The following is a 144,179-nucleotide window of genomic DNA, read 5'->3' as shown; positions in this document are numbered from 1 at the left end:
TCTGTGTTGCCATCATAACCCCCATGAATTTCAGTTCAGTTCAGCCATAAGAGGCTACTGTCTGTGAACATCTTTGCCTTATGGTCTAGAAGCATGCTTCTAATGAGTAACAAGTTAAAGGCCCAAAACTTACTTGCCTTCTATCCCCTCATTACTGGTCTCTATACTGGAGGAGGGCTAAGTTTGACAGGAATTTTCAGTAGAGGAAAGGAAAAGCAGGAAGGTCAAATAAAATTGCATGAATTACCCTCCCAGAATGCTTCCCTCCCTATCCATATCACAAATGACCAACTTGTTGAAATTTACCAACCCAACAAGGAAGAACTGGCATTTCATTATACTATTCTTTCTTTTTTCCCTTTACAAGTCAAGCCATTTGAATCTCTTTTCTATTAACTGGCTGTTCCTGGTCTTTTCCTACTTATTTTTTCTATGCCTGTACTGGGGCTTGAACTCAGGGCCTGGGCACTGTCCCTTAATTCTTTCACTCAAAGTTGGCACTCTATTACTTGAGCACAGCTCCACTTCCAACTTTCTTAGACTTTTCTGCCTGGGCTGGTTTCAAACCATAAGCCTAAAAGCTCTACCTCCTGAATAGCTAGCTAGGATTGCAGGCATGAGCCACTTGTGTCTAGCTTCTTTACCCATTTTCTTTTTTCCTTCTTCTTTTTATTTATTTATTTTTTGATAGGTCATGGAGCTTGAACTCTGGGCCTGGAGCTGTCCCTGAGCTCTTCAGCTCAAGGCTAGCATTCTACCACTTGAGCCACAGCACCATTTCTGGTTTTATGGTGGTTAATTGTACATAAGAATCTCACAGACTTTCCTGCTCGGGCTGGCTTTGAACCAAGATCCTTAGATCTCAGCCTCCTAAGTAGCTAGAATTATAGGAGTGAGCTACCGGTACCTGGCTCTTTGTCCATTTTCTACTGGGTGATTAACACAAGCTTTTATCAGCCTAGTCCTCCACTAGGACCTTTTACAAAGTGATATTTCCCTGTGTGTCTCCCAGTTCTTTAATAATATCTTAAATCAGATCCAGTTGGACCTATTTTTTCCCTAAGGAGTGAAGTAGGAGTTATTGGTACTTCTGGATTCTCAAAGAAGAGAGAGATAGAGAGAGAGAGAGAGAGAGAGAGAGAGAGAGAGAGAGAGGAAGAAGGACGAGGAGGAGAGGAGAGGAGAGGAGAGGAGAGGAGATCTATCCCCCAAGCTCCTACCCAGGACAAGGTAGCAAGGTGAGGTAGGCCTGGGAAGGGGCACATAAGGGAGTTTTCATGAGTCTGACTTCCCTGAGTAGGAAGGAGCCATCTCAAAATTCCAGAAAGGAGTATACTCTCCACACTATCAAAGTATATCTCCCATTGCTGTTTAGACAAAGTAACATGGACACTATGAGTTTGCAAAGTCTTCCAGGGGCCACCACCTGTGTCCATGCGAGGAGCCCCACATTCCACGTGTGTGCCTCGATTGGTGCTGAGGTAGCTTCTGTCCAGCTAGGAGCTCCACATTCCATGTGTGTGCCTTGTTCAGTGCTGAGGGAGCCTCTGTCCAGCTAGGAGCCCTACATTCCATGTATGTGCCTCGATTGGTGCTGAGGGAGCCTCTGTCTAGCACCACCTCTTGCAGATGTCTGCCATCCACAGTGCTGTAGCCATGGTCTCCTGATGCAGAGCACACCCACAGCCAGGACACCTGGAATGGGGTGCTAAGTATGAAGGAGAGAGCTAGGGCAAGAAGGCCTTCCCATCACTGACTCCTTGGACAATGAAAGAAAGTAGAGAACATCAAATGTAGTCAGACCTATTGAAAGTTGCTTCATCTTACTATACCTAGTTTTTTCTTTCAATCTGCGAGGGGTTTAAGCATTAATTGGAAACATTTCTCCCCATTTTGAGTGTTTACTGGGTTTTTTTGTAGTCCCAGGGTTTGAACTTGCAAGGCAAGTACTCTGCCACTAGCCTCAATGCCATCCCTTTTTGTTCTGGTTATTTTTCAGGTAGGATCTTGCTTTTGCCCAGGCCAGCTTGAACTACAATCCCATTTTCACTTCCTCCATAGATGAGATGGCAAGTGTGTATCACCATGCTCAGTTTTTTTCTGTTGGCATGTTGTCTCATGACTACAGGTTTGCCTAGACTGGCCTAGAACTTGAGTCTTCTTGATCTCAGTCTCCTGCATAGCTGGATGACAGACATATATCACCATGCCTAGCTATTGTGATAGAGATAGACTCTTACAAAGTTCTTTGTTCTGACTGACCTTAACCAAGATTTCCCCAATCTCTGTCTCGCTGTTAGCTAGGATTGCAGGTGCTTGTCTGTGCTTGGCTGTTACTCATTCTTTGATTTCTAAAGAAAAATGTCAAACAGACTTGATATAGAAGGGAAAGGGCTCTTTCCACAGTTCTGCAGTCCAGTCCATGAAGGATCGCTACTAGAAGGTGACAGACATGTCACAGTTCTCCAACATTACCTGAAGCTGGGAGGAGAGTTTGTACTGGGATTGGGTATGCAATCTAGGAGGCCAACAAGTCCCAGAAGCTAGAAGCCCTGGGATGCTGGTGATGTGGCTGAGTCTACTCTGCACCTGGAAAGATGATGATCTAACTCCCAATTGCAACCAAAGGCCTGAGAAAGGAGCTAAGGAGGTCTGGAATAAGTCCAAAAGTTCAAAAGCAAGAGACCACATCAAGGGGATTCCTCCTCCTGTACTCCCTTCAGGCTCACATTCTGGTCTCCTCTAGAAAAATCCACATAGGCATACTCAAAGTAATACTTTACCATGTATTGGTTTTCTAGATGCTCCTTAGTCCAACCAAGTTAACAGCTAAAATTGATCATCACAATATATTAGTGGATATTACCTTCCTTTAGGATTCTCACACAGCTGTGTCATAGAGAGGAGTGACAATGTAGAGTAATATCTACTGTATCACTTCATAGCTTTCATGTTTGCCTAATAATGCAGCAGGAACATACTTCCATCAATTCCAATATGTGGTAGTTGTGTAATATTTCATAATATGGCTCTTTTTTCATTTCTTGATGAACACAGAAGTAATTTCTCATTTGAAGCCATTATACAGAAAGTTGCAACACTGTCCTTGAGCACCTGTTTTCAGGTTTCAGTGCTTTTATTTCCATAGGATATTAAGACATTGCAGAATCAAATGCTATGTGTATTTTTAGTAGATTTCAGATTATTTTCTTAAGTGATAATGGCAGTTAACCCTGAAAAGCAGGATATGAATATCCATTTTCTGATACCTTTTCAATTCTAGTTGCCTATTGTCCTTTTAAATTTTGATTATCTGAAATACACAGAGAATTTAATTTAGAAATCAAAAGATATTAGATGGTAAGTAACTGTCAGAGTCAAATTTAAAATGTAGTTAAAAAGATCATGCATTGTTTGAATAATCAAGGCTGCTAAGTAGTAGTAACATGTCCCCATGTGTAAACCTACAGTATCCACCCCCCCCACACACACACACACGGATGCAGAGAAACATTATTGGAGGCTGGGGTGGGGGGAGTCAGACAAGACCCAGGACAAACTGCACGGCTTTAAAAAAAAATAAAGCAGTAAAAACTGTTGAGTATGAAACACCTAGCAATAGGCCAGCTTGAAGCTGTGTTAAGTAAATGTCAGCTCTTGTGTCTCTTTTGTTTATGTGTGCTTGTTTGCTTTTCCCATGCTAAGAATAGAACTCAGAGCCTTGAGCGTGCTAGGCAAGTGCTTTACCATGGAGCCACATCCCCAGGCACCCTGTTCCTCTCCTTTCAAATCTTACTAGAGGAGACAGAGGCCTGATAAGCTTGCACAAGACACCAAAGACAAAATGGCAGGCGCATGGGAGAAGGATGGTGACCCTGAGAAGATGGTGTCTTGGGCAGAGCCCCAGGCTGCAGTGGAGGGGAGGCTCCACGTGGAAATGTCACTGCTCCCTTTTGTGGGTGCCCTGGGAATCAAGCTGCAGCTGTGGGATCAGTGGGTATTTTTCCCTGTGTGAGGGCTGTAAGGTAATACAATTTTTTGTTTGTTTGTTTCCTCGTGATAGCACTGGGGCTTGAATTGAAAGCCTAGGCACTGTTACTTAGCTTTTGCCACTCAAAGCTGATGCTTGACCATTTGAACCACAGCTCTACTTCTGGCTTTTTGGTTGTTAATTGGATACCAAAGTCTCACAGACTTTTCTTCCCAAGCTAGCTTCGAACCTTGATTCTCAAATCTCAGCCTTATTTGTAGCTAGGATTACAAGGTGTGAGCCACTGGCATCTGGCAGAAACACAGTTCTTTGATTCCAATATCTCAAAACAGACATTCTTGATATCTTTTCAGATTTCTTCTACCACTGTTTCTATAAGCAAGTTTTATATACATGTTTTATAACATGGCTGTGATTGTGCCATCTATAAAAGCACAATGATTTTACATTCTGCAGTTCATTTTCATACCAAAACACACATTGCATAAGGGTAGATACGTTGTTGTAAACAAATAGAGTTACTTCCATCTGGGTTGGTAAATACCCCCATTAGCTACCCACTTCCTGCTCTGAGCTCCCTTCCTTCTTTCTAACCCTATTAGGCTTAATGTTATGACACTAATTTGCTTTTCATTATAATTATAGCTTCCAGTTTTGTGCCCCAAACAGTGTAGGGTTATTTGAACTTTATAGAAATAAGTCCTTATTCCTTTAAATCTTCTTCATTCTATGTGCTCCTATGTGCCTTCTCTTAACTCTAGCTACAATTCGTCCTGCATAGACAGGTCTTTCATTTTCATTGATATAAAAAAAAAATGACCCAGCAAAACATAGCACTCAATTTCTATCACTTATTGACTTGGGGTGGGGGGGGTGGCTGAGCCCAGGCCATTTGACCATGCTCTGCCCTGAGGTGGTGCGGCTACTTGCTCACATGCCAATGTACCTGTGAATGGAATTGCTGATCTCTGAGGATGCATACCTTCCACATTCTACATGAGTCAATTTTGTTTTGCAAAGTGATAATAACAGTTTGCTCATTCATCAAGCATTTCCTTTGCTCCATAATTCTTCCTGACATTGTGTGGGTATTGTCTTCAGTTTCATGCTGCCAGGGGAGTATAAGTATCTCTTCGTGATCTTCTTTTTTATTTTTCTGTTACTGGGGCTTGAATTCAAAGCCTCAGATATACTAGGCAGGTGCTGTACCACAGAACCACACCACCAGCCTCTTTGCACTGGCTATTTTGAGATAGCTTCTTGATTTTCACCTAGACAAACACCTAGGACCACAATCCAGTTTCACAGCTTCCAGCTGTAGCTGAGTTGACAAATGCAGGCCACCATGCCCAGCTTCTTCTGTTGAGATAGAAGCTTGAGAGCATTTTTGCCTGGGCTGGCCTAAAACTGTAACCCTCCATATCTCAGCCCCACCTTTAATAGTCTTTGGGATCTTAATTTGTATTTCCCTGATATCAAAAGGATCAAGACTTCTCTTTACCTGATCACTGGCACTTTATTTTCAGTACTAGAGATTGGGTCTTATACGCAGTAGTCAAGCCCTCTACCATGAGCTGTACTCGAGTGGCTACTTATTGGCAGTATGGACAGGACACCTCTTCCCTAGTTGCTTGCCTTCTTGTCTATGGTCACTTTTTCATACTGATTGCACATATTCTGGATGTCATCCCACAGATGTCGTTTCCCGCTCTGCACACCCTGTCTCTTTCTTCTTCTTTAACCATAACTTTGCATGAACAGAACATTTAAAAAAAATTTATTTTATTATTTTTAAAGTAGGGCTCCTTACTTCTTAAGTTTAATTTTGTCAAATGTTCCCACTTCTTACCATCTACAAGGTCATAAAAGAATATCCTGAATTACCTGTTCAAAGCTTTCAAGATCTTGCTTTTTAAGGCTTGGTCCCCAAACTTCCTGAAACTGGTTTTTGAGTTCCCAAGTTCTGCATCCATGCTTTGCCTCTTCATTGTTGTGGCTATCCAGTAAGTTGGCAACATTCTGTCACCTCCAAGACCTTAGTATATTGGTTTGTGTTTGTATGACCAGCCCCAAGGCAGCCCTAGGATGTGAAAGCTACTGTTGGCAGATATTTTTCCTCTCCAATTCTAGTCTCAGTGGTAGAAGGCCTTTGATTACTGGGAAGTTGGGGCACATGCTTGGGTTTGTGCCTCTTCTTGTCTTAGGAAGGAGATTGAAATAAAAAGGGATCAGGATGTAAGTCCCTGTAGCTGAGTGAGAAGAATAAAAGGAAACTAGATATGGTGAACTGCTATAAATGCTTCAATTCCTCCCTCTCTTACCTTCTGACCCTAAACTTTGGAATGAGACCACAAAGACTTTGTGTCCTGGTCTGTGAAAGGTTGGGTTCTGTGATCTCTCAGATCTCTGTTTGGTTTAGCATCAACTTTAAGAATGAATGTGGGGGCACAGTGGTGCTCGCCTCTCACCCAATGACATCAGAAAGCACAAATATAAGAATCACAGTCTAGGTCAACCACAACATAAATGGAGATCCTACCTCAAAAATAACCAATACAGGAAGGGTTAACAGTAGCTCAGGTAGTAAAGAGCCTGCCTAGAAAATTCAAAGCCCTGAGTTCAAACTCTAATAATACTATTAACACACACACACACACACACACACACACACACACACACACACACACCCCTAGCTTTTCCCTTTTCCACTTTGGCTCTCTCAGACATCCACAACAACTTCCCAGGGTCCTGCCTCTACCTAGAGATTCCAGTGGCAGAAAATAGAGATTGGAAAAAGAATATATCATGAATATTGTTTAGCCTTTACAAATCTCTTTGTATTTTACAAGCACAGGCTCTGGAATCATTAGACCAATTTTGAAGACAAACTAAAGTGGAGATACTCCTACCCTATAAGAATTGGGGCTAGCCCTGTAGATCCAAGAATTAATACAGGGAAATTGGGGAGGAATAGACACATATAAAAGAGGAAGGATGGCTAACACCCACTGATTCCCCACCCCAAATAGACCCACATAAATGTACTCAACTAGTTCTTGAGGGGATTTTTTTGGTGCCAGTCCTGGGCCTTGATATCTGTCACTAAGCTTGTGTGCTCAAGGCTAGTGCTCTACCACTTTGAGCCACAGCACCATTATCAACCTTTTGGTAGTTAATTGGACATAAGAGTCTTGTAGACTTTCCTGGTCAGGCTGGCTTTGAACTTTGATCCCCAGATCTCAGCTTTCTGAGTAGCTAGGATTACAGACATTGGCCAATGATGCCCAGCTTCCCTACTAGTGTTTCAGTGATAGTCTCTTTAACATAAAGTGCCAAAGTATTTGGACCCCTATTAATAGCAACAAAAAACCATTTGCCCTCATTCAAAAATTAACTCACAATGAATTACTATATTTTTGCCTTGAGAAGACAATAGAAGAGAAACATCTGGTATCTCCAGAGTGGTAAAACTTCTGAGACAGGATATCAAAAGCACAGCCATAGGTGGATTATGGATAAAGGAAACTTCAACGTTAAAAAAAAAATGGAGTCTTCCTTGTTTGGGTGGGCTCTCTCCAGTCTCTGGTTTCCTTGCAATGGTCTACAGTCTATTTTTCTGCTGCTTGGCTGGTTTGATTTGCTTTCAGTTTACAGGGGTTGGATCTGCTCTGACCCTCCTCCCCGGTTAGTTAAATCCTGGGTCTCTATGGTTCGCACAGCTTCCAGGTAGGAATTGGGTGTCCTCTGTAGATGGGGGATGCTGAACAGTCTCGGGAACTGTGGCTCCTCCCATCTGCTGTGGGGCTGCTGCCTTTCAAGCCTGGCTTTGAATAGCTGTGGACTCAGCAGGGCGGGTACCTCCGGACTGGTTTACTTGGACAGTCGCTTGTCCTGGGGGAGGTTCCTCCCTCCTGAGCAGGGCAACCTTCTCCTGGGCGGAGCTGGCTATGGAACTCATGTCCATTTGCAGGTGGGAATTGGGCTACCTCTTTAATGGAGCTGTTTCTCTTTCTGGGAACTGTTTACTCTCCTGTCTAATTGTTCCCTGCCGCCAGCAGCAGCTGGCTGCTTTCAGTTTGATTTTAGAAATTCCAGCTGCTGGAGAGTTGGCAGCCAAAGCTTCGGTGGGGCAGGGCAGGGCACCTCTGGCTGAGTTTACCTGATTCTGTGAGCCTTGGGGGGGTGGGGTGGGTGGGTGGGAATGATCCTCTCACCTGGGCGGAGCTGGCTCTCACAGTTCAGTCCCTCTTGCCCTTTTCAAAGATGGCCCCTTCGACCTCTCTTTCCCCTTGCCCGCTTTAGTTCCAGTCTGGTCTGACTGGTTCTATGCCAATATCAAAGATGGCACTTTGCTCTGGCAGTGGGGGAAGGGTTAGCTTCCAGAAGCTGCTCTGTGGGTGTGAGTGAGAATGTCTTTCCAGTGATACTCACACTTTCTCTGCGATTTTGGCCCATCCGTGCTCAGCCTGCGATCCATGTCTTTTGCGACTGTCCAGAGGATTTCTTCCTGGTCGCTGCTGTGTACTTTAGGTGTGCAGAGTGCTAGGTGCTGTGCTGGTGCCGGCGCCAGTGTGGTAGTGGGACACCGCCCGGAGCTCAGATCTGTGGTTTCAGGACAGCAAAGTCGATTTTTCCTTCCTGGCCAGAATCCCTATACTGTTATAACTTACTTGGGCTGTCTTTCTGGGAGTAAAAGTTTCTTTGGAGTGGTAAAACTGGGATGTCAGAGGGAGCTTAGCTAGGGCTCTGCTGCTCCTCTGTCGTCTTCCTGGAAGTCCTTCTTCAAACTTTTATTTCATAAAAAAAGCAAACTCTGGTACTAACACACACACACACACACACACACACACACACACACACACACCTCATAGACATTTCTACCCAAGCTGGTTTCAAACCTTGATTCTCAGATCTCAGCCTCCTGAGTAGCTAGGATTATAGGCATGACCTGTGGCCACCTAGCTATTGATATTTTAAACTATTATCTATTAGCTTTACCATTGTGGTAGTTGAAGAGCTGACATCTTTCACCCACCCCAGCATGCCCTGTCTCCTCATCCTTGTCCTATCAGTTTTCCCAGTATACAATGTACAGATAATTATATCTGTGTGTAATATGTATCAATTTTTTTACCTCTAGAAGCATTTGTTTCTTGATTTTTTTTTCCAGATTCTTACTATTATTCTGTGTGTGTATGCCAGTCCTGGGGCTTGAACTCAGGGCCTGGGAGCTGTCCTTGAGCTTTTATGCTCAAGGCTAGCACACTACAACTTGAGCCGCAGCTCCATGTCCAGCTTTTTTGATGCTTAATTGAAGGTAAGACTCTCAAGAGCTTTTCTATCCCAGCTGGCTTCAAACTGTGATCTTCAGATCTCAGTGTCCCGAGTAGCTGGGATTACAGAAAGCCACTTGCACCCTGTGGGTTTATTATCAGTTATATAAGATTCTAAGCATTCCTAGTGCCCCTGCAATCTGGAGACACCCAACCTTCAACACCCAGGAAAGGGTGTCTTATGGGTTTGCTCATTTCCTTTCTTTGCACTGGGACTCCTGCAAGTAGTTTATGCTTGCTGGACAGGTGCTCTAATATTCTTATCTTTTCAGTATTCCTGTACTTTATCTTTCTTTTTTCTTTTTCTGCAAATTCTGGGGCTTGAAGTCAGCTTGGATGTTGTTCCTGAGCTTTTTACTCATCTAGTGCTCTACCGCCTGAGCCACAGCTCTGCTTTCAGCTTTGTGGTGCTAATTCGGAAGTAAGAATCTTACGGACTTTGAACCTCCATCTTCAGACCTCAAGCCTCCTGGTGCTCAGGCTCTTCATCATTTTGTTTGAGCTTTTGAAGAGAAAACATTAATTTTATTTTAAATTTTTTATTGATTTTTGTTGGTGTTCACTTTTCTATAATTTTTTTCTATAATTTTTCTAAAATTTCTATAATTTTTTACTATGACTAAAATAGATTTTTCCAATTATGTGGATAATGCATGCTCATTATAAGGAATTCTACATTCATACAAATATGGACAATTTAAACTTTTTCTGGGAATTCTAACATTTTCTGGTAACCAGCTTAGCACTCTGGTATCCATCATTTTATAAAAGTGCTCTTTTAGACATACATGCTCACACAAGACCTCACATAAAGTTTGATGTTAAACAGGTCACTCTTATATTGTGCTTGTCATAAATACTGTCCTAGTAACCAGTACCTACAACTAGTGAATGGCTCTGTACTTTTTTCATAGTCTAATAATCACAGGCAGTTGCACCTATTTTCATACATGTATTCACACACTCTCTTCCCTGTGTGCATTGTTAGCACTTAGTGATTATGAAATATCTATTAAGCACTTGTACTTTTATGTGATGGCTACCTAGTAGCCTCTAGTGTGAATGTACCATAGTTAGTTCCTTTTCTCACATGTAGTCCTGGCACCTACACACATAGAAAGTATTGATTTAGTGAAAATCATTTTGTATATAGCCCTATTGATTGACACTTCCTAATGGATGATATCTTGTCTGAAATTGCTGGTCAAAGATTAAAACTTTTTTGGAATATTAGTAAATTCCAGAATGCCTCCCCCAAACTATATTTTATATTGTTAGTAGCACTTATGTTTCTCCTCATCTTCATCAGTAACTGTTATAATTTACTAATTTTGAGATTTTGTTTTTATTTTAAATTTTTTCTGTTTTGTAATTTTTGTTAGGATATGTTTGCTCAAGTCAATTTAAACAGATTGCTTAAATTAAATTTGTTAAAAATTATTGATAGGTGTATAGGAAATTGTGAAAATAATACACACATTCAATTAACCCTTCCTCCAGTTTCCCCCAAAGGAGCCATCTTTCTTTTTAATAGATTTTTTTTTCCAGAGCAGAGGACCGAACTTGAGACCTTGCACTCACCAGGCTGATGCTCTTCCACTGAGCTAAATCCCCAGTCCGCCATCTTCCTTAATAATAGAGCAGTCACAAAGCCAGTGTGTTGACAGCAGTAGAATGCATGCATGTATTTTTCACCTGAAATGCTGGCATAGGGTGGACCATGTGTAGATGCATAATATAATGAGACTGCTTGGTGGTGAGCTCCACATCTAACTGCAACATTCATGCAGATTATGTATGCCTTTAAAGAGCCTGAGGTTGTTTTACACAGTATTTTTAGGGCACCTGCCTTTTGACTGTGACCCATCTCATGAGCTCAGTTTTCCACTATGGCATCATGTCAGCACCCAGTAATTTTCAGATTTTGGAACTTTGTGGAAATATAAAGGGTATTAGCCTGTATCTACACTACTGACATTTTTACCTCTTGTACAAATTCATGTAACAATGAGCCTCAGAGCAAGACATAGTTGCCTTGCCCTTGTACCAACAGCCCTCAGTGTGACACCCTGCACCCTTACCTACCCATTCTCATGTACTTCCCTATGGTTCTGGTAGTCCAAAATGAAGAAACTGCATTATTAAATATTTAGAGGCCAGAAGGGTGTGGAATGATATTTTTGAGTGGCATTTTTTTTAAAGAAAGGATTGTTAATTCTAAGTCATCCCTCTAGTGGAAACATTCTTCAAGAATAAAGGGAATGTAAGACATTTCCAGAGGCAGGAAAATGAGAGGATTTGTTACTAGCTATAAATGAGAGGAGTTGTTGGTTACCACAAGAACAACTAGAGGAGCTTTTGCAATGAAAGAAATGAGAATAGAAAGAATCCTGCAGTCAGAAAAGAACAGAGACCAATGAAAAGAGTGAAATATGGGCACACATAAGAGACACTCCTACTCTTAATATTCTTATATCATGTTTGTTGAAGCAAAAATTATTGTGTTGTCTGATGCATTTATCAAGTCATACCAAGGAATAATTGAAGACATTACATTATAAACAGGAAAAAAGGAAGTGATTTAAGTGGAGGTAAAGATTCTGAGCTTCATTTAACTTAAGAAAATGTCTATTCTAGTAATCTACATTAAGTTGTGCATATATAATTTAATGCTTGAAACAGCCACTTAAGACATATAAAAGATGTACATTCAAATACACTGTAGCACACTAAAATGGAATTCTGAAAATGACAGGTCTTCAGAAAAAAAAAACAAAGCATAATGATAAACAGAAAAAATACATATATAAACCCTAATGCATGAAAAAATTTTGTAACTATCGAAGATAAGTATAGCAATTAAAAATAGAGATGGGAAGGATGTCGTTAAAAACTTACCCAACTATATGTTGCCGATAAGAAAATCTTTTCAAATATGCACAAACTGTTTGAAAGTAACAGGATAGAAAAGAGATGTCATGCAAACATGACAGAAGATAAATAAAACTGACAAACCTCAAGCTAGGAAGAGAAAAAGTAACATGAAACAATTTACTAATATGTGGAATGAAACAGAGATAGTGCTACACAAACTGAAAGGACAAAAAATGTTATACACAATACTAGCTATTAGAATTCAACAAAATATTGAAACTATATACCAGAGCCAAATGGAATGTATTCAACATTCAAAATCAGGCCCAATGTCTAAGAACCATATATTAATAAGCCAAAGAAAACTCTCATGATCATGCAATTGACACAGGTAAAGTATTTTATAAACATAAAAATACTCATGATGAAGGGTTGTCTCTTCTCATTTTGAAAACATTTTCTAGGTCTTTTGATTTTAGAAGTTAGATTGTGATACTTCTCCATGTACATTTCTTTGGGTTTATTCTATTTGGGGTTTGTTCAGCTTCTTAAATCTGTGGGTTTATGTCTTAACATCAAATTTGGGAATTTTAAGCCTTATTTTTTTTTTGAAATGTCACCCCTTCCTTTGCTTCTCCCCCATGTCCCCTCCCATCCCTGTCCACAAGTTAAATAGATCATTTTCCACATATTGTATGCTGAATAGCATAATTGTATTTGTTCACCCTTCCTCCCTTCCTTTCTGTGCTCCATTTTATCCTCCCAGAAGAAAAAAAAAACAAAACAAACACCACCACTACCACCACCACCACCAGTAACAACAACAACAAAATAATGTTTCTATTTCCTGGAGTTTTGTTTCACTAAATACTATTTTAAATATTCAGAGAGGTTACACTTTTGTGTTTCTCCCCTAAAGGTGACTTCCTTTAATCTGGCTTTGTATGTGAATGCCAATAGTCCTGTATAGGTTATCATGTTTAGATCTAGCATCCATATATGAGAGAAAACATATGTGATTTTTCTCTCTGAGCTTGGCTTACTTCACTTATGATTTGTTCTAGGTCCATTCATTTTCCTGAAAATGATTTAATCTTATTCTTTCTAGTGGATGAGTAAAACTCCATTGTGTACATGTACCACATTTTCTTGACCCACTTTTCTATTGGAGGATATCTGGGCTGTGTCTATAACTTGGCTACTATGAATAGTGCAGCAATGAACATGGATGTGTGAGTGTATTTACGTGTCCTGATTTGTAAATAATCTTGGTAGATGCCAGAAGTAGTATGCCTGGGTGACAGGGAAGTTTCATGTTTAGTTCTGTTAGGAACCTCCAAAACTCCTTCCAGATTGTACTACATTCACAGCAACAGGGAAATATGGTTCTTTTTCCCCATATCCCTACCAGCATTGGTTGTTGTATGAATTCTTGATGGTGGCCAATCTAACTGAGGTAAGATGGAATTTGAGCCTTAAATTTTAAAACATGTGTTTTAAAACCTCAATTCATTTTTGACACTCTCTTATCCCAATTACTCTAGTGTTTGATTTTTCTTTGTCATGTCACAGGCTTCTGATATCTCAAATTGTATAATTCTATTTTTCTTGTCTTCAAGTTCACATCTTCTGTGAGCTATGTATTGAACTTTAATCTCAGTTATTATATTGTCCATTTCTATAATCTCCATTTAGTTATTATTTATATGTTCTATTTCTTTATTAAGGTTTTCTGAGACTTTTTCATTTACCTCAAGCTGATTTGTGTTGTTTTTGAAGCATTTTTATGATGGACACTTTAAAGTATTTGTCACATGTATATCTGCCTTAATGTTAACTTCTATTGACTGTATTTGTAATTTCAGTTAGGGCTTTCCAGTTTTTGGTATGAGTGTGTTTCTATATTATTAAAGTTGTTTGGGAGTAGTGTAATAGGAGTTTGTGTCTTATTTAAACCACCAAACCTGACTCCAGTGGGGAAAAAAAATCACATGTTTACTGGCTTCTATTGGCTCCCAATGTGGGGATGGTGTCTTTCACTGATAGGCACAAATGGGAGCTAAGACTCTCCCATTGATACTACCCTGATGTGGAAGGACTTTTTTTTTAGTAACAGATACCAACCCTCAAAATTACTAAACTACAATTATCATTACTGATGGAGAGGTGAAGAAATGTAAATGCTACTAGCAATATGAAACATTACAGCCCTTTGCAAAGCAATCTTGAGTCTATTAAAACTTGATACCATGAGATCAGGAGATCTCTTCTTCCTTCTGCTTTCTACTGTGTGTGTGTGTGTGTGTGTGTGTGTGTGTGTGTGTTTGTGTGTATGTGTGTGTATACAGACTTTTAAATAGTTAAAAGAAATTTCTTTCAGTTTCCACCAGAAAATGTGCATTTATAGCTGATATTGCCAGAAAGGAAATCCTTCTAGGGTGAACTGGGGTGTAGATAGACTTAAAGGACACCTGGGAAGAAAAGGGATTTTTTTTTTCCCCTGTGACTATCAGTAGATTCCAGAGAACAGAGACTCTGGAGATATGGGCATAGAACCTTGCTATTCTGCTAGGGTGGGCAGGTTTTGTTTTGAAATGCTTAGGCGGCCATGTGCTAACTATGAGCTGGGGTAGTACTGGCATTTCAGGGACATACTTTGTCAAACAAGACATACTCTGTCAAACAAGACTAAGTACTCAGTGCCCAGAGTGTGTTCCTGCTTTAACTCTCTTCTCATGGGCCATTGGGTAAGCAAGATGATAATTACTGACCTTTCCAAAATATTTTTTAAGGAAGCCAGGTACTGACTCATGCCTGTAATCCTAACTACTAAGGAGGATAAAATTGGCGGATGACATTTTGGACCCAGCTTGAGCAGAAAAATGCAATGAGACTCCATCTCCAATAGAAGCGGCCAAAAGCCAGGCCAGGCGCATGGTTCATGGAGAGCCAATTTAGCAAGCCTGAGGACCTGCCTCTAAACTTCAGTACCACCAATACATGCATTGCTAAGGAGCAGGCCAAGTTCAAACATTACTTTTTTCAATATTAAGTCTTTGATCAAAGTAGAAGAGTGAATTTTTCAGTCTTAGAAGTAGATCTTTAAAGAGAAACAAGATTTTTGTCTCTTATCATCTATTTGCACTTTTCAAAATTACTGTTGAACTAAGTACTTCATTTGTACTTAAATAATTACACAAAATAATAGTGTCTTCTCCAAAAGAAGCTGTGTAGAAGAGGAATTGCAACCTAAGTTTGTACACCCTCACTCTGATCTCTTGGGCCTTCCCTCTGCTTTTCAGAGACACATACCCTGGGAAGGATTGCCAGGCCACAGATCAGGATGCCTCCATGGCCAGAAGGCTTGTCACAGGGAGCCAGCTCACAGGCTCTTCACTACCACTGGGGCAGAGCATGTCCCCCGGGGTGCCACTTCACATCCCAGGTGGTTTCCTCAGCACTCACAGGCCAGTGTGGATGACCTGTGGCTGGAGAAGATGCAGAAAAGGAAGATGGAGAAGCAGGCACAGGTTGGAGGCAAGACACACATCGAGATGGCACACATGGATCCAATGCAGGTGAGCTGCTTATGGGCCAGCCGCTTTCCAACTTGACCCGTCGTCCTCTTGCCTTCTGCAGATGGCTGTCCAGTGCTGACACTTGTCATATGTGTGCTCAGGATTGCAGCATACTTGTGGGGCCCCACCTAGTGGGAGCCTGCATGTGTTGGTCAGTTTTCCATTATGGTAACAAATACTTAGGATAAATCAATTTATGAAGAAGAAAGGACCATGCCTACAGTCCTAGCCTGTCTCCACTGGTTTGGACCTGTGATGACATAGTAAGTCTTGTAGCAGTGCATGCAGAGAAGCCTGCTCATCATGGTTGGCAGGAGAGAAGCCCACTGGCCCCTCGTGGGACACATTCCACTATGCCCTCTCTTCATGGCTCCAAAAGCACCAGGTCAATGACCAAGTCCTTAACACATGCACTGACTTTTAACCTTGATTCTCCAGGTCTCAGGTGAGAGAAATTGACACCTGCCAATTTCTGCCACCTTATAATCTTGCTGCTGGCAAGATTTGTTGATTGTCTTTTCCCTTGTAAATTATGGAGAGTCTCACAAGTCATCTTTGGTTCTATCTTAGCATTTTGAGTACTATGTTAGGAAATTCGTTAGGCCTTGTTCAGTTCCTGCAGAGAATAAAATGAGTGGGATTTTAGGTAACTGGCTCCGTGATGATCAAGCCACAGGTCTTGCTGAACATGGTGCTGCTCTTGTCAGCTTGGGTTTCCAGAACCATTTAGACAATGTGGCACAGTCAGTGTCCAGTCTCAGACCCACAAAATGTCCTGCCCCACAGTTCAGTTCTCAGGGACTTTAATTGGCTTCCATGCTCAGGTCCACTAGGCACAGTTAGGGGACAGAATCTTCGAGTTCATGCATGATATTATGGGATCACTTTCTTGGTTCCTTTTTTCTTTTATGTAGTACTAAGGATTAAACCTCAGGATTTGCACCTGTAGGCATCTACTTGCACTATGTACTCAGCCCTTTTGCTTTTATTTTCTTTTTCAGATAGAGTGTTTCACTAACTTTGCTCAAAGTGCCCTGAACTTGAGCTCTTCTGCCTCCACCTCCCAAGTTCTTGAGATCCTAAGTGTGTACCACAATACCTCATTAATACATTTTCATTTCTTTTTTCCTTGCTCCCATTACTGGGAACTGAATCCAAGGCCTTATGCTTGCCAGGAAAGCACTCTATCAGAGAACTGTACCCTAGCACTAGGGTCACATCTTTAGTGCTCACCAAGACACTTCCTGTTTTTCAGGAGCCCTCATCTTCCTGATCTTTGCACTTGTTAGCTGGGTCTTTCATTTCTGTCTCTGTCACTTCCTGTAATTGTATCTGCTCCTGGGTATCAGGAGGATGAAGAAAAACAAAAACAGAGGCAATCCCCTGAAACCATTCTACTCCATGTCTCCAGTCAGAGAGGAATCCTCTCCCTTAGAGTTTTGAGTGACCAGTTGGCCACCACTCTTCTTACTGCAGTGGATTGCCTGTCCCACTGGGGTTGGGAAAAAAAAGACCAAAACCCACAGGATCTCCCCATCCTCTCACACTCTCAGGGAGCCTTTTCCCTACTCCAAACAGGGCTTCTTTGGTAGTTGTTTTGTCCCTATCCAGCGCTAAGCTTCTAGTTTGTTGAGATGTGCCATACCTCTGAAACAACAAAACAAAACTCACCACAGGATTAAGGTAACCTTCAAATCCTGTATACTTAGCAGGGTGCAGATGGCACAAACCTTCAATTCTAGTAGGATCCTAAATAAGTATGCTGAGATCAGAGAACCAGAGCTCAAAACCAGCCAGGTAGGAAATTCCTTGAGACTCTTATTCTCCAATGAACCACCAAAAAGTCAGAAGTGGAGCTGTGGCTTGAGTGGTAGTGTTAGCCTTGAACAAAAAGTTCAGGGATAGTGCCCAGGCCCTGAGTTCAAGTCCTAGTAAAAAAAAAAAATCTAGTGTGCTTCCAGCACACACCCATTCCTCAGGATGGGCTGGGACTTGCTTGAATCTACTGGCAATAATATTCTTTTTTTTTTTTTTTTTTTTTTTTTTTTTTTTTTTTTTTTTTGGAGCTCAGGGCTTTTGTAGAGCTGAGAAGAAGACAGATTGAAATGTTCTTAAACAGGCAAATTCTCTTCATTTCACCTTAGTCGGTACACTTCCTAAACTGTCTGGGTCACTATCTGATGCCTTACACAAGAGGGCAAGGTGTTTGGAATTTCTCCACAAGAAACACAGGACTAAAGTGAGTTCCCACAGGGAGGGATGAACTGATGACAAACCTGGCTCTACAGAATTGAGAATGGGGCTGACAACCAAGTGCCAACCTCCTGCTCCTGACCTCTGCTGCTGCTTCCCCAGCTCCAGTGGGCAACACTCCCTCTAACAGACACTGAGCTCCATCTTATATTCACATTTAGTCTTCAGAATCCTTCTTTTCAAAAAAGCATTCATACTTGAGGATACAATGTCCTTCCAAACACAACTTCAGTTGCACGACAGTTTTAATATGTGCTATTTTTATAATCTTGTTGATTCTTATTTCTTCCTAATTTTCATAGTAATTTCCTTTTTGGGCCATTTGTTTCTGATTTCTACTAAATTACACCATGAAAGTGTGGTGTATGTCTTTCCTTAGTCAACCTACTACAGTCTACTTTCTAGCATTATAATAGCTGGTCTAGGTATCTACCCAAGGTTTTCAGATACAGATTTCAGACAGGATAGAGTAGCTACTCCATGTTAGCCCAAGGTTTTCAGACACAGATTTCAGACAGGATAGAATAGCTACTCCACTGTAATCCTTGTTTCCATATTTGCATTTCAAGCAATAATGAAAAAATACTCTTTAAGCATGATTTGTTTAATGGTATAAGGAACAGCAAAGCACAACAGAAAGGCACCATATTTATCTGAATACTTACAACATTTTTTAGTTAATTAGAACCTTACCAGGTAGACAGAAATAAGAAGGTCCAGGTTTAACACTGGACAGTGATAGAAAAAATGTTCCCCTTCCTTTCCAAGACCCACACAGCATCGGTCCCTACTATTTGGAGATCAGTGTTGGTCTCATAATTATTTGGCTTTTGTGCATTACATTTTCATTAAATTCTTCCCTACATAATATCTCCTGTATAATATTCCTTAGCTAAACCTAAGTTTTGCTTTGGGGAAAATTGGCTGTCTGGCCAACCATCTTCAGAGTTCTTCTTCTCCACAGTTCTCTTTTCACATTGTTGAATGGCAGCCTGTAGTGTGCACATCTAACCATGCATTGTGCATGCGGCAGATCAGGAGTGGTTCCCCTGTGGGGTTTTGTGTAGGGTTTGTGTGCACATTGTGTGCACATTGGCTGTGCATTGTGCTTACCGAAAGGGTCCTAGGCAACACGAGACATTAGGAAGTGGCCATGACAGCCTGTGATTTCTCTGTTTCATCTCCACTCTGCCTTTCTCCTCCTCCCCCAGCACCGGAGGAAGACAAGCATTGCCTCAGAATCTCCACGTCTCCCTCGAAAAAGCCACCTGCTTTCCCAGAGTGCCCCAACTGGACTGAACCACACGGGCTGGTCAGAATACATACCCAACAACGGTGAGCCATGTGCCTGCCTTGTTTTGTATCCAAGTGTCCTGACAAGAAGGAAAAAAGGGAGTGCTTGGGGCAGGGGGGGAGGGGGGCTGTGCCCACTTGTCTGAGAAAAGAAACTTAAAGGTAGGGAGACTGAATCATATCCCTTTAGTTAGGAAGGAATGCCTGGTATCTAGACAAAGGAGACCATCAGTTGGGGTGGATTCCATGATGATTTCCAAGACTGGTTCCACTAATTACATTGAGCAGAGCAACTGACTCAACTTGGACTTGTGATAGGATATAGGATATAACTCACAGAAGAAAAATAATCACCAGAACAGACTCTAGTGACAGAACTTAAGAGCTTTCTCTCCTTCCTGGGGTTTATGGCAGCCTCTGAGTTTCCATCCCAGCCCTATAGCAAATAGTGTTGCATCACCTATTTGCTTGCATAAGGTCTAACTTTGTGCCTGAAGAAAATGGGTCCCATATGATACCAGGCTGGACCTCTTAGTGCATGTGTGCCATCTTCCTTACTCTACCTGGCAGGGCTAGATGCCCAGGGAGATGCCATTCATGCACTCCTAGCAGAAAGACAGGTGTTGAGTCTCTGATTCTGAGCAGGTTCACAATCAACTCATTCATCTGGCCAGAGGAAGGAGCCAAATCTGATTAACACTGATTAAGTGCAAAGTTCTAAACAATGCTGAAATAAACAAGTCAGCACTTTGCCAGGCTATCAAGTAAGGGGTAATTGGCTGACCTTCACAGTTGTCTGTGCCTGGTGTCAGAGTGAAATAGTCTCATCAGCCAGTGAGGTTTAGGCAGATGATGTGAGCAAGAGGTGGTCCACCTGAGCATTGGTGCTTGTCCATGGCGGGATGAGGAGGCATCTCTGAGGTCTTAAACTGTTGGGTGCTGGTGCGTGGTGGGGTTGGGAGTTTAGGTTAGACAGTGGATTTGTTTCCTGTCAGCAAATGTTCATGCTGGGGTTGCATGGTGCAGTGGACTATATGCTTTCCTATGTAAAGTAGAATCTTAAACTGAACAGTAAGCAAAGTCACGAAAAAGTGTCTGACAATTGCTGAAAGGATCATTTCTGGGGAAAAGATATTTTTCTCACAAGAGCCCCTTATTAAGTCTTAGAATTACTTATAGAGAATTGTGGAAGAGACATACATGGTGGAGAATAGTATTTTTCTGGAGATAACCATCCCAAGACTAGTTGTGACACATAAAGTGAGCACTTTCTTGAAGTTGGAATTTGAGGCAAAAGTCTCTTTCTGGGAAACCTGATCAGATGAGGCTTGGTTATATGCTCCTACACATTAATTAAATGAGATGAGTGTTGCTGAACAGAGAACGAAGGTTTAATCAAACATGGTTATGTTGGGGGAAAATGGGCTGGGTAACCAAAAATTGTGTTCTGGGCATTAGAAAAAATATTAAGTTTTAGTAGGAGAAGAGTTGAAGGTAGGAGATGAGAAGGTATACAATAGCTAAAACAGTTTTGCTTTATCATTATCTCCATCCTTATCTCTGGAGGAATTCTGGGGTTTACACTTTACCACTGAAACAGAACAGGAACATGGCAATCATGGGCTGTTTGCTTTAAAATGGTAAGAGGAAGAAAGAAGGCACTTTCTTCTTGAGGGGCAGTTTGCCTTCTACACAAGATACTTATCAATGAGTCTTCTCTGTTTTGGAGCCTAAAATGATTGTGAATGACAGCTACAGAGAATAGCTTAGATCAAAGGACACAGACACCAAGTTGGATGCTTTTTGTGAACTCACAGGGCCCAGCGAAAGTGGGGCTTCTTGCATTTTCACACATTCAAAGCATCATGGTCAGATACTCCATTGCTTCAGAGCATCACTTAGTGGCCAGATGAAATGGTTGCAGAATAAGAAGTGTTAAGGCCCCCAGAGACATATGTCCTCCGCATATGTTCACACAAAGGCCAGACCTCCCGAGGTAGCCACACTTACGTGTTGGGTAAAAGGTTGGGCCCATCCCTCCATTTCTCTGTGTCATAGATCACTTTCATCACAGCAGTAACACACATCCTGTCTCCTTATAAGGCAGGTGAGAGACCAGGGTGTGTTTCTGTGGGTAGCTCTGGTAAGTTTTCTTTTTTTTTTCCTTAGTTATTACTTTGACACTCTACTTGCTATGTTCCAGACTTGTGAGGCTTCTATTTTATACACAGGTTTCTACTTTCTATCCACAAAGTTTTTGGTATTTTATCCTCCTTTTTTTTAATCTGGGAGAATTTCTCAGTTCTACCTTCTGCTGTGTTTTTCTGGTCTTATCCCTTCCATGGTCACTTGGGATTCCCTGGGTACAATTTTAGTCTCTGTATAGTCTTCCCAAGGTCCTTTGGAGTGTAAAGACAGAAAATCAGGAAATCTGCAAGGTTTTTCTTAGTTATAAATAAAAAGTAAGAAAGGGTTCCATCCCTTACCAAGAGTACCACCAGTAGGACACTAAACCTTCACTGTACTGCTTTGTGAGAACACTCAAGATTCAAATTGTAACTGAGCCTTATAGTACTTGACTTCTCTTCTATTGCTGCTTCAATTGCCTTACCTTTTATTTCTAGCACTTTTATTATGATGTGCCTACTTGTGGATCTCTGTGTTCATCTTGTGACTTTTCTAGTTTCCTAGATGTGCAAATGCAGGTTATTGTTGTTTTTCAGCAAATATTGCTCCTCAATTATAGGTTTTCCTTTTTAGTTAATTATGTCCCATGTTTCTCCAAGGTTCATTTCATTGTTTATGATGTTTTTCTGGATTTTAAAATTTTTACATCATCTCTATCAATATATAAGCTTACTGACACCCTCTTCTGACAGTTCAAACCTACTTACCAAGTCTTTTAGATTCATTTCAGTTATCATGCTTTCCAACTCCACAATTTCCATTTAGTTCTTAATAAATTCTACATTTTATTATCTTTTCGTCTGTATGTGTGCCAGTCCTAGGGCTTGAATTCAGGGCCAAGGTGTTGTCCCTGAGCTCTCTTGCTCAAAGCTTGTGCTACCACTTCAGCCACAGCTCCATTTCTGGGTTTTGGTGGTTAATTGTGTTAGCATTTCCCTAGCCTCAGGTCCTCAACTCTTCCCACTAGCCCCCAGATCTACCCATACCTAATGAGCCACTCCTACTCACTACCTACCTACTTCCCCTTTACCACCAGAGAGAGAAGCTGCCACCTGGATAAGGTGAAGATGCCATGTAGCCCCCTCTCCTATGGGAGCTATGGCCCCACTAATAAACCTCCTTATGAACCTTTTCCCTTCTGTGATTATCTCCGCATGGTCCCCTGGGATGGCAGGGACATATCCTTTCAAATTGGAGATAAGCATCTCAGAGGTTTTCCTGCCCAGACTAGCTTCAACCCATAATTCTCAGTCTCCTGAGTAGCTAAGATTACCGGTGTGAGCCATTGGTGCCCAGTAGTTATTCTCTTTTTGAGATTATATTGTCTCCTATTAATCATGATTTCCTTCAGTTCTGGAGGCATGCTTGAATTCTTTTTCTGACAAATGTGAAATCTCATCACTTTCAACATCAGACTTCATTTTCTAATCATGGGTCATACTTTCCCAAACTATGCCTTTTTGGTTGGAAACTGGACATTTTAGAGAGCATGTTATAGCTGCTCTGAACACCACTGTCTTGTAAGTCTTGCTATTGTTACTTGGTGCTTAGTAACTGGGTGAATTATTTTAGTGGCATTTCCCTTCTCACAGTGTGAACCTCTGATATTCAGCTCTAGTGTCCCCACAGTCACCAGTGATGACAGTAGCTGTGCTTGGGCTCTTCTCCTTTCCTGACTAAACCCAATTATTAAACTTTACTAGTCAGCATTTGATTGCTCTATTTTCAATATTGTTTGCTTACATTGCTCTACAAACTGAGCCAACCAAATTCTGTTTCATTTCAAAAAATAAATTTCTGTCTGTTTGTTTTTATAGTACAAAGGTTTAGGATCTTGTGTTTCCTAGGCAGGGGCTTGAACACTTGAGCCAGAAGCCAGTGTTTATAGTTTGTCTGACCCCAATAGGGCTCATCTCTCTCATATAAATTACTGAGTTTACTCTAGGCTGGTTCTTCATTAGATCCAAGGGGATCTCCTTCCAGTTCCCTGTTCCAGCTTCCCAGTTCTTGAAAGCACCCTTAGGGTTAAACCTCTCCATCAGTTGTAACAAATAAAGTCAGTTCCTTTCAAGAATAAATTAAGTGCTATGTGTTTTACAGACTTCTTCTCTCAAACAGAATCTTAGAACTCTGGATCTAGGGGTGAGAACACTGAGGGATTCTCAGTAGAGCTTTGGGGAGAAGAGCAGTAGCTGACGTGCCCTGGGCTTGATTCACTTGACCAGGAACCACTCCCAGCCATGATATTTTCAGTGGCCCAAGGGAAGCCCCAGTCTCACAGGACCTAGCTGAAGCAACAGGTAGCTAGGGGTAGGCTGGGAAATGCCAGATCTGCCCCTCCAGGGATCAGAAGCCACTGGCTATGCTGTTCTGGGCTGCAGCATTTCTGAATGGAGTCAGCAGTGGTCCTCATAGGCTGTGAGCAGGGATGAAAGAAGCCATCTTGATTTAATTATCACAGATGCTCACTCTTACTGAACTGTTAGCACCTTATTTGCTGATCACTCTTAGGACCATTCTAAAGGTTTTTAATAGTTGTGTTTTTATTAGTTTTACTGGGGAAATGGGTCACTAGGGTTCCTCTGATTGTCCTGCCCAGAGTTGTCTTCATCTTCCCTATTTTTAAAACATTTTACTCATTTTAGTGAGACTCTGTGAAGAGATAAATCACATGACTATGAATTTGTTATATCTTAATCTAAATCCATTCCTAAATTTCCTCACTGAATCCCCAGCAGCTAGTGTTGTGCATGCACAGTTGGCAAAGATTCTAATAACTGTCCATCGTGAAGTCTCTGGGAGCCCTCAGAATGGGGAGGAAGAGAAGTAATAGTGGTGGTTCAGAACCAGGGTGGCAAGCACTGGAACCAATTCCACACATACTGAGTATGTGCCCTGGCTACTTCAGAGCCCCAATTAGATGTAACTAATGAATAAAAGTCATCATGGTACCTATCAGATGAAGTTGTGGAGACTAAAGTATTTAGTACATAGGAATGCTTCATAAATACCAGCCAATATTTCAGATATTTCCAGGCACTATTACTAATCTATATTGTTTCATTTGGTCCCTACCCCCTACCGCAATCATACAGAAGTAGTTGTCAATATTCCTATTTGATGGTTGCTCCTATTTGACAAAAGATGCATGAAGGTAATATACCGTGCAGGACTGAAACTCAGCTCTCTGATTTTGAGCACTTTCTGTCTTGCACGGTTACCGAAACTGAAGCACGGGATTAGTTAGGAGAGAAACAGAACAGAAGTGCATCTCTAGGCTTAGACAAAGTCCCATTCTGTTATCAGTTTCCATATGTACCTGTTGAATCTCATTTCCTCCTTTTATAGATCACCAAGCCTCAAGAAACACTTATCTTTTTGCATGGAAGTTTCTCATTCATTTTGTCATTGTTATTATACACACTCACATATATACACATACAGCACCTAAATAATTACAGACCCAGCCTGTGTTGCTAAGGTAATCTACCACTACTCTTAACAGTGTCAATGGTGGAGTCTCTAAGCTTTATGAGTATATCAGATACTTTGTGTCACTGTGACCAAATACCTAAGACAAACAACTTATGGAGGAAAGGGTTTCTTTTAGCTCACAGCTTCAGTCCTGGGGTCTATTGATTCTGGGCCTGTGATGGGCAGAACTTTACAAGGGATGAGAGCTCATGGAGAGAGGCTGGTTTCCTTGTGTAGACAGGAAGTGACTAGGGACCAAATATAACCTTATAACCTTCAGAGGCACATCTTGCGACCTCCTTCCTTCAACTACTCTCCCACTAAAGTTTCCAGAACTCTATCTACAAACAATGCCACCATTTGGGGACCAAGTAAGGACCCGTGAACCCGTAGGGGATACTTCATATTCCAAATCCAAGGTTACAGAATCTTCCACAATGGGACAGTAGCTCTTGCTGTACCCCTGTACCTTCTCCCCCATGACCCCTTTTGTTTTGCAACTGGAAGCATTGATTTCACTCTCCATCTTCACTTTAGTCATAGGAAAGATACACAACAAAGATCTTCTTTCTTGATGAAGAAAAATGGGTAATCTCCCCTCCTCAGCAGCTACAGCTAGAACAAAAGACCCAATGTAAATTTACCCAAGTCTTAGGAAGGTCTGAAAGGCAAGTGTACTCAGGAATTACACAGGCTAACCCCATGCACAATACAGTGAACTGGATACATCACCCTTACACCCTCCACTCATTCACAAGGACAGCCCATTCTGTTCAAAGTCCTGACTCCAGAGAACAGGATCTTTCCTCAGCCACCTAGCTAGCCTCCTGTCCAAGCCACACTTACTCCTCCACAGCTGCCTGTGCCAGGTCCTCTGCACATTATGGGGACACTGCAGTGGGTGAGATGTTACTGCCTTCACTGAAGGTGGATAGACATGCGACAGATGAAAAATAAATGATTTCAATAAATGTCCTCTGGCAGCTGTGTAGCAAATTGAAGTTGCCATCCCGGTTTGGCGTGGTGGTGGCAGTGGCAGCTACAACCCTAATATTTATTTTCAGAGGTAAAGTCCAGTGGCCTTGTGGATGGATAGGGAGAGTGGCTCATGCCAACAGGGACCATCTGTTCTGATGCATGTCTTCAAAGGCAGCTGAAAGCACACAGGGGGACCTTCCTGCATTCAAGAAGCAGGAGAGGAAAGAAGAGAGATAGCTGCGGGAAGAGTCCATGCTGAGTCCTGAGAACCCAAAAAGGCACAGAGACCCAGACAAGTAAATTGAGTTGGGGACCTGACCAAGCCTCCCCACACTATCCCCAGTGCCCATCAATAGTACAACACTGCATGCTGTCATGCCCAGCTTGAGTTGCCAGGATAGAAGGAGCAGTATCTGTGAAGCTATGGGATTCCTTATGATGCAATCCTTGGCATGGGGATGGAAACCAGCTACAGGAAATGAACTGGAATGAAGAGATGGAAGGAAAGTGTGCCTTGCCAGCACCACCCTAACCTTAGCTGGGGTGTTGGGCCTCAGCCTGCTCTATGTCATCCTGGTCATCTTTTCCTCACACATCTGCTACTTCACACCAGAAAACAGCTCTATAAGGGCTCACAGGGAAGGTTGGAGGTGTGGCTTAAGAACTCCGAGCAAAAGAAGTGAGACCTTGAGGCCCTGAGTTCAAGCCCCAGTAACGCTCCACGCTCCCCACACACAAACACACAAGAGTGATGGAGACTGGGACAGGGAAAAGAAATGGAGGAGTGAGGTTGGGGAAGCCCAGCAGACCTCTCTTCTCACCAGTCTCAGGCTCCCAGTGAGAAGTGTCCTCCCATTGCTTCCCTCCAGGCTTGTCTTTCAACTCAGTGGGGCAATCTCACCCTCCAGACATTCCCCAAGAACCCGGGAGGGCTCAGGAATGTCGGGGGAAGGGCACCAGGAATGCCCACCCCGCTCCATCTCCAAAAGGAAAGAACCCGTGTGTGACCTCGGACTCCATTTGGAGGTCACGCCCCTCCCGCCGCCCCCCGGTTTTCGCTCTTTCTGGCCACTAACTGGACTTTTCCACCCGCTATAAGACTGCTTAGCTTGGCCCGCGACACTCCGTTCTGCCCACCAGCAGGCCCTTGGCAGAGAGGTTGGGTTAGGGCGCGGTGGTCCCCAGTCACCAAGCGCATGCGGAGAGAGAATGGCAGGCGGGGCTGGGCCCGTGTCCCGGCCTCCCTGCGTGACTACCGGCCTAGGTCGTCCCGGGGGATGAGCGCGCCAGCCCGCGTCCCTGACCAAGCGGCCCGCAACACGCCTGCGGCGGTCTAGTCTGTGAATCCTGACCAAGGAAGCCGCCACTCCATCCGCCACCGCGGCGTCGCCAGCAGTCCTGAGAATGCGTGCGGGCGCGGCCAGACGGGGACCGAAGGCAGCCGGGGCCCCCGCGCGCCGCGCCGCGCCCGCCGCCAGCGCCCCGGGTCTGCGTGCGCGCGTGCGTGAGCGCGAGCCGCCCGGGCCTGCGACCCGCACCGGGGTCGCGGCGGCGGCTCAGCACACCGGGCACCGGCCGGGAGGGAGCGACTGGCGAACGGATGCGCCGCTCCCCGCCGGGTGGGCGCCGACCACTCCCCGAGCCGCGAGCGCCCGGTGGCCGCAGAGGGTGCCCGGCGCCGCGGCCACAGAGCCAGAGCGGGCGGCGACCAGCCGGGAGCCTCTTTGCGGAGCCCCATGATGTCAGCCGGCCCGGACCAGCGACCCAGCGGCGGCAGGGATGGGGTTGAAGACACCGCGGGATCACCCGCCGACGGCGGCGACCACCCCTGCCCCGGCTCCCGCGCCCCTTCTCCCGGCAGCCCGGCCGCGGCGCCTCCGCCCCTGACCCAGCCTTCCACAAGCCTGTGGCTGGAGCTCGGGCCCGCCTGCACTCGGGCTCAGCAGTGCCCCAGCGAGTCGAGTGGGCAGACGAGCTGCGACCTGGGCACTAGCAGCAGCAGCAACAGCACAGAGCTGTCGCCGAGCTCGGACTCCGACAGCAGCGGCGTGGTGTGCGGCGGCCGCTGCGGCGGCGGGGGCATGCGCGGCGCGCTGTCCCGCTCCTGGAGCCTGGAGAGCCTGCGCTCGGCCTCCGCTGGTAAGGGCGCGCCCTCCGCGCCCTCCACGCCCCCCCGCGCCCCCCCCCCGCACCCCTCGCGCCCCAGGTGCCCGTTGTCCCGCGCACCCGCCCGTGACCGACTCTCTTGTCATGTCTTCTCTTCCTCCACATTTGCGGTGTCTCTTGTCCGTCCTGACCTCCTGATTCCTTTTCTTTTCGGGATTGCTTTCTGATTCCTTCCACCGGTCCCTTCAATTCGCTTCTAGCACTGGGCCACCTGTTATGGCCAGGACTGTCAACTAGGAAATTGAGCGCTTGAGGTGAGACTAGCTATGGTCTCTGGGTGTGTTTTTGGGCCCTCTCGGAGCTCTTCCGCCAGGAATGCTTCCGCTGTCTTAACCGTGGCTCCTTGACCTCTCTGATGGGGAAGAGGAGAAACGGTGGGCAGGTGCCCGTGGGCAGGGCTTTGGAACGTGGCTTGGAGGGCGCCTATGCCTGGGCATGGCCTCAGGATGAAGAAGTCCAGGCAGAAGGGGGCCTCAGTCCAGAGGTTCTAGAACAAGAGTAGGGTTTTCCCCAAGGTGAGATTGCTCTGTTGTCTCCTGGTATGCCCCAATGCTACATGGTGGGTATCTCCGGGAAGGAAGCCTTGGTTCTAGGATGAGAAGAAGCTCAGTGGGCTTTTGTGAATCCTTGTTTTGTGCCTTACTGGTTTGTTTTTATTCTGATTTTTGCGAACATTTCCCGGGCATTTTGAGCCCCTCCAGTGGGTACTGTAAAGGAAGACCGATGCTCCCCAGAAATCAGACAGGTCTTAAGGGCATCACTGCCAGAGCAGGCAGTGGAGCCTCTTCCCTTCCCTCCCCTCCCCCCCCCCCAGCCCCAGGGTGGAGCACAGACCACACGGGGAGGAGTAAAAGCAAAATTGCTATTGTAAAGTATTGTGAACCGGTTGAGAGGCAGATCCTGAGTTTGGGCTTCACTTTGTAGTCAGTGGGTATGGAAGAGGGAGGCAAAGGTCATGTGGACCAATGTGCCCCGGGCTCCATGACTCCTGTATGCACTGTCCAGTCAGACACATGGAATTCATAAACTTGAGCAGTCAAACTCAACATGGGTGTCTTCTCCCATGAAAAAGTGTGTTATCGTTCTGCAGCTGTGATCTCCTCTCATCCCTTGGGAACTTCCTTAAAAACCCATCCCTCCTATTGGGTGTTTCACTTGAACTCATTTTGAAAAAGCCAAGCTAGACAATAAATACCCAAGTGTGGTTTTAAATGAACTTGTCTTTGTCCTTCCTTACTTCAGGAGTTGGAAGGTGTGCTTGCTCTCCCACCTCTAGAACTATGAACCTCACCCAGATTATCTCAATGAAGTGACTTCTAGTCCTCCGTGACTCTCTTCTCTTTCAATTTCTGTCTTAGGACATTGACATGAGTGAGAAGGAGATGAAATACACTTGCGTTTATTAGGCAGCCCTGAGACTCAGGGACTCCTCAGGCAATACTAGGGTGCTGAGGCAGCCTAGACTAGCTTAAAAGATAACAGACCTCTGCATGAAGGTTTAGGGAAGAGAAAAGTAAAAAGATGATATCCTGTGACTATATCAAGAGACTCAAATCTGCCCCTAGTGAGATAGGGTGTAAAGCTCCTTGATTTTGTGACATTGATTTGAAAGCAGAAACAAATACCACTCCCCTCACAGGACACAGGGCTACTCAAGATGTTTTCAGGTATATATTTAAGACATTTAAGTATTTTGAATGGGTTTTAGGTATTTGGGTATTCTAGGTAGGAGTGTTGGGCAGATTCCAGCCACCGAGTCTTAGGGGGCATTTCAAGGTACCTCTTCATTCTTTTTACCCACACCCTTCCCTGTACCCCTACTTCTGGTAGTCTGGTTGGTAGGACCCATATAAGCAGTGATCAGTACTCAGTGTGTGAAGAGATAACCTCCATAGACTCCATAGTGCTGTGAGAATCTTTGAAGCCACCCATCTTCCTCCACTGGATTCTGTGCAGACTTGACCCTGTCCCAGAAGACAGCCATAAAACACACTGAGCGAACTCTTGTTCTTTTTGTGATACTACTGGCTATTTGCTTTCCTCAGTGGGAAACAGAAAATATTCAGTACAATCATTTTCTTTGGATTTGTGGTTTAGAAGAGGAGGTCTAGTTGGAAAAGGATGCTACAAAGGAGACCTTGATTTCAAGAGGAATGGGGAAAATACAGTATTTAAGCAATTTCTATGTTTTCTGGCACAGACTTCCTGGAATTCTAAATTAAAAACAGAGTCAGAGGGAGGTAATGACCTCCCAAGGCCTAAATGAGGTGACTTGATGGGGTGTGTCTGTCTAGTGAGGCGAGGCCACATGCTGGTCCAGGTGACACATGGTAATGGGGTTCTGCTATTCATGTACTCACCATTGCTCATGCCCAGATTGGAGTTTGCTAGGTCCCCACTGGCAAAACAAGGAAATTAAAATCATGAACTCTAAAACCGGTGATTCTGGTCACAAGTATTGATTTGGGCTGGGCAGTCCCCAGTGAGCTACCATTTGTTGTTTTGTTTTGCTGTTTGGTCTTGGACTCATTGACAAGGTATGTGTGTTTGATTGGGCTGTGTTTATCTCTTAAGACTAAGAATTACCAGGAAGGGATCCTTAGCAAAAGTTAGTTACTATTTTGTTATTTTTGTGGTGGAGCCTGTTACTAAACATTTTTTAAGAATTCCCAGCAAGGTTCTTTCAAGAGGCCTGTAGGCAGGACTGTAACTACTCACAGAGCCCAGCACTCACAGGGAAGCCAGGTAGAACCTAGGTGTAGCTGTTTCCCAAAGGCTTGAAATGTCCAGTGCTGGCAATTTCCACTGAGGTGTCACTCCACTGTGGAAATTTTCCTGAGAAGCAGACTCCAAAAAGATAATAGAGTTGACAGAGTGGGAATTCCATGCGACATCCCCTCACCCCGGCTTTTTCTTTGACTGTTCTCTCCTGTTGGCCCCATAGCCTCCCTCGGCTGTCAGTCAGCTGAGGCCATTTGACTGGTCGGGATGTGTCATCTGATGAGCTTAGTTCTCTATCAGGCTTATTGGGCTGGTGGTTTTCATGCCTGTGGCTTTGCATGGCCAGTGTTGTATGATTTCTTCTCTAGAGAAAACCATGCTGCCCTAACCTCCCTCTGTACACCTCAGCACCATGTGTTTGCTCAGCAGGGTACCAGGACTACAAGAAGCCTGTCTCTTACACTCAGACACTTACTTAATACTTGCTCCAGGCCCAGTATCTAGGCTCTAGAGATGATTCAAATAATGTTTACATCTTTAAATAAATCCTAGCACTCCAGAGATAGAGTAAGAGAATTAAAAATTCAGGGCCAGTGTAGGATACATAATGAGAACCTGTCTCTAACAAACAAAGCAAAAACCCAAAGAAATCCCAGCACAGAGAAAGATAGGCCACCAAGATCCCATACCACAGAGTAATGGCCCACATCTGTACTCTTAGCTACTTAGGAAATGGACATGGGGAAGATCACAGTTTGAGGCCAGACTAAGCCAAAAAGTTTACAAGTCTCCATCTTAACCAATAGGAGGATGTGGTAGTACGTACCTGGCATTCTAGTTTCAAGGATAGTTTCATATGTAAATAGATGGATAGTGCCTTCCAAGCAAGGACTCATCATAGCTGGAGACTTGTCTCAGTGGTAGAGCACCTGCCTAGCAAGTGGAAGGCTCTGAGTAAAGTCCTAGCACCACTTAACAAATGGTGTGGTGGAGTGCTCAAGCTACACTCATTGATAATTTCCACGTAAGACTCATAGGTCTCAACAGTGCTGGGACACCTGTAGTTCCCTGATACTACAGAGAAAGGATGTAGCTTGAAATCAGCAGAGAGAAAATGCACCCAGGGGAGGGTCCATGAGAGACCAAACCTAAACTTCCAGGCATCCCTTCCCTGGGAATCACATTGACATACTTCATTTGTGAGCAATGTCTGGGACATTGCAGCCTAGAGAAATACCCTAGCTTGTATGGGCAGGGGTTTTAGGTATCTGCTCTGCTGGCATGTAGCACCCTCATCTCCAGCCCTCCTCAGCTCAGACTGATACAGAGCTGCTCAAAACTTACTCCACAAACCATATTGTTAGTATAGGCTGTGTGGCCTGACCTACAAGCCCAAGCCTAAGCCTACAAAACACTGTTATCAGGCAGGATTGTTTAAGGGCTCCAAAGCTTTCTCCCAGGAGTTGACCAAGGGCCAGGTCTTTGTTTGGAATGTATAGGGTTTGAAAATCACCTAGACTTGGCTGTTGTTGTGGGAGGTCCTAGTGGGGGGGGGGGGAGTTGGTAGTCCAGTTCACCCTTTGGCCAAACGAGGCATTGCCCAAAGCTTAGTGGTGGTGAGGAGTAGAAAATGCTTCCAGGCTGGGTATCTGTGGCTTACTCTTAGAATCACAGCTAGCCAGGAAGCTGAGATCTGAGGGTATCAGTTCAAAGCCATCATGGGCAAACAATCTGAGAGACTCCTATCTCCCATTAACTAGCAAAATGATGGAGGCAAAGGTGTGGCTCAAGTGGTAGAGAGCCAGCCTGGAGTGAAAAAGCTCAAAAAATATAAGCACAACAGTGCTTCCAGAAGAGAGGAGCAACACACACATGCAGAAGAATGTGTGAAGGAGGGCTGGGAATATGGCCTAGTGGTAAAAGTGCTCGCCTCATATACATGAAGTCTTAGGTTCGATTCCTCAGCATCACATATATAGAAAAAGCCGGAAGTGGCACTGTGGCTCAAGTGGTAGAGTGCTAGCCTTGAGCAGAAAGAAGCCAGGGACAGTGCTCAGGCCCTGAGTCCAAGACTGGCAAAAAAAAAAAAAAAAAAAAAAAGAATGTGTGAAGGAAGGGATCTGGGCGCTGGTGTGCCTATGCTGGGTACCTACAAGGCCTTCAGTGTGCACCCATTGTCATGAAGAAATGGTGATACTGCAAACAGGAAACCCCATGCTTAGAAATGGGGCTAACCTGTGGCAAGGCACAGAAGTTAATGTAAACACATGACTTGCTCGCTCACTCTCCTTTCTTTATATCCATTTATTTGTGGAGCTATATACAACGAAAGTCACTTTTTGTATGTGTATGTACCAGTACTGGGTCTTGAACTCAGAGCCTCTCACTTGCTTTTTCATTTCAAGGCTGTTTTTCTCACGTGTCTCAAGGCTGGTGTTCTATCACTTGAGCCACAGCTTCACTTCTGGGTTTTTGGTGTTTAATTGGAGATAAGAGTCTCATAGGCTTTTCTGCCTGGGTTGGCTTTGAACTGTAATATTAGGATCTCAGCGAAGTAGTGAAGATTACAGGTATGAGCTATCAGTGTCCAGCAACAGGCACTTTTTCACAGTACTGGTCTAAAAGTTTTGACAAACAGATGCAGTTTGGTAAACACTACCATCATCAAATGACCAAAAGTATTTCTCATTTCTGAAGCTGAGTGCTACACTTGTGTGTAAACACATCCCCACCCACAACCCCTCCTTAGTCCGCTTCCCATCCCTGTGGATTCGTCTCCTCCAAAGTGCCAGAGAAACGAAATCCTACTGGTCAACATGCATTGTACTCATAAACTGACATGTTAAAATAGAAACCCCACGGCTCACATTTTTGTACAACTCCAGTGCTCAAAGATAACTTTAAAAATTAAAGAAAACAAAAGGCACCCTGAACTGCTTCCTGGTGGTAGCTGGTCTGGCCAGCAGCAGAGTGGTCCAGGACCAGCAAAACACTCCTACTGCACATCAGAGGCAGGGAGGGCCTGCAGGGAAGGCCTGCTTCCTTTCCATGTCATAAGAGGCTGAACTAGAGGCTCTGCAATCAATGAAAGTAAACATTTGGGGCTCTGGAGTAAAAATCCTTGGCATGGCCACACCTGCTGTGTACAAGCTTTGCTTGCCTTTGGGTCCTCATTTGTAAAAGGGAGGACTAAAAAGCACCTTCCAGCTATGCTTGCCCTGGCTCAGGCTTGCAATCCCAGTGACTCTCTAGAGGCCCAGATTGAGAAAGTCAAAGCCAAAAATGTGTACAAAGTTTGCAATATCCCATGACAAACAGTATCTGGGTGTGGTGGTCCGTGCCTATCACCTCAGCTACAAAGAGAACATATATGACAGACCCTAGAGAAAACGAAATATAGCAAGATGGGCTGGGGATGTGGCTTTAATAGTATAGCACCTGCCAGCAAGCAGGAGGCCAGAGTTCAAACCCCAATACTACCAAGAAAGAAAGGAAATAAGGCTTTTCTCTTAGAATTGCTGCAGAGTTTCAAAAAGAAATGTCCATAAGGTGTTCACCAAATGTTAGTGGGCCTGGGGAGGTAGTTCAGTGATGGAGCAGTTGTCTAGTACCTACTAGACCCTGGGCTCAGCCTTAAGCACCAAAAAAACAAAAACAAAAACAAAAAAAAAAAACAAAAAGAGAAAGAAACAGAAGAAAGAAAAGAAAAGACCAACAAAAAGAAAGAAAGATAATCCTGTTAACTATTGCCTTTTCAGTCTGACCTCTTTCACCTAGCAAGTGGGATGCAAGGCTCAGCACATTGTCACATGTACCAGTAGTTTTTCTCTTCCTTTTAATTGCTAAATAGTATTCCATTAAAGGACTGTATCACAGTTTGTTTACTTGTTCACTGGTTGTTTCTAGTTTGGGGCTGTTGCAAATGCAGTGGCTATGAACATTAGTGTATAAACTGTATATGGATGTAAGTTTTCACTCCTCCCAAGGAGAAACCTTCCTGGGTTACATGGCTAAACATGGATTCATAGAAGAGGCCGCCAAACTCCTTTCCAAGGCAGCCAAGTATGGCAGTTCCTGTGACCCACGTTGATGCAGTTCCTGTGATCTTTGTTCATCCAGTTCCCATGACCTGTATTCATGCAGTTCCTGTGATCTGTGTTCATGCAGTTCCCGTGACCTGTGTTCATGTACATTCAGTAGTGATGGCTTTATAAGCCAATCTGTTGGATATGTGATATGTCATTTGGCTTGATTTTGCATTTCCTTTATAACGACTGGCTCAGAGCATCTTGTCACATGACCACTTGCCATCTGAACATCTTCTTTGTCAACGTTTCCAAATCTTCACAATTTTAATTTCTTTCCTTTTTTTTTTTTCCTTTTGTGAGGACACTACTTGAGTTTGAATTGTGGGCCATGTATTTGCTAGGCAGACACTCTGCCACGCAGACCGTGTCCCCAAACCTTTATGCTTTTAGTTATTTTTCAATATTATGCCCAGGGTCAGCTTTCACTTGGATCCTTCTACCTATGCCCCCTGCCTACCTAGGATTACAGGTGAGTACCACCATGCGCAGATTATTTGTTGAAGTGGGGGCCTTGCTAACTTTTTGCCCAGAATAGTCTTAAACTACAGTCATCACCTCTTGAATAGCTTAAGTTCATAGGCTTGAGTTAGCATGCTGGGCAGATTATTTTCTGATAGCAACATTTTTGAGAATCCTTTGTGCATTGTGAGTACAAGTACTTTTTCCAGATACATGATTTGAACTATTTTCTATAGTGTACCTTAGATTTTACTACTCCAACCATGTCTTTTGTAGAAAAAAGTTTGTAATTTTTATCAAAATCCAACTTGCCATTTTCCTTTTATGAAACATACTTTTGAATTGTATTTTGGAACCCATTACTTAACCTGAAGTCACTGAGTTTCTGCTCTGTTTTCTCCCATAAATTTTTAGTGTCATGTTTTAAACTTGGATATGATCTATTTTTAATTTCTATAAGGTTTGGTGTAAGATCAATTTGGGGAGGTTTTTTTTTTGGCACAATTCTAGTTGTGCCATACCATTTGTTTAAAAACAAAACTGTCCTTTCTCCATTTGTTGCCCTTATATCTTTCTTTAAAAACAAACAAAAAAACAGCAATAACTTTATTTGGCCAGGTGTGTTGGTGCAAGCCCATAATCCTAGATACTTGAAAGACAGACACCAGGGGATCGAGGCTGAGGCCAGTCTGCACATAAAAGCTCACAAACTTCCATTTCAACCAGTGGCTGACACCGTGGTGTATCCCTGTCATCCTCAGAGACACTGGGACTCACACAGAGTAAGATCACAGTCCAAGCCAGCTGCGACATAATGTGAGGCCCTACTTTAGAAATAAATGTGCAAAACAGGGCTAGAAAGGGCTGAAGTAATAGGATACCTGCTTAGCAATTGCAAGACCCTGAGTTCAATTCCCACGAACACACACACACACACACACACACACACACACACACACACACACACCCCTTCACATAAAATAAGTTATATGAGTCATTCAATATGTTCCTTGTGAGTATTGCTTGTTATGTTTATTTTACCTTTCCATGTATAAACAACTTTTCAGTAGTTATACAGTAACCTCAAGTGGTTTTAAAATGGACTAGGTAGAATCTGTGGAGGAACATGGGAAGATTAAATGTTAATGGCACACATTTGAGGCTGGAAACCAAGCCCAAACTCCCCAGCCCATTGTTGCAAAGGATACAGTGCCTGTAGATTTCTGTGGACTCCTCTCCAGTGTCCAAAATAACCTGAAACCCTGGGCCTGTCAGGAAATGACTTCCTCTATTTCCTCATCAATCTGTAATACTAAGGACTCTGTGAGGCAGATACTAGGTCAGTTTTTTAAGAGAGATTTGTAAAGGTCAGCTCCATAGAGTTAGCCCTAGCCCCTTAAAAGGTCATCTTTATTTTACTTATGTATTTTAGGATGTTAGTATTTGGTCTTGAGTTCTCAGGGGCTCATACTAACTCAGCTTGCTTGATGATGGCTTTACTCTACTAAATTAGCTATTCCCTAGTCCCACATTTTGTGATAGTATCTCAAAGACTGTGCCTGGGATGGCTTTGAACCAAGATCCTCTAGATCTCAGCCTCCTAATAGTTAGGCCTGTACAAAGCCACCAGTGCCTGGCTTCGTATTTAATGAAATAATAGAATACCATTCTGGAATACAGCATACAGGCTTGCAGAGCCAGTGTTTCAATAGCTACCCTGTTAACAAGGAGGACAGAGTCTTATCTAACCTATAACTTTACTTCATGAAAATAAGAATAATTATCAAGAGTTGTATAGGAGTTGAGTTGGGAGAATATGTACCACATTTTTTAATGTGTCATTTTAAGTTTACAAAAGTATCCTCTACTACATGCCTATTTGTGGGTAAAGGATAACTTAAAAGGGAACTCTTTAAATGCCAGAATATAATACATTAAAGTATAATGTTTCCATAAAAACCACAAGCATTCATCCTAAGCTCTTTGTTTTAGTGCTCAGGTCTAACTTAGGTTCAGTCTTGTGAGTCTGTGCATTTCTCTACTAGAAATCCAGACTTAGAGCCACCATGGTCACAAAGAAGCTGATGTGTGATCTGCAGCCTGCCCTGGAAGTGCTGGTGTGGTTCTTCCATGGAGCTCTGAGACCGTCTTCCCTACCTACAGTTAGCCACTCTGCTGGCAACTGAAGCATCAGAAGAAAGCAAACCCAAAACCAAAATTATTTTGCAAGCTACCTATAAGGGAGAAATGGCTGCAACTAGCTCCTTACTGATCGTGTTCAAAGGTGAAAGATCTCATGAGAAGACATGGTAGAAACAGTACACTGCCAGAAACTTCATTATTTCTGCAGTATATCAACAACAATGTTCAGATAAGACAAACACAGTTATTAACTTGTGCTCAAAAGAGAATGTTATCTAATTTATAGCAGTTGATGAAAATAATCTTCAAATGCAACATATAATTATCATGACTAAATTGTATCAGGAATCAGGTATATGGTTAGAATACACCAAAATTGTGTCAAGAATAACTATGAAGGGGCTGGGAATATGGCCTAGTGGCAAGAGTGCCTGCCTCGTATAGATGAGGCCCTAGGTTCGATTCCCCAGCACCACATATACAGAAAACGGCCAGAAGTGGCGCTGTGGCTTAAGTGGCAGAGTGCTAGCTTTGAGCAAAAAGAAGCCAGGGACAGTGTTCAGACCCTGAGTCCAAGCCCCAGGACTGGCCAAAAAAAAAAGAATAACTATGAAGAAGGGCTAGGCAGGGTGGCTCATGCCTGTCTTTCCAGCTAATCATGAAGCAAAGACTAGGCAAAAACAGAAAAAAAAAAAAACAAAACAGAAAAATCTCTTTTAAAAAATAACTACAGTAAAAAGGCTGGGAATATGGCTAAGTAGTTGGATGCAGTTCTACCAGTCATTTCAATAATAATAACTATAAAGAGACTCAGTATGTCCAGAGTGAGGCCTGAGCATCTATATATCAGTAAATGTCCACAAGTAAGTGATGTGAACTCCTCATTTAAAACTGCCAGCCTGTAAGTAATAAGGTGCAAGTTAAATAAACCTGTAGTCCAATATCACTTTGAAAACAAATGAGGTCATTACTGACAGTACTGCGTTGTTTGTTGTCCAACACAGCCAAAAGAGCACTCAGAACTCTAAAAACGCATCACAGATGACCGGCATTGGCATTCTGCCAGGAAATGTGCAGCGGTCATGAGCAGTTTCTGAAATACTTACATTAACATTTACCCATCAACCCAGAGAAAGACGCCTGCTTCTACTCCTGTGGCAGCTCTTCCCATTGAACTCATCACAGCAAATAACCTCAGTGTGCTCTAGCACTTGTCTTTTTTATAAGGCAGAAGAACAAATGCTTTATTATTTCCCAGGGGCTTTCTGGGAAGTCACAAAGACGACTTTAGCTGCAAATGTTACCACTTAGTGTTTGATCTTGGACAGGCAAAATGTCAAATGCTGGGAGACTTAAATACTGATCTAGGTAGGATCATAGGCCACTAAGACTACTTGGCTACCCACTCAACCAAAATGATAATAAACTATTCTAGATAAACGTAATTGTTAATGTAAATTAGCATGATTGTAAAGAACCTTGGCTCTTTCCTAAGCTGTTTTGGGGGATGTTTTTGTTTGGCTGTTGTTCTGGGCTTTTTTTGTGGGGGGGGGGGGGTAGTGGACCAAAGATGTAACAAGTAATTATAAATAAAGCATGGGAAATTATTCTAATAAATCAACTAATTTCTGCCCTCTGAGCAGATTTCCCAGAAGGCAGCAGATAACCTTTTACAACCTCTGCTTCAGAATAACCAATAATCCAAGAAAAGTTTTCCATCTTATAAGCAACCAATGTTTTTCATCTTGCACTAGTGTAGTATTTGATACAAAAACTTTTCTTCAAAAATGTTAAAAAAAAAAAAGATGGGGGGTGGGGCTGGGAATGTGATCTCATGGTAGAGTGCTTGCCTAGCCTACATGAAGTCTTGAGTTTGGTTACTCAGCACCACATACACAGAAAAAGCCAGAAGTGGCTCAAGAGGTAGAGTGTTAGCCTTGAGCAAAAAGAAGCCAAGGACAGTGCCCAGGCCCTGAATCCCAAGCCCCAGGACTAGCAAAAAAAAAAAAAAAAAAAAAAAGAGCTAAAAAACAACAACTCATCAAGCTTTTAGCTTTGAGCATGACAAGTAAAATTCCTTTGAAAAATAAAAACTTTATTTGTGAGTCAGTCTTGTTATGTAGCCCAGGTTAGCCTCTAACTCTTGGTCTTCCTGCTTGAAACTCACTTCACTGAGCTTTAAGAATCCCTTTGTAATGAAACTTATATAGCTTTCTTGGTGTTTATTTGGCTTTTGTAGTACAGCATACCAAAGTGGAAATAATAAATATTCATAGAAGATAACATAGCCGCTTTGTAATAAATAGAAATAAAACCAATGATAATAATGATATTTAGTAATCCATGCATTTTATTTTTGAAATAATCTGGATACCTTTTTAATATATATTAACTCTAAGGGTTTAAATTGCCTGAAAATCTTGGAAATTATCTTCCAAGTTATCTTTTTTACTAATTGGTAAAAGTTTCTCAGTTTTAATCAAACATAAAGATACATGTCTTATAAGCTTAAACATTGAAGAATATTACTAGCTTATTCATTTATTACTAATAAAAATTAAATAATTATTTATTAAACTAAATATTGAACTAATTTTGTGAAAATTGTACCTATATGAACCTGACTGCTTAAAAACATCTGCTTCTATAAGAATACCTGTTTATGTTCACATTGAGAGAATTTATGGTTCAATTTTATTCAGTTTGTTCAAGTTTTTGCTTCTCTATAAGCCAATCAGATTGTAGCTCCTTTATAACATTTTCTACCAAATTTTACAATGCTACCTGGAAATTCTTAGATACACTGAGAGGACCAGGTATTTCTGGATGACAGGCATGTCAGCATAATTGCATTGAGAAAGCTTGTGGCTTCGGTTATAAACTACAAGCTACAGGTCAAACATAAATAGAAATATAACTCACCGGTCTGAATATCCAGTTCCCAGTGGGTACAAAATAATCAATTTACTTGAGTTCAAAATAGACAAACAAAAATAGGTTCTCTCTCATCATCACTTGACAGAAACAGATCTCTGTGAACCATTCATCTGTTCACAAAAAAACACCAAATAGAGTCAGAGACCCAAGGAAGCTAGTTGTAGATGCCAGCCTTAGAACTCAAGTATATGCTCATGATTCAGTAGCTGTTCCTTTCTGGGCTGAGGTTGTTGCCAGAGTTCAGTGCACAGGACCAGTGATGGGACACAGCTTTAGTGCCAGGTCCCAGTCAGGAGCAAAGAGGCAGTTCCCTTAGGGGAGAAGCAGGAGTCCAAAGCAAGGCCAGCTTGCCTGAGTTCTCAACCAGGACTGCCCCATGCAGTGTGCACTGAGCTCCTGGGGACAGTTTTATTCAGGGGGCTGCAGCAAGGAGAATGCCTAGGGGCAGCTTTATTGCTGGTGCTGCAGCAGTGAGAATGGATGTGTGTCACCAAAGGCTAACTCGGGAAGGAAAGTTGGAGTTTCTTTTCTTTCCTTTTAGGCAGAGTCATCCAAGATGGGGAGAAGTGGGCTTTAGCTCAGAACACAGGAGGCAGGTTGTTCTTTGTGGCCAGCAGCCTCAGAACCCACTGGGTCACAAGAAGGCAGATTTCTGTGCTCCTGGCATCACTGAGCTCAGGTTAATTCCTCCTTGTAAGAATGCTTATCTTCTCCTTTGTTTTCTGAGAGAGCCTGTGTAACTCTGGGTACCTTTTTTCTAAAAGGATTGATAGGGTTCAACAGTGAAGCCATCTGGTCAGATTGGACTGATGCTGAAAGGTTTTAGACGTAACTCTAATATGCGATTGTGCAGATTATGGGCCATTCATATTTAATTGTCTTAAGGAATTGGCCCACTTCAGCCAGGCTGTCCAATATATGGGCATGAGATAGAATATTCCCTAATTGTGTTGTTAATATCTGTGGTGGTCTGTTCTCTTTATTACTGAGATTGGTGATTTGTGTCTCTTTTCTTCTGTTTGGGCAAATGTGCGTAGAAGCTCATCACTTCTGTTGAATGCAAAGAATAAGATTTTAGTTTCATTCATTTCTGTCCATTTTGTGTTTGTTTTTAATTTCTCTTACCTGCATTATTTTCTTTAGTCATTTCTCTTAGGTTTATTTTGCTGTTCTTATGATTTCTTAGGGCATAAGACAATTAATGTGAGACTTTTTCTCTTTTGTAAGGTGCGCTTGAAGCTGTGAATCTCCCTCTAAGCGCTGATGTAGCTGGACTTTTAAATCAGTATCACAAATTTTGATACGTTGAATTTTTATTTTTAGTTGATTAAAATATTTTCTAGGGCTGGGGATATGGCCTAGTGGCAAGAGTGCTTGCCTCGTATACATGAGGCCCTGGGTTCAATTCCCCAGCACCACATATACAGAAAATGGCCAGAAGTGGCGCTGTGGCTCAAGTGGCAGAGCGCTAGCCTTGAGCAAAAAGAAGCCAGGGACAGTGTTCAGGCCCTGAGTCAAGCCCCAGGACTGGCCAAAAAAAAAAAAATTCTAATTTTCCTTGTGATTTCTTTTATCTCTATATCGTTTTAAAAGTTTCATTTTAATTCAAAAATAATGTTTTAAAAACATTTTTTCTTGAAGTTGGTTTTTTGGTTATGTATTACTTGACTATGGCCAGAAAGTAAACTTTATATAACTTAGTCCATTCAAGTTTGTTAAGCTCTGCTTTTCAGCCCAGGATAGGGCCTGACTTCATTTATGATATTGAGTATGAATTCCATTTAAAAATAGAATGGCCATTTTCATAGAAGAAAAACAATTAGGAGTTCAAAACTTGAGCTGAGCTGGAAACAGCAGAGCTGCCAGGTATTGAAATAATCTGAAAAAAAAAAAAACCTACCAAAATAAAAGAGCAGCCGTATGTTGCATCATAACAGAGTTATGTTTTGAGAGGTGCATTGTGAAAGAATTTCATGGTTGTGAAAACATCATCATGCCTTTCCTTAGATCTAGGCTGTACACTTAGATTATCTAATAGCATACACGCACACACACACACACACACACACACACACACACACACAGTAACCTGTTGCTTCTAGCATAAGAGAAAATGATGTAATTAAGATAGGTGATACCCACAAGGTGTGGGAGGCTGCTGCCATATAACACTCAATACTCTTTTACACCTGACAACTATTATAAGCAGAAGGAATGTGCTCTAAACAAAAGTATAGTAGGAGTAGGGGTAGGGCACCTGCCTAACAAATGAAGGGCTCCAAGTCAAACTGCCAGTATCCTCATCTACTCAGGAGGCTGACATCAGGTGGATTATAGTTCACGGCCAACCAGGCAAAAATTAAGCAACATTTTATTTCAACCACTAAGAAGCTAGGCATGAGCCAGATGCTGGAGGCTCAAATCCTACCTACTCAGAAGGCTGAGATCTAAGATCCCAGATCAAAGAAAGTTTAGGCAGGAAAGTCTGTGAGACTCCAGTCCACCACTGAAATAAAGAAGTGGCACTCTGGTGTAAGTAGTAGAGCACCAGTCTTGAGAGGAAAAACTGAGAGATAGCACAGAAGCTCTGCATTAAAGCCCTAGTACTGGCCCGAAGAAAAGAAGAAGAGGGAGGAGAGTAAGAAGAAAGAGGATGAAGAAGAGGACAATGAGGAGGAGGAGAGGCATGTCACCCAAGCCATCTCAAAATGTCTGAAGTATGATACATAGGAGAATGACGGTCTACCTAAACCAGCCTGGGCAAGTACAGCCTCTATTTGAAAGCTAGCATAAGCATAAGTGTTAGAATACCTGTATAGCAAGTACAGGCCTGAGTTCAGCCCCAACACTACTTCTGGACAAAATAAACCCAACACCACCAGAAAAAGTTATAGTATAGTAAATATGGAAACTAATAATGTAAGTATGCATTTTTAGGTACTACACAAAATTATAGTGCTGTGCTTTTTAAAAACTGGCAGTGCAGTAGATTTCCATCAGTATCATTGCAAGTGTGAGCAATGCACTGTGCCATGACATCACTGTTCCTGGGCTATGACAAGCAGTGTGTCACTGCTACCACCTTGCATTTCTCTGCAGCAATGTGCTGTGCTATGACATCACCATGCCAGGGGTTTGACAAGCAGTGCATTACTGGTTCTACCTTGAATCTCACTGCAGCAATGTGCTGTGCTATGATATCATGACACCAGGGCTATGACAAGCAGTGTGCCACTGCTACCACCTTGCATCTCACCACACCAATGTGCTACGCTATGACATCACCATGCCAGGGCTGCTACCACCTTGCATTTCACCACACCAATGTGCTGTGCTATGACACCACTGCACCAGGACTATGACAAGCAGTGTATTACTACCACCTTGCATTTCTCTGCAGCGATGTGCTGTGCTATGATATCACCATGCCAGGGCTTTGACAAGCAGTACGTTACTGGCTTTACCTTGGATCTCACTGCAGCAATGCGCTATGCTATGATATCATGACACCAGGGCTATGACAAGCATTGATTGCATCACTGCTACCACCTTGAATCTCACCTCAGAAATGTAGGCAAGAGGCAGCAGTGCTCAGTTTTACCTGTAGAGATGGGGATGCCATTGTTTCTTTTTTTTTTTCTAAACATTCTGAAATTATAATTTAGGGGTAAAAGCTAGGGAAAAAAAAACCTGCTAGAGTTTAAGTGCACCTTCTTTCCTGTTTCTCCCAAATAAAATCAGTTTACTATTTAAATTAAACCTCTGAGTTTTAAGTTTTCGCTCAGTACAAAGCAACTACTACATACACATAAAATACTTATTTGTTAATCTAATAATTTTCCTGGCTCATCCAACGTGCAACACACATGACTCCAAATACTACAATTTGGGGCAAGTATACATGAACTGAAAATGACAAGTTCAAATCTTTACAACTTGTTCTTAAATTTATAGGACACACAAATCATTTTTACTTCAGTAAGATGTTGCACTGTCATCTGATTATCAGATTGTTTTGGTATGAAAGGATATCGAGATGTCAATTCAAAGGGATTAAAGATAAAACTTTAAGAAGTTCTCTATTTCTTAATGGCTGAATAAGATCATTACAAGCAAGTTTGTGTTTATATCCTGCTGAAGACTTTGATACAGTCTCAGCACATAACATTTGCCAGGCTCCAGAGACCTATCAGGTTCAATGATAGCATAACATTTTAAAAAGGAGCCAGTGACTTCAGGATAAGCCATTAAGAGCCCAAAATCTGAATGAACAAAATCAAATCTTTATTTATAACTGTATAAATGTGATCCAAATGTGTCCACCACTAGTTTTCCAAAAGAAACATGCTATAAATAAGCAAACTACATATGCTCACTGGTGTGTATGGACTCCCTAGATGTCTCATTGGGCTTAATTACAGACCACTCACAGAAATATATTTTTAGTATAAAGTGTAGCATGATGTTAAGCCATTTAGCTTTTGCACGTACATGTTGCACTTCTAGCTGATAATGGAGAAAAATTTGTAGCATTACACTGTTAAGCTATCCATTCATTTAAATGGCATCAATATCAATGTCATCATCCTTGTCAGACTTCACAGTTTCAATTTTTTTGGTACACTGGCAGTCTTCGAATACACCACCTCAATGATTTCATCTTCATCATCTTCTTCACCACCAGAAGATTCTTCCTCTGCCTCCTTCAACCATTTTATAAATGGCTCTGCTTTGACACGAATCTCTTTGGCAAGTTCTTTTGAGATGTATTTCATAGAGGCTTTTTCTGACCAGCTGATGATGACCTCCTCTTCTAAAAGGTCTACATCATACATCTCCTTCAAGATATATGGAATCTTGGAGCTGAGCTGAGCTTGATGCATTGCTACCACACACTCCAAACCATGAAGAAGATACCGCTGTACCTTTTTGTTGTTGTGACAAAATCTTAGGAAATGGCACCTGTATTTCTTAATTTGTTCTCTAATCTTCTCATTAAAAAGAACTTCAGTCAGAACAAGAGGACCCATGACTTTCACATCTAGTCTTTCTGTTTCGGTGACTATTTCTTTGTCAGATGAGTCAATGATACCCTCTTCTTTCTTTTTCTTAACAAAATCAAACAGGATATTGACACACTCTACTATGGTTCTTTCCAAATCATCGCTGAGTGTCAGAACTTATGCATGGTCACTGATTTCATCCATTCTGCATCTTTGAGCTTTCTCAGTTGTATTTTCCCCCCAATCATCATCTTCCTCTTCTTCCACAGCATGTGGAGGAAGACTGATTTCATTTGGTGGTGGAAGTGGTGGTGTCTCACTGCTGGATACGGAGCCATTTGCCTTGTCCTTGCACTTTCTGTGGTTCTTTTCCATTTTTTTCTTTCCTGTTCCACTGTCACTATTCTCAGGTGGGTTCTTGAAAATGAATGTGCAGAGTTTATTATGTTTATCCAGCATGCCTCGATAGCCACAGGCTTTACAAGAATTACCTATTGTTTGCTTCTTTGGATTGACATGCAGATCTGTTTCAGGATTCTCACACTCTGGACAGAGAACAAATTTTTTAATGAATCCATCCAACATATCCTGCAGCTTATTCACCTCATGAGATCCATTGACTATGTACCGGTCATTCTTAACATCAAACTGGGTCTGTGCTCCCAGCTCACAACTAAAATACTTGGTGGGATACGTTGGCGGCCCATTAAGTACCTTTGCAACGTCAACCATGTTGACTGATAACTGTCTTGATTCCCTTTCCTTTGCCCTCAACCTTGGCAATCAGACGGGGCATCTTGTAGTGATAGAACTAGTCCGACACACTGCGGTTGATGTTAACAGACATTTTGGCTTACTAGTGGCTTTATCAATAAGATGAAGAGATCTTTGATTGCAACTTTTTGGTATCTTCTGTCTGGAGAAGGGATGACATAAACGACTGCAAGAATTCTTGGTCTCTGACATGAAAAAATTTTCACCGCTGAGGCTGTGAGCTTCTTGCTTGTATGCTATGTTTCCCCAATACAGGTACCAATGGCTGCGCAATAGCTCGTTTTCATCAAATAAAGACATAAACCCAACGCGGCTCACCCGGGACCTGGAGGAAGAGGCGCTGGAATCCGGGTGTGGAGCTGCGGGGCCGGTGGCCCGGTGGCAAGCTGAGAGGCGGCGGGGCAGGTGCCACTGCCAAGCAGCGGGAGGGGCTGTCCCAGCGAAGTCCGCATCCACACCGGCAGCGCCAAGCCTGGCGTCCTGGCGGGGACACTGCTGTGAGCCGCGGGCGGCCTGGCGATGCTTGCCCCGCCTGCAGCCCACGGGGAGGAGGGGCAGGGAGCTCTGGGCAGGGGCGCGAACCGCCGCCCCCTGCGGACTCACCTCTGAAATATTCTCGCTCTGATTCCGTTATATCTTTTTTTTTTTTTTTTAAGCCTTAAGCTTTTCTTTTCTTTTCCTTCTATTTATTGTCAAAGTGATGTACAGAGAGGTTACAGTTTCATGTTAGGCCTTGGGTACATTTCTTGTTTGTTACCTCCTCCCTCATTTTCCTTCTCTCCCCCTTTCCCTCTCCCCTCATGAGTTGTTCGGTTGGTTTACACCAAATGGTTTTGCAAGTATTGCTTTTGGAGTCGTTTGTCTTTTTATCCTTTGTCTCTCCATTTTGATATTCCCTTTCACTTCCCTAGTTCTAATACCAGTATATACAGTTTCCAATGTACGCTGATAAGATACAGAAATAGTGCTGGTACAACCACAGGAAGAGGATACAAAAGGATCATCAACAATAGAAGCTACGGTTTTACATGGCATGTTGAAAGTGATTACAACAGTGATATAACAGTCGTTTCCATAACATGGAGCTCATTTCACTTAGCATCATCATAAGGGCATAGCTATTAGGTTCTTGTGATCCTCTGCTGTGACTAGCCTAAAGCTGTGCTAATTGTTCCCTATGAGGGAGACCATAGAGTCCATGTTTCTTTGGGTCTGGCTCACTTCACTTAGTGTAATTTTTTTCCAAGTCCTTCCATTTTCTTACGAATGGGGCAATGTCATTCTTTCTGATAGAGGCATAAAATTCCATTGTGTGTACGTACCACATTTTCCTGATCCGTTATTCCTTTTTATTTTTTATTGTTATTATTAAGTTGATATACAGAGGGTTTGCTTTGTTACTTCTGAGAGAACTCTGAACAAAAGGCTGCTCCATTTTATAGACCTTGGGGTGAGAGGTGAAAACAGGGGAAGGGATATAAGCAATTTGTGGGGGTAGTGCCTCACAGCTCACGCCTTCCCCTGGATACAACCTCAGCAGAGGTCAAGAGGCCTAAATAGAGGCCCTTGCAGAGAACCCCCACACTAGGAGTGCTAATATGTGGGAAAATACACAACCAAGAGCCAGGCCCTGTGCAGCTCTGTCTGGGGCTGCAGAACGATGGCCCTAAAAGTCTGGGGTGCGGAGGATGAGTAAAGGCTTTGCTGTTGTGGTCAGGTCTGAAAACTCACAGATGGAGCGGAGCTGGACTCCTCTGCTTTCCTTGTTATCTGAGCATGAGATTGTGTCTGTGAACTGAAACTGGACAAATAGGAAGAAACACACAGATATGACTTCAAAGATGTCAAGGAGGGGTGGTGACAGGTGGTGGTGAGGAGTAGGTATCATGGATTGGTTGTGTTTCTTGGAAAGCAGACCCAGACAATTGAGACTAGGATGGTGATAGGGGGAGGGAGAGCTAGGACAGGAGTAGATGGACACATGAGGGCAGGGGCAGTGAGAACTCCAACTCAGTAATGGTCCCTGCCAACTTCCAGGGGCTGCGGTCCCAACATTGCCTCAATTGGGACCTGTTAGCCATCTCTCTTCTCCCGGAGTAACTTATGGCTGGATGCTGGCCCTCCATCCACTAGCTAATTCCCACAAGTGGCGAACACTTGTCCAGAGCAGGCACACACAAACCTGCCACCTCAGCACCCAGTCACCCCAGCCACTGCCCCTGGAAGTTTCCTATGTGCTGAGCCCCTCCCCTGTCCTGATCACTCCAGGTCCAAGTATTAGAGAAGGTCCCTGCAACCCAGGGCTGACTGTGATGGTTCAGCCCAACAAGAGACTGCCTCTCCTCCCTGCCTCGCACTTCCCATGGAAACCATCCTCAAGACTCTTACCTATATCAACCAGCACTCTACCATCTCCTGACCACCCCTGCGGCTCCCCCTACAGCACTAAGTGGTATACCCAGACTCCTGTCTGTGAGGACTATAAATGCCTTCCTTCAAGACAGTCAGTCATTTTGTGTCTGTCTTGTCATCCCTGGATAAAACAAACCATAGGAACATTTAAAGACACCCATTGTACTGTGAGCTATTACTCCAGGGATCCTGGCTTCCCATTCTGGGGCATCTCTTCCCAGCCATGCCCTCTCTCGGTCAGCCCTAGGTCAGTGCTAAGCAGATGCAGATGAGGAGTGGACAGGGACATCATTCTCACTGCAGTTGTTTTGCTTTTTGTTTATGTGTTGCCAAGGAATTGAACCTAGGGCTTCATGCATGTTAGGTAAGCATTCTACCACTAAGCCACATTCCTAGCCCCTGCAGTGTTCTATTGACAAGAAAAATGGAAGCTCACAGCAGAAAAGGGCCTGGCTCACAGTGGTCCCATCACACAGTTAGCTGATGGAGTAGCTCAAGTTTGACCTCAGGACTGCCTAATCTGTGTGTCTGCACCATTCTTTCCACCGGGTTGAGATTCTTGTCTGACAAAGCAAGTGAGACAATGGATGTAGTGAGTGTAAAGGTAAAAATGAGTCATGCTCCAGTCAATCTCAGAGCATCTAGCCCAGAACATTGCATTGCTGCAACAAAATGATGGGGTCAGCTAGCTTTATAAGGAGAAAAGTCTTGTTTAACTCAGTTTGGGTGATTCAAGAGTGAAGATCATGTGGCCCCATTTGTTGGGCCTCTGGTGAAAGTTCTGGTGTGCCATGAGAATACTTTCATGGGAGGAGAATGTCACCAACAAGGGAGTCACACAGTCTCTTCCCAGTGCATATGAAGTGATATAAAGACCTTCTACTCCCTCCCAAAAGTGCCACCTTGCAGCCCATGCCTTCAGCCATCATAGATCTGTGAACCCAAGCCTCAGGAGAGATATTGAGCAGGAAAGAGTCCATGAGTCAATGAGAATCCACACAGTTCTAATCTCTGAGAGCACATGCTATTCTTGTCTGTGTTACAGAACTCCAAGCATCACCTGGCCATGGAACCATTGAGCCTGTGTGTATATACAATAGAGAATTTTGTGAGGAATGACTGTAGAGTTGCTGCATGAGTTCTCTGCTTTCCCTAGGTGGCAGATGGCTGTGGGCTTGGGGCTTCCATCTCAGGGAAGGAACGGTTATGCTGGCATGCTTTAAAACACTTGGGAATGATAGACTTTAGAACCAATCCATAGTCAGGCCATCAAAGATCCAGTGAGAGGGGAGAAGAAATATGGAGGCAGATGCAGAAACCCTCATCCAGAAAGGCAGAAGATGGACATATCTCTATGAATATAAAACCTTGAACAGAGAGCCTGACATGTGTAAGACACACTGAAGAAAGAAAAGGAGAGTCCCACACACTGCAAATGAGAAGTCATAGAGTTGCTAGCTTACCCCAAAAAATAGACAGGAAGCAAGGAAACAAAAGACAATATATCTTCCTTCCAGGCTACTCTGTGTGTGTTTGTGTGTGTATACATATGTGTGTTCATGCATGTATGGTCTGTGGAGATATGTAGAGTGTGTGTCCACGTGTTTATGTGTGCATGATCTGTGGAGGGGTGCGTGTGCAGTGTGTGCTGTGCATAGGTGTGCTCTGGGAGGTATGTAGTATGCTTGGATGTGTGTGCGTGTTGCTTGTGTCTGTAGTATGTATCTCCTTATCACCTTTCTCTACATCAGCCCCCCTCCATCTGCTACAGAAAGCAGTGTTATCCCCAGGTCATCTGAGGTGGCTCGTGCTTGTACAGGAGCAACGGTGGCTATCTGTCCACTTAGGGAGAATGTATCTCATGGCCAATAGGAGAGGATCTGCTAGCCTAGCCCCATGCAACTGTCTGAAGTCCAGTGGAATCCTGACAGATGGTGCTTCAAGAGGCGTCTACTGTGAGCTCCGGTCTCATTTTAAAATGCTATTTATAGGTGAAAGGCAGAGAACACAGAGATTGCTAGAAAGCAAAGCCCTGACAGGGTAGAAAGGCCTTGAAAGGGAGCAACAATTGTGCCACTTTTGCATCCAGCTAGGAAGGATGTGAGCAAATGGATATGGAAGTGCAGCTCTCCTGTGCCCAGGATGCAACAATAAGTTGCCACCATGACTGTGGGCCAGATCTCAGGACCCTCCACTAGCAACCATGTTGCAAGAAGTGAGAGCTCAACTCAAGGACATACTTCATTTCATCAGAGCCCCCAAGTCACCTCAGATTCTAGCCATCTCCCCAAAAGAATGTGGAGCTGGAATGGAGATAGGAAAGGTAGACAAATACAGCCATAATAATCAGTGTACATATGTGAAAATGGAACCAGGAGGCTGAGGAGACAAGTGGGAAGAAAAGAGATGGAGGGGGATGGGACACTGATCAAGACACACTGGACATGTAAACTGACATGTTGAAAATAATAATAATAATAATAATAATAATAATAATAATAATAATTGTAAGTCAGGCACTGATAGTTCCCTAGCTACTTGGGAGGCTGGAAATCTGAGGATCATAATTCAAAGCCAACCCAGGCAGGGAAGTTTGTGAGACTCTTATGTCCAATTAACCAGCAAAATGCTAGAAGTAGAACTGGTTCAAATAGTAGATTGCTAGTCTTGAGCAAAAAAAGCTAAGGGACAGTGCCCAGGACCTAAGTTCAAGCCCCAGTACCTACACAAAGTAACAACAGCCAGGCACCAATGGCTCATGCCTATAGTCCTAGATACCCAGGAGGAGGCTGAAATCTGAAGATCATGGACAAAGCCAACAGGAGCACCAAGGTTTGTGAAACTCTTACCTCCAATTAAGCAGCAAATTAAGCACCAGCAAGTGGCACTGTGGCTCAAGTGCGAGGATGCTAGCCTTGAGAAAGCACAGTTTCCAAGCCCTGAGTCCAAGCCCCAGGACTGGCACAAAATAATAATAATAATAATAAAAATAATAATAATAATAATGAGGGAGGGAAGGAGGCAAGGAGGAAGGAAAGAAAGAAAAGGGAGGGATGTAAATAAAGGGGCTGAATATGAGACTCAGATAACGCCATTTGGGGAAGACAAGTGAGTTAGGGTTGGCAAGTCCCTGCTCTCCTAGGACCTCCATTCTTGTGGGCTTTGGGGTATTTTTCTTCTTTTCTCCCTCCATCATTAGATAGAATATGGCTCACAGGCTTGCACTGGCAGAAGAGAGGGAGCTGTGGGAGTAAATTCTCAGAGGGGGAGCTAGGAGGAGTAAATTCTCAGAGAGGGATCTGGGAGGAGTTTGTTCTCAGAGAGGGAGCTAGGAAGAGTGTGTTCTCAGTCCTGAAAAGCAGCAAGGCATTGAGCATCCTTACAGATATTGTCACTCCTCTGGAACAGGCCCCTAGTGAACTGACTCTGGTTTCTGTCTTCCTACATGTCCATCTTTTGCTACATCCAGGTGACCTCCAGTGGCCTCCTTGTCACTGGCCAGAAGCACAGCTGTTGGATGTGGCCCATGGTGGGTACTGCCCTGTCCTGTGCTGCTGCATGCACTGCCTAGGGAATGGGTAGCCTGCACACTTGCATGGGCTTCAGGGAGATAGACTGCTAACATTCCAGGTTCTGTATAGAGCTCCTCAAAGGACAGAGATGTGATGGGCTTTGTTGTCCTCTTTGCAACACTGGTGCTCCCTGAGGTCCCAGGCTGAATGCAGCAGCGTGGGCAGGAGACACTAGGAGCCATGCTTGGCCACCTACACTGTGGGGTTCTAGTGCAACAGCTTGTGATTGTAGAGAAAGATATGGGGTAATGTCTTGATTATCAGATCTGCTTCTGATTTACTTCTGAGGCCATGGGAAATAATGTCAAATGAGCTGGACGTGGGAGATAAACAGACACTGGGGTTGGATCACAGCCAGGCTTTGACAAACTGACAAGTGACCTCATTTTCTGTGCTGGAGTATCTCTTCTGCTAAATCAGAATAAGAGCATCATCTTAGAGTTGTGTAAAGATTAAAGAAGTCTGGTGTGCCTGCCACAGAGACAGGAGATAACATGTTTGTTAAGTAAATTGCCCAATCTCTGGAAGGAAGCAAGTAAGATGCATTTACAGTAAACCAGGAGCTGTGCCTGCCCAGTGAGCACCAGAGCTCCCTGCAGAGCTGCCCTTGAGTGCAGGCCTGTCTGTCTCCAAGCTTCCCTGAGAGAGTTTCTGAGGGAGCTTCTGGGGGGAAATCTGCCCTTTGCCTTGGCTCAACTCAGGTTCCATTCTCGGAGCATCTGAGGCCCTGGATCAGCAGGCTGGAAGTGAGGATCACCTGTGAAGTGGTAACATTCACACAGAGAAGGAAAATAGGGTCTGAGTTTGGGAGATGGAAAGAATTCACTTTGGTGGTTTTTTTTTTTTGTAATTTATTTATTAATTAAACAAAATTTTTTTGACAAGGTGTTGTGCAAAAAGGGTACAGTTGGGGCTGGGGATATAGCCTAGTGGCAAGAGTGCCTGCCTCGGATACACAAGGCCCTAGGTTCGATTCCCCAGCACCACATATACAGAAAACGGCCAGAAGCGGCGCTGTGGCTCAAGTGGCAGAGTGCTAGCCTTGAGCGGGAAGAAGCCAGGGACAGTGCTCAGGCCCTGAGTCCAAGGCCCAGGACTGGCCAAAAAAAAAAAAAAAAGGGTACAGTTACATAGAAGGGAAGTGTGTACATTTCTTGTGATATCTTACACCCTGTTTTTCTTTCCCTTCCCTAGGTCAGGTAGACATATATACAATACACAATGTACCAAGAACATATACAGTAGCCACGTGGCCTACACCAAAGAAAATTTGCCTAGGGCTTTAAATGTAATGTAGACATTAGACAATATGTCGACAGTAGTCTTATATGAACATACATACATAGCTTTTGAGCTATTGTATTCCACTGAGAGGTCAATTTTGACCTTTATATGTTGAGTAGTTGTTTGGTTTTAGTTACATAATGTTGGGTTGCTGACCCAATCCTGTGGGAAATACCATTTGACAAGCAGTTTTTGGTTTCACAGACCTGGTCTCTACTGTCTCTCCGTCACCCCATCTTAACAGTCATATATCAGGGAGATCATACCCCTTTGTTTTCTGTGTTCTAGGCTTGTCTCGCTCAACATTATTTGTTCAAGTTCTGACCATTTCCCTGCAAATACCAATATTTCGCCATTCCTAATCACTATGTAGTATTCCACTGTGTATAGGTACCATATTTTTTTGGATCCATTCATCTGTGGAGGGGCATCTTGGTTGATTACATATTTTGGCTATTGTGAATTGTGCCGCGATAAACATGGAAGTGCAAATGTCTTTTTGATATCCTGGGATCAGCTGTTCAGGATAGATGCCTAGTAGTGGTATGGCTGGGTCATAGGGTAGGTCTATATTGAGCTTTTCGAGAAACCTCCATACTGTTCTCCAAAGTGGTTGTATTAATTTGCACTCCCACCAACAATGGAGAAGGGTTCCTCTTTCCCCGCAACCCCTCCAGCATTTGTTGTTGCCTGAGTTCAGAGTATAGGCCATTCTAACTGGAGTGAGGTGGTATCTCAGGGTTGTTTTTATTTGCATTTCCTTTACTACCAGGGATGTTGAACATTTCCTCATATGTTTCTTTGCCATTTTTATCTCTTCTCTTGTGACGTCTCTCTTTAGCTCATTTGCCCATTTCCTAATTGGTTTATTGGGCTTGGAGGGGCTTAGTTTTTTGAGTTTTCTGTAGATGACAGATATTAGGCCTTTGTCTGTTGCTGTGCTGGTAAAGATCCTTTCCCATATGATTGGCTGTCTTTCTGTTTTGGTGGCTATGACCTTAGCTGTGCAGAAACTTTTTAATTTGTAGTAGTCCCATTTGTCGAGTCTCTCCCCTATTTGTTGTGCCCCTGGGACTCTATTCAGGAAGTTCCTTCCTGTGCCTATAAGTTCTAGTGTCTTTCCTACTCTGTCCTTCAGTAGTTTCAAGGATTCAGGTCTGATATTGAGGTCCTTGATCTATTTTGAGTTGATCTTGGTGCATGGTGATAGGCTTGGGTCTACTTTGAGTTTTCTGCATATGGCTGCCCAGTTCTCCCAGCACCAGTAGTTGAAGAGGCTATGTTTATTCCATTGCATGTCTTTTGCTCCTTTGTCGAATATCAGCTGACTGTAAGAGTGTGGTTTTATTTCTGGATCTTCAATTCTTTTTTTTTTTTTTTTTTCTTGGAACTGTCTTTTTTTTTTTTATTTTTTTTTTTTATTATCAATTGAACATAATTTTTTTTTTTACAAGGTGCTGTGCAAAGAGGGTGCAGTTACATAGTAGGGCATTGTGTACATTTCTTGTGATATCTTACAACCTGTTTTCCCATCCCTTGTCTAGGTCAGGTAGACCCATATGCAGTATACAATGTATCAAGCACATATACAGTGTTCACAGACTTGGTCTCTACTGTCTCTCCATCTCCCTTTGTTAACAGTCATATATCAGGGAGATCATGCCCCTTTGTTTTCTGTGTTCTAGGCTTGTCTCACTCAACATTATTTGTTCGAGTTCTGACCATTTCCCTGCAAATAACAATATTTCACCATTCCTAATCGCTATGTAGTATTCCATTGTGTATAAGTACCATATTTTTTGGATCCATTCATCTGTGGAGGGGCATCTGGGTTGTTTCCAAATTTTGGCTATTGTGAATTGTGCTGCGATAAACATGGAAGTACAAATGTCCTTTTGATATCTTGGGTTTTGCTGTTTAGGATAGATGCCTAGGAGTGGTATGGCTGGGTCATAGGGTAGGTCTATATTGAGCTTTTTGAGAAACCTCCATACTGTTCTCCAAAGTGGCTGTACTAATTTGCACTCCCACCAACAATGGAGAAGGGTTCCTCTTTCCCCACAGCCCCTCCAGCATTTGTTGTTTCCTGAGTTCAGAGTATAGGCCATTCTAACTGGGGTGAGGTGGTATCTCAGGGTTGTTTTTATTTGCATTTCCTTTACTAGCAGGGATGTTGAGCATTTCCTCATGTGTTTCTTTGCCATTTTTATATCTTCTCTTGTGAAGTCTCTCTTTAGCTCTTTTGCCCATTTCCTAATAGGTTTATTGGGCTTGGAGGGGCTTAGTTTTTTGAGTTCTCTGTAGATGACAGATATCAGGCCTTTGTCTGTTGCTGTGCTGGTAAATATCCTTTCCCATATCGTTGGCTGTCTTTCTATTTTGGTGGCTATGACCTTAGCTGTGCAGAAACTTTTTAATTTGTAGTAGTCCCATTTGTTGAGTCTTTCCCCTATTTGTTGTGCGCCTGGGACTCTATTCAGGAAGTTCCTTCCTGTGCCTATAAGTTCTAGTGTCTTTCCTACTCTGTCCTTCAGTAGTTTCAAGGATTCAGGTCTGATGTTGAGGTCCTTGATCCATTTTGAGTTGATCTTGGTGCATGGTGATAGGCTTGGGTCTACTTTGAGTTTTCTGCATATGGCTGCCCAGTTCTCCCAGCACCAGTAGTTGAAGAGGCTATGTTTATTCCATTGTATGTCTTTAGCTCCTTTGTCGAATATCAGTTGGCTGTAAGAGTGCGGTTTTATTTCTGGGTCTTCAATTCTAATCCACTGGTCTTCCGATCTGTTTTTATACCAATACCATGCTGTTTTTGTTATGATGGCCTTGTAGTAGAGCTTGAAGTCTGGTATGGTGATACCTCCTGCACTATGTTTTTTGCCTAGAATTGCTTTGGCTATTCTAGGTTTTTTGCTGTTCCATATGAATTTATGGATTGGTTTCTCTATTTCAGTGAAGAATGTGGCTGGGATTTTGATAGGTATTGCATTGAATTTGTATAACAATTTGGGCAGTATGGCCATTTTCACTATATTGATTCTGCCTACCCATGAGCATGGGAGGTCTTTCCATCTCCTTGTGTCTTCTTTGATTTCCCTTATTAGATTTTTGTAGTTTTCATTGAATAGGTCCGTCACGTCCTTGGTTAAGTTGATCCCTAGGTACTTTATTCTTTTTTTGGCTACTGTAAATGGAATCGTTTCCATAATTTCCTTTTCGGTTTGTCTATTGCTGGTGTACAGAAAAGCTGCTGACTTTTGTGGATTGATTTTGTATCCTGCTACTTTGCCAAATTGGTTTATTAGATGTAGGAGTTTGGGTACTGAGTTTTTTGGGTCCTTGAGATATAAGATCATGTCGTCTGCGAATAGGGATAACTTGATTTCTTCCTTGCCGATGTGGATCCCTTTGATGTCCTCCTCTTGCCTTATTGCTATGGCTAGGGATTCCAGTACTATGTTGAACAGAAGTGGGGAGAGTGGGCATCCTTGTCTTGTTCCTGTGTTTAGGGGGAATGATTTAAGTTTCTCTCCATTTAATATGATATTAGCAGTTGGTCTGTTGTATATGGCTTTTATTGTTTTGAGGAATGTTCCATCTATTCCTGTTCTCTCCAAAGCTTTTAATAGGTATGGATGTTGTATTTTGTCAAAGGCTTTTTGGGCATCGACTGAGATAACAATGTGATTCTTGATTTTAGTTCTGTTTATGTGGTGAATTACATTGATTGATTTACGGATGTTGAACCATCCTTGTGACTGAGGGATGAAGCCTACTTGGTCATGATGTATGATATTCTTGATCACTTTCTGGATCCTGTTAGCTAATATTTTATTGAGGAGCTTTGCATCTGTGTTCATTAGTGATATTGGTCTGTAGTTCTCTTTTTTTGTTGGATCTTTGCCTGGTTTGGGGATGAGTATGATATTAGCTTCGTAGAATGAGTTCGGGATTTTTCCCTCCGTTTCTATTTCGCGGAAGAGTTTGAGGAGTATTGGAATTAGCTCCTCACTAAAGGTTTTGTAGAATTCATTGGTGAATCCATCTGGGCCTGGGCTTTTCTTAGTAGGGAGGTTCTTGATTACCTCCTGTATCTCACCGTAAGTTATTGGTTTATTTAGTTGATTTATTTCTTCTTGGTTCAGTTTGGGCAGTTTGTACTTCTCTAAGAATTGATCCATTTCTGTAAAATTATTGTTTTTTGTTGAGTAGAGGTTTTGGAAATAGCTCCTTATGATTGTTTGAATATCGTGTGTATTTGTTGTAATTTTTCCTGTGGAGTCCCTGATTTTACGAATATGAGTCTCTTCTCTTCTTTTTTTTGTGAGTCTTGCAAGGGGTCTGTCAATTTTGTTTATTTTCTCAAAGAACCAGCTTTTAGTCTTATTTATTTGTTGAATGGTCTTTCTATTTTCAATCAGATTTATCTCTTCTTTAATCTTTGTAATCTCTCCCCTCCTAGTCGTTTTAGATTCTGTCATTTCTTGTTTCTCCAGTTGTTTTAGTTTCATCGTGAGGGTATTCACCTGCTCTGCTTCCATTCTTTTAATGTGGGTACTGAGTGCAATGATCTTGCCCCTCAGTACTGCCTTAGCTGTGTCCCATAGGTTTCTTTGTGATGTGTTTTCTTTGTCATTGTGGCTTATGAATTCGTTGATTTCATCTTTAATTTGATCTGTGGCCCAAGTGTTGGATAGCAGCGTGGGGTTTAGCCTCCAAGAGTGTGTATAGGCTCTGTGGTATCCTTTGTTGTTGAGGGTTACCTTTAATCCACTGTGATCAGATATAATACATGGGATGATGTCAATTCTTTTGTATTTGCTGAGGTTCTTTGTGTGGGCTATGACGTGGTCTATTTTGGAATATGATCCATGGGCTGCTGAAAAGAAGGTGTATTGGGTCTCTGTAGGGTGGAAGGTTCTATATAGGTCTGTTAGATCCATTTGGGCAATGGTGTTATTTAGGTCCTCAGCTCCCTTACTAATCCTCTGGGTGTTGGATCTGTCTCTTGGAGAGAGAGGAGTATTAAAGTCACCCACTATGATTGTGTTTGCATCTATCTTGCTCTGTAATTCTGTGAGAATTTGCTTGACATATGTCGGGCCTCTTTTGTTCGGTGAGTATACATTTATCACCGTGATGTCTTGATTCTGGATTTTTCCTTGTATCAATATGTAGTGTCCTTCTTTGTCTTTTTGAGTGGACTTTAAAGAGAAATCCAGCTTGTCTGAGATCAGGATGGCTACACCTGCCGTTTTGGTGGGTGCATTTGCTTGGTAGATCTTGCTCCATCCTTTCATTCGAAGCCTGTTTTTGTCCCTTGCTGTAAGGTGGGTCTCTTGTAGACAACAGATGTCAACTTTTTGCTTGCGGATCCATTCTGCCAGTCTGCTCCTCTTGATCGGGGAGTTTAAGCCATTTATATTTAAAGAGATCAAGGATAAGGGTGTTTTTTCTCCTTCCATTTTCTTGTTGGGCTGTTTTTTCCTGTTGTTTTTTTTTTTCTTCTTGTCTTTAGTGAGCTTGTGTTTCTGCTGGACTTTGGCTATTGAAGTTTCTTTCTGAATCTGTCTGTGTGTCTTTTACGATCTCTGTTGGGTGGGCTTCCCCTCTTAATATTCGCTGTAGGGCTGGTTTTTTATTCACATACTCCTTTAGCTCCTCTTTGGTGTGGAAAGATCTGGTTCTCCCTTCGAATGTGAACTCCAGTTTCGCTGGATATTTGATCCGAGGTTGTAAATTGTTATTCTGAAGTACTTGGATGGTGTTCTTCCACTCACTTCGAGCTTGGTAAGTTTGTGTGGATAAGTCGGATGTTATTCGAATCCTCTTCCCATTGAAAAAAGTTTCCTTCTTCGCTTTGGCTGAATTCAGAATTTGCTCTTTAATCTTGAGGTCTGTAGTCTTGAATATTATGTGCCTTGGGGTGGTTTTCCTGGGGTCTGGCCTGCCAGGTGTCCTATAGGCTTCGGTTACCTGGATGGGGTCCCCTGTGAGATTGGGGAAGTTTTCTGCAATAACTTTATTGAGAACATGATTAAGCCCTCTGCTCTGATATTCGGCTCCTTCTTCTATTCCAATTATACGCAGATTATATCTCTTGTCTTTGTCCATTAGTTCCTGGAGTAATCTTCCCTGAAGCTTCACCTTTTCTTGGAGTGTGGTCATTTTCTGGTTGTTGTCAGCTGCTTCATCGTCCAGGCGAGAGATTCTGGATTCCATATGGTCCACTCTTTGTGTTATGGTTTCAATTGCGGAGTTTATGGATGTCAGAGAGCTATTCATGGTTGTCATATCAGCTCTGATCGTGGAAATTTCTTCCTTTAAAGAGTTGTATTTTAAATCTATTTTTTCATGCATTTCAATTCTCAGGGTGTGGAGATTTTCTTTAAAGGCGGCTTGCATTGTATCCATTTTTGCTTCCATTTCTTTAAACGAGGCTTGCATTGTATCCAGTTTTGCTTCCATTTCTTTCTTGGCTTCCTGGGTGTCCTTCCAGATTTCCGCTCTAAACTCCTGGAATTGTTTTCTGATTTCATTTCTGACGGTTTCGATCATTCCTGTTAACATGTCCTCATTTGCTTTTTTATTCTCCATCTCCTCTCCAGTCGTGCTGCTTTTTGGAGCTGGCGAGTTGGCTTGTCCTTTGATGAACTGAGTTATGTTTCTTTGTGATTTGCGCATCTGGAAGTCTGTGTAGATCTTCCCTCCCTTCTGTGTAGGCGTGTCTGCGTCAGCAGGTGCTGTCGCTGTGGCCCCGCCCACCAGTGCAGGGCACGCCTATCAGAGCGGGCGCTTTCGCCGGGGCCCCGCCCTCCTGTGCACTTTGAGTCCCCTACAACAGGCACTTAAGTGGGGTCTGCCTCCCAGAGCGAGCCCTGGGTTGTTGGGTTGTGCTTGCGCCCTCCCGCGAGTCCGTTGGGGGGGGGAAGCAGTATGTGTGGGGCCCAGTGGGATCGACTGTCCGGGTGTGGCTTGGCACCCTCAGACCTCGCCTCCGCTGCGAGGAGGGGGAACGAGATCAGGCTCAGGTGACCCTGCTGGGCTGGTATTGCCCACCAGCGCCTGTGATTTTAGTTGTAAGAGTCCGCAAGGTCTAGGCGCCTCGGGTGGGGCTTGCCCTGCCGGCCGTCCCTGGCCCCTGTTGGGAAGGGGGCGGGGCCGGTTCTGCCAGTTCAGGAACCTTTGGGGGCTTGGGGCTGTTCCGCCCTTCCCCTGCTAGACTGGCTTCCCAGTGCCTGCTGGGAGCTTCCCGCCTGATTTGGGGAATCTTTGTTCCCACGGGAGTGGGGAGGGGGAGGGAGGGAGATATATCGTCTTTGTCGGGCTTGGGTCTCCCGTTGGGGGAAGGGATTATGGGGGACTCACTTTTGCTGCTTTGTGTGTGTGTCCCGCACCGCTGTTGGCCCTTCAGGGGTTGGCGAAGTGTCGTGGTGGCTCCCCCGTTCCCTCTTTCTGCCGCGCTGGGTTCCCTTGTCCGAATCCGGTGTGGACCCGAACTTCTCGTCGCTGCTGGGTGTGTCTTGGTCCGCACCCTGCTTTGTGTCCGTGGGGTCTCCCGCTATATGGATTTTGCGCTCCTGGCAACCTGTCTGCCGATCGCCGGGTTTCCCTTTCCCAGCCTGACCCTGTTTGGGCCAGGGCCGGCTGGTGGGGGGAGGGTGCCCCGGTGAATCTCCGGCTCCGTGTAGGTTTTCGGTTCTTCTTTTTTGCTCCTTTTTGTTTTCCTGCGTTTCTCCACTGCTTCTGGATGCTGGTTTTGCTGGGTTCTTGGTGGAGTGTTGGGTGTTGGAGTTCCCAGCTCGCTATTCAGTTGGTGCGAGTCGGGGTGCCTCCCTATTGTCTCGGCGCCATCTTTCTCCCCTTCAATTCTAATCCATTGGTCTTCCGGTCTGTTTTTATACCAATACCAGGCTGTTTTTGTTATGATGGCTCTACAGTAGAGCTTGAAGTCTGGTATTGTGATACCTCCTGCACTGCTTTTTTTTTGCCTAGAATTGCTTTGGCTATTCTAGGTCTTTTGCTGTTCCATATGAATTTATGGATTGCTTTCTCTATTTCAGTGAAGAATGTGACTGGGATTTTGATAGGGATTGCATTGAACATGTATAACAATTTGGGCAATATGGCCATTTTCACTATATTGATTCTGCCTACCCATGAGCATAGGAGGTCTTTCCATCTCCTTGTGTCTTCTTTGATTTCCCTTATTCGATTTTTATAGTTCTCATTAAATAGGTCTGTCACATCCTTGATTAGGTTGATCCCTAGGTACTTTATTTTTTTTTTTTTGGCTACTGTAAATGGAATTGTTTCCATAATTTCCTTTTATGCTTGTACATTGCTGGTGTACAGAAAAGCTGCTGACTTTTGTGGATTGATTTTGTATCCTGCTACTTTGCCAAAATGGTTTATTAGGTGTAGGAGTTTGGGTACTGAGTTTTTTGGGTCTTTCACATATAAGATCATGTGGTCTGCGGATAGGGATAATTTCATTTCTTCCTTGCCGATGTGGATCCCTTTGATGTCCTCCTCTTGCCTTATTGCTATGGCTAGGGATTCCAGTACTATGTTGAAAAGAAGTGGGGAGAGTGGGCATCCTTAAGTTTCTCTCCATTTAATATGATGTTAGCAGTTGGTCTGTTGTATATGGCTTTTATTGTTTTGAGGAATGTTCCATCTATTCCTGTTCTCTTCAGAGCTTTTAATAAGTATGGATGTTGTATTTTGTCAAAGGCTTTTTGGACATCGACTGAGATAACAATGTGATTCTTGATTTTAGTTCTGTTTATGTGGTGAATTACATTGAATGATTTACAGATGTTGAACCATCCTTGTGACTGTGGAATGAAGCCTACTTGGTCATGATGTATAATTTTCTTGATCAATTTCTGGATCCTGTTAGCTAATATTTTATTGAGGAGCTTTGCGTCTGTGTTCATTAGTGATATTGGTCTGTAGTTCTCTTTTTTTGTTGGGTCTTTGCCTGGTTTGGGGATGAGTATAATATTAGCTTCATAGAATGAGTTTGGGATTTCTCCCTCTGTTTCTATTTCGCGGAAGAGTTTGAGGAGTATTGGTATTAGCTCCTCACTAAAGGTTTTATAGAATTCGTGGTGAATCCATCTGGGCCTGGGCTTTTCTTTGTTGGGAGGTTCTTGATTACCCCCTGTATCTCACTGTAAGGTATTGGTTTATTTAGTTGATTTATTTCTTCTTGGTTCAGTTTGGCAGTTTATACTTCTCTAAGAATTGATCCATTTCTATAAAATTATTGTTTTTAGTGAGTAGAGGTTCTGGAAATAGTTCCTTATAATTGTTTGAATATCATGTGTACTTGTTGTTATTTTTCCGGTGGAGTCCCTGATTTTACGGATATGAGTCTCTTCTCTTCTTTTTTTTGTAAGTCTTGCAAGGAGTCTGTCAATTTTATTTATTTTCTCAAAGAACCAGCTTTTAGTCTTATTTATTTGTTGAATGGTCTTTCTATTTTCAATCAGATTTATCTGTTCTTTAATCTTTGTGATCTCTCTCCTCCTAGTCATTCTAGATTCGATCATTTCTTGTTTCTCCAGTTGTTTTAGTTTCATTGTGAGGTTATTCACCTGCTCTGTTTCCATTCTTTTAATGTCAATGTTGAGGGCGATGATCTTGCCCCTCAGTACTACCTTAGCTGTGTCCCATAGGTTTCTTTGTGATGTGTTTTCATTGTCATTGTGGCTTATGAATTCGTTAATTTTATCTTTAATTTGGTCTGTGGCCCAAGTGTTAGATAACAGTGTGGAGTTTAGCCTCCAAGAATGTGTATAGCCTCTGTGGTAACCATTGTTATTGAGGGTTACCTTTAATCCACTGTGATCAGATATAATACATGGGATGACATCAATACTTTTGTATTTGCTGAGGTTCTTTGTGTGGGCTATGACATGGTCTATTTTGGAGTATGATCCATGGGCTGCTGAGAAGAAGGTGTATTGGGTTTCTGTAGGGTAGAAGACTCTGTATAGATCTGTCAGATCCATTTGGGATATGGTGTTACTTAGGTCCTCAGCTCCCTTGCTAATCCTCTGGGTGTTGGATCTGTCTCTTGGAGAGAGTGGGGTATTAAACTCACCCACTATGATTGTGTTTGGGTCTATCTTGTTCTGTAGTTCTGTGAGAATTTGCTTGACATATGTAGGGCCTCTTTTGTTCCGTGAGTATACATTTATCACTGTGATATCTTGATTCTGGATTTTTCCTTGTATTAAAATGCAGTGACCTTCTTTGTCTTTTTGAGTTGATTTTAATGAGAAGTCCAACTTGTCTGAGATCAGAATGGCTACTCCTGCCGTTTTTTAGGTGCGTTTGCTTGGAAGATCTTGTTCCATCCTTTCTTTCGGAGCCTGTTGTTGTCCCTTGCTGTAAGGTGGATCTCTTGTAGACAAAAGATGGCAACTTTTTGTTTGTGGATTCATTCTGTCAGTCTGCTCCTCTTTATCGGAGAGTTTATACCGTTTATATTCAAAGAGCTCAAGGATAAGAGTGTTTTTTCTCCTTCCATTTCCTTGTTGGGCTGTTTTTTCCTTTTTTTTTTTCTTGTCTTTAGTGAGCTGCTCTTTCTGTTGGGCTCTGGCTATTGTAGTTTCTTTCTGTTTCTGTTTGTGTATCCTGTATGATTTCTGTTGCGTGGGATTTCCCTCTTAGAATTCGCTGTAGGGCTGGTTTTTTTATTCACATACTCCTTTAGATCCTCTTTGCTATGGAAAGATCTGGTTTTCCCCTCGAATATGAACTCCAGATTCACTGGATATTTTATTCTGGGTTGGCAATTGTTGGCCTGTAGGACTTGGATGGTGTTCTTCCATTCTCTACATGCGTGGTAGGTTTGTGTGGAGAGGTCTGCTGTTATTCGGATTCTTCCCATTGTAATAAATTTCTTTCTTCGCTTTGACTGCATTCAAAATTTACTCTTTATTCTTGAGATCTGAAGTCTTGAATATTATGTGCCTTGGCGTGGCTTTTCTAGGGTCTGGTCTGCCAGGTGTCCTATAGGCTTCAGTTACCTGGATGGGGTCCCTTGTGAGATTGGGAAAGTTTTCTGCAATAATTTTATTGAAAATATGTTGAAGCCCTCTGCTCTGGTATTCGGCTCCTTCTTCTATTCCAATTATGTGCAGATTATATCTCTTGTCTTTGTCTACTAGCTCCTGGATTAGTCTGCCCTGGAGCTTTACCGTTTCTTGGAGTGTGGTAATTTTCTGGTTCTTATCAGCTGCATCATCATCCAAGAGAGATTCTGGCTTCAATATGGTCAATTCTTTGTGCTGTGGATTCAAGTGTGGAGTTTATGGATGTCAGAGAGCTATTTATGGTTGTCAGATCAGCTCTGATCATGGAAATTTCTTCCTTTAAAGAGTTGTATTTTAAATCTATTTTTTAATGCATTTCACTTCTCAGGATGTTAAGGTCTTCTTTAATGGAGGTTTGCACTGTATCCATTTTTGCTTCCATTTCTTTCTTGGCTTCCTGGATGTCCTTCGAGACTTCTACTCTAAATTCCTGGAATTGTTTTCTGATTTTGTTTCTGAGGCTTTCCATCATTTCTGCTAACATAGCCTCAGTTGTTTTTTTTTTTATTCTCCATCTCCTCTTCAGTCGTGCTGCTTTTTGAAGCTGGAAATTTGTTATATTTCTTTGTGATATGCGCATCTGGAGATCTGTGGGTAGCTTCCCTGGTTTAGCTTTGTGCTGGTTCCCGCTGGCCCGTCAGTGGGAGACTTGTTTGTGTCCTGGCTCTGGGTTTGAGTTTGGCTGTTGAACCTTACTGCCCAATGGGTGAGCGTGACCTTCTCGGTTGTTGCTGAGGTGGTCACCCTCACTGCACTTGGGGGTGGGTAGGTTCTGTGTCTCTCTCTGGGATAGCGTCCTGCCGCTGTGTTGTGCTGACCCTAGCATGCCCCTGGTGGGGGTTTGCTGGTCACTGATTCAGCGTGGCATGGAGGCTTTTCTCTTCTTTGGTTCTTTTTTCCACTCGGTATCTTGGTCAGAGGAGCTCACCTCTCAGGCGGTTCACCCTCCTGTGTGGATTGCTCTGGGGCCAGTGTTGTTGAGGGACGGCCCACCCACTTGTGCAAAATGCGCCAATCTGAGTGGGCACTGCCACTGGGGGGCTCTGCCCTCCTGTGCAGGTGCGCCTATCAGAGCGGGTGCTGCCACTGGGGGGCCCTGCCCACCTGTGCGGGGTACACCTACCAGAGTGAGCATCAGGTTATTGGGGTGTGCTTGCGCCCTCCCGCGAGTTTGCTGTGGGGGGCGATATGTGTGGGCCCCAGTAGGATCAAGTGTCCGGGCCCAGGTTGGCGCCCACAGACTGCGCCTCTGCTGCGAGGAGGGGGCGTGTGATCGGGCCCAGGTGTCCCTGCTGGGCTGGTATTGCCCATCAGCGTGCCTGTGACTTTTGTTCAAAAAGTCCTGGAGGACCAGGAGCCTCAGGTGGGGCTTCCAATGCCTGCCAGTCCCCGGGCCCCTGTTGGGGAGGGGGCGGGGCCGGTGCGGCCAGTTCAGGCTCCTCTGCTGCCTTGGTGCTGCTCCGCCCCTGCTAGCTCCTGTGTCCTCCCAGAGTCTGAAGGGACCTTTTGCTGCCTGATTTGGGGGTTCTTTGTTCCCTCGGGGTGGGGAGGGGGAGGGAGGGAGCTCTAGCTTCTTTGTAGGGTTTGAGTCTCTGATAGCTGGTCTCCTGTTGGGGGAGGGGGTAATGGGGAACTTACTGGTCCTGGATTGTGTGTGTGTCCTGCGCTGTTGTTGGCCCTTTGGGGCTGTGGTGCTGGGGTGCGGCGATTGGTCATTTGGTGGTGGCGGCCCCGGCTCTCCCCTTCTGCACCACCCGGTTCCCTTGCTGCTCATGTCCGATCCCGGCCATGGGGTCCTGCACCTCCCATCCACCGCCGTCTGTCTCGATCGGTCCGCGCTCCCCCTGGTGTCTGTGGAGTCCTGCTGTCTAGACTCTGCGCTTCTGGCATGACTTTCGGCAGTCGGTTTGTTGGCGCCGGGTCCCCTTTCCCAGCCTGGCCCTGTTCGGGCCAGGGTCAGCGGGTTGGGGGAGGGTACCCCAGAGGTTTTCTGGCTCCGTGCAGGTTATAGGCTCGTCTTTTTTAATTTTTTTTCGTTTCCCGTGTTTCTCTATCGCTTCTGGCTGCTGGGTTTGCTGGGTTCTTGATGGGGTGTTGGGTGCTGGAGTTCCCAGCTCGCTATTCAGTTGGAGCAAGTTGGGGTGCCTCCCTACTGTGGCAGTGCCATCTTCTCTATGGTATTTTTTTTTTATTTTCATAAAAGTAGTATGTGTTCATTATAAAACTCTAAGAAAAACATCACTGAACTCTCACAACTCAGAAACAATTGCTATTGTATTGTGGTATATATTTGATCTTTTTTGTTCAGCTCTGTATATAATCTTTTTCTTTACTAGCAAAATGGAGCTCATGACTACCATACACACTTACTATGTGGTAGGAACTCTGGCTGTCACTGAATGTTCCTCAGCATTACTTTCATGGTTGCTATTAGATGGGCATGCCAGTATCTTTCATTGACATGCAGTTGCCAAGCACTGAGGGAGTTGTGTACACTCCTACATTGAACAACACTTCAATGGGAAACCTCCACACACCTTCCTGTCCTTACTCTTCTGTGATTTTGTTCTAACTTTTTAGAATTGGATTTGCTGAGCCAAAGGGCATAGGAAAGTTATAAGTTTGGAAATATATTGGTTAATTTACTTTTTGTTCCAGTACTGGGGCTTGAACTCAAGGCCTGGGCCCTGTCACTTAGCTTTTTCATTCAAGGCTGGCACTCTGCCACTTGAGCCACTGCTCTCTTTCTGGCTTTTTTTGGTGGTTACTTTAGGTTAATCTGAGATTGTCAGTCCTTGGCCTCCTGAGTGGCTAGGATTATTTATAGGCATTAACCAGTGGCATCTGGCTTTATTTTATTTCTGTTTGGTGATAGAAGTGAGCCCAGGGCCCCCAGCATGCTTTATCATAAGCTCTACCATAGCACCGTAGTCCCTGTGAGATACCTGGACTATAGTTTTGCTCACATTGTGAATGAATCCATAGAAAAAGAGTATCATCTATTATACTTTAAAAAATATATTTAAGCTAGTGTTTTTATGTTAGGGAAATATACTATATAATATATAGTATATGGTTATGAAATATTTAATAACACATATTTTGGGTACTAAATACAAATATTATTTAAAAACTGACAAGTGTGTATAAATCTGAAGGCATAGGAGAACAATTACCTATCACCCTCTTCCCAGGTAGAACCTTTCTGACTACTTCTGCCATTTAGTACAGCATCTCTCAGTATTTACTGGGGGTGAGTCCAGGACTCCTGAAAACAGAGCAAATCTGTGGATGCCTACATCCATTACATAAAGTGGCTTAGTGTTTGCATGCGGCCTGCACACATCGTTTTGTGTACTTTAAATCACCTTTAGTTCCCTTGTAATATCAGATATGATGTAAGTGCTGTGTAAATAGTGGCTAAAACACTGTGTTGTTTAGGAGATAATAATAAACCATATCTGTTCATCCTCAATAGAGATGTACTTTTTTTCTCCCAATATTGCTGATTTGAGATTTGTTGGATCCAGGTATGTAGAACACTTGGATACAGAAGGCCAACTGTGTTGCCTTTTTCTATACTTTTAAACAGAGCTGGAATAATGCATCACCTCCAGGAGCTGCTGATGAGGGTAGTGTGTGGTACTGTGTCCAGGGCTTGTCTCTGTTGGCTCTGTGATGATGGAGAACATTTTATCTTTCCTGTGTCCCACAATATGTGTGCACAATATGAGCACCACCTCACACTCCTATTGACTGTCTCTGAGAAGATTGCAGTGTCAGCAAGCTAAAGCAGTGTCCTGGCCAGCAGGGTGACAGCCATCACTCTGCATTTAGGCTGAATGACCCTGGTGCTCACAGAGTGGGACTCACAGCACAGCCCCTGAAGGACAGGGAGACCAGGCCCTAGGAGCCCTGTGCCCCTGTGCCAGCAACCCGCCTGCCCTACAGCGCTGCACCTCAGTCCTAACCCAAGCTTTCATGCTGTCTGCCCCAGCCTCCTGATCACTCCTGTGCTGCAGCTCTAGCATTGTCTGGGCTGTGAGGTTTGGTTTCTGCCAAGCCTTGACAGTTTGGAAGATTTGGGGAAAAGTTATGCATAGAATGAATTGGTGTCTCTTGGTCATTGTCATCCTGCTTCTGCAGAGCCAAGGATCACATGGCTCTGTTTGCTTTAATGGCTTTTGTATTTTCCTAAACCATTTAATTCACTCCCCCCTCCTTTTTTTATTTTTGGTGCCAATATCAGTGCCTGGGTGTTGGTCCTTAGCTTTTTCAATCAAGGCTAGTGATCTACCACTTGAGCCATAGCTCTATTTCTGCCTTTTTTTCTGGTTTATTTGACATAAGAGTCTCACAAACTTTACTGCCTGGGGTGGCTTTGAACCATGCCTTCAGATCTCAGCCTCCTGAGTAGCTAGGATTTTAGAACTTAGCCACCAGCACCTGGCGTTGTGCTCCCTTTTTAATTAAATCTTCAGACATTGGTTTAATATCAATGATTAAATATCAGCAGATACCAAGACTTTACTACAAAAGATTTGATTCTCTGAAGGCAAAGTCACTGTGGCCTTGGGCAGGTTGGCTGACCTGCAGCCTGAGTTTTCTCATCTCTAAATCAGGACCAACGAGACTCCACTGAGACACAAATGCCATGTGTCTAACATAATATCTGATGTCTAGTAGATACTTATCCATGTTAAGCTTTTCTGTAGTTTATCCCACAAAGCACTGTTTATTGAACTCAATATTCCATAGCAATTGCTGCTTAGTGGCTGTAGGTGGAAAAGCTGCAGGAAATTAGCCCTCATAAATAATGATCTAGGCTAGATGCAGTAGTTTTTACCTGTAATTAAAGCTGCACAGGAGGTGGACATAGGAGAACTGATGTTTGAAACCATCCTAGGGAAAGAAGTGTTCATGACAATACTAAAAGCCAGGTATGTTGGTACAAGCCTGTAATCCCTGTACTTGGTGGGCAGGGCCAACTGAGCTACACATAGTAAGACTTGGTCTCAAAAAAAGAAATAAAAATTGTTAAATTGATATTTAACAGAGCTAGATTCCATGATTCATCTCTTAGAATAGAGATCTTGCTGGATGTCTGGTGGCTCACATCTGTAATCTTAACTAGTCAGGAGGCTGAGATCTAAGGATTGAAGGTCTGAAACCAGACCAGGCAGGAAAGTGTGTGAAACTGTTATCTCCAAGTAACCACCAAAAAACCAGAAATGGAGCTGTAGCTCAAGTGGTAGAGTGCTAGCCTTGTGCAAAAAATAAATAAATAAATAAATAAATAATAAAATAAAAACTAAGAGACAGCACCCCAGCCCTGAGTTCAAGTCCACGGAGAAGCACATACACACTTACACACAATCTTTCTGAGTAATTCATTGCCCATTTCTAAGCTACCAGCTACTCATATTATGTGTTTATCGTCTGTGCATACCACGCATGTCATCTGTACATGGTTCTCTATATATTTTAAATGAATAAGACATTATTGTTTTGTGAAGTCTGTTCTCACTAGTATTTAATGATACATTTGCATTTTAATTACTCTCCTTTCCTCCTGAATCTGCACCTTCCTATCTGGTATCCTCATCTTCCAGCCAGGATAAGCATAACTAGAATTTTAAGGTATATGTGCTGGTGATGATTCCTTCCAATTTTTGTCTGAAAATGTTTTTCCTTTACCTAAATGATATATTTTCTGAATAAAGAGAATGACTTGTTTTTTCTGGTGCTAGTACTGGGGTGTGAACTCAGGATCTGTGCAATTCCTTAGCTTTTTTTGCTCAAGGCCAGAGCTCTACCACTTGAGCCACAGTTCACTTCTGGCTTTTTGCTGGTAATTAGAGATAAGTCTCGCAGATTTCTCTGCTTCAAACAACAATCCTCAGATCTCACCCTTTTGGATATCTAGGATTACAGGCATGAATAACCAGCACCCAGTAGAACCTTAAAATATCTTTGTAATCAACTATCAAGTACTCTAAAAAGGCAAGACTCCTGAAACACACAGCTTAAAGGAGAATATGTTTATTTAGTCCCGTGGCTTTAGAGCTTTTGGTATGCTTGGTTGGTCCATTGCTTTGGAGCCTGCAGCAAAGCAGCCCACCACTGTGGCACAGGAAACTGCCTGGCTGGTGGCCCAGATGCATGAGGTAGAGGAGGGACTAGAGTCCCAATATTCTCTTCTGGGCCACACCTCCATTGACCTACCTTCTTTCACCTCTGCCCCACATCTAATGCCACCAAAGGCAGGAGAGCCTCTGGGAGGCATTCAAAAACCAAACTGCAGCAATCAATATGGTTATGTCGTGTTCTGGCTTCTGTGGTCTGTTTCTAAATGTCTATTCTGATTTCCACCGATTTAGTCATCCCTCGGATTCCAGATGATATATTTTCATGTTTGGTTTTCACATGGATATTCATGTGCAGGTGTGGGTTGGGGCTTTTAATTTATACAGTTGATGGTTCACAGGGCTTGAATTAATGGCTTATATCTGTTAGGAAAATGGAGGAGAAAGGAACAGGCCAGACCCGATCTCAATAGGCAAGGGCTGTTTATTGAAGAACAGAGAGGGGCAAGCAACATTCCCCTACGAATGGAGGTTGTGCAAGGAAGGTGGGGTGTGAGTTAGGCTTTATGGGGTCTAAGAAAGTAAACAGAGGTTATTTATTTAGTTTAGTACAAGGGGAGGTGACTACAAGTACAGGCAGGTATCAATCTGTCTTGTGGTCACAACTGTTAACATGAGGTACAGTTTGTATACAGTTTGATACAGTTTGAGGTACAGTTTGATAATTTACTCCCTTATTGTTAGGGAGCAGAGGGGAGCGATCTTATCTCCAAGGTCTGAAGTGTTTAGTGTCCAAACAGCTCTAACTTACACACGCTTAGACTAGGAACTTATACATCTCTCTTGCCTTGACTAACTGTTTGACCTTCTCAGGGTCCAGTTCTCAGCCTTCTGAGTATTCCAACCTCTTAACCCTTTTCTGATCTCACAGCTGGGCCTCAGAGCCCCCTACAAGTTAGGCCCATGATGGAATGTTTACAGCCAGGCTTAGGAGGATTGCTTGGGTTTCTGCCTGTGGAGCAACAGGGTGGAGGTCAATCCTGCATTATCTGTCACTCATTTTGGAAAATTGCCACTTCCTGTGCATCCCTCTGCTTTCCTCTTTGGAAGACTAGAACTACACATAGACCTCAGAGAGTGGGCACTGTCTCTTACCTTCCATGTGTGGCCTCTTTTCCTTTCCCCGTTTTACTCTGAATAGTTGTAGCTGACTTTTCTACCAGCTGTATCCAATTTGTAGTTTAAAGCATTCATTGAATTCTTGATTCTAGTTATTGTATGTTTTAGTGTAAATCTCCCATTCTTTCCCTTTTACACTTTCCACTTTTCTATTGAAATGATTTATCTTGCCTTTTACCTCTTGAACTTAGTACATTAATGTTAATGTATGTGTCTACAAACGCCTTTGTCTAGAGTTCCTATGAGCCTGTAACTGCTGTAGCTATTTATCTTGTTCATGTTGTCCTTGCGTAGCATCTGCCTGCTTATGTTTTATTTAGTGAGGAGCACAGTGTTTTCAGAGTACTTATGGAAATAATTTTTTGGCTTAGATTGATATTTCTGTCTCCAGAGAGGATTTATATTTGCTCTGCCAAATAACTCTGAGTACTGGCAAGTAGAATTCTGTACTGTTTCATATTACTCAGTGCTGAGCCAAGTTCTGCAAGGGCCAATTCATTAATAATTAACCATATTTGCTGTTCACAGAGACCAAACACAAAGAAAGACCCTCTGCTCTAGCCCATTCTGGAGGAGGCTCTTGCTTCTGACTTTTCTCCCTCTCTTTGCTCTTCAAGTTGTCGAGAGCCTTATTCAGCCTCTCAGCTGTACCTATGATTCACAAGGAGTCAGCACTCCCAGACTATAGCCTTACCTTCCTGTGCTTCTGTCTCCTACACAGCTGATCTGTACTTCTGTGAATATTTATTGCTACCTGGAATGTTCTTGCTTTCTAATTTTTCTCAGACTTAATGAATATGAAGTGACATGTGATCATCTTATTTGAATGTATCTTATTACAATTTTTCTGATTGTATTCCTGTCCTTATTCTTGTTCATTTTGTTTTAGACAGTTTTCTGTCACGAGGACCAATACCTGCAGTGATTGACTAACAAAAAAATTTATTTTGGCTTACAATTTCAGAAGTTTCCACCTGTATTTGGTTGGTCCTGTTGCTCTGCTCCCTGGGCCATGGTCAGAGCACATGGAGAGGAAACAGCTCACCTCATGGCCAGAAAGTAGGAGATAGACACAGTTTCAATGTCCCCTTGGAGGGCACACTTTCAAAACCTAAAGCCCTCCCCTGGGCCTCTCCTCAAACAAACCACCTCCCAGTGACACCAAGCTAGGGGCCAAACTTCATAACACTGAGCCTTTGGGGGAAATATTCAATAAGCCCCATGGATCTGTTCAAAGCCAGCCCAGGAAGCCAGGGTCCTTATCTCCAATTAATCACATAAAAATCGGGAAGTGGTTAGGAAGGGGCACTGTGGCTCAGGTGCTAAGCCTTGAGCAAAAGAGTTCAGGGACAGCACCCAGACCCAGATTTCAAGCCCCAGAACTGGCAAAAAAAAAAAAAAAAGATGGCCCAGTGGCTTGTGAAGTTGGCATGCTCAGAGTGTTGGGAGATATACATGTTCAGGCTGGGGTCATTTTTTTCTGACTTGCCTTGGAGACTAGGTGAGTTGGATAGAACAATGCTAAAATACAGAAACATTGATGAGAAAATGTCATTTGACAGCCTGGCCTAGATATTCAAAACTGGACAAAGCCACATGACTGTCAGTTGAGCGCTTTCAGCTGCATGTCTTCTGGGCAAGTCAATGGGCTTAATTAGAAAGAACTTAACTAGGATAGTTGGCAATACTGATAGGAAGGTATTTATACTTCTCAGAGGGAGTTTATACCAAAATAGGACTTTTAAAATCCCTAGTCACTCAAGAGCCAAAGAAACGTCTTTGTGAGAGGGACCAGGGTAGGAAAGGGGTCTCCACAAGGAGAGAGGGAGGGGCAGACCACCTGTGGAGGAGACAGGAACCCAGCACCCAGAAAAGTTTGTTACCTCTCTGGAATCTAGATAGCTCTTTGTTTTCACTTTTAAAGAAAGATTACAAAGTAATTATGTAAATTGATAGATTACAACATCATATTTTGATATACGTAGGCATTACTATCATGATCAAATCTGGCTAATTAATACATCTATCATTTCAAACATTCATTTTGTATTGCAATATTCAGAATTCTCTCTTGTAGAAAAGACAAATATGCTCCTGTGAACTATGATCACCTTTATGCAGTGGAGGGCTAGAAGTTGTTCCTCCTTAATTCAGCTTTGTGCTCATTGATCAGCAGACCTAGCAGAGCATTCTAACTAGTAGCTGCAGAACACACAGAGAACACTGCTGACTAAGAGACCATTTGACAGGCTACAAAACATGTCCATTTTTAGTGGAAAATCTATCAAATATCTTTTCTTACTACAATGAACTTAAGCTATTACTCAATAAAAACATGAATTTTAAATATTGTACAAATGCATGGAAGTTAAAACACCCTGCTCCTGAATAACCAGATAGTTGCTGAAGAAATTGATAAGAAAATTAAAACATTTATTGTGGCAAATGATATTGGCTACCCAACATACCAAAACCCATGGAATGCAGCAAAAGCTATACTCAGAGGAGCAGATAGCAGTCAATACCTGCATTAAAAAAGGGGGAGGGCACTGGTTACTCAGGAAGCTGAGATCTGAGGATCACAGTTCAAAGCCAGTCCTAGCAGGAAAGTCCATGAGCATCTTATCTCCAATTAACCACAGGAAAAAAAAAAGCCAGAAGTGGTACTGTGGTTCAAGTGAAAGAGTGCTAGTCTTGAGCAAAAGGAGCCCAGGAACAGCACCTAGACCCAGAGTTCAAGCTCCAGGACAGGCAAAAAAAGAAAAAAGAAAAAAGAAAAAAAAAAAACAGGCTTCTATGGGATACTAGTGACTCACAGTTCAAAGCCAGCCCAGAGAGGAAAGTCAATGAGACATTTACCTCCAATTAACCACCCAAAAATACTAGCCTTGAGCAAAAAAGCTCAGGTAGAGCATCCAGGCCCTGGGTTCAAGCCCCAGGACTGGCAAAAAGAAAAAGTCTCAAATCAATAGCCTAAACTTACTTTGCCAAGAATTGAAATAAGAACAAACAAAACCTCTGTTCATTTTTTAATCACTTTCTGTAGCACCTCCACTGTGTCTTTTTTCCCTCAAGTTAAGGAGAAAGGTTCAAGGAAATATGTGCAATGGCCAAATCCACCAGCAACAAGAGCGGGTTCCGGGCCCCAGGACTCCATAGTTCTTCAAGGCCTCTGCCGGAGCCAGCCGGCAATGAAGAGGGAGTCCTGATTGAGGGGGTGAGGACTAAAGAAAAAGAAAGATAGATGAGAGAAAAAAGAAGACAAGAGACAAAAGATGGGGTTCAGGAGATCTGCACCTCGAGATTGTAACTCAAGACTGCAGCCCAGTTTATTCTCAACTCCCAGCTTATATGCAGTTTTGGAACCAGGGAATAGCACAGGGTTGTTAAAATTCCAGAACACAAAGAGGCTTAGAAGTTTGCAACATTTGATTACAGTAAACACAAGGTAACAAAGCAATTCCGGATAGTGGCTGTGGACAAATATCTTTGCATTTAGCACGTCCTGGTGATAATAGCACAGCCAGAGGTGATAATGAACCTAGCTGCAAGTTTGGTTCCCTACATCTTGGCGACATCGACACAGCCAGAGGTCAGGATGAGCTTATTTTTCCGGTAGTTGAGATCTTCTGGCAGCAAATATCCTCATTTTTATTTAGTTCAGTGTTGGCAAAAATCCTGCATCTTGTTTGGCTGCATTGTGTTCCCACAGTCTAAAGAGGCCTTGCAGGTTCTGGGCCACTGCTCCATGGTCAGGTGGGAGTCATGGAAACGCGTTGCTTGGTGGAATGTGAGACATGGATGGTGAGGAGAATGTTTGTGAGTTGCAACCTGACCTCCTCCCTTGTACTTGTGGCTCTGCACCAGGACCCATACACATCCCTCACACACACTCTGGTGTATATATGTTGTGTGTGTGTGTGTGTGTGTGTGTGTGTGTGTATGTGTGTGTGTTTGCAGTACTAAGAATTGAACTCATGGCCTTACCCATACTAGACATGCTCCTCTCTCTTTTTTTATTTTTGGAGTTTGTACAGGGTCTTGACATCAAGGCCTTGTGCGTTCTGCTTTCTCTCTTATAGCTGGTGCTATACCACTTGGGTTGTGCTTCCAGTCTAGCATTTTGTTAATTGGAATCTTTCAGATGGTTCTGCTGAGGCTGGCTTCAAACCATACTCCTCCAGGTGTTAGCCTCCTCAGTAGCTAGGATGATAGGCATGAGTCACTGGTGCCCAGCTGTGGGCAAGTCCTTCTAACACTGAGCCACATCTCTAGTCCTGGCCCACAAGCTCTCCACAGGAGTAGAGCTTGGCTCTATTCTGTGATGACGTTCACTACTAGTCGTTAAGTATGTGTAAGATCTGTAAGTCGGATCCCCATACTGAGGAAACTGTGAGACCTTGAGATGTTTCTCTGGACCCTGGTCTTTCCAGTCCAGGAGCAGTGGTAGCCCAGCTCCCTCCATGTAAAGATGGCCCAAAGAGGCTGACCTTGTGTCAGATGTGTGACAAGGAAGGAGAGGACACTGCTGGAGGAATTCTCGGGGAGCCAGAAGGTGAGGCTGCATATGGAGCTGGAAGATGTGTTACCGAGAATTGCAGGCCCAGGCAGCCTCCTGGGGAAAGGCCTGAAAGCACCTTTGTGGAAGAGGGAATTCTCAGGATATTCCTGCACCCCACCCTCACCCCTCCATCATTTAGTCAGACAAGAGTCTAGGGACTGCTAGAAATAGATTTTGTAGGTGAACCTGAGGGCAATCCTTAGCTGCTCTTAAAGGAGGAAGACTGCACTGTGTGAGCTGTCTAGACCCCAACATAATCCCATGAAAGCAGAAGAAGAACACAGAAGAGTAGAGCAGAAAGCCGTGGCAGAGAAGCTCATGGAAAGCTTGAACCTCAACCTGAAATCGCCATTGCAGTTCAGAGATGAAGGAAGGAAGCAGAGAGGACAATGTGAGTCCCAGCAACCTGCTGGGGAAAGGAGGGCTGCCATTTACAGCCTTGTGGAGCTGAACGCTGCCTGAAATCTGAATGAGAACACATACAGAACCCAACGTGCTCAGCCTGTGACTGCTTTACACAGGCTGCGCCCCAGTGTGCTGGCCTGGCCTTCAGACCTTCAGAGACAATGGACATTGCCTCTAGCCAGTGAGTTTGTGGTCATTTGTTACAGCAGCCATGGAAAACCTCACACACAAATCCTTCTCCTTGGAACTTCCCCATCTACATTCTTCTGGGCTGGAGTTGACTGCCCTGTCATTAAGGACTATTATCCATTAAGGAGACAGCCATCAAGACACCATTTGAATACTATTCATCTATTTGAAATAAAGAGGTTGTTCGTATTTCGAATGTTCAGTTCTTTTCATCTTCCAAAGAGAAGACATTCATTTGAGGATTTCCTGTACCTACGAGTCATTCTTGATTTCTTTGGATTGTGAAGTTGGTCTTCTGGTCGTTAAGAACCAAGGAAAATCTGTTCAGGTACTCAAGAATATCACATCAGGAAAGGGAGATAAAGATACATAGGAAACACTGAGAAACAAGAAAAAGAATGTAACAAATGCTGTAAAATTGCAGCATTGAATTCTGATTGAAGGGATTCAGCAAGGAGTAAAGCTGTTTTTCACAGCCACTGTAACAGTTTCCGTGGTAGCTGACACTTAAGGAACAGTGGTTAGGACTGAGCATCTCAATTCTGTGTGCAGGTCATGGTGTTGGTCATCATAAAGCAGTAAAATAAGCACCACTATTAACTCTCATTGTGCCCAACTGAATATTTTTGTCCCTATGCTTGAAACCAGTAGATGCCAGAGAGGAATAATGGTCCAAGTGCTCACTATACCTCCCCAGGGTTCTCTATTTTCCTGTATCTTACTTACTCTGCAATTTCCCATTCTCATACCTCTCTTTATCTTCAGACTGATGTTTTTATTAGCATGTATTAATTGTAGAAAGGAGTTTCATGATGAAATTTCCATACATGCATATAATGTGATTCAATTATACCCCCTTCCTCTTATCACCCCACTTTTGACCCTTTTTCTTTTTATAATTTTAATAGGTTTGATTGTGTCATGTTCACAGTACAAGTACACTCCAAGTCATTTTCACTACCCTAGTGCCCTCACTTATCCTTCTAACTCCTCACTATGGTTGTATACCCAGTACCCAAGTGGTCTCATTTTTATATTCATTCCCTCCCCTTTTGAGTTCTAGATTCCTCAAAGGAGAGAAAATATGCGATATTTGTCTTCCTGTGTCTGGCTTATTTTGCTAAATGTGATGATGCCCATTTCCATCCATTTTCCTGCAAATTACATAATTTCATTCTTCTTTATGGATGTGACGTCCTGAACTGTATACACAGGTCACATTTTATTTATGCAGTCATCTAGTGGTAGGTACTGAGGCTGATTCCACTATTCTGAATAGTGCTGTGGTGAACATAGGTGTGTGGGTATGTCTGTTGTATGCTGACTTGCATTCTTTGAGTTATGTCCAAGAGTGGTATAGCAGGATACTATGATGGTTCTACTGTTAGATTTTTTTGAAGTTTCCACACTGATTTCTTTGCTGCTTGCATGAATTTATTCCCATCAACAGCGCATGAAGGTTTAATTTTCCTGTATTCTCATCAGCATTTTTGTTGTCAGTTTCCTTGTTGATACTATTCTCAGTGGGGGGAGAAACAGAGTCCTAATGTAGTTTGATTTGATTTCTTTATGGTGAAGGATGTTGAATATTTCATCATACATTTATTGCCCATTTATACTTTATCTTTTGATAACTGTTCAATTCATTTGCCTGTTTAATGGGCAGATTATTTGTTTTAGTGTTTAATATTTTTAGTTCTTTACATATTCTAGATGTTAATCCTCTGTCAGATGAATTGCTGGCAAAGTTTTCTCTTGTTCTGTGGGTTGTTTCTTCACTCTGGTGATTGTTTCTTTTCTGAGCAGAAGCTTTTTAATTTGATACAATCTCATTTGTGAATTCTTCCTAAATAATTGAGGTCATAGAAAGTCTTTGCCAGGGCTGGGAATGTGGCTTAGTAGGTAGAGTGCTCACGTAGCACTCAGACGCCCTGGATTCAATTCCTTGGTACCACATAAACAAACAAACAAAAAAAAATAGATAAAACAATTTTTTTAAAGGAAGTCTTGGCCTGTTTCTATATTTTGAAGTATTTTCCCTATACTTTGAAATGTTTTCTTCTACTGGTTTCAGAGTTCCAAGTCTTAGATGAAGACTAATGTCTTTGAACATTTTGAATTCACTTTTGTACACAATGAGAGATCTTCTTTGTGTGTATATTAAGTTTTCCCAGCATCACTTATTAAAGAGGCTGTCTTCTTGTCAATGTTTCAGCTCCTTTGCCAAGAAGACCAGATGGGTAATGCTGTGTGGGATTACTTCTGGGATATCTATTCTATTTCACTGGTTCATATGTCTATTTTCCTGTAAGTTACCATGCTGTTTTGTGACTATGCTTTGTAGTATAATTTTGTGAATATCTTCTTACATATAATTTGAAGCCAAATATTGTGATAATTTTTGCTCAGGACCACATTGGTTAGTCTGGATCTCTTATACTTCCATATGAATTTTAGGAGTTTTTTTTTTTTTCAATTTCTGTGAAGGGGGCTGGGAATATGGCCTAGTGGTAAAGTGCTCGCCTCGTATACATGAAGCCCTGGGTTCGATTCCTCAGCACCACATATATAGAAAAAAGCCGGAAGTGGCACTGTGGCTCAAAAGGTAGAGTGCTAGCCTTGAGCAAAAAGAAGCCAGGGACAGTGCTCAGACCCTGAGTCCATGCCCCAGGACTGGCAACAAAAACAAAACAAATAAATCAATTTCTGTGAAGAATGTCATTGGGGTTTTAATGCAGATTGTATTTAATCTATAGATCACTTTTAGTAACACAACCATTTTTGTTTGTTTTGCCATTCCTGGGACTTTGACTCAGGGCCTGAGCACTGTTCTTGGTTTCTTTTTGCTCATGGATAGCACTCTACCTCTTGAGACATACCACTCCTTCTCGCTTTTTCTGTTTATGTGGTGCTGAGGAATCAAACCCAGGGCTTTGTGCATCCTAGGCAAGCACACTACCACTAAGCCACATTCCCAGCCCAACACAGCCATTCTTACAATATTAATTTTTTCAATCCATGAACATAAGAGGTCATTCTATCTTCTACTATTTTCTTCAATTTCTTCTTTCCTGTGTACTGTCCCTAAGCTCTTTTGCACAAGGCTAGTACTCTATCACTTTGGGCCACAGTGCCACTTAAGTTTTCTGGTGGTTAATTGGTAGTAAGAGTCTCACAGATTTTCCTGCCCAGGCTGGCTTTGAATCGTTATCCCCAGATCTCAGCCTCTTGAGTAGCTAGGATTAACTACTTGTGTAAGCCACGAAGTCACACCTGTTTTTTTTCTTTCTCAGCTTGCTCATTGTTGGTATAGAGAGAAGCTACTGCTTTATATATGTTGATTTTCTTTCTTTCTTTTTCTGGTACTAGCATTTGAATTTAGAGTTCTGTAGTTGCTCAGCTTGCTTACTTGATTGATACTCTACCAGTTGATCCATGCCTTCAGCCCAGCTTTTTGCTGGTTAATTTGGAGATGGTCTTCCTTAAATTATCTTTAAGTAGTTGTGCAAAGGGATTCAAATTCAGTATGTCTGTTTATGAGTACAGTATATCTTGATCAGTGTATCAGTGTCACTTCTTTAATCATTGGACTTTTCTGCCTGGGCTGGCTTCAAACTGGAATTTTCCTATACTCCTAGCTATTCAGGATGAATAGGTATGTCTCAGCAGACCCTGGCTATGTGTTGATTTTCTATCCTGTTTCTTTGTTGCAAGTCTTTATCACATCTAAGAGTTTTCTGGTGGAGCCCATAGTCTTTTAAGAACCCCAAATAGATATAACCAAAAGAGATCCTAGTGTTTTAGCACCCTGGCTCTCGTTGTTCCAACTTTCACCTTTCTAACACACCCCCGAGTGATTCAAAGTATCCCCAGTGCTCCAGTCTGTGAACACAGGACATTTATGGAAAGTATTTGACATGAGGAAAAAATGACCTTGGGCAAATTTGCTTCATTTGCCATAAAGGATACATGTATTAGAAGAGACAATGTCAGAGTTGATAAGAAAAGGAATGAGAGGAAGCAAAGCAGCATGCTATTTCTGGGAGGGCTGCAAGTCTTCATGGGTGTTTAGCACTTGTTCTCCCTGGAGTGAGGACTTTAAGCACTCATCTAGATGTCAATCACTTTTAAGAGTATCACATTTGATTAGTATCCTCAGTAGTGGCTTCTGTGGCTTCCATCAAAACTGGTTACTTCAGGAGCCCATTGGTGGCCAAGTGCAGTGGGCAAGAGCAGAGGGAAACGAGGCCATGGAACGGATTGATTTGCTACACCGCTGTTTGCAGGGCCACATGCAGGCCTTTGAGCCTCATCCCTCTTAGTTGGATACTTATCCTGTGATCTGGTAACACTTTACCAAGGACTGATTGCAGGAGAGGGCAGAGGCTCAACTGGGGATGCCAGCTGGGAGAAACTTATGTCACTCCACAGAGTGACTCCAGGTTTGGTTGTGCCAGATCCTGGTTAGTTCTACACCACTTGAGCCATACCTTCTGTGCTGGCTAATTGAAAATAAGCATCTCTCAGATTTGTTTCCCCAGACTGGCTGTGCTTATTTTTTTATTTAAAATTTTATTGTTATTTTAATTAGACACGTTAGAGGTGCACTGCGATAATTCAGTGCATGCAAACAGTGTGTACTGATCAAATCAAATCAGGGTAGTTTTGGTAACCAAATATTATAGTACCTTTGTCAATACTATGTTGATTGTTTATGTGAGAGTTTATTTCTGGTTTGTCTGTTCAGTTCCCTGATTCTATATGTCAACTCTGGTCTATGCTAGTATCACACTGTTTTGATTATTTTGGTTCCATAGTAATTTTTAAGGTAGAATGGACTATCCTTTTGATTCTTTTTCTTTTCCCAAAACTATCTGAGCTATTTAGGGATCTTTGAGATTCCATATGAAGAGTACTAGGGTGATTTTTAATTATTTTCTCCCTTTTTCATTGTTCATTATAAGTTTACAGAAATAAAACTGATTTTTGCAGATTGATCTACATTTTGTCATGCTTGCTAGTCTTACGTTCTGTCACCTGAACTGTATCCCCAGTCTGCCCTCCCTACCTTTTCTTTCTTTTGTTTTAGTTCAGGTAGTCTCATGCTTTGTCCACAGTCTTCCTACATATACCTTTTGCATAACTTGGACCACAGGAACATACTACTGTTATGCCCAAGCCCTAGAAGACCACCAAGAGACCACCGAGAGCCAGACATTCCAAAATGCAAAAGCAAGGCAAGGCTTTATTAGGCGAGCTGCAGCCCGGACCTCGTCCTACACACCGACGCAGCGGAGGTTAGGAGGAAGGTCCTGAGCAAAGTTTTACATGGGTATTTAAAGGGAAAAACCACAAAATTACATAAACCAGGTGCAAGCAGGGTTGGGGTGCGAGGACAAATCTGATTGGCTCGGGGCTAGGGTATTCTGAAATTGATTGATGGACATTCCAGGGCAGTCAACGTTCCCAAACCGGTTTGGCCATCTGGGAAATGGGCTTTATGGCCGGTTGGTTTCGGCACAAACATCCGCACAAACTACTTTATTCCTGGAATCTGTACAATTTCTGGCTAGTTTCACCATAAACAAGTCATTTGCTGGGTTTTACGTATGTGCTGGGTTATTCTTAGCTTATCACAAACAACAAGATGGTTGCAGTTTCAAGATGGAGTTGTCCTAGTCTTTCACTACCATACTTATTAGCTGAGATGGGTCTTGCTAAATTTTGCTTAGGCTAGATTCAAACCACAATCTTTATTATCTCTACCTCCCAAGTAGCGGGAATGACATGCATAAGCCACTGGGCCCAGTTTCATTATTGTGTTAAGTAGTAGTGGAAAAAGTGGGCATCTTTGTCTTGTTCCCAATCTCAAGCAAAAGCTTTCAGTATCTCATCACTGAGTGTAAATATTTTGTATGATTTCATCATATTGAGGAACTTTCTGCTATCCTAATTTACTGGGTTTTTTAAAATCATGGAACAATGTTGAATTTTATATGTACATTTTCTGCATTGCTTGAAATGGTCATATGTTTTTCCTTAGTCTGTTAATACATTACTTGGATTCATTGTGGTATGGTGAGCCATCCATTCATTCCAGAAATAATCCACACTGGGTACAATATTTAGCTCTCCTAATACGATACTAAACTTGATTTGCCAGCATTTTGTTGAGGATTGCTGAATCTATCTGCATCACGGCCATTGTTGGCCTAGTTCTATAGTTTCTTTGTTTGGTTTTGTTATTGGGGTAATGTTGTATTTAGATAATGAATTGGGAAGTATCCTTTCCTCTTAAACTTTACAAAGATTTTGAAAAGAATTATTATTATTCCTTGGTTGATATTACCAGATGATAGAATTTCTCTGGTCCTGGGCTTTGTTTTCTTTGGAGGTTTTGATTATTTATGCAACCTTCTTATTAACTGTGGGTCTACTTAAATTTTGTATATCTTCTTGAGTAAGTTGTAGGGAAATTTTCAATTTCATCTAATTTATCTAATTTGTGTTTGTACAATTTAATTCATAGTATTCTTTTATAACTATTTTTATTTCTGTAAGATTGATAGTAATGACCTGCCTTGCCAACTAGTTACAAAGGTACAAAAATTCTGCAAAGGGAAACTTCTCACAAACTGTGCTGAAATTATTCAGCCATATATAAGTAATGAGAAGTTTTAGTGTAAAAGGTAGACCTTCTAGAAGCAGATATAAAAGAAAACCTTTGGATATAGGATTTGGTGAAGAGCTCTTAACAATTGTTTTCCATTAATTTTGCTTTTGTTTTTTTTTTTAATTCAATTTTATTGACAAGGTGATTACAGAGTGGGTACAGTTATATAATAAGGTAGTGAGTACATTATTGTCATATCTGTTACACCATCCCTCATTTTTCTTTCCCTCCCCTAGTTCAGGTAAGCATATATACAATTTCCAGTGTACCAAAATCATATACAGTGGCTACATGGGGTACGCCAAAGGAAATTCACCTAGTACACTAAACATAACGACAACAATAAAATCCTCCTGTTTCCTTCTCTGGGAGTTCTTGCTTTTGTTTTTGATGGTATGGTGTGTGAAGCTTTGACTCTTGCTCTTGTTAGGCAGATGTTCTACTGCTTGAGCCCCTCTGCCAGCCTCAGTTTGGTGATGATTTCTTAGACATGATACCCAAAGCATGATTCATAAAAGGTAAAACAATTAAATTGAACATCATGAAAAATTATTAAATTTTATTCACAAAAATCCTTGTAAGGAGTGAACATATAAACTATAGCCTGAGAGAAAATATTTCTAAACCACCTATCTGATGAAGAGCTCACATCTGGATTATATAGAAAAAAACTCTCAGATATCAACATTAAAATAGAAAGTCTAATTACAAAGTAGGCAAAAGATACAGAAAGAGCCATTCACCAAAGAGTAGATGTGGCAAGTAAACACATGGGCAGCTTTTGAGAAAATGCAGATTGAGGCCATGATGAGCCATCACCACACACACATAGTCTCATGAAAGTAGTGACAATGCCAAACTTCCTTGAGAAGTCAGAGAAGCAGAGGGTAAAACAGACAATAGTGTGACACTATTTTTAGAGTGTTGTTTGTAGTGATTTCTTTTCTCTTTCATTCTTTTCCTCTCATTTATCCCTAGTTGCCAGTGTTAGTGATTTCATTACTTTTTGTCTTACATTATAAAGGATGGGGAGTCACAGAAATGAGGAGACAAAGGACAAAGGGTGAACCAATGCAACAGTTTGCCACTTTTTTAAAAACTAGTCAACTAGGGGCTGGGAATATGGCCTAGTGGCAAGAGTGCTTGACTCCTATACATGAAGCCTTGGGTTTGATTCCCCCAGCACCATACATATATATAGAAAATGGCCAGAAGTGGTGCTGTGGCTCAAGTGGCAGAGTGCTAGCCTTGAGCAAAGCCAGGGACAGTGCTCAGGCCCTGAGTCCAAGGCCCAGGACTGGCAAAAACAAAACAAAACAAAACAAAAAACTAGTCTACTAATGTATCCAATGCCTAATGTATAAAACTGTAACCTCTCTGTACATCAGTTTGAAAATAAAAATTTAAAAAAAAAAAAAAACACCAAAAAAACTAGTCAACTACCATGTAGTCTACAATGAGAAGATTTATCCATAGAAGTGAAAACTTGTACCACACAGAACTCTGCTCAGGAAGGTTTATGGCAGTGTCTAGAACACCGCTCAAGTAGAACCAGACCCGCACCTATGACGGCAACGGCTACAGGAAGCGGGCCGCGGGCCTGTGTTTCCGCAGCGAGAGTGAGGAGGAGGTGTTGCTTTTGAGCAGTAGTCGCCATCCAGACCGATGGATTGTCCCTGAAGGAAGGCATGGAGCCTGAGGAGGAGCCAGGTGTGGCAGCAATTCGGGAAGTCTGTGAGGAGGCTGGAGTAAAAGGGACATTGGGAAGATTAGTCGGAGTTTTTGAGAACCAGGAGAAGCAGCAGCACAGGACGTTTGTGTACGTGCTCATTGTTACCGAGATGCTTGAAGACTGGGAAGACTCAGTTAACATTGGAAGGAAGCGGGAATGGTTTTAAATAGATGCTGCAGTAAAAGTGCTGCAGTATCACAAACCCGTGCAGGCATCGTACTTTGAGACACTGAGGCAAGGCTACTCCGCCAACAATGGCACCTCAGTGGTGGCCCCCACATACTCAGAGCTTCATTGCAGGCATCAGATGACTGAAGACTTTCTGTCAGAGATGGAAATTGGAAACTAGACTCAAGTGCAGATCTTCCCTTTCACCCTGGCTCTCTCCTCGTCTCTCTTCACAGACCTCCTCTTTCAAAAAGGCATGATGGGCCGCAGAGAGGGGCATATTGATAATGTTGCTGTTTGGTGTTAGGTGATAAGCTTTTCTTCTTTCTCTTGAGGGTGAGGGCTGGGGATGTAATATGTAAGTACTTTAGTGCATGAACTGCCCCTCCCTTTTCTCACGGCTCCTCCCCTCTGAAGAGAGGCAGATGGTTTTCCCTACCCTGGGTTATGAAGTATTCCTGTTGGTCTCATCTCAGCCCTGACCAGACATTTTCTCTGATTTTTAATTTTTTTAATTAAAAGATACCAATGTAAGATGAAATTTTTCAAGAATTTGTTCTACAGTGTGCTGTTCAGTTCAGTAGGTTGGTCACTTACTTGACAGTATACATTTGTCTACACATTATATTCCGGACATATAATATGTAAATAAATGACTTAGAGGAATTTAGCTGTTTAATTTTTCAAGTTTTTTGTTTTGTTTTGTTTATAACTCAGAACATTTCTGGCATGGAGATCTTTCCAGTTAATTTACATGCTTGTTTTTGATGTAGCACTTAAGAAGTTCCCTCGTTTGCTCCTTATTCCCTTGTCACAGACTATAGTTCCATAGAGTACAAGAATCGTTTGGCTAACCCTCAGAATGCTCCCAGGACTCAAGGCCTTCTGCTTTCTAAACTGTGTTTTCATACTAAGAAAGGAACAGGAAGAAACCTATTTTCTTTCCCATTACCAAGCCGGGAGCAAATGGCATCAGCCCAGATCCGGAGAAGCAGTAATAGAAACTGAATTCTGCCCTACGTGTTCACAATAGGGATTGAACTGGATTCTTGTGATTACCGTCTCAAAAACTGGAGCATCAAGCACATTTCTGTCCTGCCTGTTAGAAATCTTGCCCATAATGCTACTTCTTGATGACAACAGCCTCTCGTATCCATGTATGCCTTATACCATGCTGACCTGGATATCAACCGCCCTGTGCTTTGAAGCACCCCTGCCCTATCCATCCCCATGCTGGGGGCCATGTAGAAAATGCTTGTCTCCATAATGTTGCAGCACTGTGGTTCCACTGCAGAGTGTGCACAGAAATGTCCACCTGATCTCCGTTGGGATGTGAAAGGCATCCTTTTGGAGGCTGTGCAGTTGTTTCCTACAGTGGCTACATAATGCTTTGGCTTGCTGCAGTGACGCTGGTTTTGTACTAGCCCTGTTTGCTTGGTTGGGAAGTAAATGGTCTTGATTGGGGAGAGAGGCTAGGAAGGGAGGTGGACCCTGATGGACCCCTGGCTTAGCACAGGAGATTGTCACTCTCAGTAGCATCTCCTTTGTTGAAACGCAGCCAAGATGTGAAGTTAAAATTGTAGTTCCCTTTAAGAATTTTAATAAATGCACAAACTTTGAAAAAAAAGATTTCTCTAGTAGCTCCCTAGATGGGTAATATAATGGCATAGAACTATATAGAGAGCTGGGTGTTGTGATACTTGTAATTCCAACACTCAGGAGGCTGAGGCATGAAGCTAAGGGTTACAAGTTTGGGTTCAACTTAAAGTAAATAGCAAGATTTAAATAAACTAAACTAAATAAACCAAAAAAACCTATACACACAGATTCTACCAACGATAGTTCCATGGCTGAAGTCACATAAAATATACAATTGGAGGAAATACTATATAATTATAGCACCCTATAGCCCAACAATTGTTTTTTGTTTCTTTCTTATTATCTTTATATAGTTATATGGAGGGGTTTCAACTCAACTACAATTTTGTTTTTTGCTCTCATCTCTTTTGGTTGCTTTTTTATTAAGTGGTTGTACAAAGGGTTCCTAGTGTTCATTTATGAGTACGATCCATCTTCATCAGTGTTGCCCCTGGCATCTTTCTCCCTCATCTCTCCTAACCCTGCCTATGCCCTCAATGCTCCAGGTTCCATCTTTCATATAGACATTGAATTGACTGCATCTTCTCACCGTTCCTCTCTCCATTTCCTCATGATCTCATCTCCCTCCCCCCAACACCTCAAGTGAAAGAGGTTTTTAATGCCATGAAGGAAAAGGCATGGTTCTTTGACAGTCTTTGATGGATAATAGTTTATTTTAGATGTTTCTTGGGGTTATATTTTGTAAAAAGAAAGAGATAGTCTTTTTTTTTTTTTTTTTTTTTTGCCAGTCCTGGGCCTTGGACTCAGGGTTTAAGCACTGTCCCTGGCTTCTTTTTGCTCAAGGCTAGCACTCTGCCACTTGAGCCACAGTGCCACTTCTGGCCATTTTCTATATATGTGGTGCTGGGGTATTGAACCCAGGGCTTCATGTATACGAGGGAAGCACCCTTGTCACTACGCCCAGCCTTGCAAGAGTCTTTATCTCTAATCCTGTATAGTGTCTATATGTGAGATTATAAAATCTCTTGGATTTACCTTAGGCATTACCTAGTGGGCCAGATGCCAGTGGCTCATGCATGTAATCCTGGCTACTCAGGAGGCTGAAATCAGAGAATCAAGGCTCCAGACAGCACAAGCAGGAAAGTCTGTGAGACTCTTTTTTTTTTTTTGGCCAGTCCTAGGCCGTGAACTCAGGGCCTGAGCACTATCCCTGGCTTCTTTTTTGCTCAAGGCTAGCACTCTGCCACTTGAGCCACAGCGCCCCTTCTGGCCATTTTCTGTATATGTGGTGCTGAGGAATGGAACCCAGGGCCTCATGTATACGAGGCAAGCATTCTTGCCACTAGGCCATATTCCCAGCCCCTGTGAGACTTTTAACTCCATTTAACCACTACCAAAAAAATATATACTCACTGCCTTACATATGAAACTGCAACCACTCTATACTTTGACAATAAATTAACAAAACCAAAAAAAAAAAAAAAAAGCAACAGTAGTGCTGTGGCTAAAGTGGTAGAGTATTAGCCCTGAACAAAAAAAGCTTAAGGACAGTGCCCAGGCCCTGAATTCAAGCCCCAGAACCTATACTGCCTCTCCCTCCCAAAATCTACTAGGGAGAAGAATTAGGTGATAAAATTGGCCAAATGTTGAGAACTGGTGAGGCTAAATAATGCTATATTTTCTCCCTGTGTACTCATTTGAAGCATTCTATAATAAAAATGTTATAACATAAATAAAATTAAAATGATGGGAATTCCTAGGGCACGTTGGCTGTGTATAATCTTGGAATCAGGGCCTTTGGCTTCTACCTGAAAGCTGGACTTAACCACAGCTGCTGGGCTGGTGATCAAGGCCTTCCCAGACCCCCCTTTTTTGCCTGGGGCTTCTGTCTATATGCAGCTTCAAGTATGAAGCTGCAGTATGGCTAAACTTCCCATCTGTTTGTGGAAGTATCCATTCTCTCCATTTTGTATGGTCATTCATGTCTAGACACCATTTTTCCATCTGTTTGTTCATTTACTTCATTTTCATTTTTAATTTTTAGTTTGTTACATTTTTATTAACATCAATTATGTGCAAAACATGACTTCATTATGACATATCTATATATACTCACAATGCACCTTGATCGGACTCATTCCCTCCATCTCTCTTCTCTTCCCTCCCTGATCCCAAAGCAATATCAACAAGCTTTATTTTTCCATTCTCCATTCTCACACATATGCATAATGTTTTGACCATAGTCATACTCCCTCACTTAACACTGACTGAATATGGGCATCAATGAATAGAACATGGCTACTGCCTTCAAGGAGTTCATAGTCTTTCTGGAGAGAGTTAAAAATGCAATGCACTGAGAGTGTAGATGCATGAAAGATGTCTGCTCAAGCCACTCTCAAGATAAGAGGGAGATAGCTTCCATGCCAGAAGTCTGGCATCAAACAAGGCTGACCCACAGGGATGAATGCCTGTTATGTATCTCCTAGGTCAGTCCAGATATGCCAGGTAATCCTGGACAGTCTGCCTATTTCAAGGCCAGCTGAGTCAAGCCTTCATTTCATCAGCAACAAGTTCCCTTGTTGTCAGGGAACATATGCCCCAGGCTCCAGGGACAAGATCATTTCACCTTGGGAGAACAGTATTCTGCCTCCACGAGAACCAGATGCAAATTAATCTATGTGCACACTTAACTGAAGGCTAGAGCATACAGGATAGATCCATGGAGAAGCCTATGGATTCCATAAATAATACTGAGTGAGATCTTTTTATCCATGTGTGGAAAAAGATGAAGCTGTATTCCTACCTCACACCACACACAGAAAAGAGTCATTTGCAGGTGAATTAAATATTTACAGGTCAAAATGCATTAAAATATAACATAAGGAATATATTTATATCTTTGAGGGAGAAGAGGACATCCTAAGCACACAATGTGTAAACCATATGGGAAAAATTGTATGAAAATGAAGAACTCCCATTTATTAAATGTCACCTTAAAGACAATGACAAGATAAGCCGCAAACTGGTGGAAGATAGTGGTGATATGTATGAGTGACAGACCAACCAGATCAGGGGACAGAGAGAATATACAGGCACCTCCAAATTCAATTTTACATCAACAACATGTTACATATAAACAATTCAGTAGAACAATGGTTAAAACTCATAGATATTTCACATTGAAGAAATTTTAAATGACCCATAAACATAGATGAGATGTTCAACTCATTAGTAATTATCAAAAATTATAACCACAGTAAGATACCCTTTTATACCCATCAGCCTCACAATGGTGCCAGTTCCATGCATTGGCTATGATGTGGAGCAGCAAAGCCTTCATGAGTAGACTAGCTTTGGGAAGCCACCTGGTCCACCCCCAAACCCAGCGATGCCCCCTGACATGTCTGCAGGCTGGAGGGTGAAGTCACACCAGGGGGAATGTGTTCTCCCAAGGCGGGCAAAATTCTAAGCACAAACAACACAAGGCCTATCCATATGTGCTCTTACAAGTTCATGGGTGCGAGAGAGAGGTCAGTAGAGCCATATGTGAAGACTTCTTAGGGCAGCAATGAGAAATCTGTACGTACCATCCTGGAGGAGCTCCCGGCTGGGCACCCAGGCCATGCCAGTGTCCTCAGGACATGGTTGCCTTGCCGCTGCGCCACCCAGAGGCTCCAAGTGGAATAGCTGCAAACACGGGAGGACGTGTCTGGCTCAGGGGGAAGGGCTGTTCAGAAGGCAATAGTCATGGGATGGCTCCATTTTCCTAAGATCACAACCAGACAAGACTCAGCAGACACATGTGAAAACAAAGACAATCTCTGGGATGGTTGACAAAGAGTTTTCCTTGCTGCATATTGCTGAAGTAGAGGAATGGAGGGAGCTGGGCGTGTAGACAGCAAACAGAACACTAAGTGTATGCTGCTTCTCTTAAGTGTACCAACAGGGCCCATGCTTTCAAATGCCATCTCTTCTTGAACGAATATGCTGTATATTTTATTTGAATATACACATAAACACATGTGTAGTTGTTCCTTGGTATACATGATTGATTCCAGAAAAGTCCATTACATCTCCAAGTCTCATATAAAATGCTGTCATTTTGCATTCTACCTATACAGTCTGCTATATACCTTTTTTTTACCTCCTCCCTCATTTCCCCTTCTTCCCTCCCCCTTCCCCTCTCCCAAGAGTTGTGCAGTTGGTATATGGTTTTGTAAGTGTTGATTTTTGAATGGTTTGTCTTTTTGTTCTTTGTCTCTCTTTGGTATTCCCTCTCCCTTCCCCAGTTATAATACCCATATAAACTATATCCATGATACTCGGATTATATACCTTTTTTATTCATTTTTTTGGGTGATGGGGAAGAAATGCAAGACCTTGTGCTTTACACATGGCACACCCTCCACCCTCCAATGTTTTAACTCACCCCTAGAATGCTATTTATAGTGCCTGATACAACATAGATGTGAGGTCCTAGTTGTTACAGTGTATCACTTGGGAGGAGAATTCAAGAAAGGGTCTGGATGCTGTCAGCACCAGCAGTTTGCTTTCAATATTTTCAATCCAAGATAGGTGGCCACAGATGTGGAACCCATGATACAGAGGGTCCATTGTGTGGTTCTTCTAAAAATGTTAACATTTTTAAAAGTCTTCTCTAATTGGCACATTGGTAAGTGGTTTTTAAGTGAATTCGGTTGCAGGGTGCTGGGCCTTTTGCCCTGATGCTGTGTCCACTGGGCTGTGTGGACAGATGAGTGCTACAGGACTCATTGCTGGGGTGGGTTGCTGGTGCATGTGTGCAGGACAGTGTTAGCAAGGATGGTTTGGGGAGCCAGCTCCTGAACCTTCTCTGTCCTCCCACATAAGGAGCATTTTCCCTTACATCAACTGCGTTCCTCTTCTACCATTTTACAGCCAGCCACCTTTCTAGCAGTTGTGTCTTGTTTCAGTGATGCCTGATGGAGCCCTGGACACAGCCACGAGAACTGAGGAGGTGGGCAGCGAGGAAGACCTGTATGAAGAACTGCGTGGTTCTGGACACCACTACAGCCACCCTGGTGGGGGTGGGGAGCAGCTGGCCATCAACGAGGTACCACGGAGGCTGTGTGGGTGGAGGGAGGGGCAGACAGGCCCAGGTGTCAGGGTGACTCAGTAGACCGCAGAGGCGGCGGTCCAGGCACTTGTGTGGCAGGGTTCATCCAGCAAGTTTCAACGGGAGGCTGGCACTCTACAGTGAGGTGTTGAAAGCAGACTGTGGCAAATAGAAGACCTACCCTGTGCCCTCTGGGTATCATAGAGGATGCTGGGCCATCTGACAGGGCACAGCCCCCTGCACAGCTGTCCTGGTGGAGAGGCAGGGCAGGGCTTTCCAGTCACTTCAACCTAGACCTTCCAACAAACCGCTGGAGCACAGGAAGGACCTCCTGCGGAAACCACAGCCCAAGTACTGCTGTTGCTATGACAACTGTGTACCTGTGACCATTTCCCGCTATGTCCTATCTAAGCAAAAGAAATGAGTGATAAGTCTCATCCTTGCAGAACTGGCTCCTATCCCAAGTTCTCCTTTTGCAGGAGAGAATTTTTAAGAGTATTTTTATATTTTTCAGTTGACGTGTGCTTATGTGTATTTATAGGGCACATTTATAGTGTGTGACATTTCAGTAAGGGTGTATAGTGTGCAGCAATCAGATGGTGAGTATTTGGCATGCCTGTCACTTCAGATAGGTACCATTTCTTTGTGTTGATCACATTCAAAGAGCTCTCTGCTAGCCACTTTGAACTGCTCTTAATTGACATCCATGGTGGTTACCCTGCTGAGGCATAGGGCATTAGAAGTGACTCCTGCTGTCCAGCAGCGGCCCTGTATCCACTAACCATACTTTCCTGCTTTCTTGGCCTCTTTTAGTTTGGAAGGGGTGGTAGCACACAATCGTTGCTAGCCAAATGTTCAGCACAAGCAGGTGCCATAGCAACCCCTCACTCCCCTGGCCGGGGGATGCTGGGAAGCATCTAGCTCGTTAGAAACAGGGATGCAGTACATGGACCTTTCCTGCAGTGCAGAGGTGGAGGATGGGTCCGTGTCTGACATCACAGCTTCACTGTAAGCTGAATCCACACATAATGGTTGCACTGTGTCTTGAAGACAGTCTGCTTTCCTCTGTCTTGGGCTCAGCCTTGGCAGGGGGGAGTTTGCGCATCAGAACCTGACATGCTCACAGGGTGAAGAGCACCCAGCCAGTAGCCATCTAGCTTAGCTGTCATGCAGGATGGCCATGACGCTGCTAGCGCCAGTCTGGAATAAGGCTGTGCTCCTTATTCCTGTGTGGGACAGATTCTCAAGAGCTCTCCAATTACCAGAAAAATAATGAAGAAATAGTTACTGAAAGCCCTCTGGGACCTCAGGATCTGGGTATTGCCTGGCTGGCCTTCTACAGTGCATTGATATGGTGTCTACTTTTGGTAGTTGTGTACCTCCTTAGCAATGAAATTTTGTCCTGTTCTGTGTTGCTCCTGGTTCAGAGGTGCTGCGAGTGGGGGGGGGGGGGCGAGGGCGGTGAGCTTCAAGTTCTTGACCCGAGTGGTTCATTCAGAGACTCTTTGGCCAAGAGAAGCCAAGAGCCAGAACTGCTCTGAAATGGATCCATGGACTTCCTTGGGTGTGGAAGTTGCTGGGTCAGCCTTATGGGTAGAGCGCGTGTCCTTCCTGTGCTCTACCACCAGGAGGCGCTGAATTCCCGTGGGGACAGTGAGTCCACTGAGGGCAAAGGCGGCTCCTCACACAGCTGGCACCATTGTATAAGCCACCTATATGCCAGCTACCAGCACAGCTCAATCCTGGTACAGAAAGGCTGAGAAACAGAAATTGAACTGTGAAAGAACCAGGTAGAAGGGCAGGCGAGGTGTGAGGGCTGCCTCTGCAGACCCAGTCCGTTCCATCTCATCATGGGGCACAGGTATACAGAGGATTCACTGGGCACAGCATGTTCTGGGGAACTTGGGAGTGTCTGTTATGATCTGCTCGTAGAGACATTAGATAGACCCTCCTTGCCAGAAAGAGATGACTGTCCAGTGACGGGCCAGTTCCCTGGCCTTCCACCCCCCCATCCCCCACCTCACCCCACCCCCCACTTGTGAACTCAGTGTGACCCAGTGAATGCAGCAACGAGCTTTGCTAGGAGCTAACATGAGTTTTCATACCTGAAGATCATAGAAGCAACAGACGCCAGAAAAACATCCATACTCAGTAATATTTGGCTTACCCTAAAATTCCAGATTCACTTCTTTTGTAAGAATAGATGGATGTCTTTTTCTTTTTTAAATTGTTATTATAAAAGGGATGTACTGAGGGTTGCCATTTTCTAAGTCAGGTAATGAATATATTTTCTGTTTTCCCCTTCCATCCCTGCTCACAGTTGTATAATTCATTTTCAACATAGTGAGATGTCTTGTTCTATGTTGTAATACTTTCTTGTTCATGTTGGCTATAGGAGAGAGGAAAGCACTCCTTAGTTTCCTCAGAGGAAAGGGTCATATAAAGACATAGCAAGAGAGAGAGAGAGAGAGAGAGAGAGAGAAAACCAGACAGACAGGCAGAGACACAGAGAGACAGAGACAGAGATAAGCAATGTAGATAGAGGTAGAAACAGACAGATAGACATGGAGACAGAGAGAACAAGAACATGCCATACATGAAGGCTGTGGGTGTCTTGTATGTACATGTGTGCCATGTGCAAATAAAATGCATGTACTGAGTCAGGTACCGGATGGAGGGTCACTCTTAAAATCCTAGCTACTCAAGAGGCTGAGATCTGAGAGTTGCAGTTCAAAGCCAGCCCATGCAGGAAAGTCTAAGACTCTTATCTCCAATTAACTACCAGAAATCTGTTAGTGGAGTGGTAGCCTTAGACAGAAAAGCTCAAGGACTTGCTCAGGCTCTGAATTTGAGCCCCACTACCAGAACACACAGAAATTAAAAGTTTAAAATTTTTAAATTCAGTCCACATGTACTGAATGCTAGCTTGAGATGCAGATGTGCAGAAGATACAATTCCGCCTGCAGAGCTTCCACCAAGGAGCATGGCTGTGTTTGTGTGTGGTGGGAGTATTAGGGTAACCTGTGTGGCTGTGTTGGGGGGCTGTGTTTGTGTGTGGTGGGAGTAATAGGGGGACCTGTGTAGCTGTGTTGGGGGGGCTGCGTTTGTGGGGGGATAGTAGGGGGACCTGTGTGGCTGTGTTGGGGGGCCTGTGTTTGTGTGTGGTGGGGGTAATAAGGGAGCCTGTTTGGCTGTGTTGGGGGCTGTGTTTGTGTGTGGTGGGGTAATAGGGGAACCTGTGTGGCTGTGTTTGAGGTGGCTGTGCTTATGTGTGGAGGGTAATAGGGGAACCTGTGTGGCTATGTTGGAGGGGCTGTGTTTGTGTGTGGTGGGGGTAATAGGGGAGCCTGTCCTGCTCTTGGTGGTCTGAGGAGCAGAAGAAGGCACAGTCTTTTCCTCTCTGTATTTCTCACATATGCCTGGACTCTGGTGACTCAGCAGCCCCTGCAGGATGCAGTGATGGATTATCTTACTGTACCCGATGCCCCTCTCCATCATCATCTCTTCCAGACCCCTCCACACATGCACAGATTTTCACCTAGGCCTGCCTGGCCCCCTTTCTGCCCAGCCCACCTGGGGCAAGCCCTGTCATCTCTGCCTCCCGGCCAGAGCCGTCCTCAGCCCAAAAACTTGTTTTGAATGGTTGATAATGACAGGAGGGACAGCCCTGTCCATGACTCTTGGGCAGACCTTCCTTTTCTATTAACCCCTCCAGGCCCCAACTGTCAGTGGCAGCTGTGCACTTCATGAGCAGTAGAGGCAGCAAGACCACTGAGGGGGAGTGGGTGCCACTGTGGGTGGCAGCCTGGCCCATATGCATCAGACTATGGTGGAGCCTCCTCTTGCTTCCATCTACTCCTCATGCCACTCAGAGGGTGTAGGGTACTAGTCCTTCATCGTGCACCTCCACATATGGTAAGGGGAGACCCTAGACTGGCTTCTGGATACTTCTGTTGAGAAGACATGAAGCCTAAACCAGAAGAAAGACAGGCAGACATGAATGGAAAACCACAGACAGTGTTGTTCAAGCTGCACTTTTGTACCTAAAAGGGAACACCATCAATTATGCGGCTGGCACAGTAATAATTAGCAGAGCTTTCTGAGCCTGTGCAAACACTCAAAGATGGACCCTGCCCTTCTGGCACTCCATGGAGCATGGCGAGAATGCTACAGGATCTGCAGCCAACTTATGGCTGCCTCCTTCTTCCCCCAGCCCATGTGGCACTGGACACTCAGGGCTGCCTTGGCTTTCCATGCTCCAGCCCCAGGGAGGAGCCCTCTGTGCTTCAGACACCTGGGCTCACCCTTGCTGGCCTCTGTGGCCACCTGGTTCCCAGGCTTCCTGAGAGCAGAGCAGTGCAATGCCGAACTCTCTGGGCCACCACAGTTAGCCCAGAGCTACAAGGCTGCTTGGTCAGCATGTCCTCAGTGGCATTGCTCTCCCTCATTGTCACCTGAAGCCACACCACCAGAGCCTCAGCCCCCAACAGCTCAAACGCCCATCTCTTTCACTGACATTGAGTCCTGCCACCTTGGCAAAGGTGCAGTGCCCTTTACTCTGCTTGTCTAACTGGGTCACCTCATGGGCCTGGCTTTTGCCTTCAAGCACACACAAAAACTGTTGCCGGTGTCTTCAAGCACACACAAAAACTGTTGCCCGTGTCACCCCTGCTATGCACTGAACTCTGTGAGGTGGGTGGGAGGGGGTCCCTAGGAAGGCTAGTGCTACTTGAGTTCTAAGAGGGGCCAACGTCCTAGGTCTTTCTCATTCGTATTCCCTGAGCTGCCCTGCTGTCATGGAATGGAGGACAATCCCACAGCTAGGCCTGGAATAGCAGCAAGCAGGGCGTTGTGGCCCCACAGTGCCCCCAGCCTGCTGTGCCCAGTGGCACACAGCATCTGCCCCTTCCTCCTGCTGTTCTTGAGTCACAGCTGCACAGTGAAATACTGACTAACCCAGGAGTTCCAAACCACGCCTCCCACAGTCTTAGAGGAGTGCTGAGATTTAGGGGAAACAGCCTTTACATGCCTCCTGAGCCCCTCAAAAAGCCTCTTGAGAGCTTGGGGAAGCTAACCTGGTGCCTAGGGCTTTCTAAAGAAATGGGCAGGTGGGAGCAATACCAAAGATAGATGGGCCAGGCTGAACCTGCAGATGTGAAGGAAGCACACACATAGGTAACATACAAATACACACATAAAGGCATCAATCCACATGCACACAGTGTGCCCACACATCTACACAGGCATACACATGACTAACACACACACACACACACACACACACACACGCCCATGCATGGCTTAACCATTCACATATCCACAGGCACCCATATATAAACACATGCACATAGACCTAACCCCTCCATACATCAGTACACACCTAGACACACACACACACACCTGGCATATACTTGGCCCTCGGGTCTTCCACAGATGGTTGCATTTGAAAGGTGGATGTGGTCCTGGCACACACTCATACACATACACATATGTGTATGCAGCATATACAGTCAGCCAAAGGTGTGCAGTGACCACCCAGTCCTCAGCCCTGTCAGCTCCCCTACCTCCTCATCTCGGAGGGACATGCTGATGTGAAGTTATACCAAGAGTGCTCTGCTGCGGACAGAAGAGAGACCTTCTGCTCCTGAGCTGTGTGATTTTGGCCAGCTAAGGGTGGGGCCTCAGGGCCGTTGGAAGAACTCGGGTACTTAGCATAGCTGTTCATTCGTTTTAATTGTTTTGCAAACTAGCTGAAGATGCTAGCTACTTGTCCAAATAAAGTATTACTATAGCAGTAGTGCTGTGGAGCCCTTCAGCATGAACCAAGTCCTGCCAGGTTTCAAATCCTGGCTCTGTGCTACTTGGATTCCTGGGCTATTGGGAGAGTGACCAAATTGCCTGTCTTCCGGAGCCACACTTACTTTGAAGTGGGGTGGGGTGGGGAGCTTGCAAGCAGCCTCTTAGAAATCAGAATCCCCAGGACATCTCGCCCTGGAGCCATCTCGCCCCAGAGCGTTTTGTTCCCAGAATGCCAGGCTGTGAGGTCCCACGGCCCCTCCCAAAGAGGGGCAGAGAGCAGCACATGCGGATGGCTGAGACCCCTAGGCTCCTCCTTAACCCGCCCCTACCCTACATGCGCTGAGCCTCCGACGTTCCCACCATCCCCGCCCCGCGCGCTACTCCCGGCCCGTCGCGGGATCCGGGCCTAGAGACACCGCGCGCGGGCGGGCCGTGCGGGAGGAGCCGGGCCTGCCAGCGCAGACAGCTCCGCCCCTCTTCGGGCGCTGCGGGCTGCCTGCGCCGGCCCAGCGCCGCGGGATTCCGAGCCTCTCGGAGCCCCGGGGAGCCGGGCGTCATGGCCAAGGGCCCCCAACCCCGACGCGGCCCTGCGACGCAAGGAAGCGCCCTGCGAGCCCTGCTGCGCTGCAACCTGCCCCCGGGCGCGCAGCGAGTGGTGGTCTCCGCGGTGCTGGTGCTCCTCGTCCTCGTCAACGTCGTGCTGATCTTCCTGCTGGCCTTCCGCTGAGCGAGTAGGGGACCAGACCGGGGTGAGTGGCACCTGCCGGGCGAGGGGCCTCCGCGCCACGCCGGGGTGAGCGGTGGACGCCGGGCCGATCTTCCTGCTGGCCTTGCACTAGGCGAGCAGGGACCGCGCCGCGCCGCGGGCCGCGCTGGGGCAAGTGGCACCCTCTGGGTCCCCCGGCCGCTAGCTCCCAAGGCCTCCGTGCTGCACCCAGGGCTCCCTGTCAGGACTCGCTTTAAGGCGCCCAGGAGCGCAGCCGTGCCTGTAACTGAGGGGCGTGGTAGCCCACGTGCGGGTCTGTCCATCTGTGGTCTGTACTGGGGAAGGAAGGGGGCAAAATGGCGCTTCTCCGTGTAACCAAGGACGCAGACACCTGGGTGCAAGCACATAACCGAAGGCTGCAGACCTGGGGGTGGCCTGGCTGGCCGGTGGTCTGGGGATGGGGCGCCTGTGAGGACAGGGTGAGCCGAATGGGGTACATATTCAGGTGGTGGTTGAGCGAAGGCTCTGTGGAACGCCCAGGCACTTCTGCCCACACACATCACCCGCACTTCTTTATCCCATTTTAGGCCCTAAAATAAGTAGTGCCAATCAGCACTCCAGGGCCTGCTGGGCCTGACTGAGCACCGCAGCAGCACCGGGAAGGGCTCCCGAGCGGAGGGATCCTGTCCCTCCTGGCTGGGTGAAGACATCATAGGCAGGGTTAATGTCAGGTACTCACTCCTGTGTGTGGGTCTTCAGAGACACGGGTGGGAGGCACAAAGAGATCAGAAAATGTGCCCAAGGCTGTATGTTATCCTGGTGCTCCTGTGCTGTGCAGCTTTCTGGAAACAAGACTGACTGACCCCTCCTCCATCATCACAGGCTTCCAGATACCCTGCAGGATAGTCAAGAGGCTGGTTTCCCATAGTTCCCAGAGCCCTGGGCTTTGTGAAGTCTTGCCTTTTTGCTCTGTACCTTTCCCAGCTTCCCCACAGCAGCTGGGGAAGCCACCAGGTAGGATCCACTTCACCCTGCAGGACTGAGAAATAGAAGAAAAGGGGGTGGGTGCCAGGCCATGTGTGGATGTTTTTTGTTGTTTTGTTTTGCCAGTCCTGGGGCTTAAACTCAGGGCCTACTTGCTGTCCAAGAACCTCTTTATGCTCAAGGCTAGCATTCTACTACTTGAGCCACAGTGCCACTTTTGGCTTTTTTGGAGTCGTTTATTGAAGATTAAAGCCTCATGGACTTTCCTGCCCAGGGTGGCTTTGAACCATGATCCTCACATCTCAGCTCCTGAATAGCTAGAATTGCAGGTGTGAGCCACCGGTGCCCAGCTGGGTTTTTTTGTTGTTGCTGCTGTTGTTGGTTTTTTTTAAGTTGTTGTTTGGGGATCATCTGAGTGAATCTAGGGACATAGGGAGACACTTCACCTAATTAACACAAAGCAAGAACCTTCTAAGACTAGAACCACTGGGCAGCTTGGCTTTGTTGAGTGGGGTGTTCCCCCAAAGCTGTGGACTGTGATTACAGACCCCAGGTTGACACATCTTCCCACTCACCCACTACCGGGAACATCACTGTTTCTGTTCCTTGTACCATCTCCTTCAAGAACTCACAGGAAGCATGTCTGTGGGAGGTGGGCCAGCTCCGCACGGGAAGCAGCCTGCTTCCTTAGGTGTCTTTTATGGATGCTCTTGTCTTATCCTGACTGTGTGTCAGCCGCGCTCACCTGCAAGCCCATCACTGTAGGAATGTGTGTAGAGGTGGGAGGCCTGCCGTTCTCAGGAACAACCCACTGCTGTGTGCTGGGGTGACTGCCTGGGCACGGCCACTGCACCATGAGAGTGCACCTGGGTTGTATGCACCTCATCAGGGTTGGAGCAGGCAGGTCTTTCAGCCCCAGGAAATAGCAAAATCCAGTGGCTGGACCTTTCTTGAACAGAGTCTTGCCTGCTCATTGCCCTCCCCAGGAGGAGCTCCACAGGAGTCGGAATAGGCTCCTGTGCTCCTGAGCCAGCCCATCCACCTCTGCCCATATGGGCATCGAGGCCTCTTAGACAGTGACTGGAGCTGAGATGGGGCACAGGCAGGCTTGCCTGGCAGATGTACCTGGTAGCCACGTAGCTATGAGGATCTGCATGCAGGTTGTCCTAGCAGTGCATGCGGGGGCCAAGGGAGAGACACAGGGGAGGAGGGCAGCTCAGAGCAAGAGAAGCAGGTGCAGAGGGCCTGTGTAAGGATGTTCGTTCTTCCGGATACTTTCATCCAGCTGTGATGAGAAGCTCTAGTACTGTCCTGTCAGGGTGACCGAAGTACAGCCCCCAGCCCACCCTCCTCTCCTGCCCTATGGCCTTGGAGCCACTCGTGGTTCATAGAGCAGAAACGGAACCCAGCCTGCAGGGAAGCAGGTGGCAGCTGATGGAAAACAGCTCCCAGCACAAGGGGCAGGGAGTGGGCCTCACAACGCACAGCGCATACCACTCAGGAGAAAGGAAGCTCAGCAGAGAGAACACTACGGAGAGTCATCAGCTAGGTAGGGTGTGCCTGACTCAGACAAGGACAATGCAGAGGTGCCTGCCGCTGAGTTAGCACACTTCTTCAGACAGGAAAAAAAGTGAAGAGGCCGAGTAGATTTAAACACATTTCTGTGGCTTGGGACCTAGAAATCTAAGGAGAGAGCTCTTCAGCTTGTGTGGAGGTTTGCTCTTGGGGCCAAGGGCATCATGAGGCCTGTTCTACAGGGGTTCAAGAGTCATAATACCCTGATCCAGCCACTGCATTGGCAAAACATTGCTGTACCTGTGTAGAATGGAACTCACAGCTGTTGGATGTTCTCACAGACACTGTATATCCATAGGGAAGCCCATGGAGAGAGGGAGCCCTTCTCCCGCCTGCAGCCTTCAGCCTCCATTAAAGTGTCTAGGAGAACCTGCAGGGTGGCATGTGTCTATTCCTGGACCAGCAGCACCTAGCTGGTCTGCTGGAGGGAAAGTAAGAGGCTCAATGGGGTGAAGATGTCACCGGGAAGAGACGGAGCCATGAGACGGTCAGCCAGAGTGTGTTCTCAAGTTCTCTTCTGGCTCATCCTGAGCCCTGACAGTCAGGACTCCACCCTGTACTCAGCTCTGTCCCTCTGTAAACAAGTCAGAATCCCCAATTCCTGGGACTGCTGAGCCTCCACCTAGGGCCGGGGGCAGTCTCGACCCCACTGACCGGCCTGCTGTGCTTCTCTCCTCAGCTCATCAGTGATGGCAGTGCCGTCTGCGCCGAAGCACTCTGGGACCATGTCACCATGGATGACCAGGAACTGGGCTTCAAAGCTGGCGATGTCATCGAAGTGATGGATGCCACCAACAGAGAGTGGTGGTGGGGCCGTGTGGCAGAAGGCGAGGGCTGGTTTCCAGCCAGCTTTGTGCGGGTATGGTTCCAGCCTGGACCATTCCCAGGCTCAAGAAGAGCCTCTGCTTAGAAAGCAAAGCCAGGTGTTGTGGCTCATGTCTTAGCACTCTAATCTTAGAACTTGATGCATCCCTACCTAGTACTAGTTCATGCCAGTTCAAGGCCAGCCTCAGCTACACAGCAAGTTCCAGGCTTGCCTGCGATACATAGTACCTCTCTAGAATAGAATCTCACTGTATCTATCTATCTACATACAAACATACATATATGTGTGTGTCTATATTATATATGTAATATCATATGTTATAAGTAATACATATATGAAAGAGAGACAGAGAGAGAGTGCGCACACATATCCAAGACCCAAACAGCTGTGGATTCCTAGGCATGGGCCTCCCCATCCCTGCTGTATGAGTTGCTGCTGCCTTGGACTGGATGGGCTGGTGTCAAAGCAATACAGCCATCTTCCTCCTACTGCAGAGCTCCTCCATGCCCCTGCACTGGTCCCAGGCCCTCCTGTTTAGCCTTCAAGGGCCAGAGAAGAACACATTAGAAATGAGTTTGAATGCACTACAGTTCCGATGCGGCCCACCTAACGCAGACCCCAGAGGGATGTGGGAATCTGGGAAACTGAGGCTGAGTGAGTGAAATCATTAACCCGAGAACTATAGGCAGAGGACTCAGGTACCACTTAAGGCTTTTGCTGGTTTCCAAGAAAGGTCTCCAGAAGGCCAAGAGCCCTGGCATTTTGGGTACTTCTCCTGTCGGCAACCCCCTGGCTTATCCATTCTGCCCTCCAAACTGACCTGAGGTTAGTAGGTTAGAGACAGTAAGCCCACACCACCCACCCATGGCTCCTAGACAGCCGTTGTGAACAGATTTGTAGTCTGTGAAAGCCTCACACACAATGCTGAGCACAAGCAGCCAATGGGGGAAGGGTTGGAGGAAACCTGGCCCGCCTAGGATTTCACTGACAGCTCCTGTGGTCATCAGACAGAAGAGCCTGACCCCACTGTGTGCATTTGACCTGCAGGGAGCTTCTAGGCAAGTCCTTGGCCACCATGTCCTCTGGGGCATGGGTCCCACGGACACTGCAGTGCACAGGGACTCTCTATGAGGGCGTGGGATGCTGAGCAGCCTTTCTTTGGCTGCAGCTGCGAGTTAACCAGGATGAGCCTGGGGATGATGAGGCCCCGCGGGCTGGGAATGGCAAGATGGAGGACGGTGGGGCAGAAGCTCAGAGCAGCAAGGACCAGATGCGGACCAATGTCATCAAGGAGATCCTCAGCACTGAGCGAGACTACATCAAACACCTGCGGGACATCTGTGAGGTGAGGGATGCAGGAGGGGGGCGGCAGGCAGAACCCAAGAGCCCTGACCAAGCCTGGTCCCCAGCACCCAAGGGCCCTGACCAGGCCGGTCCCAGGGCCCCAGTGCCCTGATCATGCCCGTCCTGGGTCCGAGCACCCTGACCAGGTCCGAGAGCCCTGACCAGGCCTGAGCACCCTGACCAGGCCGGTTCCCAGGGCTACATCCGGCAGTGCCGCAGGCGCGCGGACATGTTCAGCGAGGAGCAGCTGCGCACCATCTTTGGGAACATTGAGGAGATCTACCGCTGCCAGAAGGCGTTTGTGAAGGCTCTGGAGCAGAAGTTCAACAGGGAGCGCCCCCACCTCAGCGAGCTGGGCGCCTGCTTCCTGGAGCACGTGAGCACTGCTCCCCACTTCATCTCCAGGCCGAGTGGCTATGTGCCCATCTGCCCAGGGCACTGCCCTCTCCCTGATCTAGCCCAGGCAGCCTACCACCCACTTCCCACAAGCTTCCAGACCCTGGCCTCCCAGGCGGTGCCCACACTACAAGTGTTGGCAGCACTTCTGCCAAGTGGAATAAAGCCAGCAAAGGCAACCAGGGGACTGGAGCCTCAGCAGGGGATAAGGTGGAGGGCAATACCTCAGGGGCTGCTGCTCATAGCAGATTCAAGCTGGAATTTGTATGGACTTAAGAGCCTGCATCCACTGTTTAAGTGCTGGGTGGCATTCTGTAAGAGCCACTGGCTGCACTAGACTATAGGCGACTGCTTCCAGCCTCACCCTCGACCACTGTAGAGCAAAGATACCTTTCTCCTCACCCCCTGGGCTCTCCTTGAGTATAGACAGCTCTTCCTGATTAGCAGAACTGATTTCATTTAAAGTGGATAGAGTATCTCCTAAAGGCACTGCAAGAAAGCTGAGTAGCAACAGGAGGGGAGAACATACATCCTCAGGTTTTTCATGAGTGACTCTACAGTCTTTGCTCCAATGAAGTAGGCAGACTGAGCCCAGTTCCTAAAGAACATGCCTAGGTTCTTGGCCTATTGGATGTTTGGCCTGTGTCTGGGGCTGTAGGACTCAGCCCCCACTGCTCCCTGACCCCCAGCTCTGTTCCCAGCAAGCAGACTTCCAGATCTACTCTGAGTACTGCAACAACCACCCAAATGCCTGTGTGGAGCTTTCCCGACTCACCAAGCTCAGCAAGTATGTATACTTCTTCGAGGCCTGCCGACTGCTGCAAAAGATGATTGACATCTCCCTGGATGGCTTCTTGCTGACCCCAGTGCAGAAGATCTGCAAGTACCCCCTGCAGCTGGCTGAGCTGCTCAAGTACACACATCCCCAGCACAGGTAGGAGGAGGGTGAGTCCCGAGGCACTAGAGGCTCAGCACACCTCCAGCTGCTAGGTGATGGGGATCTTACAGTGTGCTGAGCACTGCTGTAGTCACTAGGGCACAGGACAGCCCTGTCTTTATGAGCTAGCAATGGAGCAAAGGGAGAGAACATCAATAGTATACTAAGCTCTACTCTACACCTGGAGCATATGGAGAAGAGGTAAAGGTGCACACAGCTGCAGAGAGAGGCAGCTCCACACTGGGCTGCTGAGCTGCAGGAAGTTCCTCTGCTCTCTAGCTGACAGCACCATTCTTTCTTTTCAGGGGGGGGGGGGCAGTACTGGGCCTTGAACTGAGGGCCTGAGCACTGTCCCTGGCTTCTTTTTGCTCAAGGCTCTGCCACTTGAGCCACAGCGCCACTTCTGGCTGTTTTCTATATATGTGGGGCTGAGGAATTGAACCCAGGGCTTCATGTATATGAGGCAAGCACTCTTGCCACTAGGCCATATTCCCAGCCCCTTGGCAGCACCATTCTGTCTCTGTTCTGCCACAGGGATTTCAAGGATGTCGAAGCTGCTTTGCATGCCATGAAGAACGTGGCCCAACTCATCAATGAACGGAAACGGAGACTTGAAAACATTGACAAGATTGCTCAGTGGCAGAGCTCCATAGAAGACTGGGAGGTGAGGGGCTCAAGGACCCAGGAAGTTCTCTTGAAGCCCTTGCTCCAAAACTGTGCTTGCTCCTCAAAAGTCTAGGGCGGAGCAGAGCCTGGTGCTGTCTATGTTCCTGGGAGTTTTTAGAAACACTGGTGGCAGCAAAGCAGGTTCTCTTGCATGGGTGCCACACCATTGGCACCTGGCACAGGCCTTCCATTGAGAAAGTACACTCTTCTCCCTGGAGCCATCAGCTCAGGGGAGGCCTGGACTTGCACTGTAGATCATGTGTTTTTCAAAAGTAATTGTCTCTCCTTGCGGAGGGTAGGCTGGATACAAGTTTTAGTTCATTTCTAGGACTGATTATAGTTGGTTTTAGGCCTATTTTTCTGGCCTTTACATCCCTCACATCTTCTATTTTGCCTTCTAAAGACACACCGAGGCCCCAACTGATTATATTCTTTCGGTCCAGAGGTCTCGGCTTTACCACTTGCCACTATCTCCTTCTGAGGCTGAAACTTGTTAGGGCTCACCCAATGTTCCAATGCCATGCATTGTGACAACTGTGAGGTCTAAAAATTACCTGAAAACCAATCAGAATTCAGCCCTAGAAAATTAAATCTAGGGTGGGTACCAGTAGTTCATAATCCTAGCTACTCAGTAGGCTGAGATCTAGAAATCTCAGATCAAGGCCAACCTAGGCAGATAAATCCAAGACTTTTGTTTTGTTTTGGGGTTCATGTTGTTTTGTTTTTGCTGGTTCTACAGCTTAAACTCAGGGCCTGAGTGCTGTCCATGAGCCTCTTTGTGCTTAAGGCTAGCACTCTACCACTTGAGTTACAGTGCTACTTCCGGCTTTTTCAGAGTAATTTATTAGAGATAAGTGTCAGGGACTTTTCTGCCTGGGCTGGCTTCAAACCACACTCTTCAGATCTCAGCTTCCTAAGTAGCTAGGATTACAGGCATGAACCACAGGCTGGGACTTTCCTGCCTGGGCTGGCTTCAAACCACACTCTTCAGATCTCAGCTTCCTAAGTAGCTAGGATTATGGGCATGAACCACAGGCTGGGACTTCAATTAAGGAGCAGGAAGCCAGAAGTGGGGGGACATTGCTCAAGTGGCAGAGCAACAGCCTTGAACAAAAAAGCCAAGAGCAGGAGGCCCCAAGTTCAAGCCTTAGTACTAGTTCATGTATGCATGTGCGCACGCACATACACACGCATACACGTGCTCACACATACATGCTTGCACACACAGAAAACTGTAGATTCCTAGACCCCACCTTTGTACTGAACTGGGATCTCTGAGGCAGTGGTGGAGACAATCAAAGTGGTTGATGAGTTCTGAGGCCCAGTCCTGGCTAAGGACCCAAACTAGATGGCTGCTAACTGCTCCTGTTGTGGTTTTCATCTTCAAGCAGGAACCAGAAGGGGGCAAAATTTGGCCTGAAAGTTTGAAGCATGGATGATAAACTTCAGGTACTAAATCCACTTAGCTGCAGAGATGAATTCCAGTCATGCCTAATTTTTCTCTAGGGCAGTACTATCTAATCAAAGGGTCATAGAAGCTACATTGTAAATGTTATACTTTCTAGTAGTCATTTTATAAGAAGGAAAAACAGATGAAGATGGATTTAATGCTTTATTTCATTCAAGGTATCTAAAATATTTCAACTGGTAATCAACATAAAATATTAGCAAGGAGATATTTTACCTTGTTTCATACTACTGTCTTCAAAATCAGTGTGGAATTATTTTAATACGGATGAGCTCAGGTGTTGGCCTAAGGCCACCAGCTGCAGTGGGGTGGTCCTTCTTTGCAAGTGATCAGAGCTGCCCTCCTGTTCCATGCCCAAACCCTGGAGGCTGAGTAACATCCTTAGCTTCAGGAACTTTGCTCCTTTCTTGGACTGGCCTGGCCTAGTGGGGAAGGCCCCCACCCACCCACAATGGAGGCAGGAAGTAGAACTCAAAGTGGGCAAACTCACTACTCTTCTTGGTGTTTCCTAGGGGGAAGATCTCTTGGTCAGGAGCTCAGAACTCATCTACTCGGGGGAGCTAACTCGTGTTACACAGCCTCAAGCTAAAAACCAGCAGAGAATGTTCTTTCTCTTTGACCACCAGCTCATCTACTGTAAAAAGGTACCATTTGCTCTGCCCTACTGAACTGCCTTGTGTAAAGGGAGCAAAGCAAAGAGCTGGGGCAGTAGCCCAGAGAAAAGGATCCTGAGCTAACACTGGTTGTTCCTTGTTCTGGACACTGGGATGAGATGTGGGTAGCTCTCCACAGCGTGAACCCAGAAACTGTGGGACAGTTCTGACCAGTCCATTGCTGTGAGAACAGCCTCCCTCCTCTTGATCTGGCCCCTTCCTACTCAAGCCTCCATTCTCCCTTACTAGCTATGGACTCCTCTGATTCAGCTACCTCCCCACCTCCTTTGCAGCTTGATTCTGCTTGTGGCATATTGACTTCCACTGACTGAACCCTCTTGTTCATTACGGTCTGCTCCTTAGTTTGGGAGGCTGTCTCCCCATTAAACTGAGGGGAGCCCCTGGCCCATCTGTGGCTAGTTACCAGAGGTAAGGCTCCTCCACAAGGTTTGATCCAGTTGTGGACTATACCAGGTGCTGGGGAGGGGGCATAAGGAGGGAGGGGGAACAGCCAGGACTCAAGGCAGTCTCTGGCAGGACCTGCTTCGTCGGGATGTGCTGTATTACAAGGGCCGGCTGGACATGGACAGCCTAGACGTGGTGGACGTGGAGGATGGGAAAGATCGAGAACTCCATGTGTCTGTCAAGAACGCTTTCCGGCTGTGCTGCAGCACCTCAGGGGACAGCCATCTCTTGTGTGCCAAGAAGCCTGAGCAGAAGCAGCACTGGCTTAAAGCCTTTGCCAGGGAGAGGGAACAGGTGCAACTCGACCAGGAGACAGGTTTGAACCCCTACCAGGCTTTGCCAGGCCTCGAGGGCTCATCCAGCCCTTCTGTCCAGATTGGCTCCCAGAATCCCTGTGAAACAATGAGTGGTTCCTCCACCCAAGGGCCCTGTTGAAGTTCCAGGAAGCTCCTAGCCCGCACAGCCAAGAGTGGCTTCCTTCCATGAGCCAGGGTTCAGTTCTGGTAGCCTGGGATTGGTGGGGGGAAGTAATGTATGCACACACACATACAAACCTGCAGCATCTGCACAAGGCTATTAGGACCTACAGGAGCCCCTTTCAACTAGCTGAGGACAGACATGAAGGCTCCACAAGCTGCTGCTGCCTGTGAGCAGCCTCTCTCTCCCCAGTCCACACTTACCCTCAGTGGTGACCAAGCTGGTGCTGGGTCTTGGAAGGAGACTGCCCTTCAGGGAAAAGGACTGGACACTAGGTGGGGGTGGGTGGGGCACAGGGTCAAGGTGAGTGATGGATGGAGGGCTCAGAGAGCTTCACCCTCAACCTGAGAGAAGGCAAAGAGGTCGAGTGGGATGGCAAACAGCATCTACGAATCAGCCCATGGCCTTCTTAGCAGTGGAGGTGGGCAAGGCCGGAGTCTCATGTGTGCCCTCCCCACAGGCTTCTCCATCACAGAAGTGCAAAGGAAGCAAGCCATGCTGAACGCCAACAAGCAGCAGACCCCAGGGAAGCCCAAAGGTAAGCAGGCCCATTGCCTTCCTGGAAAGTCTGGCCTTGACTCTACTCCCACTTCTGACCCCCCAGTAAAGACACCCAGTCCCTTTTAGGTGCCTACTACAGTCTGATGAAGATGGGCCACAGATAAAGCTTGGATCAGTTCATGGATGGTCGTAGTCCTTACCCCTTCACCCCCAGCCCCAGGCTTTACTTTTGAGGGGAGGCAGTACTGGGACTTAAACTCAGAGATACTCTTATGTCTTATGGTTCTGGCTGTTTTTAAAGACAGGGCCTCACTTTTTGCCTGGGCCCAGAATGAACTGAGATTATTTTTTTTTTTTTGCCAGTCCCGGGCCTTGGACTCAGGGCCTGAGCACTGTCCCTGGCTTTTTCCGGCTCACGGCTAGCACTCTGCCACCTGAGCCACAGCGCCGCTTCTGGCCGTTTTCCATATATGTGGTGCTGGGGAATCGAACCGAGAGCTTCATGTGTAGGAGGCAAGCGCTCTTGCCACTAGGCCATATTCCCAGCCCTGAACTGAGATTATGTGTGTGTGCATGCATACTATTACTATTAAAATGAGGGCCTGGACACTATCCCTGAGCTTTTGATTTTGTGATTAACTGAAAGTTAAGTCTCAAAAGACTTTCCTGCCTGAGCTGACTTCAAACTGTGATCCACAGATCTCAGCCTCCTGAGCAGCTAGGATGACAGGTATCATCATGACCAGCCCGCAATTTTATTTTTCAGTGCTTCTTAACTGAGATGCCTAGCATGCACCACCATGCACAGCTTTTTGTAGGTCTAGACCAAGATCCATGAACCTTTTAGCACAAGCTTGTTTTGAACCAGGTTTCTCCTGACCTCACCTTGCCAGATAGCTAGGATTACAGGCAGGAGCTGGTTCCCTGACTACTCTCTGAAAGGCACCCTCACTGCTGCCTACGTAAGGGTATACCTCCCCTTTTTCACAAGTATAGTCTAACATAGGCCCGTGGCTCCAAGCACCATGGACTCAAGTGTGTGGCCAGACCCTTCCTTAGAAAGAAGTCCTTTGTGGGAAGACTGTGTGCCATGGGTGCCTGGGTCACAACCCTTGGATGGGTGCCTCTGGCACTGTCATCTGACGCCTACTGTCTCTACCTGTCCAGCTGTTGGTAGGCCCTGCTACCTGACCCGCCAGAAGCACCCCACACTACCCACCAGGTGGCCCCAGCAGCAGGCCTTGGTGCTGGCAGAGCCCAGGAGGAAGCCATCTACCTTCTGGCACACCATCAGCCGGCTGGCACCCTTCCGAAAGTGAACCAACAGTCACTTGACAGCAGCTCTTTGTGGACCTGCCAGCCCACAGCCCTCAGCTTTCCTCCCCAGGCGCACTCCAACTGACCTTCCTCTGCCTGTTTGCAAGGTACAAGTACACAGGGCTGTAACTGGGAGTTAGACAATGCTACCAGGCACAATGGTCTTTTGCATGGCTAGTGCAGTGAGACCAGCTAAAGGAACAAAGCCCTGCACACGCATGTGCACCTCTCCTGCAGCCTGCACCTGCTCCTCCTCCTGTACGCCTGACCGGACCATTGTGGGGCCTCTGCTAATCCTGAGACTGGGAGCCACAGCACAGAACCACCAGCCAGGGCCAATCCACAGAAAGCTCTGGCTGCCCTGGGATGCTATGGAAATCAAATCATCCCCACTCGCATTTCCTTTGGGCAGACCACCTACTCTATGGCCATCAGGCTACCTGCAAAAGCCAGGCTGTGTGTCCTCTGCTGTCTATTCAGGCCACTGGCCCTGGTGGTGGTGCAAGGCCACTAAACCTCAGAAGACAGGAACCAAGATTCTGTGCCCAAACATCTAGCTCAGAGCTGATCTTTTGCCTCCCAGCCCACCCCTTTAGACACTGCTGGCTGCTGGACATCCTTTCACTTGTGATGTGTGTGTAGCAGGAAATACAAAACTATTTAGTCAGCCACATACTCTGGTCCAGGTTTTGTGACTAGTCCACCCATAGCTGGGGATTGGCTGCAGAACCACCTGGTTCCTTGTTGTTTGGATTTTGTCATCTTTTTTCCTAACAAAGGAGAAAAATAATTGTTAGTGACACAGAAAGATTGCCTTACCCTACGGAGCGTGAGAAGCCATAAGGACTGAATCCTGTGGCCCAGCATCAGGACTGACATACCTACTCCAGGAATGGGCTGAAACCTGCATTCCCCTCAGGGTGCTGGCAGCATAGCCCAGGCCCGTGTGTCATTACAGAGCCCATGGGATTCAGCAGCGTGGACAGTCACTCTTGCACTCTACCTTCTCCAAGCCAGAAACCACATTTAATTTCATAAAGAAACCTGCAAAAGCCTCGCAGCCATTGTTTTCTGTTATCTGTGTGCAATTTCTCTTCAGTGTATCCCCCCGTCCTTCCTTTGCCTGTAAGAATACACCCAGAGGCTCCAGAAGCAAGCTGCTGTCCTTGTGAGACAGACACAGGTGGCTGGGCTGCATGATGCAGAGGTCTGGGTAAACAGGTGCACACAGCAGAAGAGGGGCACTGAAGCTGGGCTAGGCAAGGGCAGTGACCAGGGCTTGGAGGGCTGCTTCCAGAGGGCTTAGTTGAAGTAGGCAAATGTAGTCTTGAGGGACAGGTGGGTCCAGTGTTTCTAGGCTACAGCACCCTCTGTGATGAAAAGGGGGTGTCTCCCTAGGAGGACCCAGCCACAAAAGCCGGAAGGAAACCCCCATGGTGGCGCTTTCCCCATCCTGCTTCAGCTACTGCCACAGCCAAAGCCCTTGGGGCTAAACTTCACAATGAACTTGACCTTGGCAACACTGGCAGCAATGTGGACTACCGAGTCAGGCCATGTTTGGAAAGAACCCACACCAAAACATCATGGAAACCAGAATATGCAACACAAGTCAATCTTTATTGAAAACTGCAGTATTAATACATAACAATTCTTGTTACAATAAACGTGCTTTGAAGAATTTTAAATCTGAGTTCATCTACTCATCAGATTGCATAAAAAATTAAAATGTATGATTTACACCTAGTTGAACTGGCTCAGGATGGATGGTCCATTCCTTTGTATTGACACATTAAGTTCAACGCAGAGGCAAGGGGTGCCTGTAACACTGGAAGACAATGCTGACTTAAGCTTAAAAAAAGTACCAAGAGAACAGTGTAAAAAAGTATTTTAGAATCATTTTTTTAAAAAAAAGAAAAAAGAAAAAGGAACCATTTCCTATTTAGTCACAGCACTGAGGCTCCTGGGGCCTCTCCTCTGAGCAGTGTCTGCAACTGTGCTGGGAGCCATGCTCAGGTCTGGCTTGATTATTCTACTCTACTGACAGTTGTTCTGCACCAAGCCAGTGGCAGCCCTGACCAGGGAGTTGCTTGCCACACTCATCTGAGACACACACTGAGGCTCCCCAGTTTCTGTCTTGTTTCTGTCTCCTTGTACCAAATGCCAGCTTGATTTGGTCCCCTGGACTAGAATAAGGTTATCCCTAGGTTTTCTGTTAATGGCAAGTAGGAAAGGCCAGATTCTCTGAAACATACAAGATCAACTTTGCTATTCCCTCCTACCAAAGGCATTCCTGCTCTCATGCATGTCACCTGTAGTATATCAGTCAGCTGCCTTTCTGAGGGTGCGGGGCAGTGAACAGCTCAGAGAAACACACACACACAAGCCTGGGACACACTGAGGCAGCACAGCGAAGCTAAGCCCTCCTAGAGCCAAACATACTCACACACTCCAGAGAACCTCGTAAAGTAAGCACCAGGGAAGGACCAGCGGCCACTTTCCTGCCACTCCACGTGTAGGAGGGAGGCTCTGTGCCACTCAGGAAGTGACAGGCAAACAAAAACTGCAGTAGCCAACTTGTCAACTCTGGATGAGAGGTGGCTCTGCAGGTAACACTGTTCGTAAATGTTCAAAAAGGCCAGGTGAGGAAACCTGAACTTAGTCTGCAGCAGCCCCAGTGTTTATGGTTGGTGTGCTCCAGTCTTGCACCACCTCTAGTGGCACCTTCACAAAAGCCTATGCCAAAGGTCAGGGCACTCCCAACCACCCCAAGAATGAGCTCCCTTCCACTGCTGACCTTCTCTCCAGAGGGCATTCTCTAATTACTCCTTGGGCCACACACACCTGTCTCAGCAGGCGGGCACACCAGACTGAGGCACAGGTGTTGGACAGGGCAGGCTGGGCACTCGGCCTCCTCGGGCACTCAAGAGAAAGTTCCACACAACACCAGTCAGCAGGCCATAACCGCAACAAGAATGTTTAATTAAAAAAATTTTTAAAGGGCCACAAGAAACATAAATCTGTGGAAGTCTCCCATGCCTCTCACCTGATTGGCAGGGCTCTCAGGGGGCTAACTTCTGAGTCACTCAGTAGAGCCACCACCAGCCCATAGCTACACTGGAATGCTCACAGAGAGCAGCAGCAGGACACGGCAAAGGAACACACTACCTAGAATGAAAACAAGCTTTTAATAGCTCTCATGATACCCATGTTTCCAGGAATTAGGCCCTGTGCTTCTCTGTCTCAATTTCTAAACTTATAGTTCAACTTGAGCACACAAAGGTCAGGAATGTCAAACAAAAGCACAAAATTCTTGGAATGTTCCATATTATGCTTGAGACACCAAATTATGCTCTTTTATAACAATACTGACCCAAGTTCTAGCTCTTAATTTTACTAGAACTGAATGCTGTTAAAAAACAACAATTTCATCACGAGATTCGTTTCAAATTTGACAAATATTTCCACACAGATGAATGGGACAATGTATTTGATAGTCTCTCAACTTAATTTCAAAAAAAAGCAAGATTTTGTAATACAGGTAAAGTGTTTCCAAAGCAGGTTTAACAGTAGGAGGAAATGCAGCTCATTCTTTCTGAAAATGTCTTTATCTCAGCACTGTGCAACACATGGCGTGCACCCATCTCAAGCAGGCCTGGAACTAGCCGAGGTAACTTCCCCTAGACAGGAAGGTGAGTCACTTTCCAAGGTGTGTGTGTATGTGTATGTTAGCATACACTAATATCATGAGTATATCCTCCTGATGGATGGTCCTTCACCTGAGAAAACTGCCTTCTGGGTCTGTTGAATCCCTGGAATCCCAGGAACCTATTGATAATTGCAAACCATCCACTACACAGATGGGGTTGCCGCCAACACACACACACACACACACACACACACACACACACACACGCACGCACGCACACATATACTAAGTGCTCATGACATGGTTTAAAGTACTTATCGGTAAACATTCTATGTTAATGAGTATTAGGAATAAAGAATCTGTTTACACTGATCCATGCAAAAATCTCCCTAGACTTCTTATAAAATGAGATGTTAAAAAAAAGGAAAATATTACTATAAAAACTAGGGTCACCAAAGGCCCAGTGTCCAGGAGTTCCACCTAATAACCAGGCTGACCACCGAGGCACCTCCCATGCAGCACCACAGCCCTGACACAACTGCCAGAAGAAGCGCAGACTGGCCTCCCAGCCAGAGCCCACGGTACTCCAAACAAGAGGGGTAGAAAGTGATGAGCTCCTATTGACAGCCCCCTGAAACAGAACATGTCCTTGTGCCCTCACGGTGAACAGACACACAGTCCCACTGATACAAGCTGGGCATATTTAGGCAAAAACAAAATCCTCTCGATTTCTTATATACATACTAATTTTAAACTCAAAATCTTTTCCATAATGGATACTGGACACCAAGAGCTTTCTGGTGCTGCTCTGCCCCTCCTGCTGTCCACATGTGCTTGGTGAATGCTTTCAGCTATGAAAGGTCGAAGAGGCTCCCTCTCATCCCAGCTTTAGGAGTCTTCTGTAGCTAGTCAAGAGGACAAGTCTTCACCAGGTGGACCACCCCAAGACCAGCACACGTGCTACATTTTCAGACATACTCATGGCTCTGCTTCTAAGCAACATGAGGAATTTTAAATACAAGTTTGTTCCCTTTTAAATATTCTTAATAACATATAGCTGCCGTCTTTGCCCTTGTTGAACGAAAACAGCAACATCTATGTGTTTTCATCTGATTCATTATTTCTTGGGAAAATAAAAATAGGGAATAATTTTCTATGCTAAAGCAAAGGGCAATCCCTCTTCTAAGAGTGGCTGTTTCACTCTCAGGAAAATAATTCTGTTCTATAGTTTTCCAACCAATATACAAAGCACTATTATTTTCCGTAAGAGTCATGTATAATAAACACTTAGATGGCAGAGCAGTGTGGTGCTGATGCATCCCTCCCCCTGGATTGTAATGGCTACCTCAGTCTCATCTTGTATGACGGTATTTTAGGTATGGATCTGCTCCCTAACCCCGCCAAGCCTCAACAGAAGGAAAAGGACCCCCACTAACCAGCTGCCCTCCAAACCACAGCAGCCAAACTACTCTCCTCCCATCTCTGCAGCAACTTCCTGGTGCAGTTACTGCCAAAAACAACAACAACAACAACAAACTCAAAACAAAACAGGTCACTGAAAACCAAAAGTTCACATTCCTAATTGGCAACCCACATCAACCCCCAAGTGGCTGAAGTCATCTCAGGTATTCCAGATGCTCTAGGAAGAAATTCACTTTAACACATGTAAATTTAAGACTGCATACATTATAACAGTGCATTAGTGATTACAAGTTGTAAAATACATTTCCATACCTTTGGGTTTTGCATATGATGGTTCTGCATCAGTCACTGCAGGTAGATTGAGCAAGCTTTTTTTGTGTGTATTTTTTAAACATGCATTCAACTAGATATGATTTGGAATAGATTAATACTCCCTTTTTATCATTACAGTTAGCTAAAAAATTGCCAGGCAGTCCACAAAACAGGATTTGCTTTAAGACCAACCCACAGAGTTAGTTTGAGACTAACGGCGCTGGGCCCTGTTGGGCTGGGATGTAGTGTTTAGCTAAGTGTCGAGAGCATTAAGAAGAAAGTCCTGGTTGGAGGCGCAAGGCCTGCAGCACCAGCTGTGGAACTCAATGGTGTGACTGCACAGCTCCGTCCTCACACCTGGAGGAGAATGACAGACCTGTTACTGGAGCTCTTCAAGGCACTGCTGCTCTGAAGACATCAGGAGGAAGGTATCGACAAGGGCCCAAAGGGCAGGTGCACTCATTCCCACCCACATTACAAAGACTCCTGGCTACAATTAGAGTCCTATTTCCTGCAGCAGGCAGGAAGGGGGTGCAAGGGTCTTCCATGCCACATAAATAATATTTTCCTTTTCTTCTCTATTTTAAGAACACTAACATAAAACAGCATTGCTCTTAGATCAATGGTCACGAGTATTTTTTCTTGTAAATGCTTGAGTAAGAAGTGGGTTTGCCAGTCTCCATAGGGAAATGTACTTCTGCCAGAGCCCAGCCTGCCTTCAATGGTCACTTACATTTGCAGGGTAATCACCACTGAGGGGGCACGTAGCTGTAGGTGGGTGTTCCTGGGGCCCGGTATGTGGGCACAGTGACTGGGTGAGGGGCAACAGGAGTTGGGGAATGTGCAGTCAGCAGAGTACCTGGAAGAAAGAACAGCACATCACACACAAGGAAGGCCCTCACACTACATGGGAGACCGGTTGAGCACAGCTTATTTCCTTGACAAGCAGGTAGGTCCTGCCTCTCTTTATGAGGGGAAGACAGATGGGGAAAGTAAGGTTAGATTAACTCCTTAGATATGCTGAAGAGCCAAAACTTGTATTCTTTACCAAAATATAGCCTGTTCACACCATATTTGATATTTAGTGCTTATAAAGTTTATAAAAGACAGTGTGTCACCCTTTCTGAGAGCATCTATAATAATTTTATGGTCAAGAAACTAAAAAATGGAAAGTATTATTAATCTTAAAAGGGAGGGAAATCCTGACACATGTATAACACAGGCAAACTTAAAGGACATTACGCTAAATAAGAAAGTCAGGGGGGCTGGGGATATGGCCTAGTGGCGAGAGAGCTTGCCTCGTATACATGAGGCCCTGGGGTCGATTCCCCAGCACCACATATACAGAAAACGGCCAGAAGTGGCGCTGTGGCTCAAGTGGCAGAGTGCTAGCCTTGAGCCAAAAAGGAAGCCAGGGACAGTGCTCCGGCCCTGAGTCCAAGGCCCAGGACTGGCCAAAAAAAAAAAAAAAAAAAAAGTAAGTCAGGGATGAATTGAAATCACTGCATGATTCCACTCATAAGTACTGAAAGTTATCAAATTCAAAGAATATAGAATAGTGGATGCCCAAGCTAAAGAGGAAGGAAAAAAGAAGTTTTGTAGGATGAGAGTTTTGTAGATTTGTTTTACAACAATGTGAATATACTTAATACTATACTAAACTACATACTGAAAAGTTGTTAACCTGTTTTTTTTTTTAAAAGGAAAATATGAAGTGGCGATTCTACACTATGTAAGCTTCAGATACCACTAAGAGTATATTTCTGCTCCAACTTCAGACACACAGCAATCCCAAGTATGAGAATAAGCATCACTTTCGACCCAAGTGCCATTCACATCCTGCAAGCCCCTCTCCCTCGGGCAACCACCGCTTCTGTCTGTGCCAGTCTTCTTTGCCCTAACAGGAAATTACAGGGACAAGTACTTTCTCAGCAACACATAGACTACTGCTGCATTACTTTCTATCTAGAATCATTTCCTTATATATTTGCATATTTTTCTTAAAACTCAGTCAGGGAAATAAAATGTATATTATGTGGAACAGTCTGAGGACAGCCACATTTACCCAAAGAGCTAAAGGTAACCTCATCCCTAGACAAAGCAAGCCCTGACTTCTATTATGACCACTTACTCCAGACCCAGAGACCAGGAAAAGTAAAACAGATAAATGCCAAAGAATTTAGCAAGTACCTGCTACTTCTATCAACACAGGCCAGCTTTCCTAAATCCAAACCTCCCCATGAACGTAAATGGAACTAAGATGGGTAAAGAGACTGGTCAACTCCTCATCCCTGATGCCAAATGGCTACCAAGTTCACCAATATCTAATTCAGGGAATGTCGTGCAGTTATGCCCCATGACGGGGTGGCCCCTTGGTTCATGTTAGTCCACAAGACCTGCCCCACCTCACCCCATACTCTCGAAAAGAAAAGGAGGACCTGTGCAGTCCTGCCACACTGCTACCACAGAGATAAACAGTTACTATCATGGGTTCTCCCACCTCACTCCAGCGCTCATGAACAAGAAAAAGCACTCACCTGCTGACATGGCCATGGTGGTCCCCGCAACCATGCCCATGGTGACCCCGTTGCCTCGAGGAGGAGGGATGGGAGCAGGGTACACAGTCGCTGGCATGCCATTGGGCTGCACCACTGTAGTGTGGTGGATGACGTGGGGGGGCGCTGCATACAGTGGCTGTGTATAGTAAGTGCCTTGCTGTGGAAAGAAGAGAGACAACTGCCACAGGGTCCCAGGGCTATGGAGATCTGAGGGAAGCACACTCAGTCCATGCCTCTCTAGTGCAGGGCATACCCAAGCATACCTGGGCATACGGGCTCTGCTGGGGATAGGCACTTCTCACAGGGTACACGGCTGTCTGGTAGGGGTTGGGAGAGGAGGAATAGGGTGGCACAGCCCCACTGGTAGGAGAACATGACACTTTGTAGGGGGTGCCAGGAGTATAGCCTGCAACAAAGAAGACAAAGGTTTGAGATCACCCAAATGTACGTGAAACATTCTTCTGACTTAAGAAAAAAGTTTAAAGTGGGCAAATTTTCTGGGAGTCATCCAATCCTTTTACATTAAAAATAAAATATATGTACATTACAAACAAAGCCCAATTGGCATAAAGTAATTTTTTTGCTTTGAGACAGAGCCTCACTCTGTAGTCAGACTAGCCAAGAACTCCTTGTGGAGTCCAGATGCCCCATGCAAAATATGAAACAACGTTTTAATCTCAAAGGTGTTTCTTCACCCTCTCTTTTCTAATTTCTGTCACCACAAACAGACTTATTTGTTACGGGTATGTAAATGGGATATGGGATAATTTTATTTGCTTTTCTCTGTTTAGCTTCTCTGGAAAGCCAATATAGTTTGAGGTTCACCCATAATTTTTCTTTTGGTTGCTAAGTAGTGTTGATATGGATGGATCACTGAATATCCTTTCTCCTGTTTTTGAGCATGTAAGTTATCTACCATTGTGAATAAGGAGATGGAGCATATGGTTTTCAAAGACACTGTAGACCCAGGTTTATTTTCACTTTTCTATGGCAAGTATTGGGGAGGTAGAGTTCCTGGGTGCTGTGGGAAGTATCTGGTTTGGCCAGTGCTGCTCCCCCATTTTTTGTGGCACTGGGATTTGAATTCAGAGCCTTGTAATTGCTAAGGTAGGCAGGAAGCCACAGGTTAGAGCATAACTCTGGGGCCTAGGTCTCTACACATAGGAAGCCACAGGCTAGGCTTACAGCTTGTGCAATCCAACTGCTCTCCCCTCTCCAAAGGAAACATTGAACAAGTTGGCCTACGTGGAAATGGGAAAGCAGGGCAGGTACTGGACTTCCAGAGCAGGGCAAAATGTGGGCTTCAGGAGTGGCAAGGTTGTCTGAACCACTAGCTATGCTGAAACCCTGTTGTTCATCCCCAACTGCTACCTGATACCTCTGGAACTGTCCTGCCTCACCCCACCATGTGTTGTTAACTCACCACAAAACATGGTATCTGGGGAGCATTTAGCCAAGCCAGCATTGAGGAGGCGGAGAATGGAGGAGTACATCCATTTAAGAACAGACCCCAGTAACCGGCATGCATTCTTCTCAATAAAGAAGAGACTTTTTCCCATTCTTTTTATGTTTTTATATCATCATTTTTTGTTTTTTCTTTTTACTTTTCTCCTATCACAAACCATTTGTTCCACCTTCAACCTTTCCATCTGTGATGATACCATGACTCTTCCCAACAACTGAACTACATCCCTATATGCTAGTATTTTGTATACCTGCAGGCCTCACACTCCATTACCCTTCTCACCTTCCTGTTCCTACTTTCCTTACTAACTCCAAGTAATTTTTATTTTGCTAGCCTCTACCGTACCACATAAGAATACTGATTATCTGACTATATATACATGGTGCTGGGAAAACTAGGTTATCTCTCTCCCTGTACTAATTATCAATTCAAACTAAATCAAGGATCTTAAGGTCTGAAACTTCAATACAACAAAAAATATATAAAAACAAAGGCAATAATGTCTTGAATAGTAACTCCAACTGCCCAGTAAATAAGAGCAAGGACTGACAAATAGCCTAGTATCTAATTAAAAAGCTTTTCTGTACAGCAAAGGAAACAATCACTACAGCTGAAGACTCAGTTCACAGACTGGAAGAGAATATGCCAGGAATTTATCTTACAAGGGATTAAAACACTAGAATACAGAGATAGCGCAAAAACTAAACTCCCAAGAAAACAACAACCCAATCAATAAATGGGCAAATAAACTGACGATTTTCAAAAGTGGCACAAATGGCCAACAAATATATACAGAAAGATTCAACATCCTTAGCTATAAAGGAAATACAATTAAAATGATGCTGAAATTTCATCTTACACAGTCAGAACACAAACTAATGCTGGTGAGGATACAGAGAAAAAGAAAAACTTGCATACTATTTGTGGGAATGTAAAACTAGTGCAACCTCTAAGGAAAGCTGTATGGAGACTCCTCAAAAAACTAAATGTAGAAAATATCCTGTCAATGATCATTGGTGCCATTAATAAACATATAGCTAAAGGAAATATAAGATACCACAGAAGCATTTGCACACTCACGTTTATTGCACACTATTTACAATAGCCAATATATAATAGCCCAGATGCCCTACAACTGATGAAAGACTTCCGAAAATGTTATATAAATATACAATAAAGTATTATGTCAAAAGAATGAAATTATGTCACTTAAAGGTAAACAAACCAGGCAAGTGAAATAAGCCAGATTCATTAAGACCAGCCCCCCCAAAAATCACTGTTTCTTTTCACTCATTTAAAAGACAGGGATAGGGTGACTGTGATTAAGGTACATTGTATGCTTGTGTGGAAGTGTCACACTCAAACTCCCCTTGTACAATTAATGTGTGCTCCTAAAACACTTAGAAAATTAAAAACAGGTAAGTATCTTTCTGGGAGAACAGGGAGAAGACAGCCTATTCAGGCTCAGTAACAGACATGATGTAAGTGAAAAGTTCAGTTTACACTTCTGGGCCTTAGAGTACCCAACTGGAGGGTGGGAAAAAAATACTTGAGGTAAGGCAAAGTTAGTGTGCAGAATAATGTATTTAGAGGGAAGGGAACCCAACTACAACATCAGCAATCAGAAACCAGAATAGAGAACAGAGGCCAATTAACATGTTGCCTGAAACCACAGTTATAAAGTTTAAAAACTGGGAGAGAAGAAGCAAGAATGTTCAAAAGGATATGTACCTATCATGTAACTGTAACCCCTCTGTACATCACCTTTACAATGATTAAAAAAAAAAAAAAGACTAGAATCTTCTAATAATACAGCCAAGGAGTAAATTCATCATCAAACACTAATGAAGTTAAATGCCTCTCCCAGGAGTGACACAAACCAGAAATTATGTCATACCTACCTACATAAGTCCCAAAGCTCTGATTATAAAAAATAGCCCTCTGGCTACATGTATATCTACTTCTGTATTTTTTTTTGCCAGTCCTGGGGCTTGGACTCAGGGCCTGAGCACTGCCCTTTTTTGCTCACTAGCACTCTGCCACTTGAGCCACAGCGCCACTTCTGGCCCTTTCTATATATGTGGTGCTGAGGAATCGAACCCAGGGCTTCATGTATATGAGGCAAACACTCTTGCCACTAGGCCATATTCCCCAGCCCTATTTCTGTATTTTTCAGGAGGACTCCACTTCCAGATCAAGTAACAGAACACGTGGGCTGAAAGACACATCTCTTCTCAAGAGTTTCTGAACCCACTCAGCATCACACTTGGAAGAGAGTTAAGAGCAGCACTAGGCTTGTAAAAGTGCTTGGGGAAACCACTCCATATATCCACCATCTAAAGCACAGAGCAGCTCTGTCTACAAGCCTGGCAGTAAGAGGACTAGTGGGAGATGAAGGAAGCAACAGGAATCTGGACATGCTGGTATATACCTGTAATCCCAGTACTTGTAAAGAAGGAAAAGGATTAGAGTTCAAGGCCAATTGGACTACACAGCAAGTCCCTGTCTCAAATACAAACAAATATGAGGGAGGAGGGAGGAAGGGAGGGAGGGAAGGAGGCAGGCAGAGACAGAGAAAGGAGTGAGCAAGCAAGCAAGAGAAATGGAGAAAATCTTCTCTTAATACTCTTATAGTGATGGCCTTTTGCTTACTCATCCATTAAGGAGAAAAGGTTCATTGAAAAGGGAGAATAAAACATTCAAGCCAGATGCTAGCAGCTCATACCTGTAATTCTAGCTGCTTAGGAGGCTGAGATCTAATGACCATGGTTTAAAGCCAGCCCAGGCAAGAGAGTCTGTAAGAATCTTATCTCCAATGGATCATGTAGTAGAGGGCTAGCCTTGAGCAAAAAAGCTCTGGCACTGCTAGATGGGCATCTCTTCAACAAGGTAGAACTTTTGGGCAGCTATAACTCTTTCCTGCCTGTCCTAGCTTTGAATGAGAGGAGCCATTTGTGAGGAGTCTTAGAAAGGAGAGAAGAAAGAGCCAGGCATTAGTGACTTACTAATCCTAGCTACTCAGGAGGCTAAGATCTGATGGATTGTGGTTCCAAGCCAGCTCAGGTAGAAAAGTCTAGGAGACTTATTTTCAATTGACTAGTAAAATGTCACACTAGAGATCTGGCTCAAGTGGCAGAGTGCCAGTCATAAGCAAAAAAGCTGAGAGCCTAAGGCACTAAGTTCAAGCCCCAGTAGGGGCACAAAAAAGGGAGTGGGGAGCAAGAAATGATTGATCTCCAGCCAAAAGAGAGATGAAAAGGGCTGGATGACACCTGTCACACAGCACTGGATGAGAATCTTGAGAATCTTTTCAGCAGCACCAACTCCCAACACCAGCTTCCTCTACAGGCAAGGCTTTGGCAAAAACAACTTTGCCACCCTAATATAAACCTTAAGGTTTTTTGGAACAATTGCTTGAAAGTGTTGTGTGTTTCCACAGTAACTTGTACTCTGAAGATTACTCTGAAGATCATTAACTTAAGTTAGGTAGATATATTTTTTTAAAATCTTAAAAGTAACTTGTTTTGCCAGGTGCTGGTGGCTCAGCCTGTAATCCTACCAATCAGGAGGCTGAGATCTGAGGATCACGATTCAAAGCCAGAGTCTTATCTCCAACTAACCAGGGGGGAAACAAGCTAGAATTGGAAGTATGGCTCCAGTGGTAGAATACCAGTCTTGAAAGAAAAGGCCAGCCAAGAGCTTGAAGTCCCGAGTTCAAGCCCCAGTACTAGTACAATAAAAATTTTTTTAAACTTGTTTTGTGGTGCTCTGCAGCATGATGTTTAGCATTTTTAATGCACACACAAGAAAACAAACATAAATGAACTTAAATTTAACCTAGCACTGTATGTACAAACCAACCCAAAATGAGCCACAGGTCTAAATATACAAAAGCTAAAACTATAAAGTTCCCAAAAGACAAAAGGAGAAAATCACTGTGATTTAAAGTTAGGCAGATTTCTCAGCTAGGATACCAAAACCCACATTGATAAAGTAAACCTAATCAAAATTTTTAAACTCTGTTCTTTACAAGACAGCATTCAAGAGAATGAAAGATGACACACAATAAAGACCTCTCAAAACTTAACAAACAATAAACAAACTTGGGAAAGTGTAGTGAACCTGTCATCCAGCTATGAAGGAGGCAAAGGATCATCACTGGAGCCCAAAGCTTAAGTCCAGCCAGGGCAACACAGACACCCAGTTAACAGATTATCAACCGCCTAAGAAAAAATAATTCAACCACTTCAGTAACTGACACAGGAAAAAATGTACACAGATTCTTTACCAATGGCATAAAAATAGCAAACAAGCACATAAAAGATGATGCCTATCATAGAATGTTATATTTATATTCTATTCACTTAAAAGTACATCATTGTATAACCACTAGGACAGATAACTGAAAGACTGACCATATTAGCATTGTTGAGGAAATAGAAGTGCAGTTGTAACTCTCATACACTCCTAACTCCTAAGGGGAAAATAAAATGTTACACCTACTCTGGAAGACAATTTGGCAGTTTCTTATACAGTTAAACAAACATTCACCGTGAGATCCATTCTACCCCTTGAAGACAAATGAAAACATAAATCCACACAGAACTATATATGATAAGCATAACAATTTTATTTATACTACTGCAAAGCTGCAAATAATGCAAATACTCATTACCAGACAGATGCAAAAGCAAAGTATTTACATATAATAGAACAGAACCTAACAACAAAAAGGAATGAACTATGGTAATTATGTCAAAGTGATTATGCTGAATGAAAGAAGACAGTTCAAAAGAGAAAAAAGTACTTTCTATGATTCCATGCGAAGTTTTCGAGCTCAGGAGAATTATAAACAGGTATGTTCTCAATTATGGTAGAAGACTTTATACTTACATACAGTACATCCTTAAAGTACACTGGAAAGATAAGAGTCAGGGCTGGAAGTGTGACTCAAGTTGAAAAGTCTTGCCTAATAAGGATGAAGCCCTGAGTTCAAACCCCAGTACCACCAGAAAAAAACAAACAAAAAACAAGTGGAGTTTATTATGCATATAATATTTCCAGAGAGCTATTAAATCATGTGCAATGTTTCACTAAAGGAGATGGGTGGCCCTGTGAGGAACAGCTTACAACTGTGGACATCAGAGAAGATGCTCCCTAACAGCTCCAAAGAGGAGCAGAGGAAAGGTAGTCTAGTCCAGTTACGAGTGTGGGGAAAAAAAGCAAAATAATAATATCACAAAAGAAAACCTGTCTCAGCCAAGCACCAGTGGCTCACGCCTGTACTCCTATAGCCCCTTGGGATGCTGAGATCTGAGGATTGTGGTACGAGGGCAGCCTGGGCAGGAAAGTTTGTGAAACTCTTTATTTCCTATTGACTACCAAAAAAGGCAGAAGTAGAGCTGTGGCTCAAGTTTGAGAGAAAACATGCACTGTGGCAAAAAGCTACAAGTCTAAAGTTGAAACCTGGACATGCTACCCTGATTTAGGTGGGCAGGAAAATGAACCCCCTTTTTCCTAAGACAAGACTGGGAGCAAAAAGACCAAGTCAAAATTTTCCTTTAGGTATAATTTTGCTAAAGGCTGGAGAAAGCTAATCATACTGAGACAGGAAAACAAATGGACAGAGTAGAGGCAGAATCCTATGAGTGAGAAAACAGGAGGAATCCGGAGAACACTGCTGCTCTCTTCTCATGCCCAGCAGTCGTGCAAGGTGACACCCATGGAAAGAACAAAGAACAAGCCAAGTCCTCATGCCAAAGCACAGGCCACCATTTCTGCAAAGGATTCAGTAAGTCCTCTGGGCAAATAATGGCTGAAAAGAGCCAACACCAGAGGATGTTCACTCACAAGAGCAAAATCCCACTAAATCAACAACTTTGTAAGACTGACGTAAAACAATTGCACTTTCAATTTTTTTTCTTTGCTAGTTCCAGGGCTTAAACTCTAAGACTTAAGCTCTTATTCAGCTTTCTTCCTCATGGCTGGCACTCTCCACTTAAGCCAAACCACCAGTTGAGTATTTTACTGGTTAAATGGAAATAATTTTGAAGACACTTTTCTCCCTGGGCTGTCTCTGAATCATAATGCTTTATACATTATGCTCTATACATGTATGAGAGGTCTGAGCCTCCTGAGAAGTTTGGATTACAGATGTGAGCCGCCAGCACACAGCTTTATTCACTTTCAATTTCAACAGTGATTTTTCAAACCTAAAAATGTTCTTACAACATGTTAGATGGAAAAGACTTTCTTTTAAATGTGTGTGTAAGGGGGGGGAGGGGCTGGGAATATGGCCTAGTGGCAAGAGTGCTTTCCTCATATACATGAAGCCCTGGGTTCCATTCCTCAGCACCACATATATATAGGAAATGGCCAGACATGGCGCTGTGGCTCAAGTGGCAGAGTGCTAGCCTTGAGCAAAAAGAAGCCAGGGACAATGCTCAGGCCCTGAGTTCAAGGCCCAGGACTGGCAAAAAAAAAAAAAAAAAAAGAGTGTGTTGTGTGTGTGTGCACACTCGTGCGTGTTTAGCCACAGTGCTAAAAGTCTAGAGGAAAAATCATCTGCAAAACTTTTCAGTTTCTAGTAGTCACCTCTGCTGCCAAAAAAAGATGCCTGATACAAAGAGTTACTTATAACAATTCATTGATTAGAATAAAGATTGGTTGATGAAATCTAAAATGCAGTACCTACAGATTGATGTGAAGGAGGAATTGAGATCTGATGTTACTTATCAAAAGGCTACTCAATCCAAATCTACTCAACCCAAATCCTAAATCCACGCACCCACTTCTCAAAGTATACCTACTGCCTTCTCCCCAGCACATACCTGTTTGGAAAGTAGGATTTGCTCCAGGGTACATGTTAGGAGAGTACGCAGGAGCCGCTGCAGCATAGCCCATGGGAAAACCAGCTGAAAAACAATATAAAACAAAACAAAAAAAAACATACAACATGACATCATTATCAAAATTGACATGATCTTACAACTTTAACACTCCCACAAGCCCATGGATTTTATAATCATCATTTCTAAAACTCCAGACTCACAGGATCCCCTATAGCAGTATGTCTGCCCAATAGCTTATCCTTGCTCATCTTGTCCTCAAAATTTTCATGAGTGGCATTCATAATTGTGGTTTTTAAATCCATTAACAAATGCTCACACCTTTCTACAACTGGACCAATTAGATAGAAAGTGAGTTAAGTCTACACTATCAGAGAGTACTGGGCACCATATAGCACATACCTCCCAGCACTCAGGAGGATCAAGAGAGTAAGGAAGCCTGGGCTACATAGGAAGACTCTGTCTTCCCTCCCCATAAAAGCTAAATCAAGGGGTAAGGTGTAGCTGAGCTAACTGGTAGAGTGTATGTTTAGCATGTATGAAGCTCTGGGGTTATTTCCAACCACCATGTAAATAGTAGTACCTAAGTCATAATAATACTGCAAAGGAAGGATACGTGGAGGAAAAATAAGGGGAAAGGGAGAGAACAAAGAGAGGAGACAGGAGAGGCCCAAGCTGCAGTGAGGAAACTCCAATACTCCCAAGTTTTTCATTACAGATTCTAATAGAAATGCTAACAGTATTGTGACTTTACTGCACTAAGTAAGGAAGAACCAGGATTCAAACCTATCTTGAATGAAATATATAGCTTAAAGCACTGCTACCCGTAAGCTGCAGTTACTCCAAAGATATAGCCGTACTATTACATATTTCTATTTAAAAGCTAGTGTGTATGTGTTGTTAGGGATTATTAACCTAGGTCCTCATGCATGCTGGTCAGGCAAGTGTTCTACCACTTGAGCTATGCCCTCCAGCCTAAAAGGTAGTAATTTGGGGGGTGGGGGGGAAGGCTATTGTTCTCAGGCACCATTTAAAACTTCTACATTATTGTCAAGCCTTTTCATATTCTGAAGTTCTAATCTCCAACTTTCCAAATTCATGGTAACTGAATCCAGGTGTCAATGTCATTAAACTTCAATCTTCTTACTGAAGATACACATATAATGAAGATGATCTTTATTAATACATAAGAGGAATCCTTAATGAAACCAGTACTAATAATTCCTAAATTTCATACAACTAATAGAAATATGAAACTACTGTAGTAAGAATCCTGTCCTCTGAGTCTCCCCCAGCAGAGGGAGCCTGTCACCTGCCCCATCCTCTTCAGAGCCCAGGGGACCCTCTGCTCCCCTTCTGTCTAAGCCGTGGACATTAGAGACTCTTCTTTATACTCAGGGCACAGAGCCAATGAATCAAACCAGGCTTACTAATCTTGACTGCCACAGCTATACGTGAGAAATTGTTCTCTATCCCTTCAACCTGTGCAAAAAGGTGAAAGAAAATAGCAGGCTTCAAAACTGCTAAAAGCCAAGAAAAAAGGGGTTTCTAAGGACATACAGACCAACATATTTAAGGCAGTATCATGTCCCCTTAAAGAACCCAGGTAGTAAGTCTCCAAAATGTGGAATGCCCAAGGATTAGGTAAAGACTAGGGGCAGGAGAGAGGCGTCGGGATTGACTTCCAAAAGGAAAGTTTTGTGGGTCTTATTTTTGTTGTTTGTGGTTCTGAGTACAGAACTCAGGGTCTCTCAAATGTTTAGTACTGAGGTACCCACCCTCAACCCCTGGATGGGTTTGAAAGTTCTAAATAAAGCCATTTTCTCCAATCACCCCACTCCTGGATGCCCTCAGCTATCCCACTTCCTCAAGCTTCTACAAGCAACCCACCTTAAGGTTTCTGAAGAAACCACTCCTATGGCTCACAGTAATCCCTACAAGTAACCAGCTCTAGTCTCCTGTATGAATCCACTGCTTCCAAGTTGCTTTCTTTGGTCTTGAAACTGACATAGAATAGGAACCTGTTATTCTAGGTTTCCCTCCCAGATTCTCACTTCTCCAGTTGCCCTCTAATTAGTCAGAAAACAAGTAGGCCATACTCAAGTACATCAAGCTCGCTCATTTAGAACAGCAGTGTTCTATGGATTGACCCTGAGAGAGCTTTAGCGACCCCAATGTAAGTAAGACCATGCAAACAAAGCTGTCAGGCATTGTTGTGATTTCATTCTTATAAAAGTCTGAAACACCATCACACAACATCATATTCTGTCAATCTCGGCAATAACTCCCACAGAATCCAAATTTCCTCATCTTTTCCATAAATTCACAGGGAATTATCTGCTCTGTTGAAGTGTTTGTGAAAAAGTACTGTTTGCAGGGGCCAACGCATCTCAACCTTCTAACTATCAGCTGATATGCTCTAAAAATTCAAACAGAAAGCATATACAACAGGCATTTTAAACAGTCTAGTAAACATTTTACCAACAAAATGTTATCAATGTCACCCAATCTCCTGGGGGATCCTCTTCTTCCATGCTCTCATCTCTCCCTTAGCCACATCCCACTCACTCTGCCATCCTCACCCAGATAAACAAAGATCACCTCCAAAATTCTATCAAAACCCCAGAGACGGCCTTCCCCCGCCCCTCCCGGGAAAACTAGATGAGCTGATCTACGGGTGCAAAAGCAGTGTTTCTGTCTATTCCCAACAGTTTTCCAGGCTGCATCATGGTTTTCCTAAAACTGACCCCTAGTGCATCTCAGGAGTCATTTTCTTTAGGGTATACCTTAATCCCATTGGAGCTTGCAGAGACTGAAGGGCCTCAACTCTACAGGGGCCAGGGTGATCCTGCACACTAACCACTTTTCTGGGTCTAGCCACTTGTGTAAAATCACTTCAGAAAAGCAAAACCAAGTTAAAAAAACAACAACAGAGGGATATCCACAACTTACTTAAGACAAAGGGCTGACACACGTAAAACTAGAAACAATCAGTAAGAAAATAAATCATTAACAGACATAGACAGCTGTAACTACAAACCACAACTATATTGTTGTCATTTCTCACACCAAACTAGCAAAGCTTACCAAGCTAGATAACATGCTTGCTGCCATGGCTGTGAGAACATACTTCTAGCAAGAAAGCTAAACAGTAAAGACTCTATGGAAGTGATCTTGGCAATCTTCTTAACAAGTGTATGTAAAAATGGGCTAAGGAAAAAGCAGCTCTTTTATTATTCAAACTGTATCTAAAATGTTCAAGTACACAGAACTAAACTGTTAGCAAAACTCTGTTGTTTACCCAAAAAATAACATTAGTGTTTCAAGTGAGAATAAAATAGGTATAAATTGTGCAGGACTTTTTTTTTTGGCCAAGTCCTAGGGCTTAACTCAGGGCCTGGGCACTGTCCTTGAGCTTCTTTTGCTCAAGGCTACCACTCTACCACTTGAGTCACAGCGCCACTTCTGGCTTTTTCTGTTTATGTGGTACTGAAGAATCAAACTTTATATATGCTAGGCACTCTACCACTAACCCACATCCCCAGCCTGTGCAGTTTTTATAATGTTCTCTGGTCCCTTCACCAGGTGATATAAAAACTACCTGGTTTAGAATATTTGATAATTCACTCTAGAAAAGGTCACAGAAGTGCAACTTTTAATAATAATAATTAAACATTCTTCCATAGTCTTATGCACATACCCTAAACATTTTTCTGACAATAAATTATGTAAAAGACAACCCTCTCCAACGAATTGCCAAAAAATTGGAAAAAAATGGAGCTGTGGCTAAACGTGGTAGAATGCTAGCCCTGAGCAAGGGAGTTAAGGGACAGTGTCCAGGCCCTGAGTTGAAGCCCCACTACTGACAAAACAAACAAACAAAAAAAAAACCTTGTATGAACACTTAATTTCTGCCTCAGTAACTCCTCCCACCTGTAGGAATCTACCTGTAGGAATCTAATTTCCACAAACTTACTTACCACAAGGCTATTCAGTCTGTGGCACTGTGATATAGGAAGTAATTCAAATAACTTCAACACCATTAAAAGGAAAACTGGTTGAATAAACTAAGGAAACTCCACAAGATGAAGACTATACAACTTAATTATGTAAAAAAGCTAAAACAAGACCAAGCCAACTGACATGGGCCAGCAGCCTCCAATGAGAATGCTTGTAATACAGGCCTCCTCCAAAGGTCAACCACTGAACTTCCACAACTGAGCACGCCAGTTCAGGCTCTCCCTACCCAATTCTGCTGCTTCCCCCTCAGACTTTCCCCCAAAAATGTATGTGCCTGTCAACTTCATCCACTGTCCATGGAGGAAATTAGATACATGAGTATGTCAACTTAGGGTACAATTCTCAGCATGGAATAAAGGCTGAGTATAAGCTCTCCTCAGAAACAAGCCTGACAAGAGGACAAAGAAACAAAGGGTTTTGGTGGTCTTGCAGTGCTGCCTTGATTGAAAAAAAAGAATGTGCGCGCACACACACACGGTGTAGTTAAAACCCAAGTGAAGTCTTCTTTAAGACATGCCAAGGCCTGGCACAAAAGCTCACACCTGTAATCCCAATGGACATTGAGAGGATTGAAGTTCAAGACCAACCTGAGAAGAAAAGTAATCAAGACCTCATCTCAACAAGAGAAAAAAGCTGCCATCCCAGATAAACAAGAAATTTAAATAGAAGCACTGGAGTTCAGCCAAGCCTAAACAAACATCTGAGACCCCATTCCAAAAATAACCGAAGTATAAGGGCTCGGGGTATAGCTCAAGATGTAGAGCATCAGCAAGTCCAAGTCTCTCAGTGAAAACCTTGGTACTATCACACACATACACACACACACACACACACACACAAAGAAAGAGGGGTGGAAAAGGAGAGCTAAGTAAGACAAATATTTGAGAAAAGTTTTGATAAAACGAATACAATTATATCTTCAAATTCTGAAAGTAACTACTTACCAAAATAAACTATATTCAATGTTATTAAGCAAAATAAAAATGGGCTTTCAAAGATACTTTATCACATCTCTAGAATATATAACTATGGCCTTATTTTGAAAAGGCCTTTGCAGACTTAGGATGCCAGATGAGATGCCTTGGATTATCCAGGTAGATTCTACATCCAATGACAAGTATCTTTATTTAAAACACACACACACACACACACACACACACACACACACACACACACGGAATGTAAACATGTGATGTAGCCACAAGGCAGTAAGTCGAGACCAATAATGTCCGATACTAAAGAAAATTCATTAATTAATTTACCAAGGGCAAGACAATATATATGACAATAATAAACATGTCAACCAAAACACAAATAAAGGACACCAAAACCAATGTGAGTTAATAATGTGAGTTAATAATGTGAGTCAACTGCACAAATGTATGGCAAAAACATTACAAAAGGAGAAAATGGATCTTAAAATATGGTAGTCTTTTTTTTTTTTTTAAGTCAGATGTAGAGGAGCACAATATAAGCGCAGCACTCAGGAGGCTGAAGCAGGTAAGAAGTAGAAACCTAGCAAGACCCTGTCTCAAAGCCCTCCCCTCCTCAACATAACTTTTATTGTTGTATTGTTTTGTTTTTTAAATTTTATTGTCAAGGTGATGTATAGAGGGATTAGTTACATAAGGTAGTGAGCACATTTCTTGTCATGTTTGTTACACCCTCCCTCATTTTTCTTTCCCTTCCCTAGCTCAGGTAAACATATATACAATATCCAGTGTACCAAAATCATATACAGTGACCACAGGGGGTACGCCACAGGAAATTCACCTTAAACATAACGACAACAATAAAATCCTCCTGTTTCCATCTCTTGGGGTTCATTTTGCTTAGCCTCATCTTATATAATCATATGTACATAGCTCCAACATAACTTTTTAAAAGGTAACAATAAAAAAATTTAATCCAAAAGACAAAATAGAAGAAAATGAAAACAGATGTTATCAATGAGAAATCAATAAAGTTCTAGTGTTGATTCAATCATCTCAGTAATTATTAGGAGTAAAGACAGTATCTAATGAAGAAAGTCCTTTCTAGTAAATACAAATAAAAAGAAAGGCACTAGACCAGTCTCTCCATTTGTGAGCCAGAGCACCAAAACAGACACATAATCCCACAGATTTGACCCCACGGTTTAAAGGACCCAGAGTGATCAGTTTCCTTCACTGAGTATTTTAGAAAAATCCTATAGAAATGGTTTGCTCCAGAAACCTTTTTGAGCAGGAGGCAGCAAATGATAATACCCCATGGGGCCAATCCAGCCCATCACACAATTCCAGTTTATTAGATCATGCCACACTGGGTAGCATCAGAAGGAGCTCTTGTGCTTGAGGCCACTGACTGCGAGAGAATTAATGTTTTACAGTAAACCTACCAGGTAATGCTAATGCCAGAGGGCTTGACTACTTCTCTAACTGCAGATTCACTCAGAATCCTCTTATGCTATTCTATTTAAGCAGTGTTTGCACTTTAAAAGTAGCTGGTCTCATCAATAAACTGTTTTCCACAAATTCCTGAAAACTCTTGCCCTCTTTTCAAGTAGGAAAAAATGAAAGTGTCAGCAAAACAACTCAGGATGCTTATATACATTCACAGCAAACAGCACTCACACAGGTAGATGGGCATGAAGCTCCGCAAAGTACAGACCCATACATACATACACATACACACACACACACAGAGACACTTACCTACACTCCTCAAATTAAAAACTTCCACCTCTTTAAACTTCCTAATTAGTCATTTTCCCTTCTATTGAATTGGTTCTCTCTTAGCAATGTTCTGTCTTGCATATCATATCTTTAAATTCCAACTGTTACACTTACAGACACCCACACACCAAGCATCTTGTTCTTATTAAGTCTTTCATTTGCAACTATTCTAAACTTGCCTGGTTCCATTCTAGTGTGTCATGACTGGTGACTTTTCCCCTGTGTTTGCTAACCATTTGCTGGTGAGCAAGCCGTAGGCTGAGAATGCTCCATATCAATCCCACCTGCTGCCAGGTGCTCCATGGGAGATAGTCTGGAGACTTTTTGTTAGTGTCTCAACTTCTGAACTCCCAGGAAGTACGAGTTCCACTAACTAGAGCCCACAAATGTCCTGAATGGCTAGAAAAGCTTAAGAAAAACTGCTCCCTTCTCAGAACTGATAGACACAAGCTTCCTTTTGAGGCCAGTAAGTAGACTATTTAGCCCACCTCTTTGCAGGAACAATTACTCCAGCACTAAGACTGGCTGGTGAGAGGGTCGCTCCCTTACTCCCTGTACCCTAAGATCCTATAATCTACTGTTCTGTGACAGTAGACTATTAAAACTCAAACAGAAAATGCCTCCAGCACAGAGAGCTCAATGACCAGGAGAGCTGAATGTTCTCTTTCAGTTTAGGCCCTTCAAATTTCTCTTCTCTCCTTCCAGTTCAGTTACCCATTTGCAAAATGCTGTAACTCCATTTTCTTAGGGTTCTGTAGCAAAATGCTTTTGTTACCCTCCATTATTATCAAAACTGATAATGAAACTGTAAGAATACAAGTAATTACTTCTTAGAAAACTGACAACGAACCTGTAATATTACAAGTAACTACTTCTTGTAAATAGTCACCAACTTGGACAACTACTTGCTTCTTACTTTTTCCTTTTTGCCAGTACTGGAGCTTGGACCCAGGGCCTGAGCACTGTGCCTGGCTTCTTTTTGCTCAAGGCTAGCACTCTGCCACTTGAGCCACAGTGCCTCTTCTGGCCTTTTCTATACATGTGGTGCTGAGGAATTGAACCCAGGGCTTCATGCATGCTAGGCAAGCACTCTTGCCACTAGGCCATATTCCCAGCCCCTATTTGCTACTTTTGACCAAAAATGGTAAGTTTTTATTTATAGCTTCCCTCAAAGCTGTTTGGTAGCTGAGTCCACTAAGAGAAAAAAAAAATGTAGTAGGATCCCTCCCTGGCCTAAGAGGGTAGAAGTTGTGTTCAATCAGGACAATCCCCAGAACTAATGTCAATACTTAACATGAAGCTCCAGAGTTTTCCCTAAGGCAGATAAAGATGATCCAGTCACAGACTGCTTTGAGGGACTGAACCTCACGGGCCTATGACCAACTTTGAGGCAATAATAAGGAAGTAAGGCTAACAGGTACAGAAACTAGGTCCTGGTCCCAAATGCCAAGTACTAGATCAAGTTTTGATCAAAACCGTACCTCTCTCTTGATTTTTCACTTCCATCTGTCTTCTTCCTTAAGCTTCTCTGAACTGGGTTCATCCACCCTAAGTGTATTTAATGATACGGAACTACAGCAGGGTCAATAATGAAAAACAATTCTACTTGCTTACCTGGATAACCAATTCCTTTGGCATTTGCATAGGGAACCCCCGAAGATCCAGGGCTATAAACAGGATTCATGATTTCAAGAACTGTAAGAGAAAAAAACAGTGACTTAGCCAAGTGCTTTTGCTCTCAGATATTTCTATAGCATTAGTCCCAAATAGGCAGGTAGTGAATGTCTTACTCCTGGCTATAATAAAGCAATCTATTTCACATGGTCCCCAATCAACAAAGAGTAGAAAACGAATGCCAATTGTCCTAATGGGTATACATCCAGGATATTGTAATCTTTTTCTTTACAATCTATCAGAAACTAAGAGAAAAAAGTCCTTACATCCCTAATAATTAACACAGGAAAGTTTACTAACAGCATAAATGTCCTTGTAATAAAGTTAAAATATGGCTGGGTGCCAGTGGCTATGTCTGTAATCCTTGCTACTCAGGAGGCTGAAATCTGAGGGTATCACCTCAGGAAGAAGTCTGTGAGACACCTATCTCCAATAAAAGTGAATTACTACTTGTGGCTCAAGTTGTACAACACCTGCCTTGAGCGAAAAGACATAGCCAGTGCATTATCATGTAACTGTAATATTATGCAGTTACCTTCCAAAGGAAAGAGATTTCTAAAATCATTAAAAAGGAGATAGTTTAGGGGCTGGGGATATGGCCTAGTGGCAAGAGTGCCTGCCTTGGATACACGAGGCCCTAGGTTCGATTCCCCAGCACCACATATACGGAAAACGGCCAGAAGCGGCGCTGTGGCTCAAGCGGCAGAGTGCTAGCCTTGAGCGGGAAGAAGCCAGGGACAGTGCTCAGGCCCTGAGTCCAAGGCCCAGGACTGGCAAAAAAAAAAAAAAAAAAAAAAGGAGATAGTTTAGTGACAGACCCCTTGACCAGCAAGCTCAAGACCCTGGGTTCAATTCTCAGAACCGGAGGGAAACAAAATGATGTTTAAAGGCCCAAGAAGGCACAATGTTAAGTGAAAAAAAAAAAAAAAAGTAGGATACGGGGCTAGTGGTAGAATGCTTGCCTAGCACACACAAAGCCCTGGGTTCGATTCCTCGGCACCACAAAAACAAAAAAGAGCCAGAATTGGCGCTGTGGTTCAAGAGGTAGAGGGCTAGCCTTGAACATAAAGAAGTCAAGGACAGTGCTCAGACTCTGAATCCAAGCCACAGGACTGGCAAAAAAAAAAAAAAATGTAGGATATAATGCTGCTTTATGTAAAACAATTCCAAGTTTACATCTACTTATGGACACATGCAACTCCAGGAAAATACAACTACTTCTTAACAGAGATAGATAAAATATAAATAGTGATTACCTCTGGATGAGGTGAGTTTACTGATCCTTTTGCACTTTTCTGTATTTCTTAAACAACTTCTGTTAAATATACGTTTTCCTAAAAAAGGATAAAATTAGCTATAGCCCAGTCACTCTATAAATAGACTCCATATTCCATCATATGCTACACATCACATTTTCTCTCATATAGAATCTAAGCCTAAAATGTAGTAATGTAATAATAATAATGATAATGACCTGATAGTGAGAGAATTGCTTGGGGGGAACCAACAGGAGGAAAGAGGAAAGGAGAGGCTGAAAAGGTGAATAGGATATCTAAGCACATTATGTATATATATATATGTGTGTATATATACATATATTATGTACATATATATATGCACATACAAAAACAGCACAACGAAACCATCCAAAAAGGAGGAAGGGGTTTGATATGGGATAACACTGATAGATTGAATTTAATCTAAGTATATGCATATATAGGAGATATCACAATAAGACCTCTTTGTACAACTAATGCACGCTAATTAAAAAAAAAACATGAATCTTCCTTCCCCTGCAAAGTCCCAGAATTCATAGAGTTCTGGATTCTACCCGCCCCAGAAGATTCTCAGCAAGCTCCTCCTAATTTTACTACCCTGTGCCCTCTTAAAAGTTTTTGCTACTCCTCATCTATTAAAGCACTCACTGATTTAGGTAATTGTAGGAAGGTGATCTTTCAAATAAAACCAGTGGGACTGGGGATATGGCCTAGTGGCAAGAGAGTTCGCCTCGTATACATGAAGCCCTGGGTTCATTTCTCCAGCACCACATATATAGATAACAGCCAGAAGTGGCACTGTGGCTCAAGTGGCAGTGTGCTAGCCTTGAGCAAAAAGAAGCCAGGGACAGTGCTCGGGCCCTGAGTCCAAGCCCCAGGACTGGCCAAAACAAAAAAAAAAACTCAAATAAAACCAGTGGGGTTTTGCTTCTTTTATTCTGTTCAGTTTTGCTGCAAACCTCAAACTGTTCTATAACAAGGTTATCGTTTTAAAATTAAAAACAAGAACAAAAAAGTACATAAACTTTTTGTTTACAAAGTACCTGCCTCCTCCATATCCTCAACAGAGCACAGCCTGGGCAAGCAGGGTATTCACATTTGCTTATGTTTGCTGACTATCTCCAACACCAATAAGAAATGTTGTTCAACAGGTATACTTACCTAAAAGCCACATACACCTCAGAACACTGTGCATATCAAACTTCTTTGAAAGACAAAATACAAAACAAACCACATCAATGTTTAAGTTCATTTGGCTCACTTAGAAAATTAACAGCTATGAAGTCTTGTACATAGAGTATATCCTTAGCCTCTATAATAAACCCTGCTCTGTAATTTGGTCTTTGGGGAGGCACAAGCAAGAAGATCAAGAGTTCAAGGCTGGCCTGGACTACCTAACAAGACCATCCTGAGCAACATCAGTGATTAAGATACCAAGTATCTCAAGGATTACTTTTTGGGGGGGGACGAGGGTGCCGGTCCCAGGGCTTGAACTTAGGGCACTATCCCAGAGCTTTTTTTGCTATGAACTCTTTAATTGCTTGACCTCTGGGCGTTGTCCCTGAGCTTTTTTTTTTGCTCATGGTGAGCACTCTCCCACTTGAGCCACAGCTTCACTTCTGGCTTTTCTGGTGCTTAGCTGGAGATCAGACTTTCTACCAAGACTGGCTTTGAGCTGTGATCCTCAGATCTCAGCTTCCTGAGTAGCTAGGATTACAGGCATGAGCACTGGTGGCCAGTGACTATACAAATCTTCACAGTCAAATGGTTAAGTCAGAATCATCCAATGATGGTGTTCTCTATTGTCCAATATGGAAGTCATTTGCCAAGAGTGACTAATGAGCATCTGAAAAATGTGGCCTGTGCAGATCTGATGAAGTGTTACTGAATTCTGCAAGATTTATAACAAAAGAATTGTAGAAACCCTCAAAACACTTCATCCACTTCTGTAGTTCAATTACCATCTCTGAAGAAGTAAACACTTTCCAAGCTCTAGTTCTCTATTCTGCACCAGGATGATTTTAATTGAATTCAAGATAATAAAGTACCATCCAAAATCCATTAAGAAAACCGAGGAAAGTTTCCTAAGTTTACAACCCAGAAAAATCACTATCCAACAGAATTTTCTGCCAAAATGAAAATTTATACCTGTGTTGTTCAAAGGTAGATATAAATTTTTGATCCAACTTAAATCAATCACATATACATTATATCTGCTGTTTGGATCACACTTAAAGTTGCTTATCAAGGATAAAAAAAAAAAAAGAAACATGAATAATGGTGACTTGGGACAATGTTAAGGGTCACAATGTTCTACAGGCTGAGTGTCAAAGGTCACAAGCGCATAATGTTCTCTAGGCCAAGTGAAGGAAGAGGAATGATCCAGAGAAAATTAAGGAGGTAAGCAGTATTTCCAAGTTTCCTGACTTTCACAGAAATGAGACAATGCAAAATGCTTTTAAGACCATTCCACAAAAGTTTATTTGGAGTTCAGACTACAACCAAGATAGATTAGACACAGTTTATAATCTCATGGTTATCTTCACATGTGAGTTGAGCACGCGTTTTCATGTTGCAGCCAACAAATCTCATGAATAGCCCAGCAATTAGATTATGTTACAGAATCTCAAAACTGTACTCCAAGGTATGAACCCAAGAGAAATAAACATGATTACACCAAGAATTGTGCATAGTACTGTGGTTGATGCCTGTAATCCCAACTATGCAGAAGTAGGTAAAAAGATTTGTTGAGGTCAGCCACGGGAAAAACCTTAAGACCCTTTCTGATAAACAGGAAGCTCAAGTGATATAACACTCAGGCTGGTACATGAATGTTTAATTCCTGGACTTCTCATGATAGCCAAAAACTGCAAACCCCAATGAAGGGCGGAATCCCAAGAGGTTGTCTCCCCTAACAACCTTACAGTCTAGTCTATTGATACAGCCCCCATATCTGCCACAAAATGGTCGTATAGAACCACATCTGAATTCTAAAACTCTTAAGCTTGAAATTAGATAGAAATTACATTCCTCAAAGCATCTTCACATTTCCTGAACTGATTAAAGTTTCAATAAATTAAAAATTACAAGTTGGGCTGGAGATGGATCTCAATGGCAGAGCACTTGCCTAGCATGTACAGGGCCCTAGTAGACGCAATCCTCAGTTCCAAAATGCTAATAGTTCTCCAAAAGTATCTCTCTCCAATTTGATTAAAAAGCTTGCACTATTCCTGACACATTTGTCTGAACCAAAACAAAAAACTCCTAAATTACTCATTCAAATGATTATTTTCCCCCTAAATACCTTTTAAATGTATATGCATAACTGAAGAACTAACTACCCAATAAAACATGGGACTTTTTTCCATAAGTCAGTATTAACCTGAGGCACTTATTTCTAATTCAGAATTATCAAAGCATGCCTGTTTAATATTAAATCTGAATCCACTGACTCAACAGGAGTAAAAAAACAAAACTTATTATGTGTACCTTTATGTGTCAAAAATATCAAGTGTTCTGTGTCAACTACAAAAGCCAAATGCAGCCTAAAATTATAACTTTCAGTTTACAGACAAAACTGAGGAATTAAAAGGAATATGCTGACTGGCAAACCCAAAAGGCAGGGCACTGTCAAGGGCAAATGCACCAGTTTCCTCATTAAGTTGATGATCTCAAAAAGGGGTGTATGGGGGTAGAGGTTGTGGGATTCTAGGCTGAAATAGATTTAGACACAAAGTCAACAGGTGGAGCTCCTTCGGATTTTGATTTAGGTGGAAAAATTGCAACAACAACAAAAGCCACAATAAAATGCTAGTAAAGTTTGCATATCAGGAACAGGGGCAATGCACCATAGTGTTGTACTTTCTAAATTTGCATAATAATAAAGAAAAATCTATCATCAATCCACTTGGAACTCCAGTGCCACTGGTCACTTGGCAATCATCAATTTTCCACTCAGATCTGGTATGTACCAAGGACACCAAGGATTCCAGAGGGACCATTCTGTTTGAAATGCCTCAACTGTGCTTACAGGTTTCTGATATCTGTATCTGAAGGAAATCTCAGCTTTTTATATGGTATGGAAACTGGGGCATAATGGGTCATACCTGTAATCCTACCAGTTACTCAGGAGGCAAAGATCAGGAGGATTGAGGTTCTAGAACAGCCTCCTCATCTAAATCAATTAGCTGGACATGATGGATCCCACCTATGATCCCAGAGAAGTGAGAGGTAGGAGGAGGAGCTGAGGGTAGCCCCAGGCAAAGGCTACAGGTCCTACTTAAAAAATAACTGAAGCAAAATAGATGGGGGTATGGCCCAGTAGTAGAGTGCCTGTCTAACAATAAGGCCCTGAATCCAAACCCCAGTACTACTCTCACCAAAAGGCAAAAAATTCCTTAACTTAAAATCTTACATTACTCAAAATTTAAAAGTCCATAGTGCTTTTCTTCTATAAGATCGTAACTTGCATTTGGGTAACGAACACAACCAATTTTAACTCATCTTAAAGCTTTCTTGGCATATCAAAATGTTGAAAGAGTAACATGCAACATTCTTAACGAAAGCAATGCTCTTTTCAGGAAGAAAAGCTAATCTCTACAACTCCCATCACAGTGGCTTCAACTAGTTTAGCTGGCTCAAGTCTTGGCTGTCAAAGCAAAAACCCATTAATACTTCTCAACCTACACCCAGGTTTAAAAATGTGTTCCTCTAACTACCAAAACAAAAAATGTTTCATTTAATCTAAAATCCTTCATTTTTGAGAGCACATCTGGAATTACAAAAAGGATATCTGAAGCGTTTCAGGAATACAAACAATATATAAACCTTTCATTTTTTAAAAGCGTTGTTGCTGGCCGTTTATGTGTGGCTTCACATTAATCCCCACATTGCATTAGATGTACATTCCCACAGACTAGGAAAGAGGAATGCCCACTTTCTTCTTACGTTAAGCACAATTGTACCCGAAACGTCCTTTCCGCAGAAAACCTTAAAAGCCGAATTAATATCGTTAATGGGATTTTACTTGGTAGCTAGGCTAAGATACACTCGAAAAGACTATAACCACGGGAATCTTCAAAGAAAAGCCGTCCCGCCGCTCCCGGTCTGGGCTGTTCGCGCTCTCCCGCTCCCCGCGACCTCTACGAGGCCGAGCCCGCCGGCGCGCGGGGGGTGGGGGGCGCATCGGCCCGGACCGCATCCCAGGCGCTGCGCCAGGGACATCGGCCCGGACCGCATCCCGGGCGCAGCGCCGGGGCATCCGCCCCGCCGCCCTCCTGCACCTGCCCGCGCCCCGCCCCCTCGGCCCCTCGCCCGCCCGCCGGCCGGGGACAAAGCGCGGCGAAGCCCCGCTGGGCGCCCAGCGACCCCGGGCTGTGGGCCCGACCTTGGCGCCGCCCTGGGTCGGCGCACAAAGCGCCGCACTTCCGGCTACCGGGCCGCGTCGCCGCCCGGGCCCTGCAAGCAGCCTGGGCGCGGAGGGCGCGCGTGCTGCCCCCGCCGCCCGCCGCCCCCACTCACCGTTCTGTGTACGGCGGCCTGGGCCTCCTCGGTGACCGGCGCACGCCGGCCCGAGCGGGCTCGGCGCGGGGCGAGAAGAGGAGCAGCGCCGCGAAGACTCCTCGGTCGCAAGCTGGGCCGTTCGTTCCGCGCTCTGCAGCCTCCTGAAGCCGCTCTCCCGTTCGCTGCTCTGGGCCGGCCCTCCTCACCGCAGCCCGCGCTTCCCAACGCAGCGCAGCCCCCGGAGCCGCCGACCTCACTTCCGCTTCGGGCGCGCCACGGCAGAGACGCGCCAAGCACGTGACGCCGCAGCGTGCGCACTCCCGTGACGGCACCCGCCGGGCGCCTGCCGGGGCACGCGCGGGGACGCGGAGCAGGGCAGCACGGGCGCGCGAAGGCTTTTTAGTGGAGGCCGTAGTGTAGGCTACCTGGGCGCGGTGCGTGCTTCCCTTACATGCAGTATGGGAAAGGACGTTCTGGAATACGGTTATAGCTTTTATTCGCATCTTGTGAGTGAAAGTGGATCTGGGTTCAGCTTTGTGTTTTTCTTTGTTTCCTGCGGAGACGGGTCGCTGCAGCTTGCGCTTATTCGCTGCAGCTCCTTCCATCGAGCCACGCCTCCAGCAAGGGCTCTCGTTTGTTAAAATGCCTCAGTGCCGCCGGGAGGTGGGGGTCGCGGGTCACCAGCTCCCGGCCGCGCGGGCTCCTGGTCCTCGAGCGCGCTGACTGTCCCGGAGTGCGGCCGAGCCGGCGCACCACGCACCCTCGAATTCCGGGGAAGGTAGACCAAGAGCCAGCCCGCCCGCGGAGTGGCGGGGTGCCCTACACCACACACGCGCACGCACACTCGGGCCAGCAGGGTCCCCTGCACCGCACACACAGGCGCACACACGTGCTTGAGTCTAACCTAGACGTGCAAGAGCTGCTCCTCGAACGTGAATCGGTGCACACACGTTCCCTCCCACCCCACCCCCACACACACACCCGGACACCTCGATCACCTGGGGGCCGCTGGCGGAAGCTGGGACCACCGACGCTGGCCCCATCCCCAACAGCCACCACCAAGCCTGTGCCTGGCAAAAACAGCCCTGTTCTCTATACTGCTGTCTCCACCAGCAGCAGCTGCAGTTCCAAGGAAGGATTCTATGACATTTCAATGGATCTTAAAGTACATATTGGGTGGCCTTTGTCTAAAGACCAAATGTGTTTGATAATTTGAGTTTTTCCAGTTTTGGAGTATATACATTCATATATATATGAGATAGCTTGGAATTGGACCCAATTTTAAACACTAATTTATGTTTCGTGAACAAATGAATATGATTTTATAAAATATCTTAGTAAGTAGGATCGTGAAACAAAAGGCTTCCTGGTGTGAACTTTTGTCTCAAAAAATTGCAAATTTTGAGCATTTTATTTTGTATTTTTGCCATATTGGGGATTGAACTCAGGGCCGGGAGGTGTGATCCCTGCCATTGAGCCATATTTGTCCTTTAGCTATATTTCTCGGGATGGATCTCGCTAACTTTTTTAAGGCTAGCCTCAAACATTTATTCTATATTTGCCTCCTGAGCAGCTGGGATTTCAGGTATGTCAACAACAAAAGAGACCTCTAACTTGATTTTGATCGCCAGGTTTCAGTGTACAGTTACTATGTTTTTTGTTTTGTTTTTTTTTTGGTCAGTCCGGGGACTTGAACTCAGGGCCTGAGCACTGTCCCTGGCTTCCTTTTGCTCAAGGCTAGCACTCTGCCACTTGAGCCACAGTGCCACTTCCGGCCATTTTCTATATATGTGGTGCTGGGGAATCGAACCCAGGGCTTCATGTATAGGAGGCAAGCACTCTTGCCACTAGGCCATGTCCCCAGCCCCTCAGTGTACAGTTACTGAGCCTGTAGTTAGGTGCAACTTCTAGAGTGTTTGATGTCTTAAATTGCATTAGGATATTATACTTTAAAATACACATAAAGCCGGTGCTGGTGGCTCATGCCTGTAATCCTAGCTACTTGGGAAACTAGATCTGAGTATTGCAGTTTGAAGCCAGCCCTGGGACAAAAGTCCCAGTGAGACTCTCATCTCCAATTAACCACTCAAAAACCAGAAGTGGGTGGTTCAAGTGGTACAGGGCTAGCTTTGAGCACAGAGAGTCTCCAGAACAGCACTCAGGCCCTGAGTTCAAGCCCCACAATCACCACCAACAAAAATACACATAAATACTATGGTTAATTCTCACAATTTATCTGTTGTTAAAATATATCAAATTCTTCTCTAATAGTACAAGATACTGTGATTCATTTCTCTCGTTGAATTCCATTTC

The 144,179-nt window shown here is 44.1% G+C and overlaps 3 protein-coding genes and 2 pseudogenes across 7 annotated transcripts; 3 read left to right on the top strand and 2 right to left on the bottom strand.

Moving 5' to 3' along the window:
- The first annotated feature begins 27,107 nt into the window (after window positions 1–27,107).
- On the top strand, window positions 27,108–111,600 carry Arhgef4 (Rho guanine nucleotide exchange factor 4). 3 transcript variants are annotated; one of them, XR_007210818.1, is made up of 12 exons: window positions 27,108–28,100; window positions 92,172–92,311; window positions 102,058–102,237; window positions 103,373–103,549; window positions 103,745–103,924; window positions 104,646–104,878; window positions 105,416–105,545; window positions 107,528–107,659; window positions 108,206–108,449; window positions 109,071–109,148; window positions 110,279–110,535; window positions 110,841–111,600. XR_007210818.1 is itself a non-coding variant. In XM_048345686.1 (11 exons), the coding sequence occupies exons 1-11, from the start codon at window positions 27,698–27,700 to the stop codon at window positions 110,428–110,430; spliced, it is 1,944 nt and encodes a 647-aa protein (XP_048201643.1). In that variant the 5' UTR covers window positions 27,108–27,697; the 3' UTR covers window positions 110,431–111,600. The 3 variants fall into 3 exon arrangements, 2 of the variants coding, with proteins under 2 accessions (XP_048201643.1, XP_048201642.1); XM_048345686.1 differs by having other exon boundaries at window positions 104,751–104,878; window positions 110,279–111,600; XM_048345685.1 differs by having other exon boundaries at window positions 110,279–111,600.
- On the bottom strand, window positions 45,032–46,324 carry LOC125350805 (annotated as a pseudogene).
- Window positions 85,177–85,763, top strand: LOC125350081 (annotated as a pseudogene).
- Window positions 98,523–98,840, top strand: Smim39 (small integral membrane protein 39). Its single transcript, XM_048345690.1, has one exon. The coding sequence runs from the start codon at window positions 98,670–98,672 to the stop codon at window positions 98,838–98,840; it is 171 nt and encodes a 56-aa protein (XP_048201647.1). The 5' UTR covers window positions 98,523–98,669.
- A 426-nt stretch (window positions 111,601–112,026) lies between the features above and the next one.
- Fam168b (family with sequence similarity 168 member B) lies at window positions 112,027–142,124 on the bottom strand. Of its 3 annotated transcripts, XM_048345688.1 has the most exons (8): window positions 141,885–142,124; window positions 136,344–136,421; window positions 135,028–135,108; window positions 126,662–126,745; window positions 118,630–118,772; window positions 118,346–118,544; window positions 116,538–116,667; window positions 112,027–116,165 (listed from the first exon to the last, which is right to left on the bottom strand). In XM_048345688.1, exons 3-7 carry the CDS (start codon window positions 135,095–135,097, stop codon window positions 116,555–116,557), a joined length of 609 nt encoding a protein of 202 aa, XP_048201645.1. In that variant the 5' UTR covers window positions 135,098–135,108; window positions 136,344–136,421; window positions 141,885–142,124; the 3' UTR covers window positions 112,027–116,165; window positions 116,538–116,554. The 3 variants fall into 3 exon arrangements, with proteins under 3 accessions (XP_048201645.1, XP_048201644.1, XP_048201646.1); XM_048345687.1 differs by lacking the exon at window positions 136,344–136,421; XM_048345689.1 differs by lacking the exon at window positions 136,344–136,421 and having other exon boundaries at window positions 118,346–118,523.
- Window positions 142,125–144,179: the final 2,055 nt, after the last annotated feature.

Source organism: Perognathus longimembris, chromosome 4 (genome assembly GCF_023159225.1).
Source record: "Perognathus longimembris pacificus isolate PPM17 chromosome 4, ASM2315922v1, whole genome shotgun sequence".
Classification (NCBI taxonomy): domain Eukaryota; kingdom Metazoa; phylum Chordata; class Mammalia; order Rodentia; family Heteromyidae; genus Perognathus; species Perognathus longimembris.
The sequence above is the reverse complement of the archived record's forward strand: the minus strand, read 5'-3'. Positions and strand labels throughout refer to the sequence as shown.

Bases quoted from the DNA above. Each gene is read 5' to 3' on its own strand.
- Arhgef4 (XM_048345685.1), top strand. From the start codon at position 27,698: ATGATGTCAGCCGGCCCGGACCAGCGACCCAGCGGCGGCAGGGATGGG. The intron at 102,238-103,372 runs GTATGGTTCCAG...CTTTGGCTGCAG, and splicing joins TTCCAGCCAGCTTTGTGCGG to CTGCGAGTTAACCAGGATGA. The intron at 104,879-105,415 runs GTAGGAGGAGGG...GTTCTGCCACAG, and splicing joins TACACACATCCCCAGCACAG to GGATTTCAAGGATGTCGAAG.
- Smim39 (XM_048345690.1), top strand. From the start codon at position 98,670: ATGGCCAAGGGCCCCCAACCCCGACGCGGCCCTGCGACGCAAGGAAGC.
- Fam168b (XM_048345688.1), bottom strand. From the start codon at position 135,097: ATGAATCCTGTTTATAGCCCTGGATCTTCGGGGGTTCCCTATGCAAAT. The intron at 126,746-135,027 runs GTAAGCAAGTAG...ATTGTTTTTCAG, and splicing joins CAAAGGAATTGGTTATCCAG to CTGGTTTTCCCATGGGCTAT. The intron at 116,668-118,345 runs GTGAGTGCTTTT...TCTTTCTTCCAG, and splicing joins CACCATGGCCATGTCAGCAG to GTACTCTGCTGACTGCACAT.